The sequence below is a fragment of the Clinocottus analis genome, unplaced genomic scaffold (assembly GCF_023055335.1).
Source record: "Clinocottus analis isolate CAN_PGR_092001 unplaced genomic scaffold, fCliAna1.0.p SCAF_16, whole genome shotgun sequence".
Classification (NCBI taxonomy): Eukaryota; Metazoa; Chordata; class Actinopteri; order Perciformes; family Cottidae; genus Clinocottus; species Clinocottus analis.
In genome coordinates, this window is record NW_027175887.1 from 2535856 (window position 1) to 2665855 (window position 130000).

A 130000-nucleotide genomic window follows, 5' to 3' on the forward strand; every position below is an offset into this window, starting at 1 on the left:
AAGGGGGCACTCAAGTGATCCAGTTTTAACAGAGACTTGCATAAAGCTCCAACCGTTCCTCCCGTTACACTTCCCATCATGCAGCTCAGCGGCACCTTGCATTAGAGCCTCATTTCCCCCTGAATGCCCCCAGAAGCCCGTAACAAAGGCCCTTTGTTAACCCCGGTGACATCACTGGTATGACATAACCAGGGTTGTTTGTGTCAAGCTGCACGGAGCGATACAGAAGAGCTAGTGTTGTGTGTTTCCAGTAATCACCACCAGGAGGTCTTGTCAAATGTTTTTTATTCATGTTAATATGAAAATGTACATGAAAGACGGCAAACATGACATCCTTCCCCATCACCTGGGCACAGGTAACACGGCAGCTCAGATAAATGCGCTCGCGGAGGGAGGCGGTGATGAGGGGCGAGCCTCGAGAGGGTTCAGTGTGGAGGGGAAAGAACCCAGAAAGAAACCTGTCTTTGGAGGATTTCCCAGCAAGCCCAGCTTCATTTCCTGTGCGTGCTCACTTGTCCGTCTCCGCGTCCGTCCAGCGGCCTCCGGGCCGAGGGACCTGGATCCCCTCCTCCGTCGCGATATGTCGCGACGAAAACTCGCTCGCCGACCTCCGCCCGAACCCGCCGTCGCTAAATAAACGGGAGGCGGAGCTCGCGTCGCGATGCCGTGATGTCACAGTTTGGTGGTTTTTTTTTTTAGTTGTCACAGTGTGTGTGTGTGTGTGTGTGTTTGTGGAGGAACTGATCTCACGCAACTCTACGGATAAGACTCCCTGACTGAGCGACCGCTGATGCGTGTTTTGTTGAGACATTTATTACAATATAATACAGCATTCGAAATAAAAAAAAACACAAATCAGGACATTGGTAAAAGTTCTTTAGACTTGCAAGTTTTGTTTTGTATCAGTCGGCGTGGTCCAGCGCTCCTGAGCTCACTTACAACACTTCAGTTTTCCCTCAAGAGTCTCGACGTCTTGGGTAACTCTCTCTCTCACACACACACACACACACACACACACACACACACACACACACACACACACACACACACACACACAGTCCTCAGTTGACCTTGGCCATGAGCTGCTCTGTGAAAAGCTTCTTCAGCTGCGCCACCTCCTCGCTCAGAGAGTTCAGCTGCGTCTTCAGGTGAGTGTTCTCGTGCTTGTACTGGACCTCGCTCGGTCCTTGCGGGGCCGGCGGCTGGAGGCCCGCGACGGGCGCGCCGTACGGCGGGGACTGCCTCCACTTCCGGCTGTCCTCGCCCTCCAGCTGCTGGAGCCAGGAGCCGGCGCAGTGCCCGGCGGCGGTCGGCGCCTCCCCGGCGCCCGGCCCCCTGGGGGCCTCCCTCGGCCCGTCCCGTCCCGCCGCGTACGGCGCGGGGCTCCGTCTTTCCCCCGCGGCATCGAACGCATCCCCGCAGCCGGGGTTCTTGAACCGCAGCTTGTGCGGGAGGTTCCTTATCACCTCGGTGTAGTCCGACTTCCCCCCGGCGGCGCCCGCGGCGTGCTGGACGCCGACGGGGGAGTGGTGCAGCTCGCAGCCCAGCAGCTCCTCCGCCCTGTGCGGGGACAACTTCCCGTGGTCGCTCAGCCGGTCCTCAAAGAACACCGGACTGCCCACGCTGGACCCGTCCGGCGTGGAGAACCCGGAGTCCTCCGACATGTTGCCGGCGTCCCTGGAGGCCCCCGAGCTCAGCTGGCCCGTCTGGTTGACGGCGTGGGAGGCCGAGGAAGCGTGGAGGCCTCCGTCGCCTCTGTGGAGGTAGTAGTGGGGCGTCAGGGTCTGGCCCCCGTGGTTGGGCGCCGCTGGCAGAGCGGGGCCGCCGGACGAGTCCTTGACCAGCCCGAAGCGGAACTTGAGGGCCAGCAGCTCGGCCCGGAGGCGGGCGTTCTCCTCCAGCAGGGCCAGGACGCGGCCCTCCAGGACCATGTCGTTCACGCGGCGCTTCTCCCGCGAGCGCTTGGCCGCCTCGTTGTTCTTCCTCCGCTTGTCCCAGTAGCCCTCGTCCTTCTTGTCCACGGGGATGAACTCGCGCTTGCGCCGCACGCTGGACGAGGGGCTCTCCTTGCGCTTCGCGGCCGAGGTGCGGCCGAGCAGGGAGCGCGCCAACAGGCTGCTGGAGGTCAGGATGGACACGGCTTCATCTGTGAAGGACAGAGACCCTCCTCCTCCTCCTCCTCCTCCTCCTCCTGCTCCTTCGGGACTCCCGGGCGACTCGAGGGTCTGGGGCCCGGCCACATCCTGCTGGGACTCTTCCTCATACATGGTGCCCGTCAGGTGGGACGTCTGGCTGCGCTCTGAGGATGCAGCAACAGTGCCACCTGGTGGTCCAACACAAAGAGGGACACCAGAAGTGGGATTTAATGGTTACGCAAGAGCCATTACAACACAATGTTACGTAACCCCCCCCCCCCCCCCCCCCCACATTACATCTCTCCAACGGGAGCGACTTGTACCATAACCTCGTTACATGTTCAATACGGGACAGCACGTGCTGTCAACACAGAGCCGACCGCTCACACACACACACACACACACACACACACACTTTGATACACAGGCTGTTTAATACACGAGCTGATTATGGATTTCAGTGCGACACGAGCCCATTACAAGTGTAACCTCCATGTCGGTGTCGCGCTGACATCTTCTCTGAAACGCGTGACGGTTTCCGGTCAGACGGTTCTGGACTTGACCCACAAGTCTTACTGGGGACGTTTCTACTTATTTATTTGTTTTTGTACTTGTCTAATGTGAGCCCTCTCTTCTTCACGCAGACAGCAGCATCTCCATGCGAGACTTTAGACACGTAGTTAAAAAACAAACAAAACGTAAGCAGCGCAAGCGAATAAAACCCAAAACTTGTTCCCCATCAGCTTGAAATCATGGACGAAGATTTAAAAAGAGATTTAAAAAAAAACGAAAGTCGGAGGACTTAAAGTCCTGAAGTCATGTTCAAACAGGACTAAAGTCTGAGAGGACGCTTTTTCTGATCATCTGGTTTGTCGTGTCGTTGAGCGAAATGGTACTCAGCTTTCTGTAATGACACTAATAATCATGATAACTCTAATACTAATAAACTTAAAATAACAATCGTACCTGTAGATCGATCAGTTTTTCCTCCGCCGGTGCGCAAGACTCCGCAGAAAACGTCTCTCCGTCCGGTCCCAGGAAGAAGTCTCTCTCTCTCTCTCTCTCTCTCTCTCTCTCTCTCTCTCTCTCTCTCTCTCTCTCTCTCTCTCTCTCCCTCTCTCTCTCTCTCTCTCTCGGGGGGGTTTCGACACTGCGGATCGGCGCTGTTACTTCATCCTCCTGGTCGCGTCCTCTCTGCTCCACTTGGAAACCCGCAGCTCTTCTCCGTAACGTCGCGCGGGTTCAGCTCGGGACGGTCTCTGTCCTCGCGTGAACCCGCGGGGCCCTTTTTGTGTGTGCGCGCTCTTCTGGGTCCGCCTCCATCTGTGATCCCCCCCCCCCCACCCGCCTTCACCCCTTCCCCCTGTTTAGCCATCATCATCATCACCATCATCATCATCTGACCTCCTTCCCCTGTGTGATAGGATAACTCATGACAATAAGTTTGGTTTCAGAAGTTATGACGTATCAGAGGAAGATGGTGAAATAAAACAAAATGTCCTAAACTTAACATCTGGGATTTTTATTTTATTTTTACGCGGCACTCATGAATATGTCCACGTGGATTTCTGTCATAGGATTCTGTTTTTTTACAACAGGTAGTTAGACATCTGACCCTGAAACACATGTCGGATCACAACGCTAACGCGCTGTCTTTGTCTCTGCCAGCCAGTGTTTGGCCAACACAATTATGTTGATTGGAAAACAGCTAAAAAAAATGTATTTTCAGTTCATGGCAATAAACGCACGGCCTCCAAACAGCCCAACAAACACAAGCGATCACTGCGTCGGACTTCATGGCAGATTGCAGCAACGTTGAGCTCAAAGAGAATTTGAAGTGACATCAGCTCCTATTTTATTTTACACTTTTGGGGGAAACATCAGGAAACTACAGCGTGTTTTCAAGGCAACATGCAGATTCGGAGACGCCACATCGCCGCTGCCTGAAACACTGCAGGACTGAGTCACGTGTCGGACCTAACAACAACACAAAAAGAGCTGCACGTGCAATAATAATAAAGCATAATGATTCACAGCCCTTCTGGGTGTCAGAGGTTCAAATAGTATTATCTTGTGCGTTACCCAATGTGAAATCATAATCTGCGACGCATTTGAGTTGTCGCCTGTGTGTGTGTGTGTGTCTCTCTCTCTCTCTCTCTCTCTGGTATGCTGACAACACGTGTGCCGAGTGCGAGGGGCGGCATGAGGTCTCACCTGACCCCATGTTTTTACAATGACCGGGACCATGAACCATGAACCGCATCATATCACATGTGTAAACTCCCTGTGCAAACAGGGCCGAGGCCCCTCAGGCCTCACCGCGGGGACACCCTCGGCCCTCCGATAGAGACGCCAGCCGGCCATTGGACAGTGCAATGCTAACGGTAGCCGGTTAGCACAAAGGCTGGAGACAGGGGGCGGCTGAGGTCGCTCTGTCTAAAAGTGACACAAAAAAACAGCAAAGTTAGATTAAGTTGGTTAAGTGTGTGATCTTGCTCGGATCAGAATGAGCTGTCCCCGCTTCAGATATTAAATGTTAATGAGTTACAGTTTTTATAGATTTTTTGTGTGTGCAGGAGTGGTTTCCAGCAACAATGGCCGCTCGTAAAGCGCCCGCAGTCTTTTCCAAATCTATGATCGTCCTCACAGGAAAAAAAACTCAGGCGACAGAGCCTCTTGGTTATGGTTAGGATTACATCCTGAAATACTTAGTGAGGTTAAGGCCACAGAACTACTTAGTTAAGTGTCGCACAAGATGGTGGTTTGGGTTCAAAGACCTGCGGAAGTGGCGCTGCTTAAGTACGCAAGTTAAGTGACAAATAAGTCAACGCCCAGCGTGGTTTTGATGCTCTTTACACGCTCAATGGAATCAGATCGCCGGCACAAACTTAAACTTTATTACATTCGTCATATTGCATATTGCATACACACATGAAATGTGGTGTCTGTATTTAACACATTCACAGCAATGTAGGAGCGGTGAGCTGCTGTGAAGCATCCAGGGGTTCAGTGTGTTGCTCAAGGACACTCAAATTGTGTACCTTGCGGTCGCTGGACAACCACGCGAGCCGCGAGCCGCAGCCAACACAAAACAACCATAGTGGCGTTTGATCGGCCGGCCGAGCCGCCGCCTCCCGGCCGCTCTCACAAAAGAGCCATTGGGATATTGTATTAAAAGGGCGTCGGCTTTGCAAACTGCCACCCTTTGGGTGTCATAAGCCAGCAGGACTCTTTATACAAACAGACAATGGCGGAAGCGTTATAACAGCGGTTATAAAACGGTGCCTTTCATAACTGGAACATGAACAGGTTCAGTCAGTCAAGTATTTGGAATAACTCAAACCACACTGGCCTCTACAAAACACCCAAGCATTTACTTTTCAGGACTGAGAAATCCTCTGCGTTTTGTTCTCTACCCTCAGTGTAAAGAAACACTTGGATGGGAAGAACACAAAACCAGAAGTGGTGTTGTGTTGATTACTTCTTGTCCTTTCATACAAGAACGCCTCTCACAGAGTCACAAAACGTCCGTTAGGTACGTGCAACAGGAAGTGAGTTACGCCATACTTTTGGTTAACAGTTTAGCTTTTGAAATGTCTGTATGTAACACATCTGCTTGAGAAAGTGGTTTGTACTTCACCCCCCCACGAAAGAAAAACCCCTGAAAGTGGATCTTAGGACACCACTTTTCTCTGAGTCAAAGCAGAAAAAGTGTTGCAAAACGACTTTGGCGTGTGAAGATTTGGTGTGCGAAGATGTTCACACACGATATTAGTTGAGTTCAAGTGGATTCTGCAGCTGCAGCTGGTTGCTTTTATCCCCGGAGTGGGTCGGCGTAAACACTCCAGCATCGTGGCACAGACAATTTTGTTTTCCCTCACAAGTGCATTACCCAATAAAAAAAGCATCAGCAAGTCGCCCAGCGTGGTGTCGCAACTGACTTAGAGGGAAAACAACATAAAGAGAGCGGGGTTGGGGGAAAAGTTGGAAGGGGGCGAGTTCAACGAGTTTGAGCCGAATTCTTGACATTCTCGCAGCCTCTTTATGGGACGGCTCACCTTGTAGCTTTGACCTGCGGGGGGAGGAAGGGGGAGATACGCTGTAAACAACTGTCTCTGAAAATCATCTCGCACGTTTACAGCAGAGAGTCACGGCGTGAAAAAAAAGCCCTGAACGGAGCAGCGTGTGTGTCAGCGAAAAACTAAAGGGCAGCGTTCCCAAAAGTCCCAAAGCAGCAGGTGTGACCGCGCTGAAGCAAAGTGCAGAGGAGCTTAAAGGCTTGTTGCTCTGAAGGAGGCTTAAAGCAGAAATTTCCAAAACGAACGAGTTTAGTTTTTTCTTCTCAAAAAGATTGAGGCAGCGTTAATATGCATGTGTATATATGTATGTGTGTAGACCACAGGTATATGTGTGTATATACATGTATGTGTATATATGTATGTGTATGTATATGTATGTATATATGTATTTATATATTCATCTCATTTGATTTCATTTGATTTCATACATATATATATTTATTTCTCATTTCTGTATATATCTGTTATCCCTGTTCCTGTTATTATTTATTTGATTTGATTTGTGTGTTTAGCTTAGTTTGTTTACTTCATTGGATGTCTGTACATGTGGGATGCTGCTACTCTGACAAAAAAAGTTCTCCTTGGAGATTAATAAAGTACTTTTCATTCATTCATTCATAATATGGATGTTAATAGTTGAATCACTCGCCACACCGCTCAAGCATCGGAGTCCATGTGAAAGCAGCGTGCACAGGGCCTTTAAATGAGGGAAAAAAGGAGTTTGGCGAATAATGGTGTGTATTTTTTTTATTGTAGCTGCAATAGTTAACTTGGCATAGTATAGCGTAGCATAGCATAGCATGAAAGCTGGATCGGTGCGTGTTCTTGGTGCAGATTAAACTAAGAAGAACGACTCATAGTCGACTTACTGGCTTTCTACCTGCAGTAGCGGCCGAGGGTAACTTGACGCCACTACATTCACCTTTGTTTACACCCGTGTGAGGCGCCGTGGGACGAGAGTAAACATCCGGCAGTCACGAGGATACAACACGCGGTTTGTTGCTGTTATTCTCCGAAGCGCCCAAACAAAATGGCGGACAAACAAAATGTACTGTCGACGAGCGTCGCTGTCAAAAGACGCCATGAACCATCCTCCAAATGTTGTGAAGTCGTTTGTAGTAAAACCACAAAGTCATATCACTTATTCCTGGACTACTTTATGTCATTCATAAAATCTGCGTTCAGGAGGACATAAGTATCCATGAAAGATGTCTTTTTTGGGTCTTTTTCACACTTTTTCTGAGACTAACTAGCTTCATAGAGCAAAACAAATGCAGGATCTTTATTCCCATGTTAAAGATCCCAGTTTTAGGCCCAGTCTTTTAACACATGTAAGACCCTTTATATCAGAATTGTTTGCTTAAAAACATTGCAAAGTCAGTTGAAGATATTTCAATCAAATCATGCCGCTAATGCTAGCTTAATTAGCAAGCTAGCAGCTGGTGAAGTCCACAGAAACCCGTTTGCCGTCTCCCTCTCTCTGAAATCAGACTCGTTTTCAGAATGATTTGGAGTTAAAACTGGTGAAGCTACAGCGGTTAGCACGCGAGGATTTGCTTCTTTTCTTCGCCGACATGATTGAAGTAATAATCGGGGTTTGGTCCGACAAAACGAGAACATTTGTTTGGCCAAAAGTCACCTTGGATTGGCATTTTTCACAGCTTTATTTTTTATAGACAAAGCAGTCAATGGATACAACAAGACACATTTATTAGTTAAACATCATTTCTTGTAATTATATTCAAGATTTAAGAGGTTTTACTCAAATACACCTGATTAACATTCTCAGAGCTTTAATACTTATTACTTATGAATTATGCCGCCCTTTCCAGGAAATTTCCTTGATGATTATTATTATTAATTCTGCCCCGTCCCATATCAGCAGTAATAGTTCTCATGTTTTGGATCATTCGTGGCGGTAAAGCGGTAAAGTAAATGTGTCAGAACAAAGCTTGTAAAACAAGTTGTAAAAGAAAAGAACAACAAAAAAAACCACCAGTTTCCCAGCGGACAGCGAACCTAACACAAGCATTTAGAGCTTCTCGCCGCCTGCAGACGGCATCATTTTAGCATCCTGGCTTTCTTCATAACTCATCCGTCCTGGGAACTGCAGCGGCGGCGGCGGCGGCGGTAGCGGGGTGGATATAAATACCCGCGCCCTGCTCTTGCCAAGTGGGTGGCGGTGACGAGACTCACAGCGAGGCTGTTTACACCGGCGGCCGTGATTCGGCCGGGAGGGAGGTGTCAGGCCAAGTCGACGGGGCAAAAAGCATGTTACGTAAAGAGGTGGCAGGGGACGAGCCTAAAATACACTGCGAACTGGGCCGCAGGGGAAGTCCGGGGAGGAGGACAGCTGGAAAGGAGGGCGGGGTCAGTCTGCTAACACACTTAGCTGCTGCAGGAAGAAGGTCACAGGGATGGCCACGACCACCTCCAGCTTGAACCTGCTCCTGTGTTTCGTTCCGCTCATTTTTTTAAACGTCCCTCCTGTTGTTTGCACTCCAATCTGCTTTATTCGCATTTGGACTTCTTCTTTGAAATCATGTTTGGCTCCGGAGAAAATCCCCGCTGCAGTGACACAGTACCATCGAGCTGCTCGTGCACCTGCTCCGCCTCATGTAACGTTATCCAATGTGATAACACAGGCAAGGTAGCTGTCATCAGTAATATTAGATATTAACACACACAAATGGAGTTTTCATGGTGAACGCATCCCCTCCCGGGCACATGTTTATCCCATCAGATCGTGTTCAGCGTTTACCCTCCCTCTTCTTCTTTTTAATCTTGGCTCTGCACCATCTCTTCCTCCAATTACACAAACACACTGCATTATTTACGCGCTGCTCTCGCAGCATATGTGATGTCACTTTGGAGCTCGACTGCTCCTGCGAAAAGGCCTGTAGCACCGCGGCGTTTCTCTTTGGGGGAACGCGCATGTTCGCTTTCGTGCCAAGAATTTGAGATGGGAAGATCAAGCCCACTCCCATGTCTCAATGTGAAGTCATGACCTGCAACCCAATTAACTTGACATAGCATAGCATAGCATAGCATGAAGACTGGAACAGTGCGTGTTTTTGGGGGCAGATTAAACAAACAAGAACGAGGTTAACTCGCGACCCTTTCCGGCAAAGCTATGGCTTGCTGTTTCCAGTCGTCATGCTAAGCTAAGCTAAGTTGCTGCTTGCATTTTTCTTGCACAGATGTCAAAACTCTCGAAAAGGACGTGAGAAAGCTCATTTCCTAAAAATGTGGAGCTTTCATTTGAATGTTTATTAGCACTCTCACCCACATATTTATATCTAGAAAAAAATGTGTGAAAGCAAAACTAAATTTAGCTTTTTTTGCTTGGCTGGTGACTAAGAAAAATGCAGTTAAAGAGAGAGCCTCATGCTATGAATCACTGCTCCCCTGAGACGTGCACACGGAGCTACATTTACGTAACAGCTCGTCTATACTGCAGACACACAGTAGCCTCCATCCACATGAGAGATGTATTGCAGGAGCTATAAATAGGCCGTGACTCACTGTGTTTGGCTTGGCGGGAGGAGGAGGAGGAGAGGTGGGGGGGGGGGGCTGTTTTGTAACAGGCAGACTGTGCGTGTCCGTGCACATGCGAGGTATAGTGTTTATTGATGATTTGTCATCGGCTCTAATATACGTTCCCCTAACATAAAACCTCAGCCGTGACCTCAGTCTGCTCCACCAGGTGAGTCTATTTTGTTTATCTGGGGAGGCCACACACACACACACACACACACACACACACACACACACACACACACACACACAGAGGCTGCCTTCTCATCATACAACAGACATGTCAGCATCATCCCCCCCCTCACACATCAGAAGGACAACATTTGGACGTGCACTCAGACCGCGCGCCTCGCACTTCTATTCTTGGGCTCTGAACTGCGTCACGCTGTTTCCAAAGCAACCACTTTAGAGTGTTTTTTTTGGGGGGGGGGAGTTATGAAATACTCATAAAACAAATGACGCACGTTGGAGGGCGTGGCATGCACACATGCAACTTGAGGAAGAATGACAAGATTGACAGTTTTTAATAAAAAAAACAAGAGAGAATAAAAGTTGAGATTGTGCTGGAGCTCTTGTGAACTGGAGGGTTTGCTTTCGGCCACCGAACGTCTCCTCGGATCCGTCACAGTGAGTGACGGCAGCGCGGCATCCAGCTATCCTGACGTCTGCAGACGTCATGTGACCCAATGACTCTGCTGACCCAGAAGTCACTGCGGCCTGCTGCTCTCATGCGCACCGGCTGCAACGATGCGCAAACAAACACGAACAACAGCGATGGATTTTCAGTTTTAGAGTCTTTCTTCAAAAGATAAATGTAAAACTTTATCAGCAAGAAAGGAAGAAACATTCAATCAGAAAGAAGGGGCTGTTTGTCAGTGCTAATGGTCGGTTGTGGTTGAACTGAATAGACATATTGTAAAAAAAAAAAAAAGGGAATCTTCTTTGGACGCTTCCCGCTGACGACACAATATATCTGAAAATAAAACATTCACGGAAAACAAAACAAAACAGGGTCATAATTGAACCAATTTGAACCAGTCAACAGTCGATCCGGCGCAGAACGAGTCCACAGAAAACACGAGGCAGCTCACGGACCTGAGCACAACAATAATTTCCCTTGATAAACATAAACATGAATTGGGTCAGATGTGTGTGTGAGATCACATTTACATAACGCTTGAGTCTCGTGGCAGACAACTTCCCAAAGATGTGATGTAACTATTTTTTCTTATCTTTTACCTTTTTACTTTGCACAATAAGTCTCAAATGGGAACCAGTCGGCAACCTTTTATAAGTGAAGCCAACGCTGAAGTGCCTTAAACTTTTCTAATGGCCGACAAGAGACGACTCCTGTGGTTGTATAGAAGTCTATATAAGTGACTCTACTTCTCTCTGGATTTATTCCCTCAGTAAACATTGTGAACATGAGTTTATGTCTCAATCTCTAGTTCAAGTCTTCTTCAAGACAGCATGACGTTCATTTAGTCAATGATGCTCATTTAGAGTCAAACAGACCATAAAGCAGAGAATGGTTTAGGGCGGGGCTACCTTGTGATTGACAGGTTGCTAACTTTAACCTTTCCACGGTGTGTTTTCAGCTCCTGAACATTTCCGGTCGCATAAAAACATCTCATCTCGCGCTTTGGGGAACAGAGCTCCACCCTCGTGTCACTGCTGGATGCAAAATGCCAAGACGACAAAGGTCAAAATGCCCCAACCCGATGGGTGAGGTCACACCGATACATTACATTACATTTAGCTGACGCGACTTACAATAAGTGCATTAAACCGTGAGAACAAACTCAGAACAACAAGAATGAGGAAAGTACAATTTCTTCAATAAAGTCAAACTACAAAGTGCTATCAGCAAATGTCATCTAGTGCTACTCCTGCGCTACCTTCCTTATTCAAGGTGTAGTCGAAAAATATGTGTTTTGAGTTTGCGACGGAAGATGGAGACACTTTCTGCTGTCCTGATGTCGATGTGGAGCTCATTCCACCATCGAGCAGCCAGGACAGCAAACAGTCGTGACTTTGTTGAGTGTTTAGCTCGAAGTGAAGGAGCTGCAAGCCGATTGGCTGAAGCTACGTCCACTTCTTACAGTCCATGATGGCAAAAACTATTCAGCAAACACACCCCTCCTCTATAATACTCTTTATTCAGCCCCTAAGATGTCAACCGGACTGCAGCCAGAGCAATAAAAAGCAAGTTCATAAAGCTGTACTTCAAAGATTAAAAAGGCGATTTCCCCCTCAGAGCTCTCTCAGCGTCTGTTTGTCTGCGTTATAGAAAACTCATCTCAGAGGCACAATGTTATCAGCATAACTCAATGAGCAAACATCCCCCCAGAAGCTGCTGTTTTGTTCGCGTAAACAAGCCCGTCCGTCTCATTCAGGCCCTGATCCACAGCGCTGTCGTAATGCAGCTGCAGCTCGGGGCAGGAGCAGAGCGGGAGGGGCTTGGGATGTCGTAACAGGTTTGATTAGACGTCAGGAGGGCAGGCGGCCGGGATGAAACGGGGCCGGCGCTATTGAATAATTCAAGTTGAAAACAAAGGGCGTATAGAGGAGGAGAGCGTGGCCGACGCTGCTTATGTAAAGCTTGCCGTGCGGTTGCATAATCCCTCCGTAATCAGAGGGCGAAACAGATATAGATGGCCCAGTTTCCACCTCGGCTCATTCCGGCGTGGCGGTGGCACAGAGTCCCGGGCCCTCGGGGTCACCCGGGCGGCGCCGGCAGGGCGTTTGATTCTGGTTGAACCTCGACCAACGCGGGCCCGTTTGATGGTCATTTCCAATGATCTTCTTCTTCTTCTTTTCATCTGCCGCCGCTTGAATATGGACAGATGTTGAGGTTGGCGTGACACGACCGCCCACAGCGGAGCACAACCCCTCTAAGCCACGTCGCACAGATTACATCTAGTCATGCAACGCTGGAAAACCGTGCTCCAGCCCTCACTGCCCGGCCTCCCAGCGTGTCTGCTGTACTTTACTTTGTCTTCCTTTAGTGATCCTTGTCTTGGCAGCAACACGGTGGACTGTGGAGACGAGAACAGACTGGACTTCAGCGTCTCTGTTTCACTGATAACCCCTCTTCCCAGTGTGGGTTAGGACCTGCAAGACAAAGTTTGACCAAGCAAACGAACGTACTTCCCCAAATCTGCATCACTACATCACTCTGATCTCCATTTGCATCGTCATGACAGAATGTCAATGCGATCGGTGTTGGCGGACTGGAAGTACTCCGGGACGGTCCTGTCACCGCGAGAAGAAGAACCTAGTGTCATTTGGGAATTTCAATCGGTTTTAAAGAACAGCTTCGTTGCCCAATTGTACACAAAAGAAACTAACGCTATGTTTAAGCCTTCTAAACAATCTGAGCTAACCATGAGTAAATCACACGAGGAGGGATGGCGCCATTTTAACTTCTGCAAGTAGCAGGTTTGTTATTCAGATTTCTATCAAAGGAATTACTGCGGTAAGACCATCCATGGCCTAAAGTCCCAATATTTAGTCGTCTCCCCGTGTTTCCGCATCTTTACTTGATGCATCTTTCCCCTGCAGATCCATAGCTGGTGAACAGCTAAACATCACCAAACTATTAGAGCTGCACTCGGTAGGTAGAATGACTCAAAGCCAAGTTAATCTGAATGACAATCTGTGACACTACAAATGAAAAAGTGAACTTCGCTTCAGGATCACTGTATGGCTGCATAAATGCTGAGTCAGGCGTGAAAACCGCTTTATGGGCTAGCACTTCCTGCCGCTGCGTCCGTTAGCGGCAGGGTTCATCGGCGGTGCCACATTTCACAATGTTGCGTAATGTTCCAGAGTAGCTGGTTAATTCACCATTTGATGAACGCTAAAGGGAAGTACATCGAGAGCGAGGTGTGGACGGGGTGTGCTTTGGACAGTTTAACAGCTTATTGATGCCCTCTGAACAGATATATTACGCAACAGAAACATTTTCAGTATTAACAATGTCCCACCGGTTCCCCCTCAGGTAGAAACTGTTTGCACCGTTAGCTAGTTAGTTAAGAGCCGTGTGGAGGCAACAGAGGGCTTCAGGGGGCAACGCATTTTGACCCTGTGAGTCAAAATGATTTTCCTATTGGATCTTGGATTATTGTGGCGAATAAACTCTGTGACAAAGACACGTTCTGGATAATCTTTTCCAATTGAACTCAGCTTTGGACGCGTGGCTTCGTGTCACCGCCACGAAGCTAACGGCGGACGAGCGTTGGGGGTTCTGACTTCCTGCCGTCTGATCGCACGTGGCGAGCCGAAGCGTTTGGAGGTGGGCATCGCTCCGTCTCATGCTCCGATGACCAACTAAGGTCATGGTTTCCTGAGATCCCTTCTTTGCTCACAGAAGCTTACCGTATCGCCTTTTCCAAATCCCAGTTGCACACAGCAGAGGCCTGATGATTCTGCAGGTAAGTCCGGCCGCACCGACGGAAGGATTTATGTCTAAATATTAACACGACCATGAAACATTCACAGAAGTCTCCAATTAAAGCCTCATGGGGCCTAATTTCTGCTCTTGATAGGCCGGTCTAGTGGAACAACTGGGATAAAACCTTCCAGTAACAAACACAGTGTGCTTTTCCTGACCTTGCATTTATTTCAATCTCTAATGAGTCTTAACTTAATCCTGAAACGGGAAATATGCTGCATGTTTTTTTTCTTGTTTTTCAAATTTTGATCGCATTTAGCAAGTAATCTTTTAATTTTTCATTTATTTTCATGAGCATACATGAGGAGGTCTTGGTTGTGGTTGTTTCATTCCCTTTCTCAGAGGCCAGGAAGGGGCCGTCTGACCTTCTGCACACTTTGTATGTTTCTGAGTGCCGTTCTGTTGACGAAGCCTCTTGAAATTTCAAGTATTTTTGTTCCAGACCCAATTCCCACCACGGCCCCCAGCGCACAGCTCCTGCCGTTCTCATGAGAGGCTTCCTTTTTTGGTTTAACGTTCATCGAGGATGTGATCTTCACTTTTTTACATAACGCAGACTGCATCCTTAATCCCAGCGGAGTTCCACGCAGCGCATTGAGGGGATTTTCAGGAGTGAAGAGCGATAAATACTGAAAATACCCGAAATAGAACGGGAGGCCGCTCTGCCGCAGCCACAAGGGAGGCATGCCGTGCAAAAAGGGGCTTTGAACAGTTGAAAGAGCTTCACCCGAAATGAACCGCTCCCCTGATGCTCAAAGCCGACCGCCCAGGCCAGCAGCCGAAGGGATGGGGGGGGAGGGATTAGATTAGATCACCATTCAGTGAAAGGCTCGATTAAATCAGAGTAGATTAACCACCCTCACCCGAAACTACATCGGTCCAAGCTGGGAACTAAAGACTGAAGGAAATAAGTTAGCTGACATGTCCACCCCGACACCTTCATCACTTGTACGTCATTATCTTCATCAATGCGTTCACGGGAAGCAGCTTTTGCTTCAGGGACACGTCACGCTCATTTCCAGGTTCATGCTTTATTTTGGGTTTCTGAGGGAAAGTGTTTACGTACTTTAACCTTTTGGAAACCATGTGGGAAGATCCTCCTGCCACCATTTTAAGTCCCAACATGCAGCATTCAGACAATTTTGGGCATAAAATAGGTAATTTTTCCATTTTTGAAACGAATAACACAGTTTTTTTGACTGAAACTCCTTCCTAACAGACCAAGGCTTTGTTTGCTGTTGCAGATTACGATTCTTTAGGTCCTAATTTTTCCAAAAAGGTGTTTTATTAACCGCTCAAGGAGGCATTTTTGGGGATTCTAGCTCATATTATGCTGGATGTTCATAGTTACGATCAAAATATCTTTTAAAAGGGATTTATTTTTGCAGATATTCCTCAAGACTTTACTGAACAAATATAGTACATAAACTAAACACAAGTATTGGAATTAATATGGGGTCCCAACAATGACTCAGGGACACAGGGAAAAGGAGGTCCAGAGCTAACATTGGTTCCACATCAATGATAAAAAAAAAACTCATGGGAGGTTTCCTTTTTTGGTTATTTTTTGGCTTCCTGACCGTCTGATTATCCTTGTGTTCGCCTTCTGCCTGAGTGCCTGTCTCTTGAAGGCCCAGCCTGCTCCGATTGGTCTGCGATAAAGACTTTGAGCGCATCTTTTCACAAAAGGCGTCCAGAATGGAGACGGCTCACCGAGGGTCGGTTTCCTGTTTCTGTGTCACATGGTTTTCCCCACTGCCCCGCCCCCTTTAGACCGGCAGCTCCGATGGGAGAAGTGAACATGAACACAAATTGGGACCGATTCCCTCGCTCCACCAAAATAATTATAGGACACAATCCACCTATATTTCAAATATTTTATACAAACATTAAAAAAAGAAATAGTTTCAATACAATAATCCGGAGAAACCACAATCTTTGTTCTTTATAAATGCTTTTGTGTGCTCAGAATAAATTGGTTTTGTAACTTGAATCTACAGTCAATCCTGCATGTGCTGTTCATCATCCTCATGAATGTTAAACACAACCATTCACATCACATGTTACGTTATCACATGTCCCGGTTATCCGGTGAAAGAAGTAATGCGTGGAATCCGCATGTGGAGCTCATGTGTAGAGACTTTGAAGGGCGGATATGTGGATACACAAAACAGTGGAGTCAGGTGACAGCGCTTCTACTTAAGTGTGTTGTTCTGAACTCTTTCACCCTGAACGGCGTCGCCTCCGTTGAACCGACACGACGTCGGACTCAATGTACGTTTCCAAAGCCTGGAGACTCAAACAGTTGGAACGACAGAGACCCAGAAGTTTTGAAAACAGAAGAAAAAAGCCCGTGCAGCGAGAGACAAAGAGGAATTGAAGCCCTCAAACAAACACTCATCATCTTCTCGGGCACGCCTTCGTGACATTATTGTCGACTGTTGTAATGTGGGATCATAGAATTAGACAATTGAGTTGTCACTGTGCCAGACGACTGCGAACAGAGGGGTGTGTTGAGGACAATGGCTCGACTCAACGGGGCCATCTGAGGTCTGTTGGTTGTGTCCTTACCGCACACTCTCACTACACAACCTTTATTCATTCATCTCCCTTCAGTTAACCAAGAAGCAGCGAGTTTAACCCTCTGAGCACGTCACTGCTTAGAACGAGGAAACAGTAAGCACACTTTCTCCAACACCTCTGTACATACATGTGTATGTATATATATACATATATATATATATATATATATATATATATAGTGGCGGGCGGTGGATTTTCTACCTTTGCCTTCAGTGCTGTCTGAGTCATAGTCCTGATCAGCTGTTTAACGTCACTTCTATCAAATCATTTCAACCATTTATACATTAGCTTATTCTTTTTCAGCCTCTCTGCTAACTAACTCCCAACTGCGTTGCGGCGGACGCATCAGACGAGGCCTCCTGATGACACCACACACGTCGCATCTCCTTGTTTCTGTTTCGTCCGAACTACACTCGTCTCCTCCCCCTGAGTGAGACCTCGGTGCTGCGTGGAGAAGGTTTCACGAGGAGCCGAGCGAGTGCTCCTGGACGATGGACCCCGGTGAGGGAATGAGTCATCCATCATCGTCTCCATGGCGTTCGGCGGCCGCCGGCGCGGGTGCAGAGCCGAGTCGAGCCCCGTGTCTCACATCGCCGGAGGGGCGGTGATGTCAGAGCTGTCACTGCTCCACTCTCTCGTCAGCGCCCGCGCACAAAGCCCCGGGCATCGGCAGGGTGAGATACAAGAATAGCAGCGAGTGGAGTGAAGGCGGTCTTCGTTTAGCCCCCCTCCCTCAGAGCGTCGAGCCAAACATCTGAACCAGTGACCACCCACATGCTCCTGCAGACCATGACGCAGACGTGCTCTGAGGTAACTGGGGTTTTCTTTTCTTTCTTCGTCGTGCTCATGGAAGTGATAATACTTCAAGTGAAGTAAGTGGGTGAGTCATCATCAGAAGAGTTACAAAGGTTACATAACTACTGTACTAGCTCACATATGTTTACCCTCCCTGCGTCTACGTAATGTCCCGAACATAACGATGAACAAACCCTGCTGACGAAGTGCTGTTGTGTTTCAGTTTAGACGTGAAAGCATCTGGTGTTTAATGTTCATCTCACAATCCAAATACATCCACCCACATGCATACCGACACACAAATAAGTACTTTAACAACTGGATGTGAAGACATGTTGCAGCCTTTTGGTTGTTGAGGCTGCACCGCCCTCTTGTGGTGGATTCATCCGCACAGCCAAACGAGGTGACGCGGTGTTTAGTGAACATTAGTTGAGTATCAGCTTGTAAAAAATGAATATGAAGATTTAAAAAGAAGTTTGTGTTCATTTGAATTAATGCATGGCAAAAAAGAAAAATCACCCAAAGCCTCTTTCACTGGATTATGTAAAATAATAATTTTATAATGACGTGACACACGTCGACATAATGGCCTCTGATGTCTCTCCTGAAGTCTTTAGATGTCACAATGATGTTATTTTAAATATATACATATGTGTATGTAGATTTATATATGCGTACATATTCATACATGTACATACAAACATACATATATACTTACATATGCATACGTACACAAACATACATGGACTTATATTCGTACAATACATATTTACATACATATATATACATATTTATACACACACATATATATACATATATATATATATATATATATATATATATATATATATATATATATATATATATATGTAAGTGTATATGTATGTTTACATATATGTACGTACATATGTCTATATGTTTTGTCAGACTTCATCTCGTCTTTATCTTATCTTTATAAAATGTAAATGCTCTCATACTTAACACCTCACGGTTGTATTGCTGGTCACAGGAAGCCTCATCGTGCTGTCAGTCAGAGGAGTGAGCATGAAGGAAAACACTGGGAGAGATCAGCGTCTCTCTCCTCCGACGCTCCGAGCTGCTGGGACTTACAGGACATGACCACGCGGCCGGCGGCCAGTGGCTTGATGGGAACTGTGGCCAGTTAACAGCGGGCTGTCCGAGCTGCAAGGGCAGAGGGGAAGTCCTTCCTGCCCTGGCAGTCGCTCGACCTGCCAGATGGCGCTTGGATGGGCTAAGCTGTAGCGTCTGTGAGCAGATTAGAAACCAAGCGCTCTCTAGTAAATGGGATCCCTGGTCGACGAGGGAAAGTGCTCCTGAACAAATACCATGACTTCTTCATTAAGTCAGGCCTGACTGGACACTATTCTGGAGGGCACCACAACGGTGATTATATTATTTGTTTCGCTGGAGGAAAATGTACCGTTTGTATTTTAAATTTAAAGAGACTTAAAAACGATTGTTCAAAACTGGAACCGATGGGTGGAGAATAAGACCTGCTGGAGTCAAAGACGCTGCCAGTTCAGTTCATGAGAAGGACTTGGCTGTCTCTGTTCCCGCTCAGCCCTTAGACTTTACATCAGGATGTCTTTTTTAATTGCTCATCTCGGCTCCAGGAAGGTTAAATGAAAATAAAACCTACATGGATCAAATAAATTGCAATAGAAAGAGTCATTCAACTTGATTGAGGTGTCGGTTTTGCAGTTTCTGGAGAAAAAGCTAACGCCGAGGGAAAAAAAGAAAGCAAGGGTGAGTTGCAGCGACCAGTTTTTATCCAGTTATTGTCATAAATTCATTGGAGGAGCCCCAGAGATTTGTCATGTTTGTTGCCTAATGTAGGTCACGCTTCAAAAACACTGCAACCCACATTTCCCTTAATGTAACTGGACCCTGCCCAATAACACTCATGTCTTTAAAACTCCACACCTCCAGTTCAAACTCAGGTTATACATTTGTCAACTCCAAGCCCAAATGATGACATCATGGGGGTAATTTTATGAGACCTTAGAAAGTCTCCTTCACAGCCAGAGAGGACGTTATACGACTGTTTTTACCAGCGGAGCGGCGCTCTCTGTGACGAGTAAAACCAGCAGCGTGGCACAAACATCATTAAAAACAAGTGCTAATATATGGCAATAAACAACAAACCAATGTGTGAAAATGTGGAATCCACTTTTTGCTTCAGAGCTCTTTTACTTAATTATTTCAAATCTCAAAGCAAAAGATCAAATGGAAGTTTGCTGTGGGGACTTATGAACGGTGAAAGTAAAATAGAAAATGACATCGCAGAATGACTGATGTGATACTGTTGCTTTATTTAGGTGCTGAACGAAACTAGTCTTTAAAAATATCAAAACAACGGACATTTGACACTGATTCAAAGCAGAGATAGAAGAAGCAAAAAGCATTTAAACTCCAGATTCATGGTTATATTGGTTCTGGTGGACTTGAGCAGCTCTAGCGTTGCAGATCGTTGATAATCTATTCGTAGTGTTGAAGACGTCCCGGCGGCCATTATCAGTTCTTTTCCTTTGGCGTCTTCCCGTTGATGAGGCCGGACTCCCAGCGTTGCCACAGAGGAGCCCTCTGACCTCCGGCTCTGGGAACCTTTGGCTCCTGCTGTGAGATAAAACAAGCCAGATTTAGAGCGGGGATTAGCTCTCTTGTCTTGATCCCCTACATTTGAGAACAATTGCAGACCCACTCGTACTAATCCAAGCCTTTGTAAAATAGGGAGCGTGTGCAAATACGTTTCATCCAATTTATTTTTCAGGTTCAATAACCGGTGATCCAAAAAAAGCACAATTACAGCGTGTAGCGTTTCCTTTTATTAGCGGCGATGCAACACAATAGTTTACAGCGTTGAACAATGGAGAACACAAAAAGAAGCCATTCACAGTAAAGAGGCCACGTCACCTGAGTCTGCTCAGTTTTCGTCTGGTCTTTCTTGGAGGGCGGCGGCCAAACCCGCTCCAGCTTCCCCCTGGACTGTTTACTGACGTCTTCAGGACAGAAAAAAAAGGATTAGGACATCATAAAGGGATTTGACTTCAGGCTTCAAATGTCCATTAAACCATTAAGGCGTCCACGCATTGAACCAGACTAATCCGTACGCGTTAGTCTGCTCGAACGTAAGCAGCAAACGGTAGCCGCTAACTAGCTTACAGTGCTGACCTGTGCGTTAGCTTCCAAGGCTAGCAGCATTTCCTAAAACATTATTTTGTGGGGGGACATGTTACTTCAAAAAAGGTTCATGACAAGCACATCCACCGTCTAGACTTCCTCAACTGTGTGGAGGCCGGTCCTGGGTCTCTACTTCACCCGAATGGAGGCTAACGTCAGCTAGCCAAACTCAGTGTCCGCCAAAGCGGATGGCGGCCATTCTTGAAGAACTTGCATGCCTCTGTGGCGATACCTGTAATGTACATCTGTCAGCCTTTTTTAGTTTATGCCTGGAACGCAGCTACTTTTTCCTGGTTCCTCGTGAAACAGGAAACTGTTTGAACGTGTACTCCTGGGAATCACATTTCCTCAGACTTGAACCTTTGTTCATTTCCTTGCGGTAAAGCCTCCAGGGCTCAGACTGAACAAGGCAGGTGCGAACGCATCCTCAGCCTCACATGATCTCATTTTGAAGCTAACTAGCCGGAAACAGTCAAAGTTAGCTTGAGGCAACAATTTCAAATCGACTCACTGAGCTAAAATGAGCATAATTACGTTCCTAGCCACAGCTGATAAACTTGGCGAGCAACAGTTGTCTTTTCAGCTGAGAAAACAGTCAACCGCAGTCTAAAACCGAGGAACCACAGTTTAAAACATGACTTAGTTTGATTATTCTTTATGTGGGTGCTGCTTTGAAATGAGGAACGCTTTGATGTGATGCAACCTCATTATTCACTGTATATTTGACTCTATGAGAGGTTATATTTTCCAAGTATCCTGTCAAAACTGTGCGGGGGCGTCCTCAGTGAAGACATCACAGTGTATTTTGGGCTCTACATCCTCATACAGTATTGTGTCACGGCTGGTTAGGATAACACACGACAGCTCCTTTGACTTATGACTAAGAACGAGTCATTTCCTTCAGTTTAGCCCAGTTTTACCCCCAGACGTAGCGTGTGGCTGTCACATGCAGCCTCGTCATCCTCACCTCGAGTCAACCCCACACATCATTATCTGCTGTGGCTCGGAGTAGCTACCATATGATATAACGAGACGCTCCCCGGCCGGCTGCCCCCGAGCTCTCCTGCCGTGCACAGAGGCAACCACGGCACACAGAAAAAAAGAAAAATGCAGACAAACTGTGCATGCTTTTCAACAAGACCTCGCAACTGTCCGAAGTCATTTGTATTTACACGACGCTACGACCGGACGAGAAGCGCCCCTGGCTCCGGCTTGAGTGCAGACAGTAGCCTCCATGTTGTCACTCAGCCCACTGGCATCTGCTGACTCCGATCAGGCCGCCGCTAGAGTGACTCGCCCTTAACCGCCTGTGACAGGGTCGACACTAAGTTGTCGATAAGACTCCTCGGATAACGCCGCGTGACGCTAATGTGGAGAGGCGTTCATTAAAGTGCTCAGACGGAGCGTCAGAAGGCCGCGATGTGCAATGAATAAAGATCTAAATGACTCTTATTAGACATGCAGGTGTTTCCGTGATGCATCTGAACAGCCCGGTGGAAATGATCCCATAAATATGTTGGTATTTTCTTCGTGGCATTGGCAGTATTGTTCATATGAATGATCAGATTGGGTTTCACTGAAATATTCTTCATTTTGAAATTGTTCAACTACTGTGCAATTTAACCTCGGTGGTGCGTGCAAGTCACACAGAATAAAATATGGTCCTCATTAGTGATGTCATCTGAAGTTAAAGTAGCAATACAAAATACTGCATCACTCGTAAATGTGATGTATCCATGAGAGAGTCATTGAAAGGAACAACTACTTATTCTTTGAAACATTAATATCAAAAGGGAAAGTACTTGTTTTGGGGAATAATAAGCGTCTTGAGTGGTATAAAGTGTGTGGTGCATTGGATGTACGATATACTGGTGGTGCTGATGTGAGCTGTATATCCCAGCACAGACCGTGCAGACTAACCTGGCACGAGCGTTGGTTTGAACCGTGACCTCTCTCCGTCTTCGCCACTCCGCCTGTTCTCGCCGTACAGAGAGCATCGCTGTCTGCGCAGCTCCTCCTCTCTCTCCTTGGCCTCCCGGATGTCCTTCTCTACTTCCGGCTTCAGACCGAGGGCCGGCCGCAACTTGAAGAAGGGGTTTCCTCTGAGGATGGGAGATCCCTGCGCCGCGTTTCCCTCCCTGGCCTCGCTCCTGGGAGAGGCGTTGGTGCTGAGCGAGTCCATGCTTCTGCACAGGTGCTTGTCTGGTTTGGCGTAGGGGGATGAACGCGTTTTGTCTCGAGAACCAGCGGTTGGGCTCGTCGGTCTCAACATTTCTGCACTTGCCTCGGTCTCTTTATCCAGCCTGAAGGAGTGTGCTCTGGAAACAGGGCACATTTTGAGCGACAACATCTCCAGGCTGCGAGTGCGCTCGAGCACAGACGGGTAAACGCGACCCTTCGGAGGGGGCTTCCGGTGCCTGGTCGGACCCTCCATGTTGTCCTGCTGGAACGCCTCAAACAGCAGCTTTGTCTCCTTTAACTGGCGGACCTCTCCTTTGCTGTACTCCCCTGGGATCCTCCCCTGGTTGAGCAGCACCAGCTCTCTCTGAGTCTCCTGGCTTATCTCCTTCTTCATCTTCCGCTCGGAGAACTGCCAATCGCTGCGCTGGTCTGGGCCGTCCTCGGTGGAAAAAGGCTCAAGCGAAATATTGTTCTTGAAGGGGATCTCCAGCACATCCGGATTGTCCGCCAGGTTGACGACACCGCCGGCTCTCTGCAGGTTCTGCTTCCTCTGGGCTTCCTGCCTCTCCACGCAGGTCTCGGCGACCGAGAGCCGGTGGCAGAAGGAGAGAACGGGAATCTGGGCGGAGGACGTTTCGTTGGGGTCGATCTGAGACGCGTCTGCAGGTACCCCGCCGTCACTGCGATCGCCATCAGAGTCTCCCGCCTCGGCTCTGGCCATCTTGTGACGCTCCGACTCGACGGACGTCGTTGACGAAGACCTCCTTGCCTTCGCCTCGACATCTTTTCTCTCATTCTTTTCCACCGCCACCAGTTTCGACCTGGCTCCCTCGCTCTCGGCGCTGTGAAATACGCTCTCTTCTTCCTCCTTTGCACCTGACAGGTGGACATCTCTTGCTCTCAAGTCATCTACCTCAGTCCCAAGCCTCCCGCCTCTCGCCTCTTGGTCAACCTGCTGGGGGGCCTGCTCCGGCAGACTCACATCCTGACGCAGTTGCACCAGTTGCAGACGTTGAAGCAGTTGCTCCCCTTGCTGGACACCAGTAGATATTCTCCGGCCCCCGTCTCCCTCCTCGTCCTTCGTCGCCATCTCTTCGTCGCCATCGAAGGAGAGTCGGGACGCCTGCGTCTCGCTGTTGCCGCTCTCTCTCCTCACCCAGTTGAACTTGGTGAGGGTATAGTTCAAAGATCTCGTGTCCACATGCTCTTCATCACCGTTGGACTCCCCTGCTGGGACCTCTTGTACCTGTGGCTGACCGGTTGCTCTGTCCAGCGTGTGTTGGTCGGATTTGCAGAGCTCCTGTGGCCCGTCGGACTCAAAATCATCATCATTGGCACAGAGGCTGGACACCGCCGGGGCATTTGTGTCCACGTCGCCGCAGTCGGCATTTTCCGCGGTTAGTTTTGAGTCCGTCTCAGCACCACCACAGATGTCCTCGGGTGCTTCCTCTTCGTCAAAAGGCATCTCATTTCCAGAGCTTTCCTCAACGCTTGAAGGTTTTGGATAACTGTCCTTTTCCGCTTCAGTGTCCCCGCACGTTTCCTGGCCCTCGCTCAAGAACCCAACGTCCTCGTGTTCTTCATCCGACTCTCCGTCTCGCGTTGCGTTTTCCTGACGGTGTCGTCCGGTTGGATCAGAACGTGCATCCTCCATGGATGTCTGGTCTTGATCTTGAGGCAGAACGGAGTCTTTAGACGGAGGCGCGGTGTCCATAGACGCAGTAGAAGTCTGCTCCGTGCTTACTCTCACTTCCTCCACCTGGCTCTGTGTTGCCATTACCTGCCTCTCCACGGGATGCCAGTCTAAGCCACGGGGATTATCTTTAGCCTCTGTGGCTTCAGCCGCCCCCTCCTTAAGGGTCACGCTGGAATTATTCACCTGAGCGTCTGTGCCGCCCTCTGCGGGCAGAGAGGGAGCCGCGTAGGGTGGAGGCGGCGGGGCGAAGTCATCGTCATCCATCACGCTGTAGTACCTCTTGATCGCTGCTGGGCCGGGGGGGAGGTCTTGGGGCTCATCTTGGGGCTCCTCTCCGCAGTTTACCGACGGGCTCCCCGTGCGGTCTGCCACGGGGTCGGCGTCCATCTTCATCCACAGACCGCAATCATCCGGGGACAGCGGACCTTGAGGGCCGGGCCGGGGTTTTGTTGTTTCCATGGCTCCGAGCCGTCGACGCACACACAAGCCGGGTGTTTTTCTGTCTCTTCCCCCTTTAATGCTCTCTGGGCCCTCAGGGTTGAAGGTCAAACTGAGGGTCGTGAAACTAACAGAGGCCACCTGCAAGAAAGGGTCGAGATCAGATCACAGACCGGGACCCACCTGAGAGAAGCGCTGCGGAGCTTTTGATCACAAGTAGCTGGAGAGTCATGTGTTTATCAGTGTCTTTGCTCTCATGGACGCAGATATAATACAATGTTTTGATTCCAAGTTTAGAAAGCGCTACATCCTGTAGCATAGCCTCTGTGTTCCCCCGCACTGTGACCTAGCAGACGATTCTGCTGACAGAGGGGAAGCGTAATCGGCTTTGCTTCGTCTGTTTTGGCACACACACACACACGCACACGCACACGCACACACACACACACACACACACACACACACACACACACACACACACACACACACGCCATGCACAGTGCTCTCATCATCTCATCAGTTCGCCTGTTGCTTTCCCATGATTCCATTGGGCGCGTTTATCCTCGAGCCACAGTGACTTGTCCCGTCGGTGGTCTGTGACCCGCTTTGTGTATTCACACTGTGTTGCAGTGTCGGAGTAAAATGTGTTCTGCCATTAATAGGAATATTATCCCGGTATTATCTGGGTCTCTGAGCTGCAGGTTTAAATCTATGAGTCTATATTTACACCTGCATTCAGGGGCTTAATGGCAGCTCCACCGCGTTTCAGGATTACCAACAGCAGCAGCACATTGTGTATAGAGCTCAAGCAACAGGACATATTAATGCGGCTTAATGAGCTTAACCTGTTTATGTTGTTATGAAGAATGCGATTCGAAACTATTAAAATACTTGCAGACTTAAGGCAGGTGCACTTTCATGAGTCCGTATCCAGTATTTGGGCATGAACGGCTGCTCTGCACACATGTATTCTCACATTTTTCAAGATTATGACATGATCTTTAACCCTATTCTTGTCTTTCTGGCTATGACCGGATAAAGATGCACGATCAACATCTAATCGTTTCATCACATAACATCAAAATGCTGAAGGGAGAGAGACCCACCTGCCCGTAGCGCTGCCGTCACCTCCTGCGCGATGATCGCGTGATCGAAGCCGATGGAAATATGAACGATCCGGCCGGCGATGCAGCTGATCTGCTTACGTGGAACAGCTGCACCTTCCTGTCCTCTGGGTCATGTGAGCAAACAAAATCCCTCTTGGAGAGGCAGTTCAGATGACCAGCGGCATTGTGGGGATTCACGTGCGTCTTTTCCGTGGTCAGAGCGTTAGCGTGAGTCTTCAGTGAACCCCTTATTGTTGTTTTGTGAAGAGATGCGGAAAAACGATGGTCTTTTATGCGTTTGGATATAAATTTGCGAGTGTAGTTAAAATTGAATGTGTGATTTCAAAGAAAATGGAGAACATATGAATTATATTTAGTTTTATCGTTGTATATTCCAGTAAACATCCACCGTCACGAAAGATTTAACAAATGACAACGATGCACCGAGCAGATACTTGCACTGTAGCGGACGTGAAGACCTAGTTTTAAAAAAGGAGACTCCTCCAGTGTCCCAATGAAATGTTTGGGGAATCTGTGTAATTCTCTTTTCCCAAAATTTGGATAATTTAACTGCTCGTCTAAATGCTCGAATGCCGTTTCAAAAGCGTTTCCCACAATGCTCAGAACATACTTGTGTTGGAGCAAAATCAAACCCCTTGTTGTTGTTTCAATGCACGTTTAAAGCCCAAAGTAGTCCAATCTAAAAAGGTACAGGTGGACCTTCGCTCTCCCAAAAATGTCCAACCATTCGTTGAAGGATTGAGTGGAAGATTAATATGAATTTAATAATGTTTATTGGTAGAATATGAACCCTTCCCATGACATGAAGAATCACAAATCCTCAGAAACACACCTGGTGTCCCACGTGGATCAATTGTTCAAAAGTCGTTATGACAAACATTGCTGTTTTTTTTTAAACATCTCTGAAATGAACATTCATTTAGACACAATGAATCGCACCGTGATTACTGTCAGAAACACTGAAGATGCTTCCGCTCTTTGGCTTTGTTCATTGGTTAAGCAAACAACAGCCGAACATACGGAGACGTTTTGGCTGGAAAGGCACAGAACAAGTCCTCAGGGACGTTTGAGACGAGAAACAGCTTCCTGAGGTGTTGACATTCTCAGCTTCGTCCACCAGAGGGAGGAAGTGGATCGCAGCAGTCCCTCACAGCGACTACAAAAGACCCACAACGTGATACAACGTGACGGGCGCTCAGCGTATCAGTCGTGTGGGCAGCCACGCAGCACCGAGCGTCTCTCCCTTTCATCAGATCCTTACATGACGGAGCAGCACCTGCAGGTCTTGCGCTCTGAAGTGGCTTCAACGGGCGAGGATGAGTTCTTCTGCCGGCCGGTCTCAGCTTCATCTCCCCAGACTTCCGCTCCCGCCCCGTTCCCGTCCAGGGGGACGTCCTGAAACAGCCGGGAGTCTTTCTCCTCCCGGGGCGACGCAGACGTTTCGGGCCCCAGGACGCGTTCTTCTCCCTCCTCGGTGATGATGACGTGCTCGGCGGTGAGCATGCCCCCGTTGTCCTCTCGGTCGTCTCCCTGGTCGCTGTCCGTGTATCCCAGGAACACCAGCGTGACCGGGCCTTCCTCCAGGCTCAGATCCTCCACGTTGCCCACTTGTCCCGCGATGTCTCCGGCCGCCGGCGTGCCCCCGTCCTGTTTTTTGTCCTCCTCGTGTCCCATGTTGGTGAAGCGCCCCTCGGTCCCCAGCTCGGCCTCCACGTCGTCGCCTCCAGGGCCGTCGGACCGCGCGGCGTCCCCCTTCGCCACGGCGGGACGGGTCGAGAAAGCGACGACTCCCTCCGGAGCTCTGGCGGCATCTCCGCTCGCCGCCTCGGCCTGGAGGTCGTCCAGCAGCACCGTCATCCCGACGCCGTCCACGACGCTCAGGATCTGCCCGAGCTCTTCGGTGGAGAGTTGACTTCCCGATCCGCCGACGGCGTGGATGCTCTTCCTGCCGTCGTCGAAGACGGCGGTCGCCGTCGGCGCGCCGGACGGCGCCGACACGGGCGCCACCGACCGGACGACGGTGGCGCCCGTCTTGGGGTCTCTCTCGACCTGAACGGCCAACATCCCCAGCACTGCAAAAAGAGACACGGGACGGGAACAGAAATTATGAAGATGAACTAAATTGTGACTCATTAGCAGCGAGGACACACAAGTATCACAGACGAGGGAGAGTTGGGAGGGCGAGAGGTTCAAAGGTTAACGTCGGGTCAGGAACAGAGCTTTGTGTCGCTAACATGAGCCGACACGAGAGACAATACAGACACACAATAAGCCCTCCAGCGCATTAAGAAAGGAACAAACAGAAATAACGAAGTGGGCTAAATATACCACTGTTCTCAGGCTTCTCCGTCCCATCGTTGGGTTTTACTCGGAGGGCATCGCAAGAGGAGCAGAGAAAGGATCATTCACATATCGAGCTCTGTCGCCTGAACTCCGGGTGAGATGCTGCGGCTCTTTGTGATCATTTGCTTGGGTTAGGGTTTCCAGCCCTGCTGAGTGAAATGATCAAAGAGCTGCAGGTGGAGGCGTTACAGGAGCTCACCTGCACCTCAGAGTCAGAAATACTGAATAATGACCTCATGGTGAGTTACACCGACTCCTGAGACTCACCTGATCGGCCTTCGTGCCCACTTTCATGAAACGTCCTTTGCGCCATTTCTTTGGAGGAGAGATCCTCGGCCTCTTTGTTCACTGAGAAAGAAGACGCACGTCTTTCAGTTAAACTACAACACAAACGTATCACTTTACTTAGAAATGAGTTGTTTTGTAATTATTTGCTGCAAATTGAAATCACCAAACTCGCAAAGTCATGATGCCGTTACTGTGGATGGACGGGTCGGGTGTATCAACGTTTGTAGGACGTTGTGCGTTACAGCAACAAAAGAAGTGCCATTATTTTGCATTTTGACTTCCTATCCACACAGGAAGTGGTAGTCAATAAACATATTTGGGTTCATAGAAAAATTATATATATATATATATATATATATATATATATATATATATATATATAAAATATTTCTGGAGCTTTTAACATGCTGTCATTACTTTAGCATGACTCCTAAATGTCATTAATCTAACATTCTTTAAAGTTTGGATTTGTTCTTTAGTCCGTCGAACGCACGGCCCCGTCAGCTTTTTCTGAAACTGTAACTTTGTGCACATCGGCCCGAAAAGGTTTTGGATAAACTCCTGCTGCCCTCGCGGCGTTTCTCGCTCAGCAGAACGACTCGTAAGACGCCGCCGCTGGAAAGCGGAGCCGCTCCCCCGCCTGAGGCTCCGTTGTGTCGGCCCGACTCCAACGACTCGTCCTAGTGCAGAGTCTTAGTTCTAGTGAATTATAATCTGGATGACAAGGAGAGTGACAAGGAAGAGCGACGGAGAGCTCACGACGACCACAGCCCCTTAGCCCCGCCCCCCCGGTGGTTTTCTTTACCTTCTTGCTCGTCCTCGTCAGTGCCAGCCTGCGGGGCAGAGAGAGAAAGAGAGGAGACACTTTAGGAGCTCTCCTCGGTCACACACTTAAAACACACACAGAGCATGCGACTATAACACACGCGCACACACACACACACACACACGCACATGCACACACACTAGTAATCGAGGTGAGGTGCCGTGTGGGTTCAGTCACGCGGCGATAAATCATTATGTGGCGGCGCTCGTTATCCATTTTTTATTCATGAAACATAATTCGAAGCGCTCACATCGCGGCCGCACGGGCTCGCGGATTATTTTGCCGTTTTTGCTGTAACGTTTATTTATTTAACACCCGAGGCCAAACCGAATACGATTTGCATCTTTTGACCCAACACATCATTTTAGGCCCCATTTCACAATCACCCGAGATGAGATTAAAGGAGACAAAAAGTCTTTTTCAGCCACAAGGGGACACGGCGTTTCCTTCCACTGCCAGCTGCCCACGTGCGCCTTTACAGTGAAGGCTCTCCAGAAACATCTGTCCGTCTCACCTGGCCGTTTGTTGCGACTGCAGCTGTACGGTCGCCAGACTCTTTGTGTTCTTCTTGGGAGGCCCGCTCCGAGCGCCTGGCGTCAGCTGCCTCCTCGTCCTCGCCCTCGGGCGTCTTTTGACTTCCGCTTCTCTCCCTGACACACACATCGGCACAGACGTGACACTTGTTAACACAAAAGAAAAGCGCATCAGAGCTCCGAAAAAGAAAAGAAGAAGAAGAAGAAGCAGGGCAGCGGACCAAGAAAAATAACGACATTATGAGTCGAGTGTGTGTGTGTGTGTGTGTGTGTGTGTGTGTGTGTGTGTCCATAAGCCACCACACCAGCTGTCACATGGCTGGCTCCCGTTTGATCTCGTCATGGTCGGTATAGAAGTGTATCTGTGACGAAAATACTGTTCTCACAGCTTCAAAAATAAAAATAATCTTTAGAAATGTGAGCCTTCATGTCTGTTATCTGTGTGCCAGCAGAGAGCAGCCCCCCCCCCCCCCCTCCTCCTCCTCCTCCTCCTCCTCCCTCCATCATGAATGTCTCAAGCACTTGTGATTGAATTAAGTGCGCGTGAATGAAGCTGGTAAAATGCGGCTCACCCTGTCGCCGGCTCGTCAGGGACGGGAGGCGCCTCACTGAGCCACTGCTCCCTCAAGTGCTTCCTCTGTGGGAGAACGTGACAAAAGGAAACACGACCAAGTTCAAAAGTAAAAAGGTCGAGACGGAGGCGGACAGAATGTTTGCCGATTGTTTTTAAATGAGTCCACATTCATCGTTAAACCCTTAAATCCTTCCCCATCAACATTCTCACACCTGACACTGGCACTCTGGATTTTCTCGGCTGTAGCTTGTTAGCTTATCAAGCTAATGTTAGCGCCAAAACTTTGGGAACGAATACCACGGCTGAAGCTGGCTCGTTTAAAAATAAATGTTAAACAAACACTTGATGGCTACAAACACCACATGACGCCCGAGTCTGAAGACCGTAACGACCGTAATGAATAATAATTTATTCTCCATAATACAAAATACACTACTGTGAATATTTTGCGTCAAAACTGTTTGTCTTCAGACCTGGTTGTTGTACATCGTTGTACACGTGTACTTGTACGGCTCTGAGTGGAAGTACTACCAACAAAAACAAGAGTTTGAAAAAATGTTAATGGGAGTGCAAATTAATCTCACAAAAAAAGAGTTTTCTGCCTTAAAGCTAACGAGCAAAAATGCTCTCACACGGACATGAAAGTGTGGTGAGCGACTGTGACAGCTTTTCAGACAGTTTTTGGGTATTTCCACAGTATCACGCCGTCTTAAAACCGTTCATAATTCCACTAAGCGCGACCACAGATGTACTCCAGCAGCGCGTGCAGAACACCTCATGACGGCTAAACGTTAGCGTAGCGACGGGGTCAAAAGGAGCTGCTACTGACCCCGTCACCGTGAGACACCGACGGGTTGACGCGAGTGCTTTCATAGTGCGTTACCACAATGTGTGTATTATTATTAACACATTTTTGGCAAACAACATGATCTTGTAACTTTTCTTGAGTCAAGGACTGAGCCGCTAACGTCCCCGTGATGTCATCCTGCAGCTAACATCGGAGCACATGTTGGGCTTTGGGAAAGTACACCGATGAGCCGCGTGCCCGTGTTGACGCTCGTTCGGCGGATCACGACACGAGGCTCGCCACCTGGCGGCGCTCCTCTCCTCTCCGTCATGTCGGCTCCTCCGCGAGGCCCCGCCGGCGCTGCCGGTTTGGATCTGACAGCCGCCGTGACAGCGGTTGTCTGCGAGAGTGACGGCGAAAAGGTGTCGCAGCTCCGTGATCCAAAGCCCGCCACAGACGTCCCGCTCCCGGGGTTAAGAGCCGACGTGTCACTCATTGCCTGGCGGTGGCAGCAGTGACACTGAAAACCTCCTAAAAAAAAAAGCCTTTCAAGCACTTAAAAACAACCAAAAACCCTTTGATGCACAGAGCCGAGTCCCTGTGGGCGGGACCAAACGAGATAGACAGCACATCCAACGCAGCGTGCTCACAGGACTGAAAACAACTTGCGAATGCGACTACATCACAATGAAGCCATAATGAAGCCATAATGAAGTCATAATGAAGTCATAATGAAGTCATAATGAAGTCATAATGACTCCACCCAGAACATCAGGGTCATAAGTCAGGACTGTGACATGAGGGTGGGTCCTTTTTGTCTTAACCTGAAGCAGCTGGGAAGGAGGGAAAACAATGAAAAACAAAATGCCTGGATCTCAGCCTCATCTACAAGACAAGAGTGCATTATTATATCAATATTTTGCCATTTTTATTGGCCGGGAATCGGATGAGAGGATTATAAACAATCTGTTTTTTAAATCTCTATTCAAGAGAGGAAATAAGCAAATTCTCAAAATGTTTTTTTAATCGTTCGGAGGACCAAGTTGTAAAGAGATAGTTTCACGGGAGACGTGTGAATCACCTTCTGCTGGGCCGTCTTCAACCGCTCCTCCTCCGTCTCCCTCGCCAGCCGCTCCTCTTCCTCCTGCCTGCGACGCCTCTCCTGGTGACACCACAAGTTAAACGTGAGGAGGAGAAGAAACACTAAATAATCTCGGGAGGGAATTGTTCGTCCCCGTCACGTCTGTCAAAGAGAGGGCCGACGAGTCGTGTGTTGAGACGCCGCTGTGAGAGAAAAGCTGATGAAGCAGGGTGTGCAATTCCCTGTTTTCACAAAGTCTTTGTACAACACTCAATCCCGACTGCGCTCGCTCTCCCGCTGCGGATATCACCGAAAACCTGGGAACTCTCGACAGCGACACATTGTCGCCGCCGCCGCTGGATTTACACTGCGTGGAAGTCGTCTCTTCAATCCTTACACACACACACAAAAAAGACAATTTACTCAACTTTCTAGGAACGTTACCGCCACTTACCCCTCTGCTTCTATCGCTCCTGTCAGTTCTCTCTCTTTAACGGCAAAGGAAACTTGAATCGTTCCAAAAGAAGAAGTTTAAGGAGAACTTAAGCAGCTGCTGTTTCTTCTCCCGACAACAGACTGAACCTGGTCCAAGCACACTGTGCTGATGGTGGAGGCTACACCCGCTTTTCTAATATAATTCTTCAGTTACACCCCTCTGCAGTCCTGGTGTCTGAAGACAAGGACTCTTCTGTACGAAAGCAGAGGGAGGGAGGGAAGGAAGGAGGAAGGGAGGGAAGGAGGGAAGAGGGTATTTTTAGGAGTAGAGGCCAACAGATTAAAGCGAGGCGATGCAGCTGGCGGAGCGCAGGGATGCCGGGAGGAATAGTTCAGCGACGCAGCACATTGCGCGCATGCCGGCTCCGTAGCCGCGCGAGCTGCAAACACGGCGACGCCCACTCCGCCAGAGGGCGTCGCCGGCGAGAGGCGGCGAGGTCGGGCTCACGGCCCCGCGGCCGATCTCTCTTCGCAGATCAGAACCAGAACGTTGCCCGGAGGAAACGCCGGGAAGCGAGTCCCTTTTGACACGAGGTGAAGGTCCCAGTCGGTTCAAGGCGGACTGAAGCGGACGGGCAAAAAGGGCAAAAAGTGAAAGGCAAAGTCAAAGAAGGACATTCTCACCGCTATGGCTTGCAGCCGTTGTTGGTACTTCTCTGCCTCGTCCATGCCGCGGCCTGAAAGGAAAGGAAATACAATCGTGAGGTCGCTAAATAGACACTAAACACACCAAACGGGGAACCCAGGGCCGGTAGAAAGCTGTACTTTTAAAGAGTTATCATACAACATGGGATTAACAATACCATAAATATGACATACTGTTGGTTTGTTTAACATTTAGCTTTGATTAAATAAACTATTAACAGCCCAACAGACACAACAGTAATATATATCACACGAGCAGCTGCATGTTTATGAGAGAAAAATAGAAATCCATTTCAAAAGGCATTTCAGACATGGAGCTGAGTGTTTTGATATTTTTAGCTGCGCTCGGGGCCGTGGCTCGAGGGACGCGGCGCCGGTCGGTTGTGCGTCGGTCGGTTGAAATTGAAGCTATTGGATGGATTATGATGAAATCATAATCATAATCCCCCCTCCCGAGGACGATGTGGAGAGACTTTGATGACCACCATGTTGGATGGACTGGACAGGAATGTGGTTCAGACATTCACGTGGATAGAGACGGTTCGTCTTGGCCGGAGGAAGAACACTTATGGAAACTGCGTTGGCGGACGTCCGTGCTCTCCATGCGGCGTTACATGAGAAGGTTATGTTTTTTCAGTTTGTCAACAGGGTTAAAGGAAGAAAAAACTACAGGCCTGGTCTTTATGAAGCCGTTCAATCTGGAGAGGATCCGGATCACAGGACATAAACAAATTCCTTTTTGCTTCCGGTAACATTGCGAGGCGACAGCGTCGGTCTGCGCTCTCCTTCTAGTTTTTGACAATATGAAGAATATACAACGCCATCAGCTCGACCCTTTAAGAGCGTTGACGTGATGAAGAGGCGCCGATTCAGGCGATGGACCCAGACGGAGTTCACGAAACAAAGGAGACGAGCCTCGGCGGCATCCGGTATCCGGTCGGCCCGCCACGACAACGAGGACGCAAACTCAGAGAGTTATCGACTGATGGAGGAGCACTGGGTGAAACACGAGAGGAGGAGCAGCGATGAAGAGACTCCGCTGCACCACAATAGATATCGATCACTTCACACCATCAGTCGCTGCATCGAAACCCTTTTGCCAAGAACCGGGCGAGTTCAGACGGGCGCAGAGAGCGGGAGGCAGCTGAGGATGGATATAGCTCTCATTCCTCACACATTTAACTCGCCCTCTGAACTCTCTCCACGCGGCCCGCAGAGTAAAAGTGGACTCTAGCTCCACCTGTTGAAATCATGTCTTCACGCCTGTGGTCCCGGTACTGGGGGAACAAAAGTTGAGGGAATGAAAAAGAGAAAACAAGTACAAAGAAGGAAGAAAAAAAAATCATATTAGATGCTGAACAAATCAATTTTTTAAACCGAGTCGTTATCTTTTCAATTAAATTTTCTGCAGAGACATTAGGATACGCAACAGAAGCTTAATATAAAAGTAATGTTCCTCGGTTCATAATCCTGCAACAGACTTCAGACTCGCTGCATGCGCGTTACATCAAAGCCCCTCAATGAGAGCCATATCTCTTTGAAGTCAGCGGGCTTGAAAACCCTCTGAGATGTAGAATAATTCGCCGTTAATGACTGTTTGTTAGTTCCCCAGAGATAAGGGAGATGAGTCAACGCGCCGCTCCAGAGCCTGAACTTCACATCGCCTTCTGGCGGAGCGCCGCAGTGGAGGAAGTCCTCGCGGTAAGTTTTGGGCAGTGAGGGCGGGACAATGTGGGTCAGATCCCACCGTGACCTCTGTGGGAATAAGTATCACACTGTGACCTCTGTGGGAATAAGCATCACACCGTGACCTCTGTGGGAATAAGCATCACAATGTGACCTCTGTGGGAATAAGCATCACACTGTGACCTCTGTGGGAATAAGTATCACACTGTGACCTCTGTGGGAATAAGTATCACACCGTGACCTCTGTGGGAATAAGCATCACACTGTGACCTCTGTGGGAATAAGTATCACACCGTGACCTCTGTGGGAATAAGTATCACACCGTGACCTCTGTGGGAATAAGTATCACACCGTGACCTCTGTGAGAATAAGCATCACACTGTGACCTCTGTGGGAATAAGTATCACAACGTGACCTCTGTGGGAATAAGCATCACACTGTGACCTCTGTGGGAATAAGTTTCACACCGTGAGTTATACGCACGATGATAAAATAAATGAAGCGACTTGCTGGATGATCGTGAAGCCAAACGTCCTCGAGCCAAGAACAGCTGCACGCCAAGTGTCTCTCCCTGCACGGTACGATTCATTTACTCATCTCAGACTGTCCTCTCCCCGTCCTCCAGGCATCCCATGATGCAACAGCACCCACTCTGGAAGTCGTGGTTCTGGTCTTTTGTCCGTGCTGAACATTCACTTCGTTGCTGGTGTTGTTCACACAGCATCACAGCTGATTTCATTCACATCGTTTAGTATCATTCATGGATATTCGTACACGTCTCTACGCACTTTGCTGCCGTTTGCGTTTTCCAGTTAGTCGCTAAGCTGCATTTTGTTGTCTTGAGCAGCGACAATACAAATGAAAATCCCACAAATCCCTGCAGCCGGCCTCCGAGATCTGGAGGAAAGCCTCGCCAAGGAGAGCCGCTAGAGCCGCCGCAGATTACTACGCTCACCGTTTTGGGATTACGCGTTCGACAATTGATATAAAAAAGGGTCAAAGTCGAAGCGGAGCCGGAGTCCCAGCAGTGGTGACAGCACGGCAGGTTAGACCCGCTGACACAACTTTGTGCGGCAGGGATAAAAAAAATAAAAAAATAAAGCGTTAAGATCAAGACAAATTAGATCCGTGACAGGCGGCGTCACCCGCGGAGTCCCGCGGAGTCCCGGGTGGCGTGCCGTGTTTTCGGCGACATGTGAAGGAGAAATAATGAGGAGCAGCGACTGTTCATGAAGGAGGAACGCCGCTGGGAGTCAAATATGAGGAAAAGAAGCTCATCGGGAAGCACAAAGTCACATATGAACCCCCCTGAGGGACGGGGGGGCTGCTATCTCCTTGTGACAGCGGCCCTCAGCACGCAGCGAGAGAGCATATGGATGGGATACTGTGTGTGTGTCTGTCTGTGTGTGTGTGTGTGTGTGTGTGTGTGTGTGTGTGGCCTGGAGGTGAATGAGATTAGACGCGGGGCGACAGTTTCAGTTGCCAGCGTTTCACACGCGCTCTATTCTCATGGTCGCCCCGTGGAGACGAGCCCGTGTGACGGACGTTAATCTCTTGAGACCGATATCTATCGTTTCCCCCTCCGGACACGTGGGAGGCGGTCAGACGACCGCAGAGAGCCCGACCGCCAAGGAAGGCCGGCGACGAACGCCGCTGAGAAGAAACGATCCCGAGCGTGTAAACCAAGAAAGGGGCAAACAGACGTGGATTAAATCCCGTGGAGGTTCATAACCCCAGGAGAGCCGCCGCAGTGCAGCGTTTACATGCAACAATTAGGAGGCGTGTGACCCGGCCGCCAGCACCAAACCTCACACACCTGCAGGATGCAAGCCTCTGTGGTGAAACGCTCAGCTGAACATGTTCACAGTCCGGTACATTCAAACACGTGCACTTGTCTCTATAGCTTCATGATAACTGTACGGGGATGAATCTTTGTATATTCACCCCGTTTCTTGACTTCTTTTATTTGATGTGGACGTCACAATGGCGTCAGAATTACTAGCACATATCTATGCACAAAGGAAATATATATATATATATAGTGTACATATATACATAGATAGATACACAAAGTATGAGGGTGTTAAATGTGTGAACAATGTTGTTTTTCTTTGTCCATTTCATCCTATTGAGGCTTAAAGTAACATCATTGAGAGGCCGGCGCCTTTTTGAGTTCGCTAGCTGCTAGCGGTCTGCTCTGAGAGACATATTTCAAACCGTCTCCCACTAGAACTAATGCAATATGGCCTGCCAAAATAAAAAAGAAACACAGCATTTTGTTCCTTGTAGAAAGTACAAAAACAAAGCGTGGTGGCAATTATTTTGTGAAGAGTTGATGAGATATTAGAAATCGGCGTGGCGTGGTGCCTGGGAGATGTCACACGAGCGATTCACACATCACACAGCGAAGAACAAGGCTCTGCTGCTTCGACCGAGCGGAAAAGGATGAAGACTTTGTAAATTAGCAGAGTGGAGGACGTCCGCGTCTCCTTCGGGAACACGGGGGATTCAAACCGAGGACTTCAAAACGCAGAAATCCTTCACCTTCCAAGGCGGCTGTCTCTACCCCGACTGCTTTTGATCTTTTCACACAGAGCTTTTCTATATAAAGATAAATGGAGGCTGCTCGCCCCGTAGCAAGTGAAATGTTTACCGAGGCTTCTGATGCGCAGTGAAAAGTGCACACGCGGAGCAGCACAACACAACAGAGTACTGCAACAAGCTGATAGGTAGGACAGAAGCTGCCAGGAGAGGCACAGATTTCAAAGCCTGCGTTACTTACAGGAGGGGCGGCATCGCATCTCCTCCAACCTTATCTTCTCCCAGGGGGGCTCAAAATGGCCTTTTACGGCTGTCACTTCCTTTTAACGCACAACTCGCTGTTCAGGTCTGCCGAGGAGCGACGAGAGGGGGTGTGAAGCGTCGCAGCGTCGGTGGCGCGCGAGAGGGAAGAGGCACTGTCTGCTCCTGGGTTTAAAAGTACAATTATAACAGAAGTTTGGGCTTTTTCTCTCTCTCGAGAAGCAAACCCGATAGTATGGTGAGAATAACAATCTTCAAAGTAGCGAGATCTCGAAGAAACGCCAGTTACAGTCGTCTGTTCTGTTTCAACGCGTTGGGGAGAAAAAGCTACTTTTGTTGTGTTGCCACTCGACAACACGGGCACACATTAGCTCGTCTGGGCCGGGCCGTGCTAATGTGCTAATGTGCTAATGTGCCACGCTAATGTTGACTGTGCCAAAAACACTGTGTCACCAGCAACACCCCCACTCTTTCATCCCTCACCGAGCACAATGCATCGTGAGCACGATGCCATTGCCACTACAATGAGCAGCATTAGCATTAGCGCTGGTTTTCTGCCACGCCGCTAACTTCTTTGCTGGAGTTTGATGGATTTCCATCTTTGAGCATATTATGAAAAACATATAAATGCCAAGTTCGTGGCCCTGCGTCGCGACCGAACTATCCTGTGTGCTCGTTCTAATGTTGAAAATATATAATTTTGAGAAGGTTAAATCTGAAGTTATGACAGTCTTTTTAAAATCTGTTCAGATTTTAAAAAACCCTGCGGTGTGCAGCGGGCATGACGGGCCAGAGAGCATCAAAGGTGCTGAATACGAGACGCTCTGCTCAGGTAGACTTTACTCTACTTTATCTTGACACTTCGCTGTAGCTGAAAGAAGACAATTACACAAGAATAATAACACACAGGCGGGCAGCGGACTGGATTCATACCACGGTAATACAGAGAATAGTGGGTAGCCATTTGTGATAACTACACACTATTTAGCATAAGTGAAGCATGAGTAAACACTTTAAATCATTTATATAGCATTGTTCCAACAGGAACACTCATTAGTATGCAATGCATGATAAATGTATCATCTGTATGTCCTTCATACTTAATTTACAAATGGGGAATCCATCATTTATAAAGTATAAAACCCCAACCACGAAATGCATAACAGTCAAGCTTATTAATCAGGAATACAACATTTACAACTTCATGACTTGCATACTGAGTTACTAATGCTTTTTAAATAAATGAAGTGTTTACTCATGCTTTACTAATGCTAAAGGGTGTGTAGTTATGTTGAAGTGCTACGAAACAACTGGACCGTCTTCATGGAGTCAGTAAGTTTGAGCATCATGTCCACGGGGGGGATGTCATTTGTCAGACGTTGGAGGACACCGGGTGGCAATAATTCACTGCATTCGAGTGAGCCCACATATCTCCTCCTCCATCATCATCATCATCATCATCATCTGCCGTGTTTGTGCGTCTGCATCGGTTAATCCGTACATTTAGATCCTTCTCATGCAGGTGCTCTTGCTCCCCGTCTCTCACTCTCTCATCTGTTCTCATCCTCCACCTTCAGGCGGGTTTATTTGTGTAGACGTTGTCGTCTCGCGGCGCAGATTGCGAGCCGTCGTGTGCGTCTCCTTCCGTCACGAGGGCCTCAGTGTGTGCGGGCTCCGTGTCAGTGTGACTTACTTCATCGTTGGCTCAAATCAGCGTCAAAGCCGGCGGCGGCGGACGGGGCCCGGGCCGCCGCCGTGCGCTCGCTCGCCTTCGTTTGTCTGAGCGGCTCCGCCGGCGAGCACTTGTTCGTCAGAAAGAGGAGGCGGGCCGTGATGCCCAGCAGGGTGAGCGCCGCCGCCCGAGCAGCCTTCAGTGTTTAGCCACGTCCCTGCTCCTCAAAGAAGTGATCAGTGAAACGCGATGTTGCTCACCGTTGCACACGATGCGCCGAGCGCATTTCTCGTCTCTCTCTTGTTTTGTTTTTTTAACTCGCGCCCCCGTGTGCACTTTCTCCAAGCGCCCCTCGGTGCACATGCTTCGATGCTCTGTTGCTCTCTCTCTGTTTTGAGAGAATATGATGTGTTATTTAGTCTGAAAGCGGTCAGAACAGAGCCGGAGAGCAGCTGTGGGATTGTTCAGGCCGGTGATCGGTACTTTTAACGGCCAAAATATGGATTTAAAAACAATGCACACGTTGTTTCCTCACTCATGGACTGCTAATTATTAACATCACAGTCACTGTGAAGTCACCCGTTTGCTCATGGACTGCCGCCTTACAGCCTTAAGTTACACATTTTGACAGTCCGCCGCCATCTTGGTTTTTGTTTTCTAGTTTTTTTGGCCTTTGCCATCTTGTTTTTTGTTGTTTTAACATCTTGTTTTTTTCCATCTCTGTTGTTTTTCAATGTAGCCATCTTTGTTTTTGAACATCGCCATCTTCAGCTGCTTTGTTTTGCCTCGTGAAGTGACACCAAAGAGTCCAAAAGATCTTTGAGGAAGACATTTTGAAAGTAGTAAAAACGTAATTATTGTTGCGCAGTGTGTGTTTTTAATCGACGCTGGAGACATAATTTTAATTTCAAGAGTTATTTTTGTCACAAGTTAATTTGAGAGCTACAATTCGTGCGAGTGCTTTTAACGAAAAACCATAAATTAGCTTCCTTTTTTCCTTAAAGTTTTGAACAAACGAGATACACCATGTTAATCAGATTATATGATACACATTTTGTCAGCTCGGGACAGCGAGAGGCTCTTTTTCACAAACTGTTGACTTGGCTGAAGTCGCTGCTAATTGACAATAGTTGCTGTTTCAGCGTCGGCTGCTACAGTACATCATACCTCAGCATGTTTGTGTGTGTGTGTGTGTGTGTGTGTGTGTGTGTGTGTGTGTGTGTGTGTGGTGCAAGAGCCTGCACACTTAACGCTGCATGGCAGCGTGTTAAAGTGGCGGTGTCATAACTGACGCTGGGATCTCCACATGCGCTCCCTCTCCCTGCATCACCTCCGGCAGGCCGTTATTCAAATGCCGCCACGGTCGCGTTTCACGGCCGAGCCTCCGCTGCGACCCGCCGGCCGCGGCGAATCCAGCTCGGTCCAAGAAGTGAACCGATATGAAAAGATAATGAGCGCGCTTGTGTGCGTAGAGCGGAAGGAGTCGACACGATGCAATTATCTCACAAAGCTAATACAATCAGAGAACTTTTACGCGAGGAATCATTCGGCACTCGGAGAATGAAAATGAAGCGTCCGGATCACTTCAACTGTCACCAGACATGTTTTACACAAACTGTACATTCTCGTGGTCTCCTAAAACACGCCCGGCTTTGCTTTGGTCAGAAGGAGCCGACCTCTGCAGGACCGGGAGAGTCTCAGATGCCGGCTGAGTATTTAAAAGCCTCCTCATGGCTTTGCCCCCCTCATCCGCCTCATCTCAACTCTGACGCTGTCATTTTATCAATCACACAACGGCCGGGGAATTCACTTTCAATTGAGCTCCAAGTTGACAATCAACACACATTGTTTCCGAAAATGAATGCTCAGCCTTTAATTATATACATACTGTATATTTACATGTGCAGCATTGCTATGAAATGCAGCTGATAGAGCGTTCCTTCTAGCTAGTGAAACCACACTGTCGTCCATTTAAGACAAAACAACAAGTGTAATCAAAGTCTTGTAATAATATGCCAATAACAGGAATTGCATTATGGATGATGTCAGGAATCTGTCTTATTTTGTTAGAAAAGAAGACAATTAATGAAGAAAAAGGTCAACGTTGGTATATTATTCTTGTACTTAAACAACTGGTGTTTCTGGAGCAGCAATACAACAAGTTTGCACAACAAATAAACACACAGCTCCTCGTGCAACATCGTCGCAACGCTGCAATTTTAGTTTCTTAAAGTACCGATAGCAGAGCCCTTAACTTAAGGTTTTATTTATTTAGGACCGGTCCACGCTTGGAACCGTATTTTTTCTGGGGGCGTCCCGGATGATGAAATGAAAGCTTAATAACTCTACACATTAAAAAGCTGCAGCGGGTCCTGCCCGAGGCTGTGAGCGAGTGTTGAGCAGACCGGCCTCACTGCTCTGGACGGTGTCTGACCTTCCTGACTCCCACTGTTTCCCAGGCTTTACACTTCTCAATCAAATTACAAGTTCAAAGCAAAGCCGACTGTGTAAACACATACGACGACGACAAAAGCCGATTAAAAGGAAACGTCATCGGGCATCTGCTGCACGTCTGAGCACAATGTGTGAGAAACGCTAAGTGAAGACTTTGGGTCAAGCTATTTGAACAGTTTGCTGACTCAGCACTGAACTCTGACCCTCCTCTTTAGGAGTTGCATCTTAAGACACAAAGAACAAAGATAAACTTTACCATCAGGCAAAGTAAGCGTCTGTCCGGGCCCCTCAACAAACAGGCTACTGATACAGTGACACAGTTTGATATAAAACACAACAAAGTATGTTTAATTTATACATTGTGCTCGCAAAGTTCATCACCCTCACCCAACGCTCATATACAAATGAATGGACTATTCCACTAAACTGTTTCTCAAAGTAACTACGAGTAGCTAGTCCAAGAGAAACAAGACGGCCGGCCGTCTTCAAAGCATCCATCGAGCGTGGTGTGAGGCGCTTGATGCAACTGCATTCAAGGCGTGTCCAACTCCGAGGTTTTGGACAGTTAAACGGCGCCTGAGCTTTATCTGTACAGTTGCAGATAAAGAGGCCTTCATCTACGCCACGAGGCAGGAGATGGAGGAGAGGAGACCCCGAGCAGACCGAGGGATGCATGTGTGCACCGTCCACTCGTCAGCCTGTGAGCGTGATGGAGAAGGTATTGTTTTCCTTAACGTGAATAAAAACATTGCACATTCAAGATGAACCACAATACAGGAAAGTTTCCACTGTGAACTTTAGTCGCGTAGGTTCATCCTACTATCTTTAATAACGCAGCCTTTAAATAGCATTTGGCTCTTCGTACTTATGTACATACACAATAAACAAGATAATTATAAAGAAGACATTACAGACGAAAAGACGTGAAAGACAGCAGTCAGAGTAGTGCAGAAGGAGGATCCACTTCTGATCTGTGGCACTTTAAAGCAGCAGTAATATTTTCCATCAGAGAGGGTTAGTATCAGGCGCGAGGGAGCCTCGTCTCTGGTTTGGACCGGGGTCGCCCCCAGATCCCTAAATCCACCCCGTGCAGCGAAGAAGCACATAAGGCTTGTCGGCACACAACCCCATCACCTGTTTACATCGCCCGCGGCTTTGTTTCCGTACGCCGGCGTGCCTTTGCTCGCACACAACTCGAGCTCCCCGGAGTCACCGAGCCTTTTAAATCACCTTCCCCGTCGCTTGCCGCCGAGTAAAGCGCCGAATGATGAAAGCGATAAATCCCCCAGTGGCTCTCTCTCTGTCTCTCTCTCTCCGCGGGACATCCCCCTCCTGGTGATGGAAATCAAAGAGCCGCTGCAGCCGGCACACGCGACGCTCGCACTCTTCAGACAACGGGGGAACCATACGATTTCACCGAACGTGCGCACGCGCTGATCCACCCCGCGAGGCGGCCGGGGGGCCGTGGACACGGAGCTCGATGGACGTGGCGACGCGCACGAGGGGGGCATTGATGCAGCGTTGTCCATCCACCCCACGCTGCAGATTGAGCTCCGTCTTCCTCTATCTGGCAGCGCTGCTTAATTCTTGTTTATTCAACATGGGACATGGAGTGCTGGGGGCACACACACACACACACACACACACACACACACACACACACACACACACACACACACACACACAGACACACCATCTGATCTGTGAAGGAATGCGTCTGTATGTGTTGTGCTTCAGGCGGCCTGTGAGCTAAATCCACATGCAGCAGCGTCGCTGCGGGCAGAGAGATAAACAGGAGGCCCCATTTTAAGCTCAACAACCCTCCTCTGTTTCCCCATTTCCTTCATGTCCACGTCCTCTGCCCTTCCTCTCCTCTGCCCTTCCCGTGTCCCTCCGAGAGACAGGGATCTGATGTTCCAAGAGCACAGATATAATGGGTTCACGCCGCATGAAAAAAGGGATTACCTATCACCGAAGGTCAACACACTGTACATGGCGCTAACGGCGGTTTCAAGGGGATTAAAAAGGAGCGTGAAACATGTGATGGGACATTAACGTGCATATGCTACACATTCATGAGTTTCCCAGCGCTTTCACACCGATAATCTAGGAAAAAGTAAATGTTTCGTCCACCTATTTGATGTCCGGTTACTCATTGATCTGAGTTGCGTCACCGTGGCGCTGCTCCCTGCGCGCTCAGCCTTGGCGCGCTCCACGCTTCGCTCTGCGGTGACATAGTAGAACGTGTGGGAAACACATGGACGTGAATGTTGGTTTCGCCCCGGAGCAAAAAGCGTGATCGTTGCAGGAAGTCAGGAGACGTTCGTGTGATACGAACAAACAAAAAAAGACTTCTGGAAAAAGCTGCAAGCGAACGAGGACGAATCACAGAGTGAACTTTGGACTGCAGAGTAAAAGTCTTGCACACTGATTCCTTCATGGAAACACTAAAAACAGATGTTGTGGAGCTAAACACTGGACTGGGCAATGCGTCAATACCACATTGGGATAAGACATTATGTTGGGAGAAGATATCATCTTAGAGTTTGGACTTTGTAACATGGTGCGTGTTCCCGTTTCCTCACTTTAGAGGCTGCGTTACTCTACAGTGATGTAATCTTCTACCTGCTTCAGTCATTATATCCTCATTACTGATTGTTATAAAAGTCCCATTGTGTTAAGATTTGGTGAAAGCACCAATAGTCAACTCGATATCGAGGCATCAACAATATCGTGGTATTTGACGTTCTCCACGTCGCCAGCAGCTCCACATGATCTTTCCATGTCGGTTGGTCGCGACGTCGTCTGGTTTCACGTTGTCATTTGGTACATTGTGACTTTAAAATATAGGTCGCGACTGCTTTAAGACTTCCTTCCTGGTTGGTATGGCAACACCTGTGGTTAACAGTGAGATCAGTTTGAAATAACACATGCACACATCACCGGGCTGCAAACCGTAGTCACAAAAAAATAAAAATACTAATTACTCCCCCTGGATCCAACGCCCAGCTCCGATTAGCACCGTTTCAAACGCAATTACAGGAACCTGGACAACAGAGGTGGACGCGGCCATCACAATCACAGAGAGGCAGTTAAAGAGTGCCAACACATTAAACACATTAAACACATTAAACACGTTGGTGCTGACGGCAGCTGAACAAAAAAAAAGGATTTGATGTTGTGAAAAATGCAAACGGCTTCGCCAGCAAGTCAGGTGATGAATGCTGTTTTTTTCAGATTTTAGATCTTTAAAATAACTTTACGGCTCACAACACAGCAGACTAAAGTGTTCTTTGTCTCCAGCGAGTTTCTGGAGGTTTTCATTCAATAAAACGGAGGATGAAACCAATGGCCGTCTGTCCCTGTTGGTATATTAATTCACCTTGAATCACGCCACATGTACATTACATTTATCTCCGCATTGCATCATGGGAAACAAGGCAGACAAACCCGATTGGTTCCTGCAGCTCCTTCATGAAGTTGGCCCGACATCCAACCTGAGGTGTCGTTACAGTACTTCTAAACTGAAACAGCCTCAATATTAAATGTGTAATAATGTGAAATAATGTGCCTCTCCATACAAGTACCCATTCACATTTTCCTTGGTTTTTTTTCTAGGAAAGTATTTTTGTGCCTGCCAGAGATACCAGGTCAGTAAAGACTACTGTGGAAACATGACATGCACTTAAAATCGGTGTCTTCTACCTTGTTTGGATCGTTAGAAATACGATCCTTTATATATCTAGTGTCTGCTGGCAATAAAATTGGAACGAGGGAAAACTATTTTGAGCAATAGAGATATTTCTGGCCTCTTTCTTTAAATAGCCCTCAGTGGCTGTGCTCCCAATATCACTTCATATTTCGACTTCCATTTCGCTTAATCTGCTCTGCTTCCTGTACAAAGATGCAAGTCAAACAGCCTGAACCAGGGATCCATTGCAGAGAATCATCTCCCTCCCCGGCCCCGAGCTCATTAAAACATACAAATAGCTGGCAACTGGCCTGACTAATGTTTTGGACCCAGACTTGGTATAAATACTGATCTAAAGAGACTCTAGGTGCTGCTGAGGGGTAATCCAGTTGAAGGTTTAATAGGGTTAATTAAATATGAGAAGGAAGAGAAAACTATCATAATCCAATCACAGTTTGCAAATGGAAATGATCTCCATGCTCATTATACGTCCATCAGACTGACCGTGGATTATTATGAGCTAGTTTCTCTTTCACTCTGTGGTTAAATAATACATAACTATGAGCTTTAAAAAAATGTTTAAAGCTGTATATTAGAAAATAGTCCAAATGTGTTGATGCCAGTTCCTCAGGGTCCAACATGGTGTTTTTAAATGTCTTGTTGCATCGGTCCACAACCCAACGACAGACCGTTTAATAGGATTTGAAGCAGAGAAAAGCAGAAAATCTCCATATTGGAGGCTGAAAACATCCCATCTGCCATTTATGCATGTGAGAAATACTTCAACGATAAATCCGTTATCAAAATGATTGGCGATTGCTTTCATATCGCTTGTTTCAAACTCTCCAAATGTTCAGCTCTCTAAAAGTAGTCCCATTCCTGAGCGGATGAATGAGGTCATCAGGGGTCAAGACTAGATCCAATGCCCTTCAGGTTGAACATGTGCACAGCTTATACTATCACAGCTCCGCTGACGACACACAGTTACACCTCTCTGTCCTAAATAACAGATGAATTATTCACAGGCGTGGAATATTGGATGTCCTACAGCAGGACCTTCATTTCCAGAGCCTCGTCACCAGCAGAACAAGACCGGCCGCAGTGCGGTGCTTCATCATTTTTATATTTTTCATCGCTGAGCTAGAGTGGGCTCTGATTGCACATTCAACATCGGAATGATTGCACAGTGTTTCCAATAAAAGTTGATTTATGAGCCCCACGCTGACCATATCTGCACTGCAGGCTTCCCCCATAACCGGGGTCACCTGACGAGAGAGCGACGGGCCTGTGGGACAGAAAGCCTCATAAATTATGCAAAGTAAGAGAGCGGTACAAAGACAAAGACGGAGACGGACGTATGATTGCGACAAGCAGCTGGGAGGGAAGAGAGGGAAAGAGGGGCCGAGACCGTGAACCATAGTCTTTGTTCGTCTAATGAAGTCGAAGAGCGATGGCTGTTAAATCAGCAGACATAGCAAACAACAACAAAATCAGGGTTTTGTGTCCCGGGCGGCGCCATCCATCATGTTGCAAATCTGATTCACGGGTCGGAAACTGACAGCCCGTTGTGTGCTGCGGGGCCCCGCATATACTCGGGCCTCTTTGTCAGCATATCAGCCTTCTTCTCCGACCATTTTAAGCCACATGATGGCAATCTACAGCCTGGGAGGTTTAGCTGGGACTGATACAGAGTCTGTGTGTGTGTGTGTGTGTGGTGGGGGGTTAATACTCATCGCAAAACCGAGTGATACGCCAGTGAAACTGTCTGAGAAACTGCCGGCATCCTCAACTCAGGAAGTAACCCATCAGGGTGGAGATGAGTCGATGATCGAGCTTCACCATCGCGTGCAGAAACTCACTTGGAGCCACCGGTTCAAATGAAATGACATCAGTCTCGAAAGCTGCTTGTGCAACACGTATTCACAGTAAATGAACTACGCTGCAAACTGCACACACCAACAAAAGAACCAAGGAGACTCAATTTATTGTCGCGGCCCTGACCGTCTCTGACAAACAGGACAATATTAAAACCAGTAACACGTTCGACACAGAGACTCCATCCTGTTGGTCCACCACATCGGTCCTGACTGAAATATCTCAACAACTAGTGAATGGAAACGTTGTACAGACGCGTACGGTAGCTGTGCGTACGGTGTTCATTCATATTGAACACGCTTACGTGTTGTACTGCGTGTGTCGCTATCGGCAGATCAGACGAACAGTTCGAAGGAGATGTGAATGACATGCAGACAAATATACATCGCTGAAATATTTAGACGTACAGCTCTACCACGGAGGCACGATGCCACTTTTCCCGACACGCCGCCCTCAAAGGAAGACATTCCCGCCTTGGCAAGGGATGATTCAGCCCTGATCCGCCCCAACGTGGATCTACTTATTAATCCTCCATAAAAAAAAGCCAGGATATTATTAGCTTGACTAAGACGCGTCATGCTGGGGTTTTAATTTATCACTCATCTTTAGCACATTTACGGCAAATCTGAGCGCTGCAATAACTGTTAGATGACACAGTGAAATATCAATTACACAAAGTGGAGAAGAAAGGACGTGGCATTCAGTCAGGTGAAGGAAAGCCGTGAAGGAGAACAGACGCTAACAATAGCTCACCTAGCCTCTCGCCCGGTTCCCCACTGTACTCGACATTTTGGCCCTCACGACCTCATTGTGCGCCTGAGTGAGCTGGGCCGTCTACGACTAAACGTCCCGACACATCAGAGCTCTGCGGGAAGTTCAGAGTCTGATGCTCGCTTTTCAGTAAGATGCCTGTTTGTGAGATTTTACGCTGACCTACACAACAACCCACCAGCCCTCCTCCTCCTCCGTGTCGCCAACCCTTTGAACTCCATGCACAAAGTCCCGACACGACGGGAGCGTTTCCTTTCTTTTTTTTAAAGATTCTGTCCAGATGGAGCGTGAAGAAGCATTCCCCTTCATCTCTCTCCTTCTCCCATCCTCTCTTCGTCCGCCCCCCCCCCCCCCCCCCACCACCACCACCCCCGCTGCGTGTCCTACCTAATGAGGCGCTCCGATTCAGCATGTGGGTGTCTTTTTAGCGAGTCTCAGCAGCCTCGGGCGCCACATCCGGAGTGCTTGTAACACTGTCAAAACCCTTTGCCGTGCTGCAGGTTTCAGTGAGCCTCTCTCTCTCTCGCTCACAGCTCAAACACATAAACGCATCAGCACACACGCTTCTCAACAATCTGTACGGAATAGGACACCCTCTGTCCTGCAGAGAAGAAAACGCTCCCCCCGAAAAAAAACTGTACTTTTACTAAAGTAGGGGTTTAAAACAAGATTTTAAGCTGTAACAGAATAGTTTTTCATGGTTGTATTAGTACTATTACTCCAGTTAATGTGAGGAACTGCTTATGAAACAGTCTTAATTCTGGTGCTGGGAAACAATATTGTCGATAGACATAGTAACTAAGTCTCTTAATACTCAAGACTCTATAATCTATAATATTATCTAATGTTTTATTAAGAAAAGTAGAGTGAAATGATGAGGTGTCAGGTAACTTTGCTTAAATACAGCGCCACTGCCATGTCACCATGTCATAGATGGGCTGTTACACTGGACCTCACACTTCCTATAGTGCAAAGCCGCTTCCTAATCCGGCTTCTTTGACTATTCCCCCCCTAAAAAAGTGGGAGAGAACCGGGGGGCCACGATGAGGGCGATGACAGTGATGCTGATGGGTGGCGGTGGTGTGCCGGGACCGCAGCCAGCACTTTTAATCAAAGCAACCGGTCTGAACGGGCTCCAGGCGCCTCGGGGCGACAGCCAGCGAGTCCCACAGCAACTCGTCTCCTTAACAGTTGGGTCACATTAACTCCGTCTGCTGCCCCGGACCGAGGACTGTGTTGTGTCCACTGGGGATGAGGATGATGCATTGGAAGTCACCCGGCAATGACTCGCTGGTTACTCTTGTGGATCTGTGCAGCTTACAAAACAGCTATTGAGGTTGCAGACAGGTTTGTTTGAAGGGGGAGGGGGGTGCAAAACCTACATCTGTACGAGGTTATCAATACATGTTCATGGGCATATGAGTTCCTTTTTTTTCATCCTGATTTCATTTTGAGACAGAGCACTGCTGTTACTTCTAATCTCCATCCTCCTCCAACATGTTTTCAGAGTTTCTCCATGCATATTTTGCTTGAATTTGCAAGTAGATGAGATGTGTTGTGTAACAGCACGTCGTCAGAAAATGTACAAAATAACTGTTTGCCAAGCAGGAATAAACAATAATAAATAAAGTGTCTTACCTTTCCTTTCACAACGGCAGTTGAGTTCCCAGCAATTAAACAGGAATTATTATGAATTTCACAGACTGCTCTGGCGTTGCTGTTCACTGCGTCACTCGAGGGCTTTTTAGGGGACTTTTGGAGCCCAAACTGACCAGAAGTTCACTAACTGAGAGGTGGGAGGGACTTTAGCCTGGTGTGTGTGTGTGTGTGACTGTAGTGTGTGTGTATATGTGTGTAACTGTGGTGTGCGTGTGTGTGCGCGTCCCTCTGCAAGATGACTACGTCGCGTTAGCTTGTTTCGCTATCGAGCTGCTAGCGGTCACACCAACGGCTGAACCTCTAACTTCTCTACGTGATTTCACTGTTTTGCTCCCTGGACGACGAACGAACTCCCGCTCCCCGAAATCAGCAGCGAGCCCCGCCCCCTTCTCTAACTTTCGACCAATCACAGGTCCGCTGTCTCATACAAATCCCTGTCATTGGTCGCTGAAAAATGACTGACAGGCTTTCACGGCTCGTCAACCTCATGATACGTTCAGTGGCACCCTGGACATCTCAACAATGTCTCTTAACGTGTCTGTTACTCGTGATAAACAAATAACAGCTAAACACAAACATGTCACCAAGCCCGTGACAAATACATCAAACACCCAACATATTGAAAATTTCTAATAACAGATTAGCTGTCAGGAATATCAGGACTTTTTTCATTTTACTTACACAGAAAATATCAGGCTCATTGCCTATTAGTTGCAAAATTCACCATTTGACAGGAGAGGAAATGACAGACAGCATTTTCATATAATGTCAGCTACCACGTGTCCTACATTAAAAATGTCCCCTAAATAAAACTACTGGAGCATTATCAGCTGAATTCACATTAAATATTAATTACACAGGATGGCATCTTTCAGATAGTGAGAATGCATTAAAATGTGAGCAGCGTTTCTCGAGTTGTGGCTGGATGTCATATGCCCGACTACAGGTAGTTTAGTTTGTAAAAATGCTTCATATTCAATAAGCTTGTTGATGTATTGTTTTTTAAACCTTCTTTTATGCATAAAATTCAAAACAATAAAAGTGACAACATTCACATCTAAATATTGGGTTTAGGACCCTTTTGATGTTGGCTGGTGGTGGGTTTCAAATAATAGGCCCCGGGTCCAGGGGGGGCCGTGTCCTCAGCCTAATTTGACAAATGCGATTCATTTTGGTGCAGGTTTGCTACCTGTCACTCGGATGACTTTGTGCTATCCCCGCCTCCTGGAATGAGTCCTCCCTGTCACCGTCCCCAGCCGGGAGTCGCCTCCATTTACATCTCATTATGGAGAGATCGCTGCTCCATACCTCCACGTTCTCCGCTTCGGGACCCCATCTGGTGTGTTCACAATAACACGCATTCACCCCCCCTGTGCCCGAGGGGTTTCTAGCAAGCCAAGTGAGGAGGGGGGGGGGGGGGTGATAATAGTCAACTGCAGCAGGAAATCAAATCACATGAGATGGAATTTATTTGCCAATCACAATGAAAGAAGGGAACACCTGCTGTAGCCCCCGACCCCCTCGATATTTGCTGAACCCTGCACACATGATGTTATTATGGTCCGACAGCGATGGCATTTGCCCATGCGGCAAGCCATTCCTGATGACTGGCATGGAGCAGCTCGGCTCCGTGATCAAACACAGACCTGAGGCAGGGGACGACGTTATGAAACAAATCCCTGAGGAGAACTAGTCGGGTCGAACTAAACGAGACTCCCGAGGAAGCCACCCGAGGTGTTTTGTGTGTAGGCACTCGAGCTGCTGAAGACTCAGATATCTAACGAATGATACCGCCTGATAGCTGAGATATACTTTCTTAAAGGGACGGTGGGTAGGAATTGGCGGGGATTTGTTGCCAGAAATTAAATGTAATGTTCATGACTGTGTTTTCATTGATGTAATCAACCCAAACTTAGAATCGTTGCTTCGTTAGCTTAGCATAACCCTTCACATCCACATCTGGCCTTTCTAGTTTTTTTAACGTTTGCTAAAGGCGTTTGGAAAAAGAGAGGTGAGTGGAAGGGTGTTCAGTAGGACGCAGTCTGCAACCTCACCACTAGATGTCACTAAATCCCACACAAGGCTCCTTTTAAGGCGAGATGTTAGCGACAAAAACATCGTTTCTTTTAAGTAATTGTTGTCAGTTTCTCTGTGCCTCTAAAACATGTCTTCTTTCAGACTGGTGGAAAGAAAAACACCCAAAATACACATTTAGGTGTTTATTTTACGTCTCTTAGTCTATTTACATCAGTACAGGTATAATTTGATAATGCCTCGTTTCAAATCTAAAAAAACGTGTAATATCAAAATCATTGTTTTGATCTCGTTCATCAACTCTGGATGTTCTATAGTTGTATAGTTCATTTATTTTACCCTATTCACATGTTTGTATTCCAATACATATCTCAAAATAATGTATTTCTCTGAAATCTTCGCTTTCTGCTTCCATTCTCATCTATATTCAGAAGGTTTTGTTTCACCGAGGAGTTTGTTCATTTATAATTCATAGACTGATCTAACCACAAAAAAAGGAGATTTTTGAACCTGGCTTCATTTAATTTTAACATTTCTGTTCTAGAAATGTATGCAAATGTGCACACATTGAATAAGATAATGTTGAAAAACAACATTTTCAGAGAACTAACTGAATGTTAGTGATCAACTGGGGAAGTTTTGCGGCGGTCTCCATCTGTGACACATTTCCTCCTATTGTCCCTTTCACGGGGGCTCGATGCAGGACGGCGGCCGCATTAGCAACGATCACGCTTTGCGTATCCATCCCTTTAAAGTACATAAGTGTTCGGTTCTTTCAACTTCTCCTGATCATAAGCGAGAGCCTCGTTGAGCGTTCAAAGCGACAGAATTAGCGGCGGATCCAGTGGGAGCCTCAGACAAAGGAGAAAGCGCAGTGCAGGAATGTGCTCCTTTGTTGTCGAGCTGATTAATGACTTGCCCCCGTAGACCACGGCTGGAGCTCCTGGCAGAATGATACAGGGCCGTGTCTGATAGTGTGTGTGTGTGTGTGTGTGTGTGTGTGTGTGTGTGTGCCTGGGGCAGGTGGGGGGCTAATGTGTGTATCTGCGTACGGTGTGTTTAAGTGATGGGCTTGAAATTGGACATCGAGGTTGTGTGCTTCTGCGCCCCATGCGGTCTGCACTTTTCAGAGGAGGGTTCCTCAGCGCTTTGTTAAGATTAATACCGTGTTCGTGTTAATAGGAGGCTATAGCCAGCGGCTGGTTAGCTTAGCATAGCATAATGAGCCTGCCCTTTGGTCCCGAGGTGATAAAACAGGACTAGCAGCAGTGCATGAATGCTTAGAAGTAAACACTACTCATGAATTCATGTCGGCTGTATACAATAAGTCATGCACGTTGATGTTCAGTGTGAAACCGACTGAAGCGAACACATTTGCAACGCGGCGGGTGGAGTTCGATGGAGAGCGCCGGGCTCTCCTCGGTGCATTAACGCGGCCTTAACGCATTTTCATCCTGAGTGGTCTTGCGCCTGCAGCTCTCTCGCTCCGCTCTCGGGCCCGTCACGCCGCTCGCGCCCCGTCGTCCGTTTAACCCACTCCGGATTGATCGTCTGAATTATTGAAATGAAGTACACGTCGCCAGTGTACGCGGCGAAGGTGAAAGGGAAGGCGTCCGACTGCGCCGATTGGGTCCCGTGGGTGCTTGTAGCCATGCACGGCCGTTCAAGCGCTGCTGGACTTAACGGTCGTGCATGAGCGCATAAATGCGTAAATGCGTAAATGCGTTCCGTCCAACCAAGTGGACGTCTTTCGGTCCATGCCTTTGTTTGCAAAGGCATGGTTGCAAATGCACACAGCTAGTGAGGTTTAGCAAATCCAGCCTGTGTTCTTTTGCCCTCTACTTCTGTTTATTTCGCCCTATTATGTCCCTCTATCATATGTTTATATATATATACTGTTTATATCTGTTTGGGGGGGGTTGCCTTTGTAGACCTGGAGGGTGTTGTGAGCAGCCAGAGAGGGGGATGGACAGAGATGGAGAAGGGTATATGGCTAGAGGAGAGGAGACCCGTGGGACCGGCGTCCTATGTGCTGTAAACCATAACGGCCCCATAACAGGCAGATTTCTCATTTCCACGACGCTCGGGCCATATCTCATCTAGCGCCTTGACAATCCCTCTGAGACGACGCACGCCAGCGCTGGAGGAGGGGAAGCTGGGGCAAGTGAGGCGGGGGTGGGGGGGGGGAGAAGGGCGTTTCATTGACAGATCACTCAGGGACGGCCCTCCAAAAAATAAAACATCAAGGATGAGGATTGAGAATCCGTGATCTCAAAAGGGGATTTGTGCCGAGTGGATTTCCTTTTTTCCAATCAGCTGTTTCACCAAGAAAAATATGTCACTGGCGGTTACTGGCTGGCGTTCTTTGCCTCTTTCTGGATGTATGATCGTTCATAAAATATAGATCAGAAGCTGTGTGCACATTAAAAGGGGAAAAAACTGTCCAGCGGCTATTAATGTCGCTGAGGTAATGGCATATTAATGAAGAGTGGGCGAGGCAGAAGTCACCGGCAGCCAACAGAAAAACGACTGAGGTTCACCTCCTGATTCATTTAGCACCTCCGGGTGTCTCTGAGCCGAAGGAGTCGACCTGTCCGGCTGTCGATGTGTGCGTTGTGAAAGAAGATGAAACAGCGAGGGGGTGATGACGGGGAGTCGCTTCTGACTAAAGCGCCTCGCAGAATGTGATCAGAAACGACTCCTTGCTTTGTTGTTTCGGGTGAGCTGTAGGTCGTGACCCGAGTTAGCGCGAGCCACGCCGCGACCTCATCGCAGTCGGCGGAAATATCTGCTTTTTCCTTCAAAATCCCGCCTCAAAAGTGATCAACTTCCTCGTATCGTGTTTGTTTAATCCAAAGCTCCGTCTCCGTTTAGTGTGTTAGCATGCTAGCATTTACAATTAGCTAGTAAACAAAGTGCAGCTGAGGCCGACGGGAGTGTCATTGGTTGTTGGGGTATTCGGTCGTAAACCATAACCTGACCCGCCAGATGGTTTGAGAAGCCGTCATTGGGGACTTAAAATAAATACTTGGCACGTGACTGGATGAGCCGTCTGTCAATCAATCTCTTGCCAAATCCAGTGTGGGGAGAAGCGAGAAGACCCGTCGGCGCCGCTCTTTGCTCTTCTTCCAATGCAGACACACTCTCCAGTTGTGATGGACCTCACGCGGCTGCAGGCGTCTACGGCTACGCTAACCTCTCCGGGAGCCGCCGTCGCTGTAAGCCACGCCCAGTAGCTCCTCACGGGACGCCGATTGGTCCGTGCACGGCCTTACTACGCAAACGCTGAATCGCTCGAAGATGCACAAAGATGGCTGTCGGCGTGACCTTGCGCTTCTCTCGGGCACTCGGGACATTAGCGAGAATCCAGCTACTGTTCGGTGTCACACGAAACCGAAGTATTGGACCAAAATCGACGGAAGGTTAAGCGAGAGTTAGTCACCTCCCCCTGAGAGAAACACCAGCATGTGGCTACCAAATTGAATGGAAAATCCATCCGGTGGTTGTTGAGACGTTTCACTGGAAAGTTGTTAACATTTCATCCTCTGGGAACCATGCATGTGTGCGCTAAAAGGTTTGTGCCTTGACCCCTTCACTTGACCCCTCCAGTGCACGTCGACCTCGTCCAGAGGGGAAGTGGTGCGTCACAACCGGCCCAGCTTTAAAATAGCGGGTTGTGCCCCCGGCAGGTTTTTCACCGCAGAAGGAGAGACGTGCGGTTTTAACAGCTGAGTCTCTTTCCTGCGTCACTCCGGACTTTTCATTCACCCTCATCACCCGACACACACACACACACACACACACACACACACACGCACACACGCACACACAGTCGTCCAGTCTCGCTGGCCGCCCTCTTCCTTCTCTTCCCTCTCTTATCCGTGTGCTTCGGGAGTGTCAGATCAATAAGCGCGTATCATTAACCCACATCTCGAGCTGGAGGCAGGCAGCCAAGCAGCCTCACACACACACACACACACACACACACACACACACACACACACACACACACACACACACACACACACACACACGTGCAGCCTTCTCCCCCCTCTCTCCTTGCAGTCTGCAGCATCCCTCCTTTCCTCTAATGTGTGGGTCAGGTTCATGTCCTCTATGTCCATTCACGAAGAGAAGAAGGAGGGGAGAGAAGAAAGGAGGGAGGGATGGAGGGAGAGATAAGGGGAGAGATGGACAGAGGTAGAAAGACGGGGAGGGATGGAGAGGGAAAACAAGCTTTGAATACAAATGAGCTGACACACATAATGCATGATGCCCACCCTCTCTCTCTCTCTCTCTCTCCACCTCTCTCTCTCTTTCTCTCTCTCTCTCACACACACACACACGGAGGGACACACTCTTACTCCTCACACACACACATGTCCTCGCGCTCTGCTCCGCGCCTCCTCATTGGAGCGACCGCCGCACACGAGGTGATTTCATCCACTCAATCTGCTGGCCGACGCCGGAGCGAGCTAATTAAAAGAGGGGGAGCGAGCGCGAGGAAGATTTTTGGAGGCTGCCGCCGCCGCCGTCTCCATCTCCATCCCTCGCGCTGCACTGTGTGTGGACCAGGAGGGGAGAGCAGAGGGAAGAGGAGGAGGAGGAGGAGGGAGAACGAGCGGAGACAGGCGGCCGACGTGGAAGGAGATTTCTTCTTTTTCTTTTCCATTTTTTTTGACGCCACTTTGCCATCATTTGATCTGACATGGCCAGCGCATAGGAATCTGGTGCCGCGGCGACCGGCAGCTCCGCGACGAGGTATCAGGGGGCAGGGAGGGATGGAGGGATGGAGGGAGGGATGGAGGGATGGAGGGATGACAGGTTTCCGCTCCTCTCCTGCATGCCGGGGTGATTTGAACAGCCCGGGGCGCCACGACAGAACAGCCGTGTTGTGGAAGTCACATGTGTTTTTTTGGGGTTTTTTGTGTGCTTGTGAGTGGATTTGTTCTGTGTTTCCTCCCTTGGTCTTTAAGTGTGTGTGTGTGTGTGTGTGTGTGTGTGTGTGTGGCGGTATTCCCCCAAACAGAAGCCCTAATTATCCCACGCTGGGTAAATCCTATTATGGATTTCTTCTCCTTCTTGACTTTTCCTATTAATAGAGAGCAGGGAAGCTACGTAGTAAGAGGAACGGGATGTTTGCTGTTTGTTCGTGACTCAACTCTTAGGAGAAAGTGTATTGTCTCTGTGTGTGTGTGTGTGTGTGTGTGTGAGAGAGTGTGTGTGTGCGTGCACTTCCTGTACATGCGTTTTAGAATACATGTGCGCAGGATCACAGTTGAAGGAAATGGGTATGACAATGTCAGGGCAAAAAATGGCCCTGCTGAACACACACACACACACACACACACACACACACACACACACACACACAGAAATTCCAAGCAACATGAGGGCTGTGAGGCTTTTGCTCAGATCGACAGTGACAGCGCTGGGCTGCAGGTAGATCGAAAAAGAAAAAGAAAACTATTTCCATCACTGCCCCACATTCAGAAACGTTCTGCAGTCAAAGTCCTGGATATTTGGATGAGGTGAAGAAGGAGAACGGCTGACTGACAGTTGGTATTTTAACGCTGCATTGCTGCTGAATGAGGATGAAAAGGGTTCGCAAAGTCCTTTGACACGGCAGAAAATATTTGCACGATCCAGATTGTTGTGCCCAATTAGCCTTTGTGCCTGTGTGTGTGTGTGTGTGTGTCTGTCTATGTGTGTGTGCACGCACAGGCAGTGTGTGAGTGTGTGTGTGTGTGTGTGTGTGTCCTGGGGCAGGGTTGTTTGGACTGCAGAGGCAGGATAGAGACAGAGAGAGAGAGAGAGAGAGAGAGAGAGAGAGAGAGAGAGAGAGAGAGAGGACATATGGCCGCCGTGGTCTCCAGACGCTCAACCCTTCTGACTGGATCCTCAGAGCTGCAGCAGACGAGTCCAATGCCCCGCTCTCCAAGACGTGTGTGCATGCATCAATGTGTGTGTGTGTGTGTGTGTGTGTGTGTGTGTGTGTGTGTGTGTGCGCGCCAGTGAGTGTGCGTGTGTGTGCGTGACGGAGCTAATTCAACTTCCTCCTCTGCAGCTCCTCTCATATCCACCATTTTGATTTGACTTCCTTCATGTTTGTGTTCTGATTTGTGCGTCTCGTTGTCTCCTCGGCTCTCGTCCTCGTCAGTCCGTCTGCACGTCTCTGTCGGCGTTGACAGGTTCGTTTCATTCGATCTGATCGATGGATGGGCTCCCGGATCCGACCCCCTTGTCACTTGGACACCCGCTAATCAGATCAAACCCATGCAGCTGCCACAGTCACACACACACACACACACACACACACACTCAGATGAGTGTGCTTTAACCAGCGTTTGGCAGCAACATGCTACCTAGCCTTATCGCCAGCGTGGCAGCGGGCGTATTTCAAGATGGCGGCGAGGAAATCGCCGAACTCGAGGCTTCAAAACGTCGGTCCACAGACCAACAGGTGACGTCTCCATGATTACGTCCACCTCTTCGACTCTGAGCTTATGGTCGATGGTTAAATCACAACGTTTTGTTTTCTGTTCCTACTCTGGGAAGCAAAACTACAAGCTGTAAACACGACATCGACAGAAGTCGACGCAGTCGCCACGTTGGCCAACGTGTCGCTTACTGACAGAGCCAGCAGTTGTGTAGCAGCATTAGCATTCATGTGGAGGTCTGAGTGTCGTGAGTCCGATATTTGCTCTCTTTTGGCTTTTGGTCTCCACCAACTCCTGAAGGGAACATCTGCCTATTTAGCTGCTAAATTTGGGCCGTCCTCAATCAAAGGAATACGTCGTCGGCCAATCGATTAGTTGATTTAATCTGCAAGAATTACAAGAGCACCCTTGTGTTGATCAGAGAGAGAGGCTCATATGTGTGTTGGAGATAAGTTATCCAGCAGGATGAGGGCAGAGAAAAAAAAGACTCATTAACGAAAGAAATCTTCGATTTTTTACCGAAACGACTAAAAAGCACAATATGTTCAATCTCACTGCAGAGCTCTTGTGAAGGAGAGCTGCAGATCCGGCTGACGGTTCCCTGTGGGTTCATCACGAGGACGTCACATTGGTTTTTCTTCACATTTTCATTTCTCACATTGTTATTATAAAACCATAAATCGCCGCCTCTTTAAATACCGAAGATGAGGCGTCTTGTTCAGAGGAGCGAGGGAGCGCTGTGCGCTAAGACGTGATTCATTCCATTTTTACAAGCAAATTCAGACTTTTAATGCTTCTGACTCTTCGCGGCGTTCAGATCTGCGCGGGCCTCGAGCTGCGTGTCTGACGTCCTGCGGGCCGGGCGCCGGAGCCAGGTTCCCTCGCACTAATTAAGCTTCAAAGTTGTCGCCCGAATTGGCACCACGGCGTCTGAGAAAACGTTCACTCGCACCGAAAGTGCGTGGGACAGCCCAGGAGGCCCCGGAGAGCTTTGCGATTCCCATTATTTCCTGCGTGGTGGGGAGTGGGCGCGGTGAAATGGTCCCCAGCTGGGTGGCCCACTTATCACTTATGAATCATCAGAAAAAAACCCTCCCATTACTTGCGGTCGGTCTCTCCCCAAAAACGCGGCTTCATCTCCGGGTAGATCTGGCACCTGCCGACTGGTCGCTCCTGCCGCCTGAGTTGGAGAGAGCCTTTCCTTTTTGAGCCGCCCGCCATCGGGGCAATGAAACCCTAAGTAACTCTTCCCATCAGTCTCTCATGGAGAAGAAACAGGAACGATCGCCTCCTCCCCCGTCGCTCCCTTTCTCTTCCTCCCACCGTTGGTTTCCGTTACCTGGGGCTTCGGCTTGTTCGCCCTGACAGCTACTTTTCTTTCTCACACACACGCCGAGTCCAACCAACCCTCTCTAAAAGCAGTCCTGGTTGGCACATTGTGTTGTTCTGATGGCTGCTAAGAGCTTGGCTTCATGCCTTATTCATCCCTCGGGCCAACCTGACAACTTCTCAGAAACAAAAAGAATACTGTGTATTCTTTCCTCTGAACAACAGATGATTCAGGGTCCATGTAAAGCCTCTGAAAATAGAGTTTTCTGCGTTTCTAAGTCCAGCAATGTGATGGATAAAAACCTGAAGGCCAACACTGACTTCTGCAGAGGACTCATACTCCCTTTTGAGACCGTTTGCAGAGTGTGACAACAGGGATGACACTGTGCTCACCGCTGGCACTTCACTGTGAGGAATGTTCCCTTTCGTCTTTCGTCCTCTGTGCTACAATCGTCCAAGTCCTTGTCCTTAAAGTGGAAATGCAGTGAGTCACGGTCAGCGTTTTCCAAATTGGATATATTGCAGCCTAAAGGAAGAGTTTGACGTTTCAGGGACATGCGCCTGTTCGCTTTCTGGTTGAGAGTTTGACGTGAGGATCGACGCCACGTATGTGTCCGTCTGTTAAATATGAAAGCCCAGCCAGCGGGCGTTAGCTTAGCTTAGCATAAAGACTGCTAGCCTGGCTCTTTACAGTGGTAGCAAAACCCACCGGAGCCTTTTAACGCTCACGAAGTAACATGTTACGTCTCGTGACATTAAAATTGAATGACAACTACGAAGGTGCTTCCACACAAAACAGACTCCGCTCGCTTTCCCTCTTAGTCTTAGTCTTAGTCTTAGTCTTACATCTGGGCTGGTGTGGAAACTGACAATCGAACCCCTGGTGCGGACAAACCGACCTGTGATCACCTGAAAAGATCGATCTTGCTTGTCTTCTAAGTGGACCTTGCACTTTGTGTTGTGAAAACAAACCAACCAACCAGAGATCACATGCATGTGCTTTTAGCATGATTTCAAAAGCTAAACTCCTCATAAATCAATCAGCTGTTCGTAAAATCGGTTGAGACCTTCTTGACCTATAACAATGTCTTAAGACAACGAGTCAAAAGCTGATGAAGCTCCTGCTCTCGCATAACATTATCCTCAACGTTCACAGTCATCTGGCGTTGTACAGTCCTGTCATTACCATTATTATATTATAATCACAACTTGCGGTCGATTTGAAGTCTAAAAACACTCGTAATCATCAGTCGTTCCTGCTGCACTCCGGCTGGCTAGCTCCAGAACGTTCTCGACTTGCTAGCATGCTACCAGCTAGCTCGCCGGCTAGCAGACATCGCCTCGCTCTGCAAACTGACGCCCCTTGCTTTCGCTGTGGTGCGACCGCTCACTATCAACTTCGTCAACATTGAGTGTGATATACTTTTAGATTTCACAGCTTATGTTCGCGTTGAATGGAAATGCCGAGCACGGGGAGGTGGATTTGGTTTCCACGATTCATTTGAACTATGATATTCTCCCCCCTCTGGGGGGCTTTGATGCATGACGCATCAGAATCCAAAATGAGCAATTTCAAGGACGGCAGCAGTAAACTGCGGGATGCACACAGCCCGCGGCGCCGAGCAGCCAGTTCACTTTTTGTGCGTGTGTTAAATATTCATGGTTGTAGCACATGCGGTGGATAAACAATACAAATGTAAAAAAAAACAAAAAACAGCTCATTTGTCTCACACTCGCGGACTCGACCTTCAGACTAACCTGCCCGACCCCTCTTTCCTTCAGGATAAGGGAGACGCAGAGCTGGACAGAGGGACGCTCAGAGAAATGGAGAGAGGGATGGCGGTGGAGGAGAAGCCGGGCGTGAAGAGCAGCAGCTCCATCGTCCCCTGCTTCCTGTTTGTGGAGGTAAGAAACGACAAGAGAGTCGCTTGAAAACCGCTGAAAGACAAAGGTCATTTTCCAAATATAAGCCTGATAAGACCTGGGCAACAAAATGGAGCGCCACAAGTTCTCACCAAGTGTCTCTCTCGATCGCATCTTCGTTGGCTTCTTCCCGTTTCTCTGGGATCTGACTCGTTATCCCGCGGAAACCTCAGTGGTTCGGCGAAAGCGCTCGGGGCCGAGGCGTTGCAAAGCGGGCCCCAGTTGCTCTGTGTGGCGGGTTGAGCGGCCCCCTCCACCCCCCACCCCATTTTGCAAAACTGCATGATTCATGGAGGAGGTTGCGGATGTCACGGCACGGACAGAGTGGGTTTTTTTCAGCAGCTGCACACCGTGGGCACAGATCACGCCAGAGGTCGTTGTCCACACACGCTGATGCGAATGCACCGCAAACACACACACACACACAGACACACACGCACACGCATGCACCACTTCATCCCTTGTGAATCCTGAATGCATGCTCTACATTGTCAGTCAGACGGATGACTCGGAGGCCGGCGGAGGTCCCAGGGCCTTTCGCCAAACCGCAAAGCGAGGTGGAGAAAAGCATGAACTGGTGAAGTAATCAGACGGCTCCGTAATCCAATTAGACAGACCAAGCCGGCCGGAAGCTCATTGGCTTTTCGGCCGGAGTTCCCCCGGTGCATCCAGAGCGCCGCCCTGTAAAAGATTCAGATGGGAGAAGCGGCTTTGCAGGTGCGTCGTGATCCGGATGCAGATGTCGCGTCACGTTGGATTTACATTCTACTGACGTACGTGCAGAGCAAACCGCGTTGTGCCGCACGGTATTCCAATGATTTGTGCAGTGATCCCATTGTAATGAATGAATCCCGGTGTTGAATAGTCTTATTCTAATGTAATTATATATCAAAACTGTATTAAATGTCATTGAAAATGGAAGCGTTGACGCCGCGCGAGTTGAAAGAGACCGGTGAATGCTAAACAGGAAATTAGGAAGTGTATTTGGCAGCGGCAGCTTGGACACACAGAGGCACACCGGCTACTTTAATTCAACCAGACTTGAACGCTCAGACACACATACGCTTCCCCGGGACGCCATTATCTCGGATATCTGTCACGAATTAACGTCCGTGAATCATCTGAGGGATAATAGAAAAAAAGACTTTCCTTTTCCAAATACTTGCCTGAAAATCTTCTTGTTCTTGTTTTGTAGTTCGCTGGAGACGAGAAGTGACCCAGTTGGACACGTTGCAAATCAGAACCACTGACAGCGAAGTCTGCATACTTTTCAGAGTTTGATGAAATGTGTTCATATTTGAAGAAAACGATATTGAACACGACGTCTGCATTCTTGAAATTCAGCACGTGCCACAGTGAGAGACGCTGGTGTGTTTTAGTTGCCCTTTACCTGAAGACCTCAGCGAGTCCTCGCCGTCCATCGCGTCCATCGCGTCCGGCCCCAGAGGGACGGACCAGGATGCAATAGTTCTGCCAACCCGCCCGGTTGAGCCTGTCTGTTCGGTATAACATCTCCATTAGGGGCTCTCCGCCATGTGCCTCCCACACATCCGCTCTCAGCCCCTCAGGTCCCAGTCAATTCCCTCGCTTACTCTACATCTGTGTGCGTGTGTGTGTGTGCGTGTGTGTGTGTGTTTCTATCTATTTGTACTGGGATGGAGAAACCAAAGCAAGCATTAAGGGACAGCGGGGGAAAAGGCCAGCAGCTGTTACCTGTAATGGAGGAGCAGTGGTTAAGGTTTTTTTTTCATCTTTTGTTGCTGCTTGTCGAGACGACGGCATGAATGTCAGACAAAGAGACGGTGTAACAACAGGGGCGAACAATATTGCGGGGATCAGTTGCAGAGTGATCTGATAAAGGATAGAAACACCGACAGCCGAAGCAAATCCATCCGAATGTCAAGGTGTATTTGTTCCGCCCAGATAGTAAAAATGGCTTTGAACATATTTTCTATCGGCAATAAAGTGCGAGGAAAAGCAACGCGCTTCTCGCTGTGTGCGACGTGCGGCGGTGACGGGTCATCAGGATGCATTCTGGGACTCTGACACAGCCGGACTGTGTCGCGCGTACTCGTCGCCACAGTGGATGCTCATATTGTTGTACATATTGTTGTATTTATCCTTTATAGCAACATCACAAATCATAAAAGTGTCACAACTGCTGGCCAGCGGCTGATCCTGCGACGGCCACAATTTAGGATCCTCACGTAACAAAGGACGCGATGGACCAGCAGAGATGCTGTCGTTTATTTTCAGGCTAATATTGACATTGAAAAAAAAACAAACAGGATTATAATTGGCCGAGGTGTTGACAGATGGGGGCAAAGCCTGATGGTCCGTTTGGACCGGAGGGGTTTCCTCCACGAGAACACGCCGCTGAATTCGCCGACTTGTTCAAGGTTGTAACGCCTCCATCGTGTGTCAGCGACATGTACGCTCACACGTGTGAGCAGAAAGAGGTCTTCACGCTTTTCTTTTGCGTTTCTGTGTCTTTAAGAAAGGCCGAACGGAGTTGCCAAGCTGTGATTGGACACTCACAGTTTGGGGGCGGGGTTTAGCAAACCCTTAAAATAGCAGATTTTTAATTTTGATTGATGGCAACTTTTCTTGTAACATCTGTCATGAATGATTAAACGTCTGGCTACATGTATAAATGAGGACTACTTATGACTTCCTCCATGTCAACTACCGACGATAGTTATTAATTCATGTTGATTTCCCGTTTCAACATTAAAAAGGGGGGCTTGTGCAATGTGCAGCAACTTTCTCCCGACAGGAAGGGCAATTTAATTGGCGAAGGTTTTCACCCCTCCTGAAATATGATTCTGCATTTTTTATATATTATCTGGCGACTAGACTCCAGTCAATGCAGATTTAAAGTCAGACCAGTGAATCACAGCGTGCGCTGGAGTCGGAGGAGTTGATCTCGTGACCGATGCTGCTGCTGAGCCGACCGCCACATCGCAGAGTTTCCCTCTTTTTTCTTGTTGCTTCAGAAGAGTCGTTTCCATTCAGACGTCGAGGGTTTTGTGTAGCAATTGTTTTCTGAATATTAGAGGATATTAGTGTAATTACCATTAATTGTCTCGCATGAAGTTAAGGTGTTCAAAGTTACCTCATGTTCAGTAAAGACCTTTTCAGGAGCAGCGATGTCGCTGGAGAGGAAATCACCTCAAACCGAGGAGGGGAAAATGGCCGATTGTGGCTGAGAAGACGGTGTGAAGTACATGCAGGCAGCTAAACAGCAGAAATGATTTATTTTGCTCCACTACTCTCCATTAAACGTCCTCTCAGTATTTTTTGTGCACTCGGCTCCTTTGAGTTCTCTTCACTGGCTCGGCTGCTGCCAACCAGAACGAAAAGTGTTACTGAGCAGCCACTCCATTTCACACCAACAACCTGTTTCTCACACACACACACACACACACACACACACACACACACACACACACACACACACAACCACACACATGTACACAACCCCAATGATGTCACCGTTTGTGGCTTTGAGGAAGGACGATGACACAAAAAAGAGGGATTTCCTTTTCTTTTTAATGCTCATTTTGTTGTGCACAACTGTTGTGAAGTCCACAAAGAAACTGTAAATGAACGAAGGCATCAACGCTCTCCAGTGTACGACAGGGACTCCCAGCCAACCGGCAGAGTTACAAGCGTAGAGAGCAGACAACAACGAAACCGAGAGGAAACAATTGAAACGTGTGCTGATCAAATTTTTGGACCAAAAATTGAGGAAAACTTTGATTTGTAAGTGTTTGTTTTGAAGTGAAGTGTTTATGTGAGTGAGATACATAGAGGAAGAGAACAGTGGAAGATCTGAAGTATCCTTAAAGAGTAATACAAATACTATCGTATTTTCCGTACTGAAGCAACCGATCTACTTCCTGTTTACACTGGTGTACGGGAATAATCATGTGATATTGGATTTCATGCGTTAGTATGAACAAAATCATTTCTAAACAGTGTAATGATTGCACTGCTGACTACCTGCTCGTCTTCCACGAGCTGCTCAAAGCCCAAAGACATAAATCCAACAGTTTATGTGTGAGTGTCTGAGCACAATGATCGGGGGTGGAATTGGCTGTGAGGAGCAGTCGCTAAAACCTTGCCTCGGTCACCAAATTGGTAAGTGTGTGAAAGGTCACATTGGTTATTGACTGCGAGGCGCTTTCGGGGTTAATGCTTTCAAAACTCCAGCGAGAAGGCCTCGGGCCGGATTCATGGGCCAACCCGGCCATGGTGAGTGAGAAAGATGGTCGGTCGGGTTCGGGGTCTGTTCCATGTGACTCGGAAAACAGGAAAGCTACATTAACAAGAAATGAATTATTCACCTGAAAAAAAGAAGGAATGATGATGATTGGCAGTCTGGAAGATGCTGAGTCACCACTGCTTTGTGGGACGTACAGCGCAACGGCAGTGAGCCATGAGGAGGTTGATATTAGAGGAATGGGGTTTTGGCCAGAAGGCACTCTGGAGTGGACTGATGCACCTGTGTGAGGGAAGCAGGTGAGGAGTTGCTCACTGACCACAAATAGACAGGAAGAAGAAACAACGATGAACATAAAAACACAGGAAGACACACCGGACAAATAAAAGGACTATTTTGACATTTTCGGGGAATAAGCGTCCTCGTGTTCTTCCATAGTTTTATGAGAACGTTGACACCTCAAGTGTGTTTAGCTTAGCTTAGCTCAGCACAAAGACTTGAAACACAGGGAAACACTTTGCTCTAACGGGGAAACAGTTAGCGCTAATGGGGAAACAACTAGCGCTAACGGGGAAACAACTAGCGCTAACGGGGAAACTACTAGCGCTAACGGGGAAACTACTAGCGCTAACGAATAAACAGTTAGCGCCAACGGGGAAACAAGTAGCGCTAACGGGGAAACAACTAGCGCTAATGGGGAAACAACTAGCGCTAACGGGGAAACTACTAGCGCTAACGGGGAAACTACTAGCGCTAACGGGGAAACAACTAGCGCTAACGAATAAACAGTTAGCGCCAACGGGGAAACAACTAGCGCTAACGAGGAAACAACTAGCGCTAACGAGGAAACAACTAGCGCTAACGGGGCAACAGTTAGCGCTAACACAGCCGGTTAGCTATCAATATGTCATAGCCCATGCTATTAAATGGCTGGATAGCTAACAAGTCCTGTCAATTTCCCCGTTTGTTCACCGTATGTAACGTTACCGACTTTGAAACCTTGCTCGCGTTATGCTCATCAAGATTGAGTTTTTTTATCTTATTTTGTGGACATATATATTTTGATTTGAGGACAATGACGTCACTAAATAGCTTGCTATTCATGTTATTAATCATGCGATCAAATGATATTTACTATTTGTCACATGCGATGTCACTGACTTGCTAATCTTGCGAGCATAATGTTAGCTTCTTGGCTCGTAGCTGAGCCACAGGGTGTTGAGCGGACTAGAAATAATTAACATTACGTCGTATCGCAGGTCCGTCCTATTTACTGGAGCACTAAAAAACCTTTCCGTTGCATGACAATCTTGTGGGATGGTATCGACTGCTCTGGGTATTGGAAAATGGAGTGAATAAATTCAGATTTTGCCTGTAAAACGCATGAAACAAATAACCACGATGTGAGCGGTTTAATGCCCTTCCAGGCGTCCATTATCAGGAATCAATGGACATCGCAGATGGAGCCAGGTCTGACCGCCACGCTGCCCAATAATCGCAGATGGAGCCAGGTCTGACCGCCACGCTGCCCAATAATTCCTGATAATGGACATTCGTTGTACATTAAGTAAAGTTGTGATATGATATGAGATATGAGAGTGCTATAGATCTTCTTCCTCCAACTTCTGGCAAAAGAAAGCAAACCCATCTCCTAAAATGTAACTTATTCCTTTTGATTATGGGAAAAGAAGAGTGGAGCCGCTCGTCACACGTCTCTAATGAGGAGGCTGCCTTCAAACCACGTCCCTCCACATCTTCAGTGTGTGTGTGTGTGTGTGTGTGTGTGTGACAGTGATCTATACCTCGCCAAAAGGACCTGCTCTTTTATTTAGCCCCACACCTCATCAGCAGTTACCATGGAAACCAATCAGCCAGACTCGTTCTCATCTCCGCTCTCTCTTTCTTCTGACTCCTTTCATCCCGCCCGCCCTAATCACAAGTCGCAACCTTTTCCATCAGCGGTACCCACTCAGCCATCTTGTTGCGCGTGTCTCTGCCATCCCCTCCATTTTGCTCCGGCACTTTTTTCATTTCTTTCCATCTCTTCGCCGTTGTTCATCTTTTGTCCCCTGATTTTTTTTTTCCTGATTAATCCTGTTTTACTGTTTATAAATAGGTGTCATCAACTGCCCTCCTCTTCTAGTCCAATGGTGTGAAGGCTGACATCCCATTCAGGTATTTTAGTTATTTAGGTATTTTAGTTATTGTTTAGTTACAGGTATTTTATTTTATATGTGTGTTTAGCTTAGCTTATTGCATTGGGATGCTGCTAGCATGACAAAAAAATCTCTCCTTGGAGATTAATAAAGTACTTTTCATTCATTCATTCATTCATTCAGGTGAATGATCAGGATGCAAGCGCATTTTATCGACAAATTATAGATATTTTTCCATTTCATTGTGTGGACGCTCTAAAAAAAAAAGTATTATCATGCCATCTGGGGACATGCGAGCAAATGTGCAGTTAAAAAGTAATTTGTGTTTAGAGCCAATCTGCTAAAGAGGTGTGATGAGCCTGTGACTGTACGGCAGTGATCCAGACCAAAGCCCCTTTCCACCGCTGTGAATACTTCTCTTCCCTCAGCTCCGCCTCTGTCGGGTGACCTTTTGACCCCGCGCTCCAGCTCCGCTGATCTTTAGCACTATAGATTTGCAATTGGTGCCTTTATGATTTCATATGAGGGGTTGTGAACAAGTGATTGTGGGGGTCAGAAAAGGGGGAGGGTTGTTTGTTGTTTGCTTGTGTGTTTTATATACAATATCATTCTATATAATATACAAAAACAGAGACTAAAAAGGTATAGGTAGAAGCAAAAAATAGTTATATCGTCCTATCCTAAATTATTATCAATTAAATCAAATAATTATTTGAAATAAATGAAAAAATGTAGATATATTTATATATATACATAGATCTTCCATATAGATACATTTACTTCACACCTGTAACCCTCATATATTGTTTTATGAGGGCAGTGTGACTTTTCTTGTTCGATCAGAGGAGGTTCAGCCCGTGTGTTCAAGAGCTCTTCCATGAGGCGGCGGGTCAGATTAAACGACCCCTTGTCTCAAACTCTGACGCCCACGTGCCCCACGTCAGCGCTCATGTATTCTCACTTGCTTTCAGTGAGGGTGTGATCATTTCCTCCGCCATCATCTTAATTAAAACACATCTGAGAGCGGCAAAACGTCTTAATCCTCCAACTACTTTCCCTGGAAGTGTGTGCGGCTCGACGTCTTACATTAAAGCTGCAAGAGTGGATTTTGTGGATACAAAAAAAATCTCAGCCTAACCCTCCAGGCGTCCTCCGAAGCTCCTCCCCCTGAAATACACGAGCGCGTACTGCCTGGCGGCGCCTGGAGAAGCCATTGTCTTTCACCACTTCCTGTAATAGACGCGCCCTGCGAGTGACCCGGCAGGCGACAGGATGACATGATTGGTTGAGCTTATCATGGCTTTTTTTCACGAGCATTTAGATTGCTCTCAGGATGTAAGAAAAATCCCCCCCAAAAAAAACTTTCTAAAATGAACTGCCTCCCCAGGATGTACTCGTATGGACGGGATCAGAGGAGTCCACATACATTATTCTGTTTTTCAACTTAATGAACGACGTTCCCCGGTGTTGCTTTTCTTTTCTCTTTCCCCCGGAGACGTCTTCATAGCAGCAAACATGTCTCTGCACAGCGGTCCTCTTCCCATTCCTCTGATGTCGCCGACGGAGCAGAGCCTCCACCAGAGGGCGCCGCGGTGTCGCCGCTGAAGCTCCCTCACACACTTCACGCACTTCACACACTTCACAGGACGCTTTGCAACTTGCTTTAATCTCGAGGAGCGTTTGTGATACCTGATCCATCATCGGGTGTTTTGACATAAACAAGGCTATTTTTTGCTTTCTTTACTTTTCTCTCTTAATTCACTTTGACACCTGGGGGAGGGGAAATATTAATAAGTCTCTCACACACACACACACGCGCACACACACACACACACACGCACGTGCGCACAGGGCCTCATTAACACCTGCGCGCCCTGCAGAGATTAGACAACACATCAGCGTGTCTGCGGCTGTCTCCCCCGTCTTTATAAATAGAGGCCCCGCGCGCTTGGCGCCGGGTAACACTCCGGTAGCTTCACACCTCGCAGGAAGTCTCCCCCGAGTCCTGCCAACAAAAGACTCCTCCCCACGCAAACACTCGCGAGAGGCGGGACCTTAGCGGGCCGAGGCTCGCGCGCACAACACGCAGTCTCTCTGAGGTGCGATCAAGCGAATGAAATTAGACGCAACACGAGCAGATTTTGTCTTTGGTTGAACTTCGTGGACGCGGCCCGACGTCGGATGACTGACGTGGCAGATTTAACTTGACGCCGTGATGCACGCGAAAGGCCGACTTTCCGACCCGCTCACTGATGAATAATAAGCAGCGAGAGTTGTTCTTTTCTGAAAGTGACCTCCCTCCATCTCCCCGGAGCTTTTGATCCCTGCACCTTGTAAAATAGTTTGGTGGTTTCACTGCCATTGACCCTCTGCTAAGCCCCGCCCACCCTGCTGATCCTCCTCTGTGCTGTCAGTCACTGTGGAGCCCACACCGTCACTAACTGCACACCCTGAATACATTTCATGCACTTTGACTTGAACTAGCGCTCTGAAAACATGGAAGCCTGATCAGAAAATACTGTCAGCAGCCATAAAACAACAACAATCTATTTTTGCAATGTTTTGAGCTCATGAATCTGGCTTTTAATAGAGAGGAATGGAACGGGAAAGTGTATGTAAGTCCTCTTAAAGTGGAGATTTGTGACTCAGTCTGAGAGAAATCAGTTCAAGCCGTTGTGTTCATATGTGTTCTAAACATCAATACACATTTTGGTAAATAGGGTTTAAAAACAATTAAAAACCCTCCTAATTGATGATTAATGGTTTCTGAAATGTTATGTTCAAATATGCAAATATTAGCATCATGTAATGCTAACGTTTTGGTGACACAAATATGAATGAAGGAATAAAATGTCTTCCAGCACCTTGGAGGAAGAACGTTTAGCAGAAGGCTAAATTCAGCAACAATTCAGCAACAAAAATGCATAAAAACACAGGATGGCAGGAGAAAACGAGCGTTTCTATGATCTATATCACCAAAAAACATACAAAACAAAGACTCATCATAGTCTCATAAGCATCCTCCCGTCTATATATCGTCTATATTCTTTACTGTAGTCTCAAAGAAGACTTCGTTATACAAAAGGAGACTCTCGGAGAAGCGACCAGTGCGTGAAACGCGACACCTCTGCATGGGCGCCGTTCCTCCGTTGTGGTTTTCAGCCACCGACAAACACCGTAAAGCGACTTCTGCTCGTTCTGCTGACGCCGTGTGTGAAAGGATATCAAAGAGGAGCGAGGAACGAACAGACAAAGGAGTCTGCAGCTATGAGGAGGTTGTGGGTCAGGACAGTAATAGTGGTTTTGGCACCTAAAGGGGCGGGACCTCCCATTGTACTGTAGTGTACTTTAAAGTTGACATGGCGGCTGGCAGGAAATGAAATGAGAGCAACAGTGAGCGGCTTAAAAGGAGGAAAGAGAGCTGGACTGATGATTAAAGCAACGCTCCTCTTTTCTCTTGTTCCCTATTGGCCTCTCCTTTCCCCTCAGCCCTGTTTCACACAGCACAAAAGCTCTCTCTCTCTCTCTCTCTCTCTCTATTCTCTCTCTCCGAGTCTCACCTGCCCAGAAACTCACGCAGTCGCTGAGAGGAACGCCGCTAAAAAGCATGTAGGCCAAAACTCTCCATGCAATCCTTTTCCGACGCCAGCTCCCCCTCTTGTTCATTTCCGTCCAGTCACCCCATCTCACCCCGCTCCCATCATCCTTTCTTCACTTCCCCTCGCGCTCTGAAAGCATCATTGGTTCTGCCGCTTCCTTACTTCAACTCCATTTCCTCAGCATTTCTGTACTCCCTCTAAACTTCTATAAAATACTCCCCTCACTCTTTTTGTCTCGCTCGCATTCAATAGCCAACAACGGATAAACCTCTCGGATGGTTTTAGGCGGGAACCATTTATTCGGCCCACAAAGCCCGTTCATCCCGGTGTCAGAATAACAGCATAGATTGGCTGCACCAGTTAGCGCCCAACATCATCGTGCTAACGAAGCTGTTTGTCATCATCTGAGCGAGGGATCGATAGAGAGAGGGATGATGCGAAAAAAGAGAGGCAGACAACAGATGCAGTTTAAGAGTTTATCCAGAGCTTAAATGGGACTGCACTGCGACATTTTCGACCATCGCCATCTTGGTTTTTGACCATCACCATCTTGTTTTTTTTGCCGTTGCCATCTTGGTTTTTGGAAGTCATCATCTTGGTTTTGGTCATCACTGGTTTTTGGCCATCGCCATCTTGTTTTTTTTGCCGTTGCCATCTTGGTTTTTGGCCATCGCCATCTTGTTTTTTGTTTTTTTAATTTGCCATCTCAGTTCTTTGCAACCACAAGTGTCTATAAAAGACATTTATGAGCAGCATATATTTTACAATTTGCTTAAATTACAATGTATATTTCTAGAATATATACATATATATATAAATATATGTATAGATATATACATATATATATAATATGCTCAGTGGTGCTGAGGGGAACTGCAGGTTCGGGTGATTATTTTTATTGTGGTCTTCCTCATTTCAAGCGACCCTTTCCACAATACATGGACTCATTTACTTATGTGTGAAAGAATAGATTCATAAGTCTTTAAACGTTTGAGGTATCCCGTTAGCTACCAAACAAACGGGGCTATAAAGTAGCATCCAGCCTTGTTTGTCAGAGCAATCCCCGTCCTCACCAGTTGCTGTGATGCACACTTGTATTGTTTGCTCATACAAAGAGGAGGAAGGAATATTCATCTCCTTTGCTGTTTCATCTTTTTGTGCAAACAAACCTTTGAAAATTCAATTAAAACGCCGCTATAGCTGGAAGCCGTTTGCACATTGTTGACAAATTCTGGGGCTAATTCACACAGAGACGGTTCCCTCCGGCCATGTCTTCTTCAACGACGCTTTTTCTTTGAAAGGCTTCTTTTGGTCTCACTCCCTTCATTCCCAGTGTCAGCAGGGAGCCTCTCTCTCTCTGGCGTGCGGGATGACAGATTAGAGATCAGCACGGACCACCGAGCCACTCCAACTCCCGCTGCCGAGCTGTAATTAGCACTGACCGCCTGTCGGCTTCCGGGTCAAAACCAGCCGGCACCGGTTATGACAGAAGACTTGTCTTCTGCGTCGTGGAAGGTGGAGATGAGCTCCAGAGGAACTGGGAGTGGGAGTACAGTGCGTGGGCGGGGTTGCTGGTTGTGCTGGCAAAGTGTTGGTTGGTGGGAGTTATTTTTTTTTTTTGGCTTTAAACCTGGTTGAGAAAAATATACTCCGACTCGCTACACAACAAAACGAGGTCACACTCTTCCAAGATCAAACATGTTTTTTCTTCTTCTCTGGGATATGTAGCGGAGGAGATCAGATACAGCAGCACTTCAATAATGTATCGTGTTCTTGTGCAGTTTGAACGAGAGCAACGTCTTTCTGCTTTCACACCTTTAACACACGTCCGTTGTTGGGTGTTGTTGTCATGTTTAAGAGCGTTCGCCGGGAAAAGCGAAGCAGAGGAGCTGCAGGTCGGCCACGAAACACACATGAAGACATGAAACACGCACGTGTACATGCACATGTGACACATGAAACATATTCACACGACACCAGCAAGGCCTTCACGCTCAATAGCGAAATAGTGCCATCCAAAAACGACTAACGTGGGGTTTTTTAATTCTTTTTTTTTCTGCAAAAAGAGTTTTGAATACTGGAAAACAATCATCCAATCAAAGACTTTGCGTGACAAACCCGCCACACCGCTCATTCAAACTTAGCTAACAGAGCAACATGGAGGGATGGATCCAAGTGGGCAAGATTGTCTTCATCCCCTCCCCACAAAATAAATGTTGGTCCAGATCGCTCAAAACTCTCACCTCCCCCTTTTTAGCGGTCCAATGAAAAAGCTCTTGTGACTTTACAACGCTGAAATAATCTGTCTCACTGTGAAACACGTCACCGTACGGGAGCTAAAGCCGCTCTGGCGTCTGTTTCATGGGACTTTAAAGGACTTCGCTAACAGTTCCTGCAGATCCCGATACAGGATGACCTTCACGAACAACAAAATGTGTTGGTTTTTTACCTGCCACGTGTTTCAAGGAAAAGTTTGACATGTTGAGAAACGTGTGAGTTAAGAGAAGCCAGAAGCCGTTTAGCTTAGCTTAGCACGAAGGGAGGAAACGGGGGAACAGGCAACCCGGCTCTGCCTGGAAACTTTCAACTTTTGTTGCACAATCGGGCAAAACGTGTGGAATCGAATCACATCAACGCCCCCCACGAAGAAGAAAGAAAAGAACTGCTAATGCGCACAGCTCGGACCAGTTATCAGCTCTCAGGGTGGGTCAATGTTACACAACTTTCACACAATTAGTCACAGAGGAGCAGCCAAAGACACCTGGTCATCACACACACACACACACAAACAACACCAGGCGAGTTCTCGTCGAGTGCGAGCCACCTACGCTGACCGAGCGAACGCTTTCCCATCGAGCCACAGGGTGAATCACACCGGCGAGGATCTGGAGCTGTGAGGTGGAGACGAGCAGCAGCCGAGTAGAGATAAGTCAAGAAAAGAGGACACGGTGGAGGAGAGGGAAATTGGAGCGGTGGAAGGAGGCGGTGAAGTTTTTTTTTTTGGGCCACCGCCTCGAGCTTTGCACCTGTTCCCCGAGCGCCCCTTCCTCTCCTTCCCTCTACCTCAACCACATAATCACGTCTGTCTCCTCTCCTTGTATCGCCTCGCCGCTTTCCTGCCTCAGATTCTCTCATCTGGTCTTTCACGATCCTGATTCCCCCCTCCTTCCTCCTTCCTCGTCTTCCTCCCCCAGGACGCCCCGTCATGCTGGTCAGGTGCAGTGTAGCGTGCGGCGGCGGCGGCAGGCCTCCTAATGGACGCCGGTGTCTCACGGTGGGCTCCTGTGCCTCCGCCGTCCTTCTGCTCTAAATCCTCCATCCGTGAAAACACAAAACTGCTCTTTCAGGCAACACGGCTCCAGCGGCGTCCGGGGAGACGTGGACGGACCTCCGGAGAGACGAGAGAGAGAGACGGGTAGAGTGATGGGTAGAGAGAGACGGGTAGAGAGAGACAAGAGAGAGAGAGACGGGTAAAGTGATGGGTAGAGAGAGACGGGTAGAGAGAGACGAGTAGAGAGAGACGAGAGAGAGACGGGTAGAGAGAGACGAGAGAGAGACGGGTAAAGAGAGACAAGAGAGAGAGAGACGGGTAGAGTGATAGGTAGAGAGAGACGAGTAGAGAGAGACGAGTAGAGAGAGACGAGAGAGAGACGAGAGAGAGAGAGACGGGTAGAGAGAGACGTTTAGAGAGAGACGAGAGAGAGAGACGGGCAAAGAGAGACAAGAGAGAGAGACGGGTAGAGAGAGACGTTTAGAGAGAGACGAGAGAGAGAGACGGGCAAAGAGAGACGAGAGAGAGAGACGGGTAGAGTGAGACGAGAGAGAGAGACGGCTAGAGTGATGGGTAGAGAGAGACAAGAGAGACGGGTAGAGAGAGACGGGCAAAGAGAGACGGGTAATGAGAGAGACGGGTAGAGCGATGGGTAGAGAGAGACGAGAGAGACGGGAAAAGAGAGACGAGAGAGAGACGGGTAGAAAGAGACGGGTAGAGAGAGACAAGTGGAGAGAGACGAGTAACGAGAGAGACAGGCAGAAAGAGACAGTTAGAGAGAGACGGGTAGAGAGACGAGTAAAGACGGGTAGAGAGAGACAAGAGAGAGAGACGGGTAACGAGAGAGACAGGCAGAAAGAGACAGTTAGAGAGAGACGGGTAGAGAGACGAGTAAAGACGGGTAGAGAGAGACAAGAGAGAGAGACGGGTAGAGAGACGAGTAAAGACAGGTAGAGAGAGACAGGCAGAGAGAGACAGGTAGAGAGAGACAGGCAGAGAGAGACAGGTAGAGAGAGAGACGGGTAGAGAGACAGGTAGAGAGACGGGTAGAGAGAGAGACGGGTAGAGAGACGGGTAGAGAGACGGGTAGAGACAGACGCAGAGCACCAGGGCGGCTGACCCTTGTTGGAGCTCAGTGTTCTGTGACGGTGCAAACTGGAGCATTGGTGATATCTTATATTCCAAAAGTGTTTATTCTGCTCACTAAAACAGGACAGAAGCACTGAATATGACGTGCAGGAAGACGCGTATGGGGTGTCCTTATTAAAGGAGCATTTCACCAGTTTATTGAGAAAAAGAATATCTTAGTGATGAACCAGTCCGAGTACAAATAACCTTGATGATGTCATCGAGTGTGCTAAACATCCGCCTCCTGCAAGTTACTAAGATCTAAAAAAAAAAAGTGCACAAACGCTCGTTCACTTCCTGGGTTCAGGACTCGTTCCTGCAGCACTGTATTGCGCAACGCCCGCCCAGCTACATTTGGCTCCGCTCTGCTGCCGGGACCTCGGGACCCGGGGAGATAACGGCGGCGTGCGGCGTGCGGTTGACCGACGTGCTGCTGCACTGAAGCGAGGCTCAGTTGAGAGCCCGCGGCCATTTTAAAAAAAAAATCTTGTGAGAAAGTAGAGTTGAGGAGGCAGCTCGTGTAAAATAACATGACACCATGACTTGGTTTCCTCACCAGACGCCACCGAACATCTCATTTAATAGATTCTCTCTTTGTCAGATACTGAAGGGTGTCAAAAAAAAAAAAGAAAAAAGGGTCGAGCCGCAAAAAATGACCTCGCACCACGACCGCTTGGCATTTTTATTATTGTTTGTTGAAGTCCCAACTTTGTAGGACTTCACCAAAGCGGGCGCCATCTTGTCCTGAGCTCACCCGCAAGCCGGCCTCTGGTTAACCCGTGGAAACGCACACCTCCGTGGTTTTCGGCTAATAAAGACTAAAGAGCGCTGCGCTGCGCTAGCGGGGCCCTCCGACAGCCGTGATAGCTGCGGTGGTGACAATAATGAGAACTGCCATCGCATTGAAACCCTCTCAGCGAAACAGAAAGCACCATTTGGTCTCCAGACTGCCGTGTGCGCTGCTCTGGCAACGCTACAAAAACTATTCTACTACCAACACTATTTGAGTACTTACATAACAGCACATGCAGAATTCATGAGTCTAGAAAAGCCTCGCGACCACTTAGCTCGTTTATGACGTCTTCCATTGTCAAAATCCCCTCGCTCACTTCGCCACGAGGACAATCTGGATATGTTTATATCCGTTAATATGGAAATGCGGATTTAAAACGGGACCGCGAAAAGAGCTAAAAATGCTCAGACGAATACCTCTCTGCTGTAGACACGGGGACATTTCCCCTCATGAGCAGAAGTAATACGCCTCCTTTAAATATGGCTAACCTGGTGAAGCTGCCCATCCCTGTTTGTGAAGAAGCAAATGGACGTTTTTTAGGATTTGTGCAAGGGTGCCATGTTGTTTTTTACACCCAGGTTAAAGGCGAGAGAGAGGGAGAGTATTTTAAGAGCTGCACTCAGCTCGCTGTGGGTCCTTCACACGCCGGCGGCTGTTGCTGTTCCCTGGACTCGATCCCACAGCGCTCCCAAACGCGCCCTCCGTCCATCAGCGCCGCTGCCATTTTTTTTTTTGTTGGTTCCTTCCCTCTCGGCCCTCTCCGTGTCGCCGGCTGCCGTTGAACCCTCCTCGCTGCCCGCTGCCGTCGCGGCGCTGCAAACGTAATGCAGAAGGAAGCGGCATGAAATATTCAGCCACGTTAAAACGCTTGCATGCCGGCAGGCGGGGAGAGAAGGGGAGGAAAGTGTCAGGGTGAGATGAGCGAGAAGTAAAGGATTTCCTTTTGTCAAAATTAGCGGTTGAAATGGAAACACGCGGTGACATTCATATCGCCCCCCCTTCTCTGCTCACACGTTGCGATGGGGTAAAACTGGAAAAAGAGCAGGATCCCGTCCCGTTGGGAATGCGCTGCAGCCCCGGGGGGCGAGGCGCTGTGCCCTTTCAGAGGAAGATGAAGTGCAAATTAAAGGCAGTTTGACGGTTTTTTGAGAGTCTCTTTGCCGTGTCGCGTGAGACGAGCTCTTGCCCTCGTTTGTTTTTCTTATCGCTTGTGTTGTATTGTGTGACCTATCATGACGTAATCCAGTGCAAGGTATTAATATGTTGGATCCGGCGCTGGAAGCCGCTCAGGGGAGCATCAAGCGCAATATTATTTTTATTTTAATTAAATTAAATCAAATTAAATTAAATCTTTTGCATCCGTTGGGCAAACACACATTTCCTTTAACTCCGCCTCCCAACCGCCTTGGCACTGAGAAGTTGGTTTACCTGAATATGAAAACAAGAATCAAGTAGTTCACCTAAAAGATCTGCTGATTTACAGACGTCTCTTTTTCAGTCTAAGTCAATGCAGAAGCCGTGACATCACCAAAAGGCTAAAATGTCGCCCATCGCTCTTCCTGGAGTCCTGCATTGTACAAATGAACTTATACTAAGCCCCGCCTCCTTTAGTAACTGTGACTACACCTGTCAATCACAGCTTAATCACAGTTTACAATGAAATCTGCTGCCACATAGCCAATTAAGCTAATAAACAGAGTATTGCTCTTGGTTGTGACAGGACAGTTGGTCAACCCTGTTGCTAAAATTCTGAATTTCCAATCTTGAACGGTGGCAGCGCTTTATTTTGAGCTCTTTAAAACCTGGTCCCCATCAATTAAAATCTGAATCTTCTTTCAACGCCCACTACTCAAGTACCTACAGTATATGTTGCCAATGGGCAGTAAACACAGCAGCATCTGCGGGGCGAGCGTCCTGTTTCTTCACGTTCACGTATACAGAACCTCAATGAATTAAAGGTAATGTTGAGAACTGGCAAGAGTACGCTAGGTTTGAAAACGTGTTTTAAAAAGTGTCCGACTCTAACGCCCCAATGAAAGTAGCTGTAGCCGCACTAGCTCTAAAAGTTGCTAAATCTAGCCAGAAAGTTGCCGAGTCGGCAACACTGAAAGCCCGCCCCTTCAGGCCTCCCTTATGACGCTCCTCCCCCTCAAAAAAGATCGTTATGAGAGTAAACAACAAGCTATTGTTAGCACTTGCAGCTGTTAAACTAGCAAGACTCTGATGAGAAGCAGCGAGTGAAGCAGAATACGTACGAGTAGACGAGTTGGTAGCCCGTCCGATCCTCACATTGTGGCTAAATAAAGCGATTAAATAAAATAAAATGCTCTTTAAAGCCAAACTTACAGGGTTATTACATTTTAGATTGATTGATTGTCAAAGACCATTCCCAGCTTTACCTTGAAGTAATTGTTAGCATGTGTTATGTTAGCATGAAAGTGCCACTGTAGTGGAGTAAAACAGGGTCTCTCTCTCCAACACAGTGCGCTGAAAATAAAGTTGTGCCGATTCAAATACCCCAAGTGAAGTTATCTTTCATGGATCAGCTGTGAAGCCCCTTTTCAATCCAGCTCACAGAAATCAATCAACGGATTTCCTGCAGGACTAGCGTGCATCCACACGGCTCCTTCGACAGGAAACCCGACTCAATGTGGCCTTTCATCTCGCTATTGATCCGTTATCGGTCCATCTCCGGGCTAAAGTGGCTAAAGCAGGAACGGGCTCTTTACTCTGAAGCAGGCCTCTTTCGGTGTTAATGGTGGCTCTTCTTTCCCCTGTTCCCACAAGAGGTCATGAGCTAAAATAAAAAAGAGAGCGTGGAAGAGTGGGACGCAGTGCTAAAGGGAAGGAAACATAGGAGTATAAGGAAGTTATCAGGGTGTGAAAGAGCTGCTGTCACCCACGTAACAGCTTGGGCCAAACAGCCGGCCAACAGCTGGCCAGTCTGTACCATCATATATTTATATATCTATAAATATGAATGCACGCACATGTACCCGTGTTGTTAAATCTCATGTTCAAAGCTGCGTAACTGCACACAGTCGCATGGTACATTACGCTTTGAGTGCTGTTTCCTTGCTCAGTGTTTCCTCAATGCTTCCTTCAGCTGGACGTGTCGCTTAAAGAGTTCAACAACTCCGATCTGCGGATTAAAGGAAGCTGGAGGCAAATAATCCACGCGTCCATTGTTGAATTATCTTTTTTTTTTTGCCCTTTTGGTGTTTCTCAGAGGAAGTTATGGAGGCTAAAGCGTGAGCGCTGCTGCTGCTGCTTTTTTTCAAGGCGGCGAGCGTGAACTGCCGGTGTCCCTTTCAGCGCCGCCATCACAAGCGTGAGTCACAGCGGCCGCAACACGGCGGGTAAACACAGGGGGAGGAGCTCTAACCGGGAGGAGGCGTGAGTCACGAACACCCTGGAGCAAAGCCACCAAAGAGCTCCCGACAGGTGTGTGTGTGTGTGTGTGTGTGTGTGTGTGTGTGTGTGTTTGTTTGTCCTAAAATGCATGCGCAGGAAAAAAAAAAATGCACCCACAGGATCAGAAAGTGCAATATTACCAGCAGCCTGAGAGAAAGACTGGCTTTGTACGAGCACATTTTTTCTTTTTTTGCGGACGCGCTAAAAATACAAAACGTTGTGAACCTTATTCCTTCAGTTATTTCTTCGCCATGACAACCGCAGATAGCAAAACACGCTCGCTCTCAAAGGAAACAGAGAGGAGGGCTGGTCTGAAGCGAAGATAGAAAGAGAGCCAATTAGGGAAAAAACACCTATTGTTTATAAATGGAAAGTGTGTGTGTGTGTGTGTGTGTGTGTGTGTGTGTGTGGATGGTGTTGGTGTGTGTTTGGTTACTCTGTGTGTGTGTGTGTGTGCGTGTTTACAGTGCTGTGTGTCTGGGTGCTGGTGTGTGGGCGTGGTCGTGTGTGGGCGTGTTTGTGTGTGATCGTGTGTGGTTGTGTGTGGGTGTGGTCATGTGTGGGTGTGGTCCTGTGTGGGCGTGATTGTGTGTGGGTGTGGTCCTGTGTGGGCGTGGTCGTGTGTGGGCGTGGTCCTGTGTGGTCGTGTTTGTGTGTGGTCGTGTGTGGTTGTGTGTGGGTGTGGTCATGTGTGGGCGTGGTCGTGTGTGGGTGTGGTCCTGTGTGGGCGTGATTGTGTGTGGGTGTGGTCCTGTGTGGGCGTGGTCGTGTGTGGGCGTGGTCCTGTGTGGTCGTGTGTGGGCGTGGTCATGTGTGGTTCTGGTCGTGTGTGGGCGTGGTCATGTGTGGGCGTGGTCGTGTGTGGTTCTGGTCCTGTGTGGTCGTGTGTGGGCGTGGTCATGTGTGGTTCTGGTTGTGTGTGGGCGTGGTCGTGTGTGGGCGTGGTCGTGTGTGGTTCTGGTCCTGTGTGGTCGTGTGTGGGCGTGGTCGTGTGTGGTTCTGGTTGTGTGTGGGCGTGGTCGTGTGTGGGCGTGGTCCTGTGTGGGCGTGGTCCTGTGTGGTCGTGTGTGGGCGTGGTCGTGTGTGGTCCTGTGTGGGCGTGGTCCTGTGTGGTCGTGTGTGGGCGTGGTCGTGTGTGGTCATGTGTGGGCGTGGTCGTGTGTGGGCGTGGTCTCCGGTCAGAGCGCCGCCCTTGAGCTGAGCGTCCCAGAAGGCTTCAGCCTCAAAAGCTTCAGCGTGTCGTCGTCACAGGGAGAGCAGGGATCACGGAGAAGCCTTCGACGTCATAACTGATGATGTTGTTTCATATCAACAGTGGATTTAATAATTAATAATTGTACGTGAAATGTCAAGTGATGAACTCTTGTAGGATTCTATCTGCTTTTCATTTCGGCATCGTTTATATTTTCCCAACAGCAGCTTTCCTGATAAGGTTTGGTCTTGGCGCTCTCAGCAACCTCCAGGTCTTGAAAGTGAAGCCAAAGTGAAGTTGTCTTAAACGGGCCACCAGGGGGCGACTCCTCTGGTTGTATAGAAGTCTGAGAGAAAACAACTCTTCTTCTCTCTGGATTCATTCCCTCAGTAAACATGTAAACATGAGTTTGAGTTTGCTAGTTTCAAGTCCTACATGTGATGTGTATTTAGTGAATGTTGGTCCATTTAGAGTCAAGCAGCATAAAGCAGGGAAAGCTTTAGGGGCGGGGCTACGATGTGAGTGACAGCCCATCTGATGATGCTTTGATTTCATTTAACTAGTTTACATTTTGCTGATATTACTTTTGCTCTTATACTTTCATTTCATTTTCATTTCATGTTTCTCTGAGCTCTGAGTTAATCGTAACACTTTAGTTTGCCTAAAAATGTCTTGTTCAGTAAAAAGAAAGAAAAAGCCTTCTTAAGGGTCACCGACTCACCACGAAGACATGAAGACATGAAGACCTGAAGACATGAAGACATAAAGACAAGAAGACATGAAGACATGAAGACAAGAAGACATAAAGACAAGAAGACATAAAGACATGAAGACATGAAGACATAAAGACAAGAAGACATGAAGACATAAAGACAAGAAGACATGAAGACATGAAGACATAAAGACATGAAGACATAAAGACAAGAAGACATGAAGACATGAAGACATAAAGACATGAAGACATAAAGACAAGAAGACATAAAGACAAGAAGACATGAAGACATGAAGACATAAAGACATGAAGACATGAAGACATGAAGACATGAAGACCTGAAGACATGAAGACATAAAGACATGAAGACATGAAGACATGAAGACCTGAAGACCTGAAGACATGAAGACATGAAGACATGAAGACATGAAGACATGAAAGCATTTCAGCAAGTCAACTTTTTGGAGACGTCAGCGGATGGTTGAGAACCAACTGTCAAAAAAGCACTTCAATGCCCTGCCGCACATGTTCCTACAACACACACACACACACACACACACACACACACACACACACACACACGCACACACACGCACACACACTTGCACACGCACTCACGCACACACACAGTATGTACAAACACCCACAGCTCAACTGTAGTAGATTTCATGAGTGCTGGCAGCATAAAGGCTGCTCTCCCTTTCTCTCCCTCCCACCTCCATTCCTCTCTCTCTCTCTCTCTCTCTCTCTCTCTCTCTCTCTCTCTCTCTCTCTCTCTCTCTCCCTCTCTCTCTCTGGCATTCTTTGTTTTTGCCGCTCGTGCTGCCACAGAACCCTCTCCTCTCTTTTATTCTGTTTTTTATTGAGCAGAGAGAAGCCTCCTCCTGCCGTCTCCCTCTTCTCCCTCTTGTCTCGCTATCTCGCTCTTCATCTCGGATCCAAACCCTGCGCCTCCCCCCCTCTCTCTCTCTCTCTCTCTCTCTCTCACTCTGTCTCTCTCTCGGTCCGTGTTTCCTATGCATCTCCCCGTGGCCGAGGGGACCAGGGACCTGACTCGCCCCTCTTCCTCTCCTCCTCCTCCTCCTTCTCCTCCTCCTCACCCTCACCCTCTCCCACCTCCTCCGCCTCTGCCTCCTCTCCGCCGGCGCTCGTCCCCTCACCTCCTAACGGCGGGATAATGTTCTACTTCCAGCTGGTGATCATGGCCGGGACGGTGCTGCTGGCTTACTACTTTGAGTACACGGACACCTTCCCCGTGCACGTCCAGGGCTTCTTCTGCTACGACAAGACCTTCTCCAAGCCGTACCCGGGTCCGGACGACGGCAGCAAGATCCCCCCGGTGCTCATCTACTCGCTCGTCACGGCCATCCCCACCCTCACGGTAAGAGTGCGCTTCGAGGAGTGTGTGAGCTGCGCGAGGGGGGAAGAAGCGTGTGGGTTACAGGACGCAGCTCAGGGTGAGAAGTTGTCAAAGTTTAGTGGGGTTTTTTTTTTTTTTTCCGAGTGTTGTTCGTTTTCTTCTTCTTCTTCTTCTTGGAGCGTTCCTGAGATCCGTGATGAATCATCTCTGGTGTTTGTGCCGCATCTAGTGAGCAGATCGGCAAGCCGCATGGATGTAACCCCCTCCAGCCTTGACAGGCAGGTGTGTGACTGTGTGTGTGTGTGTGTGTGTGTGTGTGTGTGGAGAGAAAAACAAACCCACGGAGAAGAGACTCAACTCGGACCACACAGAGACGTGACGGGGAGCGGTCCTGAGAGAGAGAGACGGAGGACAGAGGCAGGGGAAGAGAGGCGAGACCGGAGGAAGCAACAGAAAGACAAAGTTGGGAGTCGAGGCGGAGCGGTGACGGCGGGCAGCAGATGCCGCCCGGGGGGAAAAAAACACACACAAATAACTACTCACGGGGTGATAGGTGGGAGGGAAAGAGTCAATGAGCACAAAGGAAGGCAATTTGGAGGAAGAGGGGGATGTGGGGGAGGGGTGTGTGTCACGTGTGAGGTGAGCTGCCGGTGAGACGGGAGGCAGTGAGCGTGAAATGCAGAACACCTGGCGTCGACCCTCATCCCCCGGCAGACACACACACACACACAGAAGCAGACACACACACACACACAGAAGCAGACACACACACACACACACACACACACAGAACCGGCCTCCGGCCGATAACCTGACTGGAAGACAAAGCCGCGGCCCGGCACCTTCTGTTTGAGCACAGCAGCTGATGTGTGTTGTTGTTGTTGTTGTGTGTTGTTGCTGTAGTGTGTGTAGGGAATACTGCAGTTACACAAAATGAAGGAGAAAATGTGCGTGGTCAGTAATCTCATATCACTGGTACGGAGGGAGGGACTGTGTGGAAATGACGAGAGAACGCGAGGTCAGCGCTTCTACGCAGCGACTGATCTCTTCACTCGTCTTTCACAAATATATTGTCTCGAGGTGTTGGGCGAGAGCAACGCATGCTTCTTCTTTTTTAAGTAAAGAAGAAGGTTGAAAGCAATAATGCCTCACTCTTTGAGGTCTGAGGGAGGGGCACCGAGGTGAAGGGCAATAAAAACCTGCCCCACCGCGGGCGTTTACCATCGCCTACTCACACAGCAGGTGCCCTCTTTAGCGCTAGGCTACGCTAATCCCACAACCAAGCAGACCTTTATATCCGCGCAAATTACTTTTGGAAGTTGATCTGGGTCAGAGCACATTATTTCCGCCGGCTAGTCTGCCTTAACGGGTGCTGACAGCAGCTCTGGGGTGTGTGTGTGTGTGTGTGTGTGTGTGTGTGTCTGTGTGTGTGTGTAACTAGCAGCAAGGTAAATCGCAGCAGTAACTTCCCGCGATAGCACCAGTCTGGTGCCAATGTGCTGCGCCACGTGCCTCTGGACTCTTTTCTCTGGCCCAAAAGCCACACACACGCCACCGGCATTGTATTTTTTTCGAACACTCGCCCTTGTGTCGTTGGATTCTCGCGGTCAGCTCTGTCTTTGCAGCGCTGCAACGCAAGAAAAAAGGCTGCGACGACAGTAGGAAGGGGGAGGGCCCGGTCCGTCCGTGGCTGTAGGTAATCTGCCACCAGGAGCTTCTTTTTTGGGGTCGGCGCCAGAGTCCCGGACTCTGCGGGTCCCTGACAGCTCCCAGTAGGGCCTCGACATCTAATTAAAATCATCAATCACCTTCTGAAGTTGCAGCACGAGGAGCCGATCCACCGCGGAGGAGGGACCCGACGTCTTCTAGTCACGTTTGTGCTGCGGGTTGGTTACCGCCGCTAAGTTCCCATTGCAGAGATAACCGTTACCTTAAAATGTACTGTAAGATATATATATATATATATATATATATATATATATATATATATATATATATATGTATATATATATATATGTATATATATATATGTGGAACAACTCCTCATTTGATTCTTTGATTTTCTCAGCGGTAGCTTGCTCGCTATCTAATGAAGCTAACGTTAGCTCCAGGAGCTAATCAGACTTTCTGTTGTTTCTGGCTGACTCGGGTTCAAAGGAGAATATGTTTTTTGAACTTGTATTGAGAAGCAGATAGAAAGTCACAACAAAAAAAGCGACATTAAATGTGTATTCCTTTCGGGGATTATTTTATCGAAGCTTTTAAATTCGCAGGCGTCCTTTTTGGATGAGATGTTTTACTGAAATAACACACGGGATGAGCTAAAACCACAACCACGATTCAACAATGAATTCGCGCTGCGTCTCCATTTAATTCTTGTCGTCGCAGGATCGCAGATGTACCTGAACCATGAAAGCAAGTCACACGAGTTTGCCTTTGAAAAAAAGAAAAACTGCCCTTAATAATCCTATTTTTAGATCTGCAGATTCCCCAGATTTCCCCCTGAGGGAACTGCTGCAGAAAAGTCTCCGCACAAACACACACTGGTTTAGTTGGAGGGCATCTTGAAAGTTTGCCTAATGGAGCTTGTTAAGCCAGTTAAGTTCAGGATGAATTAACTTATCTCGCACAGATCCAATCCGACAGCGCGCTCGCAAATGTGTGTTCATTCTCCTCCGTAAATCCTTCCTTTGATCAGTTCTCCACAACCTCGAGTCCTCGCGCCGCTATACGTCTCCTGCACGCCGACCTTGTTGCATTAATGTTTCTGTTCACCCTGGTCCCGCCCTTCTGTGTGCAATTTAACCTCATCTGTGTTCAGCCCTTGTTTTGTTTCTCTCTCTTCCTTCTGTTGTAAATCTGCCGCATTCTGGCGACTTCGGTCCGTTAGCGCTGCATCTGTACTCGGGTTCGGCCCTTTCCTCGTCTCCTCGCTCATCAACGCCTCCTCCTGCCGCCTTGCCCCCTCTCCTCGCACCTGTTGCTCGTCTCACCCTCCAATTATCGCGTCTCCTGCGAATCGACTGGCGCTCCTCAGCTCGTCCGCTCCACAATCTGCGGCTGCGGCGATTGATCGAACCGATGGAAGACGCTGTCGCTTGCTGCTCTTTTCTCCACGTACGACGTGGAGAAATTACACTCAGATAAAAGTCACACGCAGTGGGAAGCGCATACTTATCTTTCATGAAGAAGAAAAAGAGTCAGCTCTTCCAGGTCACTGCAGATTTCCTGAGACGCTTCCGTCTCTTAAAATGAAATTCAGCTTTTCTTCATCGCACTTCGATCGCAGCAAAAATATGCTAAGAAATATGCTCCAGTTTATAAATGAAATTTCCCGTCCTTTCCCTCCACTGTGTTGTAACTCCAGTGCAAACATGATGAAGGCCTGAACATACACACACACACACATTTGCACAACAGACAAATAGCAAGTCGCCCTTTGGGAGAGCCGCAGAGTCATCGCAGCTTCTGAGTCTTAGTTATCCTGAAAAAAGCAAACGTTTGCAGACGACAGAAGTAAACACAACGATACTAATGTGTGAACTTATCGTCACGTTAGCACACTTGCTAACTGGCGGCAGGACGCACCGTTCGTCTCCTGCGCTCGTGGCTTTCTCAATGCAGGCTAAAAGCCTCCGTATAAAAGTGCACGTACAGTCTCCTTTAACTTTTTCATGCTCTATTTTTTCCATGAAGGCGGACATCTCTACGGCAGATATCTCCGCGACGAGCCACCTCGACACACGCCAACTGAAACAACAATTACTTCAGTCAGCAAACGAAACCTGCTCGCACTTAGCTTGCAAGCTATATTTGTTCACCGGCCGCGCGAGTCGTCCCGATGTCACCGAGCTTTAACGCTGTTTGAATGACCTTCTGTAACAGTCAGTGCGTCTGAAACGGGCCTTAGACGTGAGCCCGTGTTTGTTTTTCTATTTGTCCTTTCCTTCACCTCAGCGCTTCCTGTCCACATTGATCTGGCTGTCACAGAGGCGTCCTCTCAGCGTCCTCGCGTCCTCAGCCATAATGTCAGTGGACTAACATCACACCGTGCTGCGCCGCGCCCACAGCAGCCGTGACCTCAGCAGAAAAAAGTCTCACGTTCACGCACAATTGCACGGACGCGGAGCGAGGCCTTCCTGTTGGTCCCGCTCTCTCTGAAGCGTTTCCCTCTCGGTCCTCTTTTGCCGTTTATTTTACTTTACCGCGTGCCAACCGCAGACCGCTACCCGCTACATTCAGGCCGCGGCGCTGCTGACCCAGGTTAACGAGACAGATGGCCGGGCGGGTTCCTCGCCGAGAAGCTGGCTGCCGAGGGTCACGGCGCTCTGGCCCTTGACTTCTGTTCCAGCTCCGCGTGGGGGAGGGGAGGGGATGAGGAAAACGTGTGATAAGAAACAGAGAAGGGAAGGAGGCGACTTATTGCGGGGTGAATGTTTGATCACGGAGGGAAGCGGTACGTGTTGTTCTCCTCGCCGCACGTTAAAGTGGCTTTATCTGCTCCGCCTATCTGCGGTGCCGATGGTGTAATTCACCACAGTCTGCACAGATCACACTCTTCCCGCGACACAATCACAGCTCTGATCTAACTGCTCCCGATAGTAATCACTCCGCCCGAGCCAGCGGAGGATTGCGTCGCCGCACCATTTTTTTTTTGGGGGGTTTTTACATTCGCATCATCAAACTATCTCCATGTCCCCTCGCATTTTTTTTTTCTTCCTGTCACCCTAAAGCTGGTGTTTAGGCAACTTTTGGAGACATCAGAAAGAGTTCACTAGTTCTTTGAAAGTATTTAAGCGCAAATAAAACACAAAATCTGTGCCCCCTCCCTCTCGGCCTCGCTCCACAGCCACGACCCCAAAACCTTGTCAGTCAGGCGCCGTGAGCACACCTGTAAGAAAACACTTAGCATTAGCATAATGAACGCTAGCACCCACAGCTGTTAGGCCAGCATGCTGGTTTTGAGCTGGACTAGCTTACTCCTGGGGTTGCATCCCCCCTGGTCGGCTCCACGGTGGGGCGAGAGAGGTCGGCGGTAAGAGAGAGAGCGTTGGTCGGCGTCGTCCTCTCGGTTCAGCCCGAGCTCCACCCGGTCCTGTGAAACGCGATTAGACCCAACAGCAGTTGTCGTTTCTGCTTCTTAGCTTTGATCCATTTTTTCCTCCCGTCGGGCCGAGAGGAGGGACGCCTCGGGGGTCCCGCGTGGCTGATGGACTGCCGCCACGCTTCACTCAGCACCTTCGGAGAACGCTGACGGATGCCAGCGTGCCCAATCTGCATTCACAACAGGGGGCCGGTCGGGGAGAGGTAGAGGAGGAGGGGGGGTTCATACAATCTGTGGCGTTCTGTGTGTAACTGTGAACGTTCCCCTCGCTCTCACAGAGGTCCTCTGCAGATTATTCAAGAGCTGCTGGCGTGAATTAAGGTGATAAAACAGATGCACGAGGATTCGAGGAAAACTGGGGAAATGCTCTCGTCAATTGGAGACGACAACAGAGCCGAATCTCATCACGCTTAGTCTTTTGTCTTGAATCGGCGATCGGGTCCGAGCGTTTGGCCGTCTTTGTAGTTCTGGACTGAGGTTATTACGTGACTGTGTGCAGGGGCAGAGAAGATGAGACGTTTAGCGACGCCAGAGCGAACGTTCGACCTCGAAGCATCTGCTGAACGCTGCTCCGCGCTCTGATTGGTCGCGTCCGACTGGGCCACTTGTTGAACAGCCTGCATTCGCTCGCACCTGTGGAGACCACGGCGAACACCTGCTGGGCAGCCACGTCGTCACACGCACAACACGAGAGCTGTTGTGGTCCGCTTACAGCGCAGCAAGTTGCAAAAGAAGTCAAACATCCCAGGTTCATGCAGCTATGATGTTCAGCGCCTTCCTGGTTTTCCATCCTGGTCCTCTTCCTCTGCTTCAGGTGCGTCAGACGAGCCTGTGGTCAGTGGCACCGGGTTGAACCCAGCCCCCGGATCAGGAGGATTACAGAAAAGATGATTAAATATGTCGAGAGAGAGAGAGAGAGAGGCAGAATATAATAGGATAGAAAGACTGTGAGACATTAAACAGCGTGCAGTCCCATTGATGCAGCTTGTTGTTTTTTTAAGGAACCAACAGAGCAGCTTTTGGGCGCGCGGCGGAGCCGGATAAAAATGGAAAACGGAAAGACAAAGATTGTATAACCTACTTTCCTCTCGGTGGGAAGGAACAATGGGAGCAGCAAAGAGAGGGATTATGGGATTGCTGGGACACAATGACGAAGAGGCTTCTTCCTCTGTAAGGCGGAGTACATGCATATACTCCTAAGTGTACATCATTGTAGTACAAACAAGTGTCTGGGCACCCGGAGAGATTCTCAGCGGGCCAACACTGTTTGTTTTTCAGCGTTCAATCCCACTTTGCTCCGAAAAAAAAGCAGCGCCGTACACAAAAGCCTCTGTTTGAGTGTTTGCTCGCTCATCCGTCCGTGAACCGTGAGGTTGTGTGTCTTTTTCTTCTTCCCCCCCCCCCTCTCTTCATCCGTCATCCTCCATCGCGCCGCCGTCCTCGCTCTCCAGGCCTCGCCCGTTTCAGAGAGTAAAGGTGATGACGCTGATCCTGACGCGCTCAGACGGCCGCCGCGTCGTCCGCGTCGTCCATTAGGCCCCCGAAAGCAGCTCGCTCACACGCCGCCGCGCAGAGATTGAGGTCGCCGCAGATGACGGCGGATAACGGGATACGAGTGACAGCTCGCCATCTCTTTGTACTTCACACATGAATAACCTTCCCGGCGGAGTCAGAAGCGGTCGGTCTCGCGGCCCCGTTCGCTCCGTCCAGTGCAGGAGAGGCAGCGAACCCGCCGTCATTTCCTTGTGAGCCATGGTATTTTTTGGCGTGTAAAGTTTTTTAGCGTTCACTTCGGTGGTTTGGGACATATAAACACTTTAGTCTTCAGAGGAGAAACTCAACATGCACTGGTCAGTTTAGAGATTATGGGGATTATCTGTGTCTTCTGTCACACCGGAGGAAAGAAGGAAAGATGCATAATACACATGTGGGTGTTTTGAAATGTTGTCTTTTTGCGTCTGTACATTTCTCCGAAATATACCAAAAGTTAGCATCAGATAATGACATATTTAAGTCAGAACATTTCAGTGTTTTAATGTATAAACTGAGGAAATGTAATGTTAATATCTAGCTATTATGTTTAGATATATTTAAATTTTTTGTTGTATCTCTATTTTCTTGAAATTTGTTCACTTTTTTTTTTTTTAGCCTGATTAATACACTTGATTTCCTAAACATGTCAATTATTTTTTATTGAACAAATCAGATTTATGGAAAGACACGAAGCGACATCTACAATCCCCTCTGTAAAAAACTTGGACTAAAACGTCAACAAAATAAAAGCAGCATTCATTTCTTCAATGTTCACATGTCTGTAATGCTGACTGGCCTGTAATTAATAAGATGATGAAGTCACGCATCATCTAGAGTTAATAAGTCTCACTTGCAATACAAAAGTGTCTTCATGTTAGTGCTCAGCTGGGGAGGTTTCGCAGTGATCCATCTATCAGTCCCGTTTCTTCTTGTTGTCCTTCTCCCTGGAGGACTTGGTCACATGACACCTCGCACATTTAGAACCGCTCAGCTTCCCAAAGTCTTGGTAAACTATGAATTGTGGGTCTTACGTAACAAATAACAGAAAAAAAGAGAAATGAAAGATATTTTAAGACGTGTCTTCTTCTTCTCGCAGCATTGGTTGATTTTACGTAACGGCTCAGAGTCAAGCATACATTATGTTTTCACCCATATGTTGTTTTCCTCTCCACATCCTTCGACCCCCGAACACGGAGTGAGTCGCTTTTTGCAAACGGGGGGGGTCACTAATGGAAGCAATCTTCTGCATGTGCATCCATTCGGGCTCGTCCTGAGACGCCGAAATGTGTCCTGGACAGCTTTATTGATTAGCGTGCGACGGCGGCGGGACGCGCCGTTTGTCTCCCGCGCTCGCGGCTTTCTCAAGTGCAGCCGACGCGCCGCCAAAAGCCGGCGCCGAAGCTCACTTCCAGTCGCCATTAACTTCTCAAAAAGAGCCCGCTGAGATCGTAATCCCACTTGTTCCTCTTCATCCGCGATCCTGCCATCGCTCCCGTCTCTTTTATTCCTTCCCTGTCATCTTCGCAACCCTCCTCATTCGTCCCACCGCTCCGGGTGAAACACCCCGCCCTCTTCGTCCTCCACTAATTGACACGTGTTTCGTAAGAAGGGCCAGTGTGAATGCACGCTCACATTTGACTAATATCCACTGACACAAATCCAGATCTGATTACTCACACGCACAGAGCAGAGAATGGGCCCAGTGCTCGAGAGTTAATCAGGTCCTCGTGTGTGTGTGTGTGTGTGTAAATGTTTCATTCCTTCCTCTTGTTTTGAATCATGGATGTGAGAACGCGTCTTCGTCTGTATTGCACGAGCCCATCGTGCCGTTTTCTGGAAGTCATCAGCGTCTCGCCGCCCTGCATCGTCGGAGTGGACGCTGACTGGACGCGCAGTTTGATTTCAAGGAATTATAATCCGCTCGTCCCTGAACCGCAGCGACAGCCGCCTCGTATTCGACTAGGAATGCCTCGCAGAGAGAGAGAGAGAGAGAGATTTTAGGAAATGTTGGTTGAAATAATGCGCTACATGATTCACATGGATGCTATCCACACATGAATAATTCATTCCTGCAGTATTACCCCCCCCCCACCTTACCCAAATCTCATCACTGACTGTTCCTCTCCTCCTGTTTTTCTGTCTTTATCCTCCAACTTTTCTTTTGTGTTCCCATGCTCTCCCTCTTCCACTTAATCTCTCGCAGCGCTGGGTCTTAACCTCCGGTCCTGCCGAGTGAAGCCGATGTGGAAGTGTCTTAAAACTTGCGTTATCAAAATAAGTCTTGCAAAAATAAGTCTGATTGAATGGAAGTCTATAAGAAAATGACTCAACTTCTCACGTCATTCCTCAGTAAACATTGCAAACATGAGTTCATGGTCTCAATCTCTAGTTTTGAGTCTTGATTGACAGGTCTCTGTCACGACCAGATACGGCATCGCTACGTCACTCCTCCGCATTCCCAAATGTGGTCACGTCTGTTCGTTGGTTGCTAAAAAAAAACAACATGGCGATGACTGTAATCCAAGATGGCCACGGCGAAACCGTCAAACTCAAGGCTTCAAAACAGTCCACAAATCACACTCCCTCCACCTCAGTCCCCACTGTTCTGGAGAAGGGTGAGCTACCTAGCTACCTAGCTACCTTTAGCTACCTAGCTGCCTAGCTACCTTTAGCTACCTAGCTGCCTCTAGCTACCTAGCTGCCTCGAACCACCTCTAGCTACTTAGCTACCTTTAGCTACCTCTAGCTACCGAGCTACCTAGCTACGTTGAACTACCTCTAGCTAACTAGCTACCTTTAGCTACCTTGAACTACCTCTAGCTACCGAGCTACCTTTAGCTACCTCTAGCTACCTAGCTACCTTTAGCTACCTTGAACTACCTCTAGCTACCTAGCTACGTTGAACTACCTCTAGCTAACTAGCTACCTTTAGCTACCTTGAACTACCTCTAGCTACCGAGCTACCTTTAGCTACCTCTAGCTACCTAGCTACCTTTAGCTACCTTGAACTACCTCTAGCTACCTAGCTACGTTGAACTACCTCTAGCTAACTAGCTACCTTTAGCTACCTTGAACTACCTCTAGCTACCTAGCTACGTTGAACTACCTCTAGCTAACTAGCTACCTTTAGCTACCTTGAACTACCTCTAGCTACCGAGCTACCTTTAGCTACCTCTAGCTACCTAGCTACCTTTAGCTACCTTGAACTACCTCTAGCTACCTAGCTACGTTGAACTACCTTTAGCTAACAAGCTACCTTTAGCTACCTTGAACTACCTCTAGCTACCGAGCTACCTTTAGCTACCTCTAGCTACCTAGCTACCTTTAGCTACCTTGAACTACCTCTAGCTACCTAGCTACCTTGAACTACCTCTAGCTACCTCGCTACCTAGCTAGCCAGCCATCCGTCTCTGGAGCTGCGTTGGCTCTCTTCTCTGCAAGCTGAGACCAACACTTAAAGGGCCCACTGGCGAGTTTTTGACGGCATGACAACACGCAGCAAACAGTTCAACATGCGTTCTGCTCCTGACCGGTTTCTGCTCCTGACCGCCGTCTTTAATTGGCCCGTAAGCGGTTGTCCTCGGCGCGCCGGTGCCCCACTGCCCCTCTGGTTTGAAGCCACTGATTAAACCCTCGGCTTTGATTTCATGCTCGTGTTAGTGTTCAGAGGGTTGCCATGGAGACGGCAGTAGGGTTGTGTTTGGCTCATGAAAGGAGGCTCTCGCCCGGCACGCTGCCGGCGGGGCCCTGCACGCTGCCGGCGGGGCCCTGCACGCTACTGACGGGGCCCCGCACGCTACTGACGAGGCCCCGCACGCTACTGACGAGGCCCTGCACACTACTGACGAGGCCCCGCACGCTACTGACGAGGCCCTGCACACTACTGACGAGGCCCCGCACGCTACTGACGGGGCCCTGCACGCTACTGACGAGGCCCCGCACGCTACTGACGAGGCCCCGCACGCTACTGACGAGGCCCTGCACACTACTGACGAGGCCCCGCACGCTACTGACGAGGCCCTGCACACTACTGACGAGGCCCCGCACGCTGCCGACGGGGCCCTGCACGCGGGTCGTACCTGGTTTGACTTGGCTGGAGCTGCACCGGGGAGCGCAGGACTCGGCTGAAAGTCTTTGCCTCACTGGTTATCGTGCCTGTCTTTTAATCGCAGGATCGGTGGTTCGAGTGCCGGCTCTGCAGGTCCACGTCGATGTGCCCTTGAGCAAGACACTTAACCCCAAATTGCTGCCCGTTGCTGTGTGTACGCTGTGCAGAAACAATTGAAGTCGCAGCGTATCGAAGCGTCAGCGAAATAAAATGTAAAAACATGATCCGTTGAATCTCTCCCGCTCCGTATCTCTCTGCTTCTCTTCCGTCCCGTTTCTTCCACTTTCTCCAGCGTTTCCTTCCTCAGACAAGCGATGCATCACACCCCGTCACCGTGGGAGGATAAATGGAGGAATTACGTCAAATATGGACCCGTGAGGCTGTTTTTTATTTATTAGGGGATGGGGTCAGCGTTTAAGTGGGCCCCACTACTGGAAGCTGTACAGGATGATTTAAGATGAGTGTTTCTCCGTCGTCTCGGGAGCCGTGCTTTAGCCGGCGCCAGCGTTTCCGGGAGCGTCGGCTGTCGCGCAGATGAGTCGCACAGTCGCAGCTCATCCAGGGATCATCAGTCTGGGGAGACGGCGCCGTTCAGCGACCAGAGCTGCAGATATTACAACAGCAGCGGCTGCTATTTGTGATCGCTGTACTGTTTCCAGAACTGCAGCCAGCTTACTTCTCCATGAGGTTTTTAATAAAACAGACGGTGATGATTAAGTCTCATTAGATTGGCTCGCCCCGTGCGCTGTGAGGTCATTAGTTATGCTGCTGGTGGTCAAAGGGTTGTTGTGTTCGAGCTCCAGACTTAACTGCATTGTCCTGCTCCCTTGTGGGAGCTACCTGTGCAGAATAGCTGATAGCATTTCATTTATTTTTAATATATGCATAAATGCATGGTATTTTTCTGCATAATGTCAGTGCTGTTTATCTCTGCCTGCCTTAATTCAACGTGAGGGTGCACCGATCAGACCTTTTTCAGCCCAGATACCGTCACCTGGGCTCTGGGTGTCGGCCGATAACGAGGACCAAGCACAATGTAAAACTGCTGTTTTCATTTGAACCGATACCCGGTCCGGCTGTTTGAGTCAGTGTCAGAACCATATCAGTGTTTGGCGAAGTATTTGTAATAAACGTTGATCATTAGCGAACACACTGAGAGTCTACAGACGTGTATTGGTGCCTTGAGCTAAACGCTAATGCACAAAACATGCTAACCCTCTTGTCACCACAACCTTGACCCGCTGATGTTCAGCCGGTAGTGTTTTCCTCTGCAGAGGATGAGCAGCTGGTACCATCAGCACACTTTTGGCCTCCCCTGACCTTTGACCTCACTGTGTGTTGCAGCAGTGTGTGGGAGCATGACCCTGTACTGTCGGGAACTACGATACGATACATTCAGGGTACCAGATGTCCTGACAAATGATATTGCACGCGTGTTAAAAAAAAAGAAACGCAGCGCAGTGTTTAACCGGCAGTTGTGTGTTTTCTTTTGTGTGTGCAGATGCTTGTCGGAGAGCTGTGTGCCTTCTTCACCAAGGCAGAGGGAACCCAGGAGAAGACCATTGTCACCGCAGACTGCTGCTACTTCAACCCCCTGCTGAGACGCATCATACGCTTCCTAGGTGAACACGCCGTTTTGTATCACTCCGGCGAGGTGTGACAAAATTCAAAGAGATCGCGACAACGCGAAAGGGAAAGGTTATCGGAACGCAGCCCGCGACACTTGAGCGTTTGTCAACCGGAGCGCGAGCACGTAAGCTGTTAATTGCTCGATTGGAGGAGGTAAGATATTCAGGATCACGGCGGGAAGAATATTTAGCAGCCTGCAAATCTGCATCTCGAGCCGAATCAGCTGAGGTGGAGGCTTCTCGTCGCGATTTCACACCTCGGCTGATAATAACGTGTTGGGGCTATATCAGGAAGAGGGAAACTTTTTATTTATTCACCTCGTGTGCAAAATCAAATGTCTGACGTGTCCTTTTTCTTCTTCTTCACCTCCTTTAACTCTCTCCGGTGCTCGCCTCCGGCCCCAGGCGTCTACGCCTTCGGCCTGTTCACCACCACCATCTTCGCCAACGCCGGCCAGGTGGTGACGGGAAACCAGACGCCCCACTTCCTGTCCGCCTGCCGGCCAAACTACACGGCGCTGGGCTGTCAGTCCACCATGCAGTACATCGCCGAGCGCCGCGCCTGCACGGGCAACCCGCTGGTCGTCATGTCGGCGCGGAAATCCTTCCCGTCCAAGGACGCGGCGCTGAGCGTCTACTCTGCCGTGTACACCGTGGTAGGCTGGAGCGTGCTGGAGGAGATGCTTTCACTTCCTGCTCTGGGATTGAAGTACAAAACCTCCCTTGCCGAGAAACCAGCAGTGGTAGTGAATCTGATTGGTACCACATTAGCGTAGTTTAGCATGAAGAATGGATCGTTTAATACATACAAAAACGGTTCTGTGCGGGACAATTTTTTAGCCCGGGAGTTGTAAGATTATCAGGCAACCAGTGAAAACAGAAACAGCATAAATAGCAGTGCTAGTTAGCTTCCTTTGGACAGACCTTAGCTAGCTGTTTTACCGTCTTCCAGTCCTAATGCTAAACTAAGCTAACCGGCTACGGACTGTAGCTCCATATTTGTCGATGTTCTCATTTAACTCTCTGCAAGAAAGGAACAGAGTATTTTAGTTGTTTTACAAGTTTGAGTAACTGCGTTTGGCTCTCAGATTGAGGCCGCATCAGAGAAGACTTTCAAACATATTTCAGCCCCACACGTTTTCACTGCTCATTTAATTTATTTATAATCCAGTCGTCTGTTGGGATATAATCTGAGAGCACAGGAAGTGATGACTCATGAACGATATCAAACTTTTAAGGTGCCAAGACTTTAGCTGTAGCTAGCTAGCAGCCGAGGATAAACTCTTATCTTCTAATCTCAGTAAATAATTGAAGTCATAAAGACTCTATACTACATTATATTTACAATTTCTTTAACGAATCCATTTGTGTCCTGTCAAGAACAGTAAATAAGAATGAGGATAACTTCTGCTTTGCTTTGGAATAATCCAGCGAGGTTATAATGACGCATACAGGCTTGTTTGTTGTACTCTGACCGTGCGCCCTCCCTGCAGATGTACGTGACGCTGGTGTTCAAGACCAAAGGCACGCGGCTGACCAAGCCCACCATCAGCCTCACGCTGTTCTGCCTGGCCCTGCTGGTCGGCGTGGTCCGGGTGGCCGAGTACCGCAACCACTGGGCCGACGTCCTGGCGGGATTCTTCACCGGCGGAGCCATCGCTGTCTTTTTGGTGAGAGGCCGAACCCGACAGGAAGTCAGCGACCCGTTTTTAAACAGCCGGTCTCCGGTTTCTCGTTGATAAAAGCTTCATGAATGCAGGGAACCATAAGTGAGCCTTTGTATTACAGCAGAGTGTGATCACCGCAATGTAAATGTTGCACATCTTATGCAAGAGTATCATTGTCCCCTAAATTAAATAAAGTATTAGTATATTTTGACTTTAAATCCTTTACTCGGGCGGATGTTCCAGTCCTGAACAGGTATTTTAGCATAACTAGCTGGAAATGCTAAAGTTGGCGGCTAACATTGTAAAAATAATCGAGGCCGACCTCCGAACTACCAGACAAGAGTCCAATTAACTTGACTGAGCTACGATTGGAAGATGCCAGTGGCGTCGGGCGGGCTTAAGAAAAAGACTTCAAATCCCTTCTGCTTCTTCCTCTCGCCGTCCTCCCGCCTTTAGGTGACCTGCGTGATCAACAACTTCCAGCAGATGCTGCCAAGTCCTCCCCCGCTGCGCCCCCAGCGGCCCGAGTCCGTGCTGGGCATGCCGATGGTGACGCTGCCCTGTGTGGAGAGTCCACTCGAAAAGTTAAGTGGCCCTCAGGTAAGGGGCGGGGGCGGGTGCGAGGCACGCCTTTGCTCACTGAAGAGGGGCTGAGATGCACACCCCTTGTCTCTTACCTTGAATTCCTTGTGTCCCTCCCTCCCTCCCTCCCCCCCCCGACCCCCGCAAAAACAAAACTACGGATAAAATCCCCAAAACATGCATGAATCCTCCGAGTCTCTGAGCCTTGATGAGATGTGAAACGAGACGCGGCTTCCTTTCAGCCACAGCAGAGACGTCTCCGTCCTGTCAGGGATTCAGAGACTCACTTTCGGGGTGACTCAGCATTCTCCGGGCGAAAAAAAACAACCAACAACACCCCCGTGCGTTCAGCCGAAGGTCTCCCTCGACGGTTGGCGTTATTGATCTCGCCGAGCCCCGAGTATTTCGGGGAGTGTCTCGCGTCCTCTGTGGTCTGTCTCCGTCACTAACCCTCACCTGACTGCCTCTTTTCCTCTGTCTCCCACCTTGCCTCTCTCCTCTCAATCTGCTCCCTTGTCCCTCACTCTCCTCCAGCATCCTGCACTCTCCTCCTCCCCACCTTACAACGCCTACGTCCAACCATTCTAACCAACCTTGAACCCTCCCTCTCCCTTTTTTTTTTTGTTCCCCCCACACACACTATCTCTGTCATCTGTCGCCTTATTTCTGTTTCCTGCTCGGGTTCGGCCTGTGTTTCTCTCCACCCTCCTCACCCCCTCCCTCCTCATCCAGCGCATCACTCTTGATTATTCTTTTCTTCACTTTTCTTTCTCTCTCTCTCTCTCTCTCTCTCTTTCATTCGCCTTCCTCTCTGCCCCATTCTCTTTCTCTCTCTCTCTCTCGCTCTCTCTCTCTCTCTCTCTTTCTCACTCCTCTCTTTCCCCTGCAGACTCCGCGGGGATCTCCGTTCACCGAGATCACATGACCATCAGCCCTATCGGTTCCCCGCCACCCCCGATGTCCTCATACCGTCTCGCTCCATTTCCAGCGAAGTCTAGACCAGGCGGAGCAGCAGCACTCGCCGCACTGCGCCGCCCATCCGGCCGGGCGGTACGCGACGCTGCACCGCTCCTATTCCACGCAGGTCTAGACGATCCAGCACACACACACACACACACACACACACACACACACACACACACACACACACACACCTTTCCTACTGCCCTCTCAAACCCCCGGGGAACCGATAGGCAAACTCTTTAAAGACTTTCATCTCTGCCGGACGTTCAGGACAGAGTCAGGATCGTCTTTCTTTCTTTTTTTTTGAATACGACTTTTGTTTTTGTATGAACTCGCCCGCGTGAAGAACGGCGACCACTGAGAATGTCCACCGCGTGTTTTTTTTTCGGGGCGCGGACACGTCACGAACGAGTTCTCACGGGTTCGTCGGAGGCTCAACGCGACAGGCGGGGAAACTCCCTGCGGGACTCCGCTGTTGGACCGAAGAAGCCCTCTGATGGACGCACGCTGCTGAGGTTCACCTTTGAAACCTCCTTTTGGCGAGCCACACACACACACACACACACACACACACGCACACACACGCTCGCGCAGCAGTGTGAGGAGCGGTGCCCTTGTCAGCTCCGCATGCGATATACTTCGATCAAAGAATCCATTTCATATCTCTCAGCAGAAGCAGCAGACAATAGCAAACCCCCGGGATGAAAGTACAGACGAGATCTTCACTTGGCTATTTCCCTTTTTGTTGTCACTCTTCTCTCAGATGGTTGCAGCTTCGCCAAAAACAACACACACACACAAAAAAAGGAAAGATAACTGATGTGAAAAACAAACACATTTGATAAGACGAAGCCGAGCTCCCGACTGCAGGTTGGCAGAGGACGAGCATCACATTCAGGAGCAAATATTGGTTCAGGTTTTGTATTCTTCTGAGACGAGGAGCTTTCAGACAAAACACTTTTCCTGCGACGCCAACTCGCTCCACCTGGACCGGAGCTCCTTCAGCTCCTTCAGCTCCTTCAGCTCCTTCAGCTCCTTCAGCTCCTTCAGCTCCTTCCTCGCTGAAGTTAAAAGACGACGCGGCGAACTGGCCGAGTCGTGTAATTATTGTGATTAATTTCTGAGATTTTATCAACAGATTTGTTTATGGACTTGTACATAGCGTGTGGTTGCTGTGAGCGCTGCGTGTGGCGTGACAGTTTTGCTGACTTTGATTTGCACACTTTTATTATTATTATTATTATTATTATTATTATTATTATTATTATTATTATTATTATTATTATTATTATTCCTCTTTCCCTCCGGACACATCTTTTTTTTTTTACAAGCCCTGTTTTGTATAATACCATCACTGTGTGCTGTGAAATGTTTCCCTCTGCTGGACAACACACACACACACACACACACACACACACACACACACACACACACACGCACACACACACACACACCCACATTGACACACGCACACAAGAAAAGTCCAGTTTCACAGAGCACCTACCTTCAAAAGCACACACATGAACACACAGTCCCTCACGCACACACACACACACACACACACACACACACACACACACACACACACACACACACGCCCCTTAATCCCCCAACACTGAAAGCTGTTTGTATGATAATGTACATAACCTTTTTTTTGTATTGAGAGTGGGATTTTTACACGAGCATCACCAACACTACGTCTAGAGATGTGTGTGTGTGTGTGTGTGTGTGTGTGTGTGTGTGTGTGTGTGGTGTTGTATGTATTGCGATGATCGAGAACAGTGTGTATGAAGGTGCTGATCCACGTCTGAACCCAGAGGACTCACTCATTTGCCCTCTGGACCAAGTTGAACGTCACATTTTGAATCAGACGCCAGCAGTTCATTCGGTGATGAACTCGAAGCCCGAAACGCTGGACGGGAAACCTCCCCCTTTCTTTTTTTAAGAGAAGTCATGAAAGTCGACAAAGCCTGCGCGAGGCGAGCTAACGGCGAGCTAACGGCGGCTACGACTCGTCGGAGCGGCGCCGAGGGACTCGAGCTGTGGACACCCGACACCGATATCGAGAGAGAGAGCGGCCCCCCGTTCTCTTCTCGATGCAGAGCCCGACCCTGAAGCACTGTGTACCCTGTAACAGCGTGCCTCGTGACGTCAACAACAAACCCGCCATTTTCTACGTATTTTTTACGCTATATTTTCACTATATAGGGACTTGAAGCATCATGTCAGATTGGCCCGACCCGACCCGAGCTCCTGCTATTCACATGTGTCGTACGCCGTCCACTGAACTCCACCTGCGGCTTCTTAAACCAAAAGAAACGAGCTGAAAGACGCTAAAGCGCTCGTGTCACGGCACACACCGCGGTGTGACCCGTTGTTAACGTCATAAACATATCGTCATCTGAAACCTGTGTGGTTTGGTTGGAAATCTCAGGAGCCCCCACATCTTGGAGAGATTTTCTTCTCTTCTTTTTTCCATCCGGTAACGCTGCATCAATAGTCATCTCGTCGTCTTTTCTCAGCTCGTGGCACCGTTGTTGAGCTGACCCAAGATCTGCAACGTGAAAAAAAAAACAAACGGAAAATTGCATTCACGTCCACAATTATTATTAGTATTATTTAAGATACGTAAAAAAAAAAAGGTTTGGGACTTTTCTCTGGCGCGTTATTTGCCGTTGCTCTGATAGTTCCACCGAGCCGCGTGCTGAACTCATGCGGTTCAGTCTCCGACTTTCACTCGAAAACCCGCGACGCCCCGGCGCCCAAACGCCGCGCGCCCGCAAAGTGCGCGAGCTGGGGTCAGACTCGCGACCTTTCGCTGCATGACGTCGCCTCCGTGCCCTTCTTCTGTGCTCTCCAGTCCCTCCGATGTCCCGGTGAAGCGGAAATATGCCTTAAATGAACCAACGTGATGGCAGTCAACAGAACGTGGAGGACGCTCCAGCGGTGGCACCAAGAGGAAGACACAGAGAGGTTCACCGCCGGCCGCCATGCTGCTCCTCCGCTTCCTCTTCCATCCAGGAAACAAACCCGCTGACTGACGTGGAATTATGAAATACAATCGATGAATAATAAAAAAAGAAAAAAAAAAGAAAAAGCACCAGACTCCTTTCAGATCTGCAACTCTGAGGGAGGAACACGTTTCCTTTGATCCGGTTGCAGCGAGCCCTCGTGTTCTGTAAACATGTGTGTGACGAGAACAATAAATGGATATTGCAATAAGACAGCGCTGTCAGCGCGCACCGCGTGTTCTGTTGAAGTATTCATGCAGCCGCTCGGCAGCGTCTTCTCTGTGTGTGTGTGCGTGTGTGTGTGTGTGTGTGTGAGGAGGAGAGTTTTCCACAATCATTAATCACAGAGTGTTTTTTTCTTCCCGGCCAATCAGAACGCAGCTGGGTTCATCAATCTGAAGTTTCTTTATTTATTTATCGAGCATTCTGGGTTTATTTTAAATACTTTTGCCAATTCTGCTCGATTAAAAGATGCTCTCGGTGCATTGTGGGGATTGTAGGACCCTCGTGGTTTCTTTTCTTGGCCCCTGCTGGGGGTGACATGTCCGAGACGTCGGCCCTGCTGCATCGACTCCATCTTCTTCTGGCAGGAACACTCATCGCAAGAGCCGCTGGTCACCATCACGGGGGCATCGTGTCGTCGTCTCCTTCCACTTTGAGGTCATGTGATCAGTTACATTTGGGCTATCTCCGTGACAACTGAGCAAACTCCATCGCTGATGAAGACCATGTGGTTCCAAATGTCGTGTAATCAAGACTCTATTAATAACACTAATACTAATAAAAGACTACTATTATTTATTTCCTGTGATGGATTGAGTACTCAGATCCTTTACGAAAGTAAAAGTACTAATACAACAACGTGAAAATACCTCAGTGCAAGTCCTGCATTCAACATCCCACCTAAATTAAGTACAGTCCAGTTATTCAATCGTTAATCCCAATACATCAATATGTAAGCAGCATTTTCCATTGTAACTGTAATCGGTTTCCAACCTTGGGGTCGGTCCCCTTCAAAGGGTCTCAAAATAAATCTGAAGGGTCGCGATGTGACGAACGGAAGAGGAAAGAATCCCTCTCCGTCTTCATCTCGCCGTGTTTCTTTTTCGGGGAGCTCTTCGTGAACCGATGGATGAATTGACCTATTTGGTTTTATCATTGAAACGACACAACTTGAGACGTTCAGCAAATCTTTGCCGGAGGCGGAGCTTGAGATCTGACACCCGACAAGAGGATCAGCACTGATCTGTGAGGTAACCTTCTAGCAGTCAAATACATGGAGAGGAGTACGAAAGGGAAGTGGAAGTATAAGACATGAAATGGAGCTCAGTAAATGCACTTTCCTCTCCTGTCATCACTGGCGGAGTGCCGGAGTGATTCTCAGTGGATAAAGTGGAGAAACAGATTTGATAGAGGCCGAAATCTTTGAATGAATCAGGCTCCAAGGTTATTTTCCTCATGGTTTCACGCTGTCCATGACTGCAGCTGTCTTTTGAAAGCATGAAGCGCTCTCCGCCCTGACGCTGAGGCTCAGCGCCGCCGTCCTGCGGTTCAACGAGTTCTCACCCACCGAAGGCCGGAGACGGGTCTGAATCTGGGTAATGAAGCCCAAACACACAAGGGGGGATGGTTTTTATGTATCGCGGCACATTAAATCAAATATGAATGTGATAAATCAGATTAAATTAAATATGTGACACAATATATGTGGATATAATGGATATTTAAAAACTGTATTGAGAATAAACCAGTTCACGTGAAATTTAAAAGATAAAAAAAAGTAACATTCACTCTCACTTTCCTCCTCCTTTCATGCTGATGCATTTGCAGGTTAAATCCACAAGATGGCGACGCACATCATCGACGTGTACTCGTGTATGTTTTGAAAGGGCGGGCGACAGAGACACAATCCTAAAGGTGCTCAATCTTTTCAGAACATCACACAGTGTCATGAAAAGGAAAAAAAAAAGAGGGGGGGGGGGGGGCGTAAATGAGAAGAAATGCACCTGTGCACGCTAATGAGACGCAATGAACTCCATTTTTGTTAATCATCCACAAAAAAAAGGGAAGGGATTACTTCTACATCTACGGACCCTTCACTCTGCATTTCCATAAGCAGTCCTCCTCTGCTTCGATTCCTTTTTCTCATTTGCAATAAAAAAAAATTAAAAAAAACACAAAGAATTGCGGGGACGACTCAAAAGGAAACGGTACAGTATGAAGCTCACGCTAATTGCAGACTTTCGCAGAGACGCACCTGCGTTCCCTGAAAAAAAAAAAAAAAAAACAAGGAAGAAAAAAAAAAAAGCCTCTGCTCGACTGAATTTAAACGACCACCAAAAAACATCCCAGTCAGAGAGGTTTAAAGGACGACGCTGTTTCCTCAGTGATATCCCACCTGCAGCGTCTTTCTGCCTCTTTACTCGCCATCCCTCCCTCTCCCCTCCCCCTCTCTCTCTCGTCCACCAGGGCCTTCATTAGTGTGGGCAGCGCAGCTTCCTCTGTTAGTTTGTTGGGAATTTTAATTCCAGCGTATTCCAATCACAGCTGGGGGGGGTTTTCTGGTAATTTTCAGTTATTTTATTTTTCCACCGGCGGCTTGTGAAGGTAAACGTGATCAGTGTGACCAAACGCTTCCTCCACGGCTGAGTGCCGAGTGGTGTGACAGACCGCGGGGTGGAGCGGCGTGCGAGGGGAAGAAGCCACAGAGGAGGGAAGAACAGCACCGGGAGCGTAATCATATCCTGCCTCTGTGCAATATGAAAATGTCTGATATTACAGCCTCTTTTTTTTTTTCTAAGTGCATTGTGAGTGGTGTGTGAAGGCAGCATTTTAGCAGAGGGCCACGGAGACAAGATGGTGGGTGTCTGCGGAGTCTATGTCTTCACCAAACACGAAACACAAGAGTGGCGTGTGACGTTGGGAATATAAACTGTGGGTTAATCTGCACTCACGCAAGCTGTGATTGTTAGCATCTCCGCTAACTAGCTCGTACCTACGGCACACTAGCATTGTAGTCTTGACCTCCAGGCTATTGGTAACTTGTAACCCACAAAACTAATGTAGGGCTACAACTAAAATACAATAACACAACATAATTGTTCACAATATACTATGTTATCACTGTTTTGGCTCGTGGCCTGGATGCTAACAGAGTTGAGGCTAATATTTGTAGCTTTCTCAGTTCAACACGGCACCGTGTGGCGGCTAGGTTGGCTCGACAGATGGGTTTGTGAAGTCATCTTCCTGAAAGTCTTTTCTCCTGAAATACTAAAGCTGGAAATATATCGAACCTTACCAGAGGCCTGATGTTATATTTGTTGGTTGTCATGCCACACATTTATATCTCCTCTCGATGGATCCTCAGCTAGAGCGAGGACTTTAGCTTCAGTCTTTTTTTTTAATCACGTATGTTGCTTATGATGACATTCTTCTTTTGAAACGAGTCACCTGGTAAAAAAATGTAAAGTTAGCTCGAGACAGTAGATTGTGTTTAGCATAGCTAAATTAGCTAGCTAGCTATAGACGATGAAGTTTGTGTTTAGCATAGCTAAATTAGCTAGCTAGCTATAGACGATGAAGTTTGTGTTTAGCATAGCTCAATTAGCTAGCTAGCTATAGACGATGAAGTTCGTGTTTAGCATAGCTCAATTAGCTAGCTAGCTATAGACGATGAAGTTTGTGTTTAGCATAGCTAAATTAGCTAGCTAGCTATAGACGATGAAGTTTGTGTTTAGCATAGCTAAATTAGCTAGCTAGCTATAGACGATGAAGTTTGTGTTTAGCATAGCTCAATTAGCTAGCTAGCTATAGACGATGAAGTTTGTGTTTAGCATAGCTCAATTAGCTAGCTAGCTATAGACGATGAAGTTCGTGAACGACGGATGGCATTTTACGCATAAAACCGTCGACAGCTGGCTAAAAAAATGAGAAGCCAGCTTTTTGTTCAACTCTGAAATGAAGGACAGTGTGAAGTGCGTCGTCTTTTCCACCGGCCTATTTCAGAAGCGTGTTTGTTGTGGACAGCAGGGACGAACCCCACAGAGAGTGGCTCGTGGCTATTAAATCAAACAAAGCACAATTTAGTTCCTTTTCAATGTCAAACGTATCTGTGGGTCCCGATTTATATTCTCATCCCTGTCTTTTTTTTTCTCCAGCGGTGCAAGCAAGCAGGTGGCAGATGAGGGCGAACGCAGAAAGAGGCGCTACAGAAAATCTATAACGACCAGACAACGGGGCATTCCCACTCCAAATCTCAATTTCCAGACCCACTCCGTCTCGTGTGCTGTCTCCGCCTCTGCCCGGACGCGGGACCTGTTTCTAAAAGCAGGTGCTGTGGGTCCGGGGCCCATCAGTTTCCCCCTGACAGTTTGGAGGTGAGGCGCAGTCAGCTGAGGCGCTTCCATTGAGGAAGTCGAACATGTCATCATCGTGGTTAAGTGGAGGAGAGGAGGGGGGAGACAAGCCGGATGAGTCATGATGGGACAGACAGAGACGTGGAAGGGAGGGAAGGGGAGGGAGCAGAGAGAGAGAGAGAGAGTGTGTGTGTGTGTGTGTGTGTGTGTGTGTGTGTGTGTGTAGCCGGGATTGAATTTGTATAGAAAGGATGCTCCAGAGCAGGTGTAGAGCAACTTATTATGTTCCTTCTTCTCAATGCTCTGCCTCTGATTCTCCTCGCTCTTCTTATTACATGAAAAGCAATGCGCGCACACACACGCACACACACGCACACACACACACACACATGCACAGGCGCCAGATGTCAGCACAATAATAATTTAGTTAAATTATAATTGTTCAGGCAGAACTATACGTACGGGCTGACTCAATGAAAACACACATAACCGTGAGTTATTGATTTTGTGTTATGTGCAGAGGGCGTGAAATAAATTGAAAGCGTTGCCGCGGCGCCAAGCGAAGTGCGCAGCGCCGACAGGAACATAATGTATACACTTAAACCGGCCCTCTTTGGAACACGGCGAGCAATTACAGATGCCCGTCGAGAAACGCAGGAAGATTCAATCAGGCCGAGGTAGGAACTGGTATCCATGTGGTCGACCTGCGGGGGTTAATTAGTATACTTGGCTTTAACCAAGCGTGCCGGATGTTGAAGGGTTGAGGGATAATGCTTGTTTAGATACACGGGGCGCGGCGTCCGCAGATAATGTCTTCATTAACTATTGATGCACACACATGCACGCAAACACACACACACACACACACACACACACACGTGCACGGGCAGATACAGATAGCCCCCTGCATCGCCTCCAGCATGCATGCTGCATTCCCAGCACCTCTACACCTGTCTCCTCCTCCTCCTCCTCGTCCCCTCTTTATCTGAGCATCGAGGTGTGTGTGTGTGTGTGTGTGTGTGTGGGTAAAGGGGGGGTTCTGTAAACCCCTCCTTTACCCACACACACACCCACTCCCACAGTTTTTTCACGCCTGCACCTATCGCTCGCCATCCTACTTCCTTCATCTCCGTCTTCATTCCCTCCTCCTCTCTCTCTCTCTCTCTCTCTCTCTCTCTCTCTCTCTCTCTCTCTCTGCCTTTCACTTCAACATAAGCACAAGGAACACATCGCTCGCCCATCCCCCCCTCCTCATGCACAACTTTAACCCCCCCTCCCCTCCCTTCGACGCAGCCCTTCACTCCTTGCATTATCTTTCCCGGAAATTGCATTTCCAGCACAGCCAGGGCCCCATTATGAAGAGGGAGCGACATGCTGTAACCTTTTTAAAAAGCCATTAGTGATGCACCTGCCCCTCCCCCCCCCCTCCCCCTCTCCCTCCCCCTCCCTCGCAGCACCCTGCCCCTCAGCCCCCCCCCGCCCCTCCCCTCCTCCGGGCCCTCACCCTACATACAAGCTTCACCCTTCTCCCTTGCCTCACCCTCCCTGACCCCTCCCCAAGCCTCGCGGCAGCTGTAATGTTATTAGGGCCGCTTCCACGGCCATTACTCGACCAGCTCCACCCCCCCCTCCGCCCCCGCCACCCTCCCTCCACCCTTTGGCCGAACACGGAGCAGATGCGGAGGGGAGCAGCGCCGGGGCCACGTGTGCAGCGATAAGTGTGCAAAGGGTCAGGTGCAGGAGGACGGCTTGCAGAGGGGAAGGCCGGGACGGATGCGTGTGCGTGGAGGGGTGGAGGGATAAAGATGAATGCACGGGGTACGGAGGCGACAGCAGCGAGAGAGCGAGAGAGGCGAAAGGGAGTGCAATCGATAAAAGGTAAACAATGGACTGTCTATCTCTCCATCCCTCATCCCGGGCTCCCTTCGTTCGGCCCCTTATCTAAACACAAACAGCAACTGTAGCACCAGACCTGGGTATCGCGCTCGCCACGCACAAATATGTCAACAGACGGGCAGTGTAACCTACACACACACACACACACACACACACACACAGCGGCAGCAACTCGATACACAGCCAGTGGCGAGCCCGTCTGAGGAGCAGCATTGTTGTTGCACTTGTCATGTAGCGTTGTAGTCGTGGACCACACTGGCTGCATTATCGTCCAATTAGAATGCAGAGACGAGCCGGCGAGGGCAGCGGAGAGGGGAGTGGAGCGCCGTGGAGCGGTGGAGAGGGAGGGAGGGAGGGAGAGAGAGAGGGAGAGAGAGAGAGAGAGAGAGAGAGGGTTGAGACATGCCAGGCACACAGACAGACACTAAATCCAATTGCATGGGCAGGTTCCAGGAAGTGGAGGAGAGTGAGATGGAGGAGGAGGAGGTGAAGGAAAAGTATCCACTTCTTCTTCTTCTTCTTCTTCTTCTTCTTCTTCTTCTTCTTCTTCCTCTTCTTCTTCTTCCTCTTCTTCTTCTTCTTCTTCCTCTTCCTCTTCTTCTTCCTCTTCCTCTTCTTCACTACAGGGCACACAGCAGAGCACGTGAGCCCCGATGGAGCAGCTGTAGCTTAACTGTACTGTACGAGCCTTACACAACACCGCCTCAGCCCACCGACTGACTGTCAATGTGATGGAGGTGCTGCACCACGCCGAGGCATCGGAAAGGGGAAACCCAGAGGACACAAATCCATACAAATGAATAAAAAAATGAATAGAAAAACAAGCCTCTGTATGTTTTATGATTCCGCCCACTTCATAACAAGCCCACTGCCACACGGCGAGTGTTCATTAAAGTCATTATTGGCAGGATGACGGCGCTCTGCGAGGCGACTGCAGCGAATGTTTATAAGAATATCTCACACAGGTCTATTTATTCACGCGGCTAATGTAATTCTAATGCTCGGCAACGTATCGATCAGAGCCGCGTGAGATGTTGAAGGAGGTTTAAATGATGGCCGGCGCTGGCAGTAAGGTTTGTAATCCTCCTCCATACAAGTCCCCCGTGTCTACTGGATGCTAACAGGGCCTGATTCACTTCACAGGAAGTCATGAGGGCACCATCCTCCCCACGCTCTTTCTTTCATTCTCTATCTATCTATCTATCTATCTATCTATCTATCTATCTATCTATCTATCTATCTATCTATCTATCTATCTATCTATCTATCTATCCATCCATCCATCCATCTATCTATCTATCTATCTATCTATCTATCTATTTATCCATCCATCCATCCATCCATCCATCCATCTATCTATCTATCTATCTATCTATCTATGTATCTATCTATCTATCTATCTATCTATCTATCTATCTATCTATCTATCTATCTATCTATCTATCTATCTATCTATCTATCTATTTATCTATCTATCTATCTATCTAATAGTCAAAGTGGCAAATGTAGAAATACTCCATCCCATGTCTAACTCAAAGTTGTTGGACATCTTGGGAGGTACATGCACTTTTGCGTGATTGACACTCCTCTCTGCACGGTGAACGTGAAGCTAAAGACACCAGCTCGTTAGATTAGCTTAGTTTAGCACAAAGACTGAAAGTATGGGCACACCGTCCTGCTCAAAGGTGTAGAAACCTCCAGCACCGCTGAACCTCCCACACCTTTAGTCCAAAACAGAAAGCTGCGTGAACAATAAAGCATTAGTTCATGCTAATGCTAATGTCAGCTAACCAGCTTGTGGCGCGACGATGACAGTGGCATCGATCTTTTCGTTTCTCTCTCAGCAAGAAAGTAAACATCGTAAATGTATTTCCCAAAATGTTGAGTTACTGATTCAGACCTTTTAATACTGCGTCATGTTTATAAATGAACCTAATATGTTTTGATCCCAAAAACATGCTCTATTTGGCATAGCTTAGCTTAGCATACCTCCCACACGTTAAGTCCAAACAAAGAGGTGCAAAGCATTGTGGGTTTTATGGGGGTTTATTGCAGTTAGTACATGCTAAAGCTAATGTAAGCTAAAAAGTGGCATTAATGAAAGTGGCTTAATTAACTCCAAATACTGTGAATACGGTGAATGTATATCCCACAATGTTGAAATGTTGCTTAACCTTTAAAGATGCATCATCTTCCTTTTGATCGTGAAGTGTGATCTTGCAAAGTACCTCTTGGCTGTCAAATGAAGGTGGTAGATTAAATATCCCCCTTGAATGTCAATTGAATAAAAGTATCCAGTTGCACACAATGGAAACACCTAAAACCTTTCAGCCCCTTCTGAGCTTATATCATTCATCTGTTGGAGATGGATAGAGAGAAGATTCTCTCCTTCTACCGCCCATCTCTCTCCACATAGCCCCATCAACCCGTCCTCTCTCCTCTTCCCTCCTCCTCTCTCCTTTCTCCTCCCCTCCCTCTCCTCTCCTCATCTCTCTCTCCTCTGTCTCCTCCTCTCTCCTTTCTCTCCTCCACTCTTCTCTCTCCTTCCTCTCTCCAGACACTGACACTAAATCCCACAACAGACGCCCTGCTGATCGATACCATGACATCATCATGGCGTGGACATCATCAGTGGGCTGTGGGCGAGGTACTGACCTGAAACACGCACGCACATAGACACGCACATAGACACGCACACGGACACACACATATACACACGTACACACACAGGACCTGAGGGACTGAGCCAAGCTGAGCTTCCTCACATCCCCTCCCAGCCCTTATAACCCCCTGCCTCACTGCTGCCAATTCTGCCGCCACCGTCGCCGCCACCGCTGCTGCTGCTGCTGCTAGTGCTGCTGCTATTGCTACTACTATTGCCACCGCTGCTGCTACTGCTACTAGTGCTGCTGCTATTGCTACTACTATTGCCACCGCTGCTGCTGCTGCTACTAGTGCTGCTGCTATTGCTACTACTACTGCCACTGCTGCTACTACTACTACTGCTACAACTACTGCTACTGCCACTGCTGCTACTGCTGCTACTACTGCTACTACTGCTACTGTTGCTGCTACTGCTGCTACTACTGCTGCTGCTGCTACTGCTGCTGCTACTACTGCTACTGCTGCTGCTACTACTGCTACTACTACTGCTGCTGCTACTGCTGCTTCTGCTGCTGCCTCTACTAATACTGCTACTGCTGCTACTGCTGCTGCTGCTACTGCTGCTACTACTACTGCTGCTACTACTGCTACTGCTGCTACTACTGCTGCCTCTACTAATACTGCTACTGCTGCTACTACTGCTACTAATACTGCTACTGCTACTCCTGCTGCTACTACTGCTACTGCTGCTACTGCTGCTGCTACTGCTACTACTGCTGCTACTGCTGCTTCTACTGCTACTGCTGCTACTACTGCTGCTATTGCTACTACTGCTGCTACTACTGCTGCTATTGCTACTACTGCTGCTACTGCTGCTACCGCCGCTGCTGCTGCTACTGCTGCTACTACTGCTGCTGCTTCTACTACTGCTGCTGCCACTACTGCTACTACTATTACTACTGCTGCTGCCACTACTGCTACTACTACTACTACTGCTGCTGCTGCCACTACTACTGCTGCTACTACTACTACTACTACTACTACTGCTACTACTACTACTGCTGCTACTACTACTACTGCTGCTGCCACTGCTGCTGCCACTGCTGCTGCTGCTACTACTGCTACTACTACTACTGCTGCTACTGCTACTACTGCTGCTGCTGCTACTACTACTACTGCTGCTGCCACTGCTGCTGCTGCTGCTGTTGCCACTGCTGCTGCTGCTGCTGTAGTAAATCTTTCACTCACGCGCAGACACACATGGAGCTACTGGACAACGTGGACGTCTCCCCTGAGTGGCTGCTGGGTCTAAGTGCAGTGGAGACAAAGCGCCGCTCTCTGAGACTGTTAAACCACACGAGCTGTCACATTTGCACTTTTCCACCCCTACTTATCAGGATGAATGAAAAACAAATATAATTGCGTGTGAAGCTTTTTTATGCGGCTGCATCCTCCTCGTCCTCCTCCTCTGCGCTGGTCTGTCCTACAACAAAACCTTTTCATTCGGAGGCTTGACTGACGGACTGAAAGAGTGATTGACTGACAGGCCGGCTCATTGGGCGACCGGGGGCCCGGGCGATACGCGCGCGTGCAGCTTTCACGTCGGCGCCGCTTGTGTGAAGCTGTCACCGGCTTCACAGCCGGCTGTGAGTCTCCCGTCTGAGGCTGGACAGCCGGGATCAAAGAGCGGAGGAGGAGAGTCGATATCCACAAAGCCCAAAAAACACAACCTCCCGGTCTGCTTTTGAAACGGCTGCAAACAGAGAAATATAAATCGCTCCGTGTTTGTGGTTGCGGGCCTCGAGACGGACGGACGGACGGACGGACGGACGGGACGCAGGCGGACAGGGCGGAGGGAGGGATGGAGGGATGGAGGGATGGAGGGATGGAGGGCCGGGGCGGAGATGGCGAGCTGTGATTTCTTTTCATGTCAGAGAAACATCTGTACAATGTTGTAACACGTTGGTACATTGGTCTGTCAGTATTAGCTGTGTGGCGGTTTCCCCGCATGCAGGACTGACTGCTTTGAATTCATGTTTCGTACATACAGTGTACCAATAATACACTGGAGGGGCGAGGGAGAGCAGTGCAGGGAATAGGAGGGGAGTACACGTTCAGGATTTAAAAGCAAGGGGACCCATTGTACTTTTCTAAATCCCTCGTAGGCCTGTATGTCTTCACAAGAGCTAGCGCTAAGTACCATTTCAACAGGGCCGTTTGGGTTTCCGCGTAATGAAACTTTCAACCGCAAACAACCACGAAGGCAAAATCCAAGATGGCCGTCTGTGTGCTACGGGGTCTGTGCACCAGCGTGAGGCCTCGTTACCAACTGGTGTTGCTAACAATGGCGGAAAAGGGCGTGACTGGTCGGAGCAAAGCCCTTTGAGGTTTACCGAATTACTTTGTACTCAAACGTCGTCCTCTCAGGTGTTGAGTCACCCAGTGCGTTTACATGATGGTATTGATTCGAATCTTGCTTTAGTCGGACTATGCTCTCTTTCGGGGCAACTGCTATTATCCTAATAAACATGGCAGTGAATAAATCTTATCATTGGCCGAAAGCATGTCATATCCGATACGACAGGTGGCGCTGTTTTCATTACATGTAGTGGTGATACAGCCATCTCCGCTTGACCTCTTCACTCTTCATAATGGAGAGAACCCCGCTAGCTTCGGTGGTTGTCGGGGAGCTAGCGCAGAGCAAACAGGGAACTAGCAGCAGCGCTGGCTGGCTACATCAGAGAGCTAGCAGAGACACCCACCGAAGGTAGTATCGGCTCGTAACCCGACTTTTACGTTTGTTTGTTTCTGCTGGCCGTGACAATTTATCGTCTCTTTCGACTTCCGGGTCACGACCTGGGAGGGCGGGAGGGAGGAGAGCGGCGGGATCTTGAGCATGCGCACAAACGCATTGTCCAGTTCCGATCCGATTCAGCGTTTACATGCAGCGTTATTCGAATTATCAATCGAGTCGAATCGAGTTATCCAGGGGTTTTAATCGGATCGTAGTCGGACCGCAGTTATTCGAATAAAGGTGTTTACATGAACTGGATAATTCGATTTTAGTCCGACTAAACCAGTAATTCGAATCCATGTAACCGCACTGATTATGGCAACTGGGGTTAGCATGCCCGCCTGTCAATGAGAGGTTCGGTGGTTCAAGCCCAAGCTCCACTCGTCCACGGCGATGTGTCCTCGAAGTGTTGCAATGGAGTGCAGCACATGACATGAAAAGATGACCCATCCACATGTATCCTACATAACCTAGAAAGGATAATGATAAATCACATTTACATTTTTAGGGGTTGTGTGTACATTATATATGTTTCAAACATTTTGTTGCTACGGCTTGAGAAATTTTTTGTAAATCCAGCTCGTTCCCCCGGTAGCAATAATGTACACTGTTAGAATATCAATAACAATGCGTATTGCAAAACCTATTACAATGCACATACACCATCATTTAAAGATAACGTAACACAATTCATTGCAGTATTGTCCTCGTTTTCCCAATTCCTCCCGTCTTGCTGCTTGAAATGACTTAGTTACAGTTACACTAGTGTCGCTTATCGTTTCTCTTAAACACTTCCTGTTTGCTCTCGTGACACATTGGTGCTGTAGTTATACCCAGTATGTATTTTAGTCGTGCTCTATATGATGAAGTGTTTACAGGAAAAAGTATTGTCTGTTCCTCCTGGACTGGAATACTTATTTATATTTTGATTTATTTATAATAGAAAAGTAGAAACGTTGAGCACCCTGGACTGATGTATGTTGTCGGATGTGCTGCACTTGTGGAAAGTCTTTGTTGGCGCTCCATTTATTTAACGGCTAATTTGTCTATTTTCAAAGCTATTTCAGGGGGCCGAATATACAAAGTGTACCTCAGCTCATTTTAAATTATATTAAAATATGTTTCTGCCAACCAGGAAATGTATTCATTACATATCTGCGGCCGGCCAATTCTTCCAACCACGTTTTCACTTGTCTGGGTCTGAAACGCCACTCGGATGTAATAGACAATTCAAAAGCAGTTATGTGGAGATTGTTTTTTTGTTTTGTCTTTTGATGGGATAAGTCCCCTTCTGAATCACGCAATCATCGGACACTAACTGTCACTGTTTGCATTCAGAAATATTTACCAAGCAAATGGTCGTAAACCTCAGACTTTTGCTCATAAAGCAGTTTGGCCAGTTCAAGCTCTCCAATTAATGTTTATTACCAGACCTTAAGGGGGTTGCAACGTGACAGTTTAAGCACTAATGTTGTTTTTCCTCCCGGCCGTCAGCTTCCTGAGGCAGACGGTGGAATTAACAATCTTCCTTCCTGGGATTTATTTGATTTCAGAGCGCTACAGAAGCATGATCAGATACACTGTCAATTCATTCTGTTGACCATTTGATCCAATCAGCCTCCGTTGATCAAAGAGACGCAGGTGAGTCTTACTGGACCCCCCCTCCATGTGTGAATGTAAAATGTTTGTCATCCCCGCGTGTGAAGAGATGAAACCCGCTGCGACGCTGAATAGAGAAATGTCCGCAGGGCTTTCGCTCCAACTCATGTTCCATCTGTCATTAATCATAATCATTGTTGTCATTACTAATAATACAAGTGAAGCGACTGTTCCCTAAGTATTCCCCAAAATAACAACATTGTCTAAAAGCAGCCCTGCACACTGTGTGAGCAGCACTCTTCAATCATTAGCTTTCACCGCTAACTAGCTCACTGCCGACAGTTGTAATCGTGCTTTACTTCCCAGGCGGAGGAGCATGTGTTAGCTTCTATTTAGCTTCGAGTGCTAACATTAGCATTCGTAATGATCAGCTTGGGGGCGGGGCTTTGGAGGGAGGCCTGAAGGTCAGTGTCGCTGACTTGTTCCTTGTTCAAAATCAATCCAGCGTATAGAAACTCATGTTTACTCCGTAAGCAAGCCGGTCCTATGCCATCGCAGTTACAAGCTAACGTTAGCGGATCGTTGTTTTTAGTTTATTTTATCGCTGATTTAAGACCTGTTTACACAAGAGATGGTAACAGAAAGCTAACACAAGAGGAAGGTTAAGACACGTCCGCATCGTCTTCGATCGGCCGAACCGGAGCTAAAGTAAAACATTTACTTTATGAACGCGAAAGCACAGATTGACAATCCATACACATCCAATAAAACAACGATGCTGCTCTTCTACGTGGACGACATCATTCCCATAGCTGCCGCTTGTACGTTTAAGACCATTTAAAAGACTTCTCGTTTCAAAACCAGTCGGCTGGAAACATGGAAAGGTCCATTAGAAACTGTTTTCAACCAACTCACGGAACATTAGCCAGCCAGCCAAAGCCTGCTGGCGACATCTCGCCGGTTTCATCAGCTCTGTTTACATCCGAATGCGTTGGCCGGCCATAAATGAGAAGCCTGCGTGTGTCTACCTCTGTCCCACATCACAGACCCGTTCTTTCAAAAGATCCCTCCGAGAACCTGAGCGCCTGACAGGCGTAGCGACAGTAAAACATAGCGAACGGTCAATTAGGGCCGGCGCTGCTTTGCTTTGCCGCGTGAGATATGTGGCGCTCGGAGCCTCCGGTCACAGCGACTGTATCTCTTGATGTTGCCGGGTGCCATTTCAGGCTGTCACCCACAAGCCTGCTGCCGGACCAGATGAGACCAGGCAGCAGCGGATCAGGGAGGAGGAGGCGGGGGGGGGGTGGAAAGCAGCGGGAGCGGGGGTGGGGGTGCATCACACCTCTTCCTCCAGCTCCGCGGACTCCCCATGTGTCCTTACATGTACAGTGGCGTGTAATGTATGTGCCTTTCACTTTAATCTCCACTGTCACTTCAGCCCGAGGCCGACTTTGAGGAAAAGGGAGATTTCTATTCTCAATTCGTCTCCTGTGCGACGGGCTCCTTTTTTTTCCTCTCCCTTCTTCTTCTTTCTATTTTCCTATCCCTCCTGCCAGCGCTCATATTCTTGTCGCTCAGAGAGGAAGGTATACGAGGGGCCGCGACCCTGTCCTTACTCCGCTCTCTCTTATTCCCCTCTCTCTTTCTCCAACGTTGCACATCCAGAGTGTGTGGTGCAACAGAGTGAAGTAGGCCCATTGAGCCGCGGTGCTCCTCCCTGCATGAATGTGTGCATTTCGGAGTGAATTGAGCTTGACTTTGAGTCTCCACAACCCCCCCCCCTCCTTTTCTCCATCCCCCCTCCCTTTCCATAGCAGGTGGCGCCACTGGCAGCGGGGCAGAGAGAGGGCTTTGATTCCTAAGCCAGTGGGCTCAGTGCATATTCAAACTAGGGCCTTTTGTTTGTGTTGCTGCGGAGGCCCGAGTCAGACTCGCATGCAGAGAATACAAATCAGACCTTTGACAGGAGCAGTTAACCTGCCGCTAAATATAGCTGCCCCGGGTCTAAAAGAGATGGAGGGAGCACGGAGAGAGAGTGAGATGGAGATGGAGGGAGCGCAGAGGGCGGGAGCGATGTAGAGAGCGAACAAAGGGAGAGATGAGGTAGGGCGAAGAGAGAAGTGAGCATGGAACATATAGAGGAGGGAAAGGAGGAGCCTTTAATTCTTCTTTCTCTCTCTCTCTCTGCGTCCTTTTTGGTTTCCTCCACTACAGAGAACGTGTCGGCTACAGGCGGAAGCTGTGAAGTGTGTACAGCCGAGCGACGCGTCGAACGTACGCAAAAGCCCCCGCGACGTGGTGTGTGTCGACGAGGGCGCGAAAATAATAAATAAATAAAATAAACAGAGCGGGGGAGCACGGTGGGGAGAGTGGCAAATGAAAGATAGGGAGAGTCTGTTCAATAAAGCAGCAATCTTGAGGGAGCGAGGGCGAGGGAGAGGAGGAGAGGGAATGAGAAATGTGCTCATACCACGGGGGGATCTGAGCAGACTGCAAACGAGGAGGGGGGAGACAGAGGAAAGACAGGGAGGAGGAATTAGAGCCAGGAAACAGGACTTACAACCGTCCTGTCTGGGCTCTGCACTCAGTCTCCGATTGCTTCGGATCACAAAAAAAAGAAACACAACGCCTGACTGCCGGGGTCATCTCGGCTCAACAAAAGGAGGGCCTCGGCGGTGGCATTCGTTTGCCGACATGGGAGACGAGTGGCAGAGTATGTCTTAATAAGGAAGTGCCTCCTCGTCCAAGTTCGTCCCCAAAAATAAAATAGAAAGTCTGCTTTTCCTACCATCGCGCCGTTGCGAGCTATGAGCTACATCCGCTCAGACGACAACAGAAACATTTGCGTTTCTGCTTTTTCGGTGTGATGCTGCGTTCACACCAAAAGCGTTACGAATTCTACCAACGCTTTTTGGAAACCCTTTTTTTCACCTGAGTTTACCCGTTTGACTTCATTCTCATTTTCGCGGCAGAAAGGGGGCGTGGCTTTTCCGTGGCTTTTCTAAGAGAAAAGAGTCACCATTTCCACTATCCACCATTGAAATAACCACTACATCTGCTTTATAGTTGTTGTGCAAGTCCCACATACGTCGGAACATCAAACGCCATCGTGTCTGGGTTCATAATTTTATCCGTAGGCACACGCAGCTCCGACTTGTGTCTGAATGAAGCCACGTCTAGCGCTACCTCAGGTAGACCGGCAGCCAGTTTGATTCAGCCACGGAGCAACGGCAGGGCGGAGCATCTCAACGCTGATTGGCTTTCGCAACTCAGCGGTGCGAAAACCCGTTGAAATATTTGAACTCCGGCAAAACAGCGTTGCGAAAAAGCTATTTTTTCCCCACGCTTTTTTTGCCTCCCGGTAGAAAAATCGCTTTTTTTCCCCGTGCCTGTGCGTTGACACTTTCGCGCGGATAATTCGCAACTCTTTTGCTGTGAACGCAGCATAAACCTCACCCCACCATCGGAGAACAACTACTCAGCAGCCAGTGGAGGCCTAAAGCATCTTCGCGGTTCACGGTACCGACAACCGTCGGTCCATTTTTACGTTTTCTTCCCGTGAACCGGGTTGATGCACGCCATCGACGTGCACGACAGTCGAGAGTGCAGAGCGGCCGCCGCACGCAGCATTTGATGTAGAATCGAACCGTCTGACTGATTGACGGGCAGCATGCAGCAGTATTATGTAATGCTACAGCTGTGTCAGCCGCAGAGTGATACATGGCCAGATACAGTGTGTATGTGTGTGTGTGTGTGTTTGTGAGCTCTTTGTGCCTGGGCCCTTCTAAAATATAAAGTAAATCCGCCTTGAGTGTCGGCCCACTAAAAATCCTGCATCTTGATGCCATTTGACAAATAATAAAAGCATGATGAATGGTGGCGCAGTCCCACAATGTGCCCACCTCATCAGCTATACCGAGCCATTATGCAATGATGGAGCAACACCACCACCACCACCGCCACTACTACTACTCCTCCTGGAGTACTACCCCTATACTTCCACCGCTACCCAGGGAGCTGAGCTGTGTAATCCCGGGGCGGATAAGGCGAGGTTCGGGGGAGATTTAGGAAGCAGAGATCCCGCTGAAGCTGCCAGTCCGCTTGCTGTGGAAATCCCGCGGGATTGGATTAGGATGGATATAGAGCCAGTCACTGAGAAGTTGCTGTCAGGGAGCTGCAGCGTTCACAATGGGGGCCCGTGCTACACACACACACACACAGAGATGCGTGCCCGCACACACACACGCGCACACACACACACACACACACACACACACACACACACTGAGACTGTGTGCTCATGAATGGGCAGGCGGGTGAGACTTCCTTTACTTGTGCATCAGGCTGTAATGCACTCGGCCGTCTGTCCATCAGCCTCCATTATGCGCCGCCGATGGAAAATGTTGGTTTAGTTTTTTTTAAAAGGGAAAAGAAAGAAGCTGGAAGGGCCCTAATTTCAAGCACAATGATGATTTGTTTTTTGTATAGGCGAGATAGGCCAGCCTCCCCTCTCCCTCCCGAATTAATAACAGAAGAAAAAAAATGTCCATCATTCCGCCCCAGAATTTAAATGCGGGACCATCTGTAATTTTGAAAAGTTAATTAGCCCGACGAGCACCGCGGTCATGTTCGGGGCAAACGGCTCCAAAGTAGCGCTCTCCAGGCAGCCTGCACCGCCTAATGAGCGGCTCCCGGTGCGCGGGTTTATCATGTGAACACTTTGGTGAAGGTTACATTTGAATAATGTCCAAGCCTTTAGTTGGAAACTATTGTTTAATGTGCTTGTTTTAGCCTAATGGAATTAAGACGCGAGGGACAACAAAAAGGTGGGGGTGGAAAAGTAAAGTCCAGCGACCAAACATGAATGAATAAAGCCAAGTTAGCGTCTTTTATTTTGGATTAAAATGCGATTCCTATTGTTATTATTATTGGACTTCCACCCAATAAATCCCCCCCCCCTCCCCTCCCTCCCAGTATCCGAGCTGCCACTGCGTCCGGATCAGCGCATCGCCGCGGTGATGATGTGTGAGCCCGACGCTTCTCCTCTGAATCCTGAATCCTGATCGTTCAGCCGCCTCCGCCGCGCCCCTTTGACCACGCTTGATTCGCAACAATGGGAGGACAGGAGGAGAGAGAGAGAGAGAGAGAGAGAGAGAGAGAGAGAGAGAGAGAGAGAGAGAGAGAGAGATGAGGGCAGAAGCAGAGTCAGAGATTCCAGGATCTAAAGGGAGGATAAAGGGTGTAGAGTGTGCTGCCTCTCGGATCTTTTCTTTCTCTCTCTTCTTCTTTCTTCTTCGCTTTCTCCCCTTTTACTTTCATTTTTTCCTCTTTCCTACAAGGGAGAGGCTTTTTTTGGGGGGGGGGGGGGGGGGGGGGGGTTATATAGAGGGGGGCGTTCCCCCCCATCACACCCCCCCCCTCCCCTTCGTTCAGTATGATTTCCAGATATTGCCGATACACCGTCGTCGACTTGAGTTGCACGCGAGGAGGAATTGACAGACTTCCAGCACCGACTGAGAGGTGAGTATATGCAGTCACGTCCTCCGGAGGTTGATGCCGCTGCCATTCTTCTCTCATGATCCGTCTGACTTTAAAAAAAAAAAAAAAAAAAAAAAAAATGCTGTGTAATAGAATTAACGCATAGAACCGCGAGTCACGCAGAAATGTGCGGTTAAACATGGCCACAGTGCCACAGCGCGCGCGAGGAGCTGTCAGCTTCGTCAGGTGGGCTTTTCTTTTTTCCTTCTTTTTTCCACAAAATGTTTTGACCACCGTGTAGAAATGGAGCGGCTCGCTATGGACGCGACGGGGCGGAGGGGTGGTGTGTGTGTGTGTGTGTGTGTGTGTGTGTGTGTGTGTGTGTGTGTGTGTGTGTGTGTGTAGAGGAGGGGGGGGGGGGGGGGGCACTGTATAGGGTGGCACAATTATTTATTTATTTATTTTAAAGCCAAAGGGTTTCATGGTGTAACCTTTTCTTCTTCATTCATTCTTCTCCTCACGTAGTATTTTCCAACTTGCTCCGGAGCTTTTTCTTTTCCTCCCCTCCCTCACCCCCTCCCTCCCCCCTTTTTTCCCTTCCTTCTTCTTCTCTCCGCTAGACTGAAGTGAGATAAAAGAGTTGGACGTGACTTCGCTTGTTGCTCGCTTTCGCGACGACTTTCCCTTTCCGCGTTTCACAGCGAACAGCCCTGCGCCGTGGCGCCGTGACTTTTGTGACCAATTCTTCGAGAGAAGACAACAAAAATAACACTTTGTGACAAGTGGTGGTGAGCAAAGGAGAAACAAATGGCTGATTTAAAAAAAAAAAGTATTTATTTCGGCAACAAAAAAAAGCTTCAAACGACGCCGCAATCAAGTATCACCTGGCGTCAGTGTGCGCGTGCTCTTCAGGCTCGCGGGCCCTCGTTCTCTTTCATGTGGGCCGCACAGCGACGTCTCGTGCGACTTCTCTTCTCTTCTCCTCGTCGGCTTCCGCGTGGACTAACCGCTGCACTTTTACCTCCGCGTCTGTGACACGAGGGGCTTTCAGTAACGCAATGGCCTCTGCGATTTATTGCTTTGGGCTCGCTTCAATAAAATATTCAAGCTTCCTCCTATAGCCACACACACACACACACACACACACACACACACACACACACACACACACACACACACACACACACACACACACACACACACACACACCCCATGTGAGCTGTGCAATCCAATAATCTGTGAATTCTTATTTCAATCCGCATCAAAGCAAATTCCGCCCATAGGTCCAAAATCGATTGAATTTACAGCATTTGCAATTCAACCGGCGCGCGTGCGCGACGTGCGCGCGCCACGGAGGGAGAACGTCAATTTGAATGAGTTTGTCCGTGTTTGTGTGTGTGTGTGTGTGTGTGTGTGTGTGTGTGTGTGCGTGTGTGTGTGCGCGCGCGTGTGAGCGCCTCCCTGCCTTGCCTCTCGGCGCGCGTGTGTGCTTCGGGCCCTCGGGCACGTTGGCAAGCATGAACTCCCTGAACTCAATCCTTGTCCATTAAATTCCTATTGATCAAGCAGCAGAGAGAGAGAGAGACATAAAGTTCCATCTCCCCAGTTTCATGTGCCCCCCCCCCCCCCTCCTCCATCACAAGGAGAGGGGTGGAAGAAGAGGCAGAAAAGAAAAAGAAGAAGAGGATGAGGAGGAGAAAGAGAGAGAGGGAGGGAGGGAGAAAGGAAAAAAGATTGGTCGAAGCCTTGGGAATCCATTAGGAGAGATGGATGAAGAGGGGAAACAGGAACGAGCTAGCAGTTGATTGCTAAAGCGCAGTTAGCGCTTCGGACAAGGATGCTGTGTGTGTGTGTGTGTGTGTGTGTGTGTGTGATTGCAAAACGTGTATGTGTACACTTGAATGCGTCTGATTGCAGCCTGCGTCTCCTGCTAGCGTGCATACATGTATGAGCGTGTCCATTTGGTTGTGTATCTTTGCGTGTGTGTGTATGTGTGTGTGTGTGTGTGTGTGCGCGTGCAGGGGAGACTTCCATTTAGTAACGCAGCAAAGCAGCACATATCTCTCCGTTGGGAGCTGTCCTTGGTTCTGATCCGTGGCCCTACACTCCTCCGCCCGCTACCAGCACATACACATGCTTGCGTGTACACACACAGACATACACACACGCACACACACGTTGCCCCCGCCCTCCCCACCCTGTTGATTGACATCCACATGCTCTCCATTTGGCTCGCTAAAGGCCGCCCGTGCATACATACACACACATGCGCGTGCACCTCAGCTGGTGTGAATTGGTGGAGGGGTGTGTGTGTGTGTGTGTGTGTGTTTTTTTTCCTCTTCTTCTTTTCTCTTGTGTGTTTTTTTCGGGGCGGTGCGGGGGAGGGACTGGGCCATCCTCAAGAGGGCCTTGAGCAGAGAGGATGCTGGGTAAAAAAACACACACACAAACACACACACGCACACAAAAAAGCAAGAAGCGAGAGGAGGAAAAACAAAACATCTGTGTGGTAATTGGGCTCCCCTTAGTATTGTAACGCATACATTGACATCTGTTTGATAATTGGCTACCCCCGGCTCCTCGGCGCGCGCGTGTCACGCTAAATGCCGGTTTGCTGGGGAAGGAAGAGGCGAGAATGGAACGAGGGGGGGCGTGCACATGCGTTTGTGCTCCAATGGAGGGGGATGCTTTTTGTTGGCATTGTGAAAGCTCCACAGGTCTCTCGTGCGCGCGTCCACCGCCACCGTCTTTTAAAATAAAGGTCCCGCATACTTTTCCCCCGGCCTGCATCACGTCACACACAAATAATCACAATAACACAAGTGTCGAGTGATTGTTTGTGCGCCGCCCCTCCCAGCTTTCACGCAATTTTGTATAGAGCTGTATGAGAAAGGAGGGAGAGGCCGTCAAATTGCATAAATAAATATGTTGAATAATTGATGCGGCGCATAGCGGGTAGCTGTTCGGGGAGCACGCCAGAGACTGCCTGTCTGTTTTAGACCAAAGCTGCGGCTCCACCCTCGCGGGGTCTCAGGCCCCCTCGCCATCGATCCTCCGGGCCCGCGGGTCCGAGCTATCCGCCTCGACGGCGGGGCTCGTGACCCCAACGTGCACGCCGCTATAGGAAGCGCTCGCGTCAGGAGGATCCATGCTTTCAAACTTCCTTTCACCGGAGGTTTTTTTTTTTTTTCCGCGTCATCAGACGTGACGGTTTTAAGCCGCTACTTAGAAAAACTAATTCCTAGTAATACCTTATAATTCCTACCTATTCTATAATCCGGCAGATCTATACAGGAGTGTCGGGGCTACGCTAGCAATGGGTGAGGGAAGGGGGGCTGGAGTAAAGGGAGGGGGGAGGGGGGGGAGGCCACCGGGACAGTTAAGAGTTGAGATGTGAGGTCCCCGGAGGAGGGAGGGGGGTTGCTCTCCGTCTCCCTCCCTTAATGCCGTCTAATGTGAGAGCTTACGGCGGGCGGAGGAGGAAGAAAGAGTTGTAAAGACATGGGGATTTTGAGATCGAAGCCCCCCTCCACACACCCTCCTCTTTGGAACCGCAAGGCCACTATCCTGCTCCAACCTCCCCGTGAAAGAATCTTTTTTTTTTTGTGTTTTGTTTCTGTTTTTTTTTTTGTAAAGAGAAAGTGTGGTATTTCACTTGCAGAGGTGTTTAGAATAATAGCAGGAATGGCTCCTTTCATGTCTCTCTTTTCAGCGGCGGGGAGCGCGGCGGTGTTCGCAGCCGTTTGATTCTGGGGGCCTTGAAGATGCGAGGGCAGGAGGGGGCGTGGGGGGGATGTGAAGACTGCTTATCTCTTCCTGACACAGCCAATCATGTCATAGCATGACAGTCCGAGGCCCAGCTGATACCCCCCTCCCCCCCCACTAACTACCACCACCTCTCAGTCCCTCACACACAAACACACTCGCTCCTGCTCTCCGTCGGTTTCTCCTCCAGAAAACGACACACACTCCTTCCCTCCTTCTGCTCTCTGACATCTTCTTCTCCTTCTCTCTTCCTCCTCTGTATCTTCACACCCCGTCCTCCCCCGTTACGCTCCTGTGTGTGCGGCATGGGGGGTCTCGAACTTGTAGCGCTGGATGGTGGGGAATAGGGGGGGGGGGTTCCCGTTAGATGTATGCGAGCGACTGTGGCGCTCGCCGATAAACACGGCGCTCACATCTCCTGCTTCCTCGAGTCGTGCTCACTCAGGGGTTCCAGGCATTGAAAACTCCCCCCCAAAAAAGACCAAACTTCATGATGCAAAACGACTGTTTGCGTCAGCGCAGCGTCCCCGCCGCGCTCTCTTTGCCTTCTTCATCTTCAAGATGCCGGGGAAAAAAAAGAAACAACGGCAGTTTTAAATGCGGCGAAACGCCGGAACGAAGCAGCCCCCTCAATTACACCGATGAAGCTCCGCCCGCCGAGAAATGACTCCCCGCCCCCTTTTGTCTCTGCTCCGTTGCTCAGCGCTCATCGGTTGTCGACGGCCTCTGGAAGAAAATGTTGCTTCGATGTGTCCACGGGAACGCTCCGCCTGGAAAGCCGACGCGATGACGCGATGAGTCGGTCAAAGGGAAAAGTAACCGATCCGATAACGGACCGGTCGATTTAATCTTTCTTTGTGAAAGAAGAGGAAACGTTTTGCAGTTCCCTTCCCAAACAAAACGAGGCGTTGTGTTATTACCTGGCGCTCTGGGAAGCTGCCGTGAGCGTCGTTTCATCATTTCATCAACGATTATTGATTAATGAAACAAACAATGTGCAGATTAATCGATGTGTAAAAAACAAACATCATTAGTCGCAGCCCTAATTGTTTCTTGAATCAGTGGCGGAACGGTTGTGTTTTCCTGCTTTGTTTTTTTCTTCCTTCGCAGGAACCTGGACACGTTCAGCAGCTTATGAAATCCCCACCCTTCCCTCCAGCTCCCTCCCGCTGGAGAGCGTCGAACAGAGAGAGAGAAAAGAAAGAGCGAGGGGAGAGGAGGTGGAGGGGAGCGAGGTGGCGTGACCGTTTGCTCCCGTCTCGACCACGGGTATTCTTGGGTTGATAATACAGATGTCGATGTTATTGCTTGAGAATACGCGTAGCTGAGCGGAAGCCATCACCACCGCCGACGGATGTTAACAGACCCAGAGGACTTGACGTGGAGAGAGCACTCGCCCGGCGGCGGCGGGAGTCCTCTCCTCGAGTCCCTTGCTCGTGGGTTTCCGCGAGACTCCGCCCGGCGTCCTCTCGGCCCCCGCTGCAGGAAGTAAGATCCTCCCAAGCGTGCATCACACACCTTTTTAGCCCTGATTGTTCATCCGCTTGACAGATGCCCTTATCAGAGTGCGTGGTTGAAGAGGGGAATCCAATAAGTGCACACGGTGGATGAGTGGGGACGGGGGGAGGAAGGGGGGGAGGAAAGGGGGGAGGAAGAGGGGGTGTTGAGGGTTTGGTTGGGGAGAGGATAGAGGGGGTGGGCACGACTCTGCACGGCAGGACAGAAGGTCCAGCAGTCGCAGCGCTCGCTCCCCGTGGCTCGCCGCCTATAAGGTCACAGCCAAAGAGCAAATCCAATATCCAGACTGGCTGGCGGGCAGACGGGCAGGTAGGGGCACAGGGCGGCAACGCATTCGGAGAGTCGGAGATAAATCTCTGTCTACTCTCAGCCGTCTCCCACCGAGCCGCCGCCGGGAGGGAGGGGACGGGTGAGGACAAGGAGACGGAGAACAGCAGCGCCGGAGGGTGGGGGGGGGGGATGCGTTGTGTGCGGATAGTACCGCAGTTTCCCTTCTGAGCGACTGGTCATTGGCGTTCCATTTTCCACTACTTTATACTTCTAATCCACTGGATTTTAAAGGTTGGTAGTCTTGAGGAAAAAGACAAATAGCGAGAGCATCCAACTGGAAAAAAAAAACCTTAAAGTAAGCTAGCAGCACGAGCTACGAAAGTCGCTTAATCTAGCGTAAAAGTCGGTGGATGAAATGATTGGACCGGCTGATTACAGCGCTGCGACAGAAACAGACACCTTCATTGTAATTATTTTTTTGTATCAGAGCATTTGATTGAAGATTAGCAACCCCACCTTTAACCAGACAACCCTTCAATATTATCGGACAGCCACTTTGCACGTTGTGTTTTTCTTCTGGTCGAACATGCTGCCTTGCTCAGAGGCGACCGCACAGCCTTCCCGTCGAGTCCTTTCGGTCCACAGGTTAGAACATTTTTATGACAATAGGAAAGGTGCCGCTTGCAGTGATGAGCTGGATCTGCGGTTCCTCTCCGCTTCAAAGATAGTTTTAACTCTCGTTTCTTTGCTAAAACACGTCTTTAGGACTCCATTAAAGACAGAAATGTATTTATTATAATGTTCCAAATACTCACGGTTCACAGATGGTTAGAGGTAGCTCCGCCCCAACCGGCCTTACACACCGAGGCAGAAGTGATAATGAACCGATTGTACTCGTAGTAGTATTTATTTATGCTACTCTGATTAAAGAAGAGGTTGTGATGGTTCACCAGGACACGTGTTATTCTTAAGGGCTCAAATGTTGTTTGAAAAAAAAAAAAAGGTTCTGTCAAAAAACATTTCTTCAGAATTGTCAATTCCCCCTGGTATAGTTTTGCGGGGCATTGGATCATATTAGCGTTATTGTAATGGGGTGTAATAAGATTATTTAAATCCTCTATTTCTGGGGCTCAGCCATGTAAAAGAGCTCTTTGACAGAAAACTGTGTCTCTGTGCTAAACCCTGGAAATTCCCAGCCAAGAGGATTCTCCACGCCACTCCCTAGAGACTCCACTCACATCAGCACCACTGTCTCTCCATCAGCATGCGCGTGTGTGCGTGTGCCTGCGTGCATGTGTGTGTGTGCGTGCGTGTGTGTCTGTGTGTGCGTCTGCAATTTCTCTGTCTCTTCCTCCACACAGCAATTAAAGATCCAATTGATTTCCCTGCCTACACTGATTACCTGCTTCACTAGTTTGTTTTTTCCATGATATCTGATTAATACTGAGACGATATATATTATATATATATATATATATATATATATATATATATATATATATATATATATATATATATATATATATGTGGGAGCTGACACAATACCACGAGCACCTCGCGTGAGGAATGAACCCGTGTATGGAGTTGAAACACAGGAAATGTGCATCCGCCGCTTTCACAGTTAACTGAGTCGTTTTCCTTCATGTAAGTCGTGTGATGGGGAACTTCATTTATTTGGGTTTTGGGTAAAACACACGTTTCGCACTGAAACCTTCTATTGGACAGTTTTCAAACTGTTATTGTAATAAAGTATAAGTATGGTAGATTAATCAATCATAATAAAATAATGGGTTGCAGCCCCAGCAATGTATTACTTCATTTTATTTTATTGTTTATTCTCTCGGTATCCAAAATGTGTCCACTCCTCTCCTTTAGCGTGTAAAGCTAAAAGGTTGCACCAGCTGACAGTACAAACAACAATGAGCTCATGTTGAACACTGTGTTGACTCCACACACGTTTGCTTGCTTTGGTACATTTCTTTGTTTGATTTTTACCAGCGCAGGTAGCAGCACCTCAATGGAGGTTGTGTGTTTTTTTTTTTGCGGTTATCATCTTCTCCAAGTTCTCTGGATCCCACGTCAGTTGTTTAAGAATCTGTAGTCGAGTAAATAAAACTGTGCTCACTCGTGATGGCCGCTCATCGCTCTGCACAAACCCGTGAAAGTGAGCATATTTGGTGTCGATCCCCTGCTTTTTAATCTTCTAGTATTGAAACCGAAAAACCTGCGGTGGTACCAAAACCAGTACTTTGTACTAACCACACCTTCCGCCAATGGAAAACCAAATAAGGAAAGGCTGCAAGCGAGTCGGGTCCCGAAGCCGCGCAGAGGAAAACGCGGCAAAAGTCACAGCGGGGCTTTGAGCTCAAATGCTGACACGTCTTCTTTATGTGTGCTAGCATGCTACTATTAGCGAATTAGCGCTAAAAACCGACTGCAGCTGAGGTCGGGGGATCGTCAAAGATGTGAGGATTCATCCCGAGGGGGAACGTGATTTTTTTCTTAACGGCGAGCCGTCAAATAGTTCTCGAGACGCTTCCCTCAAAAACCTCAAATGTCAGTCGGCACGATGGCAACATAAAGGCTAAAGTTGATGGATCAGCAAAGTCGGTGGGACGTCTCCTCAAACACCTCGGAGCCCCACCGCTTCCATGGAAATTCGTACAACCGTAGTCGGGATATTTCCCACCGAAGGTACAAATTTGTGAACGTGTCGACGGCGCCGAAAGGGAAAGTCGGAGGGAAACCAGAGTGTAATCCATCCTCTGAAAACCATGAATAATATATACATACTGTATATCCCCAGTACGCAAGTAGTGCTCTGGAGCGAGTATTTCTCTGAATATTGCGTTGCTGTGCCTCCACTGCGTCTGCACAGCACTGTGTCATCAGGACCGCTGCCGACATGCCGACCACTCGAGTCACCGATACGTCTTCATCCCGCTCTTCCCCCGTCGGGCCGACGACGATAAACATGATTAATCTGCCGCGTGTTGCTCGCCGCCTCTCGGCAGGAATGCGGAGAAACGCGGAGCCCGACAAACGGCCGTCGTTACCGCCCCGAAACCCCTCCCTCCCTCCCTCCCTCCCTCCATCCCTCCCTCCTCCTCCCATCAACCTGGTCAACTGAACCTCTTCT

At 48.7% G+C, this 130000-nt stretch overlaps 3 protein-coding genes across 6 annotated transcripts; 1 reads left to right on the forward strand and 2 right to left on the reverse strand.

The window, feature by feature from the left end:
- Positions 1 to 275: 275 nt before the first annotated feature.
- On the reverse strand, positions 276 to 3399 carry nfil3-6 (nuclear factor, interleukin 3 regulated, member 6). Its single transcript, XM_068578792.1, has 2 exons — positions 3102 to 3399; positions 276 to 2323 (listed from the first exon to the last, which is right to left on the reverse strand). The coding sequence occupies exon 2, from the start codon at positions 2265 to 2267 to the stop codon at positions 1062 to 1064; it is 1206 nt and encodes a 401-aa protein (XP_068434893.1). The 5' UTR covers positions 2268 to 2323; positions 3102 to 3399; the 3' UTR covers positions 276 to 1061.
- A 23585-nt stretch (positions 3400 to 26984) lies between these two features.
- Positions 26985 to 50729, reverse strand: LOC137787046 (paralemmin-1-like). Its single transcript, XM_068579254.1, has 8 exons — positions 50390 to 50729; positions 33780 to 33832; positions 32661 to 32741; positions 30791 to 30855; positions 30200 to 30335; positions 29665 to 29692; positions 28839 to 28919; positions 26985 to 28300 (listed from the first exon to the last, which is right to left on the reverse strand). The coding sequence occupies exons 2-8, from the start codon at positions 33822 to 33824 to the stop codon at positions 27486 to 27488; spliced, it is 1251 nt and encodes a 416-aa protein (XP_068435355.1). The 5' UTR covers positions 33825 to 33832; positions 50390 to 50729; the 3' UTR covers positions 26985 to 27485.
- Positions 50730 to 56801: 6072 nt separating this feature from the next.
- On the forward strand, positions 56802 to 102905 carry plppr2a (phospholipid phosphatase related 2a). Of its 4 annotated transcripts, none has more exons than XM_068578440.1 (8): positions 56802 to 57205; positions 61996 to 62118; positions 83819 to 84007; positions 96233 to 96353; positions 96765 to 97015; positions 97853 to 98029; positions 98483 to 98626; positions 99143 to 99590. In XM_068578440.1, the coding sequence occupies exons 2-8, from the start codon at positions 62038 to 62040 to the stop codon at positions 99194 to 99196; spliced, it is 1017 nt and encodes a 338-aa protein (XP_068434541.1). In that variant the 5' UTR covers positions 56802 to 57205; positions 61996 to 62037; the 3' UTR covers positions 99197 to 99590. The 4 variants fall into 4 exon arrangements, with proteins under 4 accessions (XP_068434541.1, XP_068434542.1, XP_068434540.1 ...); XM_068578441.1 differs by having other exon boundaries at positions 56824 to 57205; positions 99498 to 102905; XM_068578439.1 differs by having other exon boundaries at positions 56824 to 57205; positions 98483 to 98610; positions 99498 to 102905.
- Positions 102906 to 130000: the final 27095 nt, after the last annotated feature.

Excerpts from the sequence above, each read along its gene's own strand:
- LOC137787046 (XM_068579254.1), bottom strand. The coding sequence starts at position 33,824 with ATGGACGAGGCAGAGAAGTACCAACAACGGCTGCAAGCCATAGCG. Across the intron at positions 29,693-30,199 it reads CAGTCGCAACAAACGGCCAG|GCTGGCACTGACGAGGACGA; the intron begins GTGAGACGGACA and ends TCTGCCCCGCAG. Across the intron at positions 28,301-28,838 it reads TGGGCACGAAGGCCGATCAG|TGCTGGGGATGTTGGCCGTT; the intron begins GTGAGTCTCAGG and ends CTCTTTTTGCAG.
- plppr2a (XM_068578439.1), top strand. The coding sequence starts at position 62,038 with ATGGAGAGAGGGATGGCGGTGGAGGAGAAGCCGGGCGTGAAGAGCAGC. Across the intron at positions 62,119-83,818 it reads CCTGCTTCCTGTTTGTGGAG|CTGGTGATCATGGCCGGGAC; the intron begins GTAAGAAACGAC and ends TTCTACTTCCAG. Across the intron at positions 98,611-99,497 it reads GTGGAGAGTCCACTCGAAAA|ACTCCGCGGGGATCTCCGTT; the intron begins GTTAAGTGGCCC and ends TTTCCCCTGCAG.
- nfil3-6 (XM_068578792.1), bottom strand. The coding sequence starts at position 2,267 with ATGTATGAGGAAGAGTCCCAGCAGGATGTGGCCGGGCCCCAGACCCTC.